Genomic DNA, 144,179 nt, shown 5'->3' on the forward strand with positions numbered 1-144,179 from the left:
ATATTATAAGTTCAAGTTGCTGAGAAATATGTTATGAATTTACTCAGGTGGGATATATATTAACATTGTACTCAATATTTTTGGTATGTATGACTTGGAATGCACATTCTCACTTGTTGGCTAAAACAGTATCAGAAAATAATTTTATGATAATCTGCTCACCTGTGTGTGATTTTGGCTTATCCACCTGTGCATTTCAAAACTGCAGTAATAAGATTCCATTACAAACCAATATAGACGGTACAATCAATATAGGTAATTAACTTTTGCCTTAAAAAATACATTCATTTAATTCATAATTCAAAGTCAAACAAACATATCTGGATAGTCAAGCACACACTCGCACCCAAACACACACACACACTTTTGCATTTAACGTGTTAGCCTTTCACCTACTTTATTTCATATGATTCACTTGTGTAGTCATGCAGCAAGAATGTGGGCTTAAACAAACTACTCAGCCAGTTTAAATAAGCAAGGTGCGCTTTCATCTGACAATTATCTCATTTCAAAGCTCTTCTGACAACTAGATCTATTGCTGTAAGTCAAAACCTGAAAACGCCAGGGAGCAACTGAGATGATGCCAAAATATTGTTGCTGGAGGTATTCACATATTTACGCATGATTCAATTAAAAGAAATTCAATTTCATTCCTCCCCATAGAAAACGCGCTCCTGTTCCCTCGCTGGCAGTGGCCTCATTTGACATAAACGGTGGGGTTTGGGAGACAGCAGGCATGCAATTAGCCTCAATAATATGCAGGTGGAGACACTGCCCCCATGAGGATTAAGTGGGTAATTTCTTGTACTGTCTGCTGAAATTCTGCAGAGTGTGTCTGACTGGATGACAACAATCTTAACGCGTGAATTTGGAGAGGATTTTAGAGAGAGCGGAGGTGAAATTTCGACACCTTGTTTAGTAGAATCGCACAGATGTCCTCGGTGCATGCAAAAGCAGGCAGAACACCCGCCTGTCACAACATTACTCAATTGTCACAACCCTGACTCTGTTCCTAGCTTCCGTTCTTTCTTTACATCTGTGTTTGTGAGAGTACTTATTACTTCTTCACCAACTGCAAGCATTCTATATTCCTGATCCTAACTTATTTAAAGCCCTAACTACTCTTTATCTCAACTCCCTTACTCTCCTAACTACTCCATATCCCTTAACTCCCATAATCCATTAATAACTCCATATCCCTCAACTTGATTAAAACCCTAACTACTCCATATCCCTTAACTGCTATAATCCACTAACTACTCTATATGCACTAACTCACCCCTTAAGGGCTTTAGAGTAGTCAGGGTTTTACAATAGTTGTAGGATTTAGAGTAGGTAGAGGTTTAAGGGGGTTCAGGGATGAAGTGCTAGAGGGATTTAATTGAGTTAAGGGATGTAGAGTAGTTAGAGGGTTAAGTCAGTTTTGGGATTACAGAATAGGTAGGCATTTGATGGAGTTAATTTCTTTGAACCCTTAACTACTCTATATCCTTTAATGTGAAAGAGAACCCTCACCTTTCCCCCAAAACTGTTTGGTCAATTGTCACTTGAATTGTTGAATTGTTGTCTCTCCATTTCCAACCTTGTAAATAACTGATCTCATTGATCAATTCCATTCCATACAGGTAAATTGTTTCATTGCCAAGTGATAATTGTCTATGTGCACCAGCCACATTGGTTAATGAGCCACACCTGCCTTAAGACCTATTAAATACAGGTGTGTCATCTTGCATTTTAATGTTTAATTTGAAGTATCAACAGCAGAGATAACCACTGCTGTCATCTGCCACTGATTTAAGAATTAAATTAAGAATTAATCTTTTAAGAATACAGACTTAAAATGCACGCAGCAGAATTTTATTATGAATGTTTCCTTTTTCTGCAGCAGTTTCCATGGCACTGGGTCACTGTTAAATGGAACACCCATGGAAACCAAAGGTGTCGTGGAGCTTAAAATGCCTGATAGAGCACACATCTACTTTATGAAGGAGGTCTGAGTGAGAAACAAATACAGAGAAGAAAAATACCAAGGGCACCTTTTACTGACTTCCGACAAACTCTAAAACCTAAAACCATTAAAATATCAACCCGCTCTATGTTGATGACTCGGATATGAGCAATCGGCTGTAAAGTGCCCTTTGACCTCTTGCTTCAGTGATGTTGCCGCTGTCTCTGCACAGACTCTGCATTAGATGGAATCCACAGGCGAACGTGGAGATAGTATTACTCCCGGAGAGACACCCCGCCCCCGCCGCACACCCGCGAAAGGACAGAGCACGTGCAGGGTTCACGTCAAACTCTATTTAAGTGTCCCCAATGAGTGAAGGAGTCCCACAGCAGGGCCAGACACACAACCCGGTGCTTCCTGTGATTCACTCTACAAAAGCAGCCACTCACCTGACAAACATCTGGGGGCACTTCTGCTGCAACCATACCCCCTTATTAAAACCTTTATCCCACTGTGAGTGATCGCCTGTTTCAGCACGTTATATTTTCAGGGTCTGAATTCAGTGAAGCATCTTGGACCAAAATCTGAATAAACTGAGGTGCTTTTTTTCAATGTAATTCAGTTCTTTGTGTTTTAAACTCACTTGACTTTGGGATGTTTAACCCTCTTACCTCATTTTTTTTTGTACAAAGTCTGCTTTTTGAAATGATTGCTTTTACAGGTACGGTTCTTTGATCTGGAATTACAGAGCAAACACTTTGATCAACCCAAACATGAAACACGCATCTGCAGTCTTCCGGAATCACAGTCCGCGTCGCACTTCTGGAAAGTCATTTAGTATATTTACCAGTTAGCTTTGCTTTAGGTTTTTAAAAAGAGACTTTATTTCCCTTCAGGGTTCTTATATAAGGAGGCTCAGATTCATTTCAGACACAATGACAGCTCATTTGAGGCATTTGTCTGGGTACTTCAGATAACTCCTAGTGTCTGTGGTCCCCAGGAGAAAATACATCCCTACTGAAGTCACACACTGACGCTCAGGCTCACGCTCACGCTCACACACACACACAGGAAATATCAATCAGTATCAATGAATATCAATAAAATCCTGCCGTTGTGGGACAATTTAAAAACCTTAAAACACCCAAGTGCTGTAGTAAGAGCAGACAGCAACCAACCAAGGTGTGCATTGGTCACCACACATCAGGTGCGATGAACATAAAAATTCCATTTGGTAACTTAAGGGAGGCCAAGTTTCCACAATGGGAGACCAGAATGGGAAGCTGTGGAGGAGTTCGGGGCATACCGCAACTCTTTGCGCAAAAAGCCCCACATGATTTTAAATCACCACGTGGAATAACTGCGTCACAGTAACTCACATCCCCCAAATAACTGATTTGTCTTCACAACAACATACCACCTCCAAACCATACGGAACCTAACTTAACGCAGGTCATCATTTTGTGTAGACCAAACAGTGTTGTTCCCTCATGACTTCCATTTGGAGTTTTAGATTTCTGTTTACGCACAGGCTGGTGCGTTGAAACATCCTTTTACAAACTCAAAACCTTAACGAATGACATTAAAATAAATACGCATAAATGAACACATGGTTAAAGTTAAAACACACGCAACCAGCCAGGCAGTGTCTGAAATCAAACAGCACTAGATGTGTGTTATGTTTGTGATGCATCGAACCGGATGCGAATTTGCTACATCCACGCGGTTCTTAACTCTACCGACACTTCCTCTGGGGCATCTGTTACATTAAAGTGGTGTTCGGTTTAGTCACTCAGTCAACAGACTTCCTTGAGCCCCGGGACGTGACCGCAGCGGGGATGATTAATGCTGCGTGACTCACGGACGCAAATGTATTTATAAACAGTATATATAGAGGGAGAGACAGTCTGAGGCGCACGGCGAAGGAAGACTACCGCAGTTCACCAACCCCTGCGCAGACTGCGACAGAAATTCTGTCAAAGGGAAAATTATACATCAGCTGTGATGCTTGTTTTTTGGATGGGAAGGAGAGGAGGTGTGAGACGGGAAAATGTTTAATTATTATTCTTGGGGATCTCTTCCCATCGCCTGCGATTGCGCATCGCCCCCTGTTGATTACACGGTTCAAAACAGCGGTTATATTTTACCAACATCCTCACAGCGCAAACGAGTTGCGAAAACAGGAAGATGTAAAAAGTCAAAATTAAATTCAGGTTAGTTACAGACCGAACGGCGAGCTTAATCCTACCGGCATATATCGAGTATTGCAGGATGCCAACAATCCTGTTAAACCCAAACGGATATAAAGCGTGATTCGCCATTCCACCAGTCGTTACTCGCTGGGTCACGGTCACTTACTGAACTCGTTCCTTCTTTCTTTCAACCAAATTTTTATTTTTTATTTTTATTTTTACTTATTTATTTTTGATAGGAAGTAGAAATGAGTCATGGAATACAAACGGGAAAAATAAATACTAAGAGAACACTGGCAAAAAAAGAAACAGTGTCGAGGGCGAGCTGAATCACATGTATGACTAAAAGTACAGGACGAAATCTTGGACGTGCCGAGGTTTAAAGAGTGCGTTGAACCAGTTGTTCTTAGGCCTGCCCCGGTGACGTCATGCGTCAAAACAGGCAGGCTGCTCGCTAAGACCGCCGAGTTGAGAACCACTGGGGCGTAATATGTCTGTTTGATAAATGGCGACCCCTGCTGGCTACTTCTGGCGCCACACCATGTTAAAAAGAAAAACATTTGTGCGACTTTGACATTTAGGAGTGTGAGGTACTTCTTTGTGGTTTTCGCAGCAGTGAGAAATCAACAGAAGATCTTGTTAGATCAACATGTTTGTGTCACAAGAGCCAACAGAGGCTGTATTAGTAACGCACAGGAACAGCTGCATTATGGGAGGAAGCACATTTTACAGCAAACCCAAGAAAAGTGATCTTACTAATATTCACCATAATTCAACCGATGGACATTGCATTGGTATTACTCTCTTGTTTCTCATATTGTATATTTGCATATTCATCCATATTCTCATATTTGTTCAAATCACATATTTTTTTGGGAGGCTGCAGAGCACCTTAGACTCATTTCCAGATGACAACCACCAGGTTCTGAGCAGTTTGCACACATCCGCACAGTCAACACCCTATAACCTGCAACAGTTCCAGAAAACTGTGAGCTGTACGTGTTAAAGATTGCATCTGAGCGTGTGCTTCTCTCTTGCTCCCTGTGGCTCAGTGCAAAACAGTGACCTCTGGGGTCCCTCCTTCCCCCTCAGAACAGCCAAACAGGCGTTCCTGGCTCACAGCACCACAGCCCGCGAACGCCATCTTAAAACGTACCCATGGAGAGCACAGAGAGCAGAAGGATCTCCAAACACACCTCCTCAACCTCTCGTGCTTCCTTCCTGCCCAAAGCCACCAGTTCCCCCCTCCCTAGCACCCTCACCAACATCACCTATAAATAGGAGTGAGGCCGGGATTTCCCACCTTTGTGGAAACTGCTATCTGCTGTGGGTCAGGGGGGTGGAGCAGGCATGGGTGGGGGTGAGGAGGGGGGGGGGGGTGCACATCTGTTGGGGTGAGGAAGCGTCTCCCTGGCAACGAGGTTATCTGCATCCTCCATGCGTTTCCTTGTGGCGGGGCGCGGGGCGAGAGGCGTCGCGGCACAACGCCGCGTGAACACAGCGTTCTGAGCTCGGAGCTGCGCGGTGCGTGTTTACGTGTGTGCGCGGTGCAGCTTCTCTTTCTCAGCACTTGTCATGCCGCCGGGACGTCCCGGGGAGAGGGCGCCGGGGTCCCGGGGGTCGCCGGCCGGGTCCTGGGTGCTGTGGTGGGCGTTAGCGGCAGCTGCGGCGGGGTCGCCCCCTTTCCCCCCGCAACCGACGCGCAAAGCCTACAGCTTCGGGAGAAGCTTCCTGGGTTTGGACAAATGCAACGCCTGTGTGGGGACCTCAATCTGCAAGAAGTTCTTCAAGGAGGAGATCAGGTACGTCAGGCACTCTGCCAAGCCATGGGACAAACACCACAGCTGTGCAGAATAGCACAACGTCAGACCTATCCTCAGTACTCAGTTCTTGAGTTGCATTATGCATCATGAATTCTGCATATTGCCTATTCAGAGGTAAAGTTCAACGACCATTGCCTGTTTGACTTACTTATATAATGCAAATTATGATGTCCCTTTACACTAACCAGCATTATGCTCCATTATCCGACTAATACAGCAGTCATGTGGTACGAATAATTCTCTGTACGTCCAGTTAAATGATTTCACCTTTCTTATCAATCCGAGGTGAGTTTTGCTGTAAAGATTTGATCCTATGCAACACAAGAGCAACAAGAGCTTAGCTGTTTTTTTGTGAAAGATCAATTCTGTAACATTTGAAATGCCACCATGCTTTTTTGGAAACAAAAGAATTCTTCACCGAAAACAAATCATTTCGCTGTACCAGAGAACGCCGAACGGAAACCCCTCCCATCTGGGCAGAGTCAGATGAGCAGAGCTAGGAGTGCTTATGACTCACTGAGAATAGACGTGCTTTCAGAGGTCGCTGGAGTGCACTGTGCTGGAACTCCATTTGAGGTCACCGCATGGCAGACTACACACTACATGGCAAGTTTCTGCAGGACTGGAACTGACTCTTTGGGTCGCCCCTCATTCTCTCAGGAGAGCCTCTCGCTTCAAACAGCATGGCGTGGGATCGTTAGTAATCAGTCTGCTCTGAGCCCCATCCCATCGCCCACTGAAACCGTGACAACATTGACCGTTTTCTTGGAGAATGGCGAATTTAAATACCAGCTGCATCATTTGACTAGAGTTGTGATAGAGGTAGTAGCGCATTAATAACAACTCCTTTGCCATGCTGGGACATAGCTTCATTGATCACAGTGTGCTGGAGGCTGACAACATTGCTGATGGCAATTGATAATGATGATGAGAAGTTGTGATGAATTAAAAGAGTAAAAACACAACCCTGTGTGTGTGGACACCGTGTGTGTCTGTTTGTATGTGTATGTGTGTGTACATTTGTGCACATTTGTATATTTTTGTATATCTGAATTTATGTGCGCATGCATGTGTGTATGTTTACATGTTTATGTATATATGTGTATGTCTGTGCATGTTTGTTTGCATGTATATGTGTGTTTATGTCTGTATATGCACGTGTTTATATGTGTCTGTGCTTGTTTAGATGTGTGTATGTCTGTGTGCGTGTTTGGGTGTCTGTGTGTGTATATGAATATCTGTGTGGGCGTTTCTGAGTGTGCGTGTCGTCCCCGTCCCCAGGTTTGAGAGATGGCTGTCCTCCCAGCTCATGCTGCCTCCTGCACATAAGAGCTGGTACCTGGCCAACTACACGGACGACTCGGAGACCTGGCGGCCCGTGGTCCTGTCTCGGCTCGCCTCCCAGGCGCTGCACACGCTGTCCGACCGCTCCATCTGCAGCTCGGCGGGCCGCCCCCGCTCCTGCAGCATCGAGGCCGTGCTGAGGGCCACGCCCCGCTTCCAGGACTGGGCCCGCTCCCACCTGCTGCTGCCCCGCATGGTCCAGGTCACTACCTGCGCCGAGTCCACCCTGGCACACCTGGCAGCGCCGCTACCGAACGCCCGCAGCTGAACGCGATGGCGTCATCTTACTGACCTGCCCAGTGTCGCCGCGTGAAACTCAAAGTGCGGGCAGCGTTCAAAAAGAGGTGCAGCTAGCGGTTCCGTTATTGACATAGTTTGCTCATCACGTATTAGCAGCTGATTTCCCGATTTAAGCTGCGCATGGTTTGTGACTCACTGTTGGCTGGGAAGCTGATATAGTCTAGCTGTGTATGGAGTTCCCATCAGAGGCACTGTATTCCGCTTCTGAGAGCAGATGTGGAAAAACAGACAGACAATGTGCAGTGGAAACAGTAATTCACCTCTCACTCAGACAGCATACCCTTCTTAAATAAAACTCCCCAAGAACAGTCAGGCAGCACATTAGCGGTTAGCGTAACGGAAACACAGCTGATCTGTACATACTGGCCACCTGAAAAGGGCTCCCCGGGTGAGCGGTGCCGGGGTAACCCACCTGCCGTGTGTCCGCCTGCAGGGCCTGGCCGCGCCCATGGTGCGCTGCCCCTCGCAGAGGCTGCTGGACCGCCTGGTGCGGCGCTACGCCGAGGTGACGGACGCCGGCAGCGTTCAGATGAAGCACTTCGCTGAGCGCGACAAGCTGCGGCTGCTCTACACCCTGTCGGTCAACCAGCACCCCCTTCTGCTGCAGGTAGGACAGATCGAGGGGTGCCCCTTTCTGCTGCAGGTAGGACAGATCGAGGGGTGCCCCTTTCTGCTACAGGCAAGATAGATTGAGGGGTGTCCCTTTCTGCTACAGGTAGGACAGAGGTTCCTCCCGCTGCTGCAGGTGGGACGGGGATTGCTCCCTCTCCTTCACGTGGGACAGAGTGAGGGGCTCCTCCCCCTGCTTCAGGGGGGACAGAAAGAGGGGGTCCAGATGGGAGGTGGAAGGGAGATGGAAACACTCAACCTGGAGGCCTTCAGGAATCAATAATTAATAATCACAGAGAATGTGTCTTACAATGACATAAATCATAATGTTTTGGACTAAGCAACTCCCAGAGGGCACTGCAGCATTTCATCAGTAGAGCTTGTCATTGCTTGAGATAGATGTGTGCCCATCTGTTATGACTTTGGACAAACAATTACACGAGACAGTTATACCACTGATACTCAATAATTTCACCTCTGTGTGCTTCACATTGGAAGCTCTCTATCCCATCGTAGAAACTATAGGTTCCCGGATTTGCTGGCTTCTTATGAAGATTCTTGAAGCAGTATGGACTACAACATCATCTATATAAACTACAGCAACACTAACAGCACTAGACTCTCCCATTTCTGCCCAGAACCTCCTAGATAAGTAGAGAAGTACAGAAGGCATAAGGAACACAGGAGCTAAATATCTAGTCATGATGTAGAAGATCTATGATTGTCCTGATCCCTGCTTTCCCTTTCCCGCTCTCTGCCCTCTGACCTTTGAATCCAGATGTTTCCCGGGACGGAGGGCTGGCCCTTCCCCAGGTACTACGGCTCATGCGGCAGGGTGATGGTGTGGGCGAGCACCAGGCCAATCAGAAGCCTGTACGGGTCGCCGCTAGAGACACGCGCCGACCTGGCCTACCAGCTGCTGCACGTCACCCAGGGCCTGGGCTCCAACAGCCTGCGTTTCCGCCTCTACTACACGCGCGTCACCGAAGACATGTTCGCCACCTTCGAGGACGGCAAGCTCTTCATCGTGGACGCCAGCACCATCGGCATCATCGACCAGCTGGAAGGCAAGTGTCTCTTCTCCACCTCGGTGAAAGACATCGCATACAAGTACACTTAAAATAAAATGTGGGTGAGGGCGAAGTGTGTCGACAGGCCTCCCGTAATATTAAATCTCTCATTAACATTTAAACTCTTATTCATAGCATGGCTCTCTATTGACCCCATTTAAATAAAACCAAGTGGAAATGTCTGGCTGGCTGTGCCAAGCATTTATAGATGAGTCTTTGAAAGGCCATTGATGGCATATTCTTGGTACATGTGATTCAACCTTCCCGGATTTTCATTTTTTTTTTATGTTTCATTGACTTTTTTAAATCAGGTTGTAATAAATTCCATCCCCCAATCACAGATAAACATTGAATGATAGCTCAGATAAAAGACTCAACGCACAGTCATCTTTTTGAAAGATGGGTTATCATGCCCTGTGTGAATGCTGTATGTGAACACTGACGGTGCTCAGTGATGGCGAGTGTGAACCGTCACAGTGCTCAGCAGTGCTGTGTCTGAATGCTGACAGTGCTCAGTGATGGCGAGTGTGAACCGTCACAGTGCTCACTGGTGCTTTGTCTAAATGCTGACAGTGCTCAGTGATGCTGAGTGTGAACCGTCACAGTGCTCAGCGGTGCTGTGTCTGAATGCTGACCGTGCTCAGTGATGCTGAGTGTGAACCGTCACAGTGCTCAGCGGTGCTGTGTCTGAATGCTGACAGTGCTCAGTGATGGCGAGTGTGAACCGTCACAGTGCTCAGCAGCGCTGTGTCTGAATGCTGACCGTGCTCAGTGATGATGAGTGTGAACCGTCACAGTGCTCAGCGGCGCTGTGTCTGAATGCTGACAGTGCTCAGTGATTCTGTATACGAATGCTGTGCTCAGTGTTGCTGTATGAGACCGCTGGCAGTGGTGGGCGACGTTGTGTGTGAACTCGGACAGGGCCCGACACATATCGCTGTTCCCGCCTTCCTCTCTCATCTGTTCCAGCTCTCACTTTCTCAGCGGAAAAATCCCACTCTATTCATTCTGCTTTCCCACACTCTTTATCTTGTGAATTCAGGGACCAATCACAAACCACAAGCGTTTCTTACAACACCGCTCTCCTAATTTCACCATCAGGGGAGAGGCAGACAGCAGAGCTCATGTTCCTCATTTGAAGGGCTTTAAACCAGAAAACAACAGGATGATGCAGCTGATGAAGCAAACAAGCAGTTAAGAGCGTAATGAAAGAGAGCAGAGGTTTTTCTTTTTTTATCAAGACGAGTCTTCACCATTCCCCCAGCCCAGCAACAGGCATGACATTCAATCCCTGTGAACTCAATCTCCACTACAGCTCTGCTACACAACCCAGCTAAAACAAAAGGACACAAGTGACTTACATTCAGACTACAATCATTTATGGAGTTCAAAGTAGCTCTCGTTCCCTAATTGTGATCAAGTTGATAGATTGCAGTGACTGTCACATGATGGTAAAATTCTAAGAGTACAGTTGCTAATCGGATAAAACAGGAAATGGCTGAAAAGTTTGTATTTTAATGTACCGTTCAATAGATATGTAGGGCTCAAATACAATGAAACTTTGAGGCATCCATGGTTTTGCAGCAAGTGAAAAATTCCCTACATGGGCTGTTAGACGGCACTGACAAGGCTGCTTTTGAACAGAACAGTGTCAGAAACGAGATCAAAATATGTTTGTCTTGCAGCTGCTGGAACTGGAAGTAGATTTATTAGTGTGAGAAAATAAAAAATTGTTCTCCATTTTGATCCTCATAACTCAATTTTTTCCTCACAGTTTGATTTTGTTGGCTGTGTGGAAGCAATATTTGGTGGCTTGCTATAATGAGAAAAAAATACTGCCTTTGCATGGAAATTATTTAAATAAACACTCTAACAGTAGTGGAACAAATTGACTTCATTCGGCCAGTGAGGGGTGGGTAGGTCGGCCAGGGTTCCCTTGTCTTACTGCTCTCAGCACCCTACCAAATGCTGGGCTGCGTGTATGTTACTCAGATGATGCCAGAGAGATGGGTCTATACTCCAATTGGTGTTTGCTTCCTGGTGCACTGTGGGACTTGTAGTGTGAAAAGTAGTTGCAGTTGGCATTCATCTGTGTCGGAAGATTGTATTCACCATGCCCTGAGCTCCCATATGAGTGCAGAGGTCGTCGTGGTGAGACAAGCCTGATGCGTAATTGCCAATTACAAAAAAGGCTGGGTTTAGAGGGGAAAATTTGGAAAAATGAAAACGTAAAAAAATAAGTATATAAGCAAAAAATCCAGACGGTGTTTCAATGAAAACAAGGTTATTTGGCCCTTCTGTCTGTATCATCGCAGTGAATCAAGTTTGTGGTGACATCTACATCCTGACCATGTTTCTGCCATTAAAAAATAAATTGCCAGCAATTTATCTCAGACTGAAGGGATTAAGTTCAGCTAGAGTATGATTGCTGAACAGTGCAGATGCCTTTGGTGTGCAGACCTATAGGAAAGGCTTGGACACCCCGTGATCTATAGACCAATCAGAGACAAGTGCAAAGAATAAACACTCCAGCTTGTTTAAAAATCAATCACACAAGATTTCCCATTTTAAAAATTAATTGAATGCATGATTTGTTTTTAAGACAAAAACTGGCTGCAGAAATGGGAGAGAGCTGTGGTTTTAAGTGCATGGGAGCATCAAAGTCTCGTCTTAATATACTTGAACGTTTGAGTGGAGTGTCAGAATCTCCATCATCAGCATTTTTGGATTTTTTTTTTTTCCCTTCACAGTCCTTTTAAGTAAAGCCCTTTAACCTGATGCCCTGCCTCCCGCTCATGCTAATGCATAGAAGCGTGACCCCCCCCAGTGATGGACTTGGAACCTGGAACGCGTACGTGCTGTTGAAATATGCATGAGGCTTAACATGCCTCGTGTGCTGGGTCATTACAGAAATAGGGCACTTGAAGATGAGAAAAGTCAGCCAAGGCAAAGTCTCATGAATAAGCAGCAGTTTGCATCAATACTAAAATCATTCATCACTACTTTATTATTTCTTTTTGGTTTATTTCATAAAATTAATATTAAAAAACACCAGTTTTTAATTTTGTCTGATGATGCATAATCAAGTTAAACTAATACCAGAACACTAATTACAGCAACTATGCACCTAGCACTACATTGCTTACACTAAGCACTTACGATTGCATATAATCTAGATTCCTTTTTTATTGGTAACACCTAAAAAAACACTTCACACTTAATATTTTAAATCTGAAGGCTCTTAAATCTTAAGGCTTTTAAGTCTGAAAGCACACATACGTAATCAGGATGTAGCCTTATTTGATAGTTACTAGTTGTCCCTTCAGCACTGGAAGTAGCTTTGTATCAGCTATGTATCAGAAATCATTACCAATTTACAAAGCCAATAACAAGAAACCCGTATCAAAAGCCAAACCTGAGGGCAGAGCTGAGAGGGTGTGTCTTCATGTCGTCCGCAGGGTTTAAGCCCGAGAGAGGGCAGGAGCAGAGCCGGAAAGACATCTTCTCCTGCCTGAGCGGGTCCTGTGATGCGCCCCCGCCCTGCGGCTCGGTGCGGCCCTCCCAGAGCTTCGCCCTGCTGTGCCGGGACCTCCTCCCGAAGCTGCTAACGGCGCGGGACGCGCGGGTCAGCCGGCTGCCCCGGGACGTCGCGCGGCTGCTGGGCGTCTGCGCAGACGGCGCGCAGACGGACGGGAGCGTCCTGGGAGCGGCCCGCGCGCTGATGGAGCTGCTGAGGCCGCTGCGGCCCTGCAGCGCGCACCTCGCCTACCGCTACCCCGAGTGCAGGTACAGCCAGGAGTTCTGAGAACGGCCACGTCTTATCAACGAGCTGCTCTTTATCTTCTGGATCGGACCGTCCTCGCTTCTTGTGCCAAAAAAAAAAAAAGTCTACGCAGAAATGGATTGATACGATCATGCAATGGAAGCAGTTGCAGCACCAGAGAAAGAACGTTCCAGGTTGCACAAGAGGGAGAGATGGGAGGGCTCTGGGGCTGAAAAGGCATTAGAAGCACAGCCACCATCATGCAGTCTCTGACTCCTAACACCGCCTCGCTTGTGATGCCTTTCTGTTAAGGGGCCTGGGAGTTAAAAGCCTCCTACATCCCGCGTTTGCAGCATGCCTGCAGTGTGGTAAGTGCTTGATAGCTGGGCACTGCGGAGAGCAGCAGGGCCCTCATCTGCAGCGCTCCTGCCCAGCTGTAACTGGCCCTGATCCGTACAGAGAATGGCCTTCGACCACTGAAAGCGTACAGGTCAAGCCCCACCGAAAATAAGCGCATCGGGAGTGCAGCCGCGCTCTGCAGGAGATGGTGGATCACCTGTTCTAACATTACAGTCTTTCGTATGTGAACTTTTTTTTGTCGTAAACGAGTGCCACAATCCAATCTGCAGCCTGGAAATTAATGTCCAGGATGGTGGTTAAAAACCTAGGGCAATTGAAAGGAGAGGTGCTCACTTTCCAAACTCCAGATGGTATGCCCCCCCATGCAAGAGTCACCAAATCTCCTTGCAGGCATATGAAACGCCACGAAATGAAACCTGGGGTCTTTAAGAGGTCTGTCTGCTCAGCTGTCTGAGGGGAAACAAAATACAGGTAGCAACAGGGAACATATTAGAAAGGGGAAATTAACAGGTCGACTTTAATTTCAAAAACAAGGATTACTTGATAAACCAAATAGCCTGTTGCGGGTTGGTTATTTCACCGCACCAAATTCAAAAAATAAATCAAAGGTCGCACCCCCCAAAGCACACACGGATAGACGTGACATGCCACTCATGCCATTAACAGAAGGAAGGAGGACCGCCCCGGGGAGGAATACTGTCCCCACAGGAGCACAGAGCAGAAGTGATCCACCTTCGGGCGCTTTCACAGCGCTATTCCTGAAGATCGTTAGCGAGCGGTGCGAGAGCTCACCTGACACGGCGCATGAGGGGGCTCCTGCAGAGCAGCAGTGATGGTTCTATTCCTGCTCGCAGCGCTGTCCCTGAGCACCATCAGTGAGCAGGCACAGTACGAGCGACGTAGCGCCGAAACGGGGCAAGCTTACATGACTACATGCAAAATGTACATGTAATGAACTGCCAGTCAAGCTCTGCCATTCAATTAAGCTCTGCCAAACTGCTGAATTTTTGCTGGCCTCGTGTGCAGGGCTCTGTATAGCATATAGCGTATCATTAGTGAGTGTCCAGCAGGTTAAACTGATACACAGTATGAGAAAGCTAGCGAGCTAGAAACTGGGCATGCCAGAGCCGACACAGCATGCGGATTTCAAAACTGGGCCACCACCTCAGGCAACGGTCCAGCTGTGCGCCTGTCACTCTAAGGCCAGCCAGTGTGGCAGCTTGCATGACATTTATTGTGCTTTATCGACTGCTGCTGACGCAGCGGCACTGTCCGCTGTGCCACCTGTCTATGGTATTTGTGTATGACCTGCGTATTTGCTCACTAGTATGTCAAGGACCAAGGAAACCCTGGTTCTAAAGCCGCTGACATTCCCGTTATCGAGAGGGCAGTGCGACCAAGGCATATCTGATGCCAAAGCGTTGGCCTGAACAAAAGTACAAGGTGGAAGCGGGTGAGTTCATTTGTTTCCTTAAAGCAGGCCTTCTACAGCACACTGTGGGGGAGACAAGCGATATGAGCATGTGGCTTTGTAGGGGTGGCTGTCTGCTGAATGGACAGACACTCAGACACGGCTTTACCAAATCAGTAGAAATACACCCAAAGTAATCAGTGGAATAATATGATAACAATTTTGGTTTAATAACTCATAAAACATTCTTCAAACAATAAAACAATTTTAATGTATCTGTACAATGCTTACTAAGCAGTTTTATTTATATATAGAAAATGTAATAGGAGTAGTGTTTAAAATTACAACTCCTAAAAATTTAATGGCAGGTACTCTGGAAAAAATAACAGCATTCCATCCACAAATATTTTCAAGCAATAAATATGTATTTATAAATAGTGTAAATTTACATCGAGATTAGAAACAAAAACAAAAACAAAAAAATCACAAATTAAATTTTACTGTCTATGTGCAACCCATTTTTCTTTGAGACTTGGCTGTTATTTTTTCATATTTTTCTCCTCTTTTAAACTAACAAAAAACATCAAAATAAGACATAAAACATAAAAGCCGTAAAAAAATTATATCACCTAAGTTTTCACATTTTTTTGGATTTTGTTGCCAAAAGAGACTTCCAATGTCTATCTACGATACAAAAGACCAGCTAAGCTAGTACTCATTTTTGGGGAGGGAAATTTTTTGAAGAGGGGGGGAAGAAAAAAAAAAAAAAGGTTTATCAGCCCATAAACAGAATACGAACAGAGAAAGTTGTCAGTAGTCTTTGTGTGATGTTGCCAGTTGACATTATATATACAAAACATTTTCCATATTTTTTCCATTTTTCCAATATAAGCAGAGCTGAACCAGCTTTTAAACAGTCCCAGAGGAGGGGCAGTACCTACTCCAGTCCAATAGGGTTGACCACTCCACACTTGGCAGGTTGCATAGACACACAGCTTGTAGCCAGCAGCCTTGTGGGATAGCTACAGAAACCAGCACGGCACAACTGGGTTACTTCCTGAATATCAGAAATGGTTCATTTAGTCCGTGTGCACTGTGTATGCTGTCCACAGAACACATGCAAACGTCAAGATGAGGATGAGGGCAAAGGAGGAGCCTGCAAAGAGAGAGAGAGAAGGAGGAAAACTGAGTATACTTTGTCATCTTCAGAATTCTTACGCTTGTTGATGTAAAATTTATAAATACGATTTACTCTTTATACTGACTTCGGCGGAGGTCCAGCTGAACTGGCAAGACTACTGGCAAATTACTACTAAATATCACAATGATAATTATAACATTCTACAAAATGGCGGAACAATAAAGATCATATTACATGAATGAACTGTGCAGCAATCTGCTACTAATAAAGACTACCAAACACCCACTTTACCAACATGTCAAATTGCTGGTGTTGTACCGCTCATGTTTTACTTGGCTAAGCCACCTTTGATGAGAGCTCTCCTACAAAAAGGTACTTCCTGTATGTACAATGCCATGGGGCGGAACAAAATGGAAGGAATAACATGACCCTGCCGAGTGAAAATAACACTGAATCTTTGCAGCATCATTCTGATGCAAAATGTAGCAAAATCCACTCAACGCCTGTAACCCAGACTGCAGCCAACACAAATCAACTTACTAATGTGAACTGGTCATAGACGTGCATCAAGTCCTCCATTTTGTACTGCTCCAGCACCACAAAGTTCTCCAGGTTGGCACTGGCCTTGCGAGCGCAGTCCTGGCAGTGCACCACGTACGTCTTCCGGGAGTTGCTCTCGCTCGTTACGAAGAGCAGGTTGAAGACCTCCACCTGGGGAATGAGGGTGAGGTTAGGAACGCATGGTTGCCCCGGCCGAGGAATCGGCAGTGCCGACCGCAGTCCTGCTCCTCAGCGCCCCCCCTGCGGGACTCACCTCGCAGACGCTGCAGTAGTGGGCGGGCTCGTCCTTCGACCTCCCGTGCCAGATCACCTCCTTTCCCACGGTCTTCAGAGCCTCCTTCAGCATCTGACACTGCTTCAGCGTTCTCAGCAAGCAGTACCTGCAGCCACACACACACACACACACACACACACATACACACAGACTCATTACTCACAGCTGAAAAGGGCTTGGCTCAACAGCCACATCAAGCATTCAAAGCACAGACTGAGTGAGGACAAAGTACATGCTAGGAGAAGGCACTATGTATTAATATTGTATTATAATTAGTAGTGCATATTAATTAAATTAAAATATTAATGTTAATATTATAAGTTGCATGGCTGTTCCCTTCTGTACAATTTACTAACATAAAAGTAAATTATTTCTGCGAATGAATTAACACAACATCCTGAATTCTAAAACAGTAGCTGACCATTGCATCTCTGGTAAATATTGCTGCCTCTACATACAAACAGCCACCTCATCCAGATTAAGGAAAGGACTGTTCAGAGATGAACAGCGTCACATTTTTATATTCACTGAGAGTAAGTAAAACTCACTTGATCATCTCAAAGAGCCTGTGGTCGGAGACCTTGATGTTCCTGGCCATGTTCCAGGAGAGGTGAATCATGGGAACGATGGACTTGACACTCTGGAGTTTGTTCCACTCGTAGCGCTCCACTGCGAGTTTGTACTGGTACGCTGACAGTGCGAGAACAACACAGCTCACACCTAGGCTCCACTTACAGCCCAGACCGAGAAAAGCGCGCTGTAATGGCAAACCAGTCTAACACATTAGACTGAACGCTAACGGGTCCTCAGAAGACCCCAGCACGCAGATTACATCCGCATTCAGTCACCTGGCAGACACTTCTACCCAGAGCGGTCTACAAACCAAAGCTACAGCACACACAACACACATCAGACCATTTGGGAGCAAGTCAATCCGTCACAAGAACGTGAGAGAATGCCTGGTACCACTGAATACAGAATAAGTGCTACATCAATTTAAACAGGTGCAAACAATTGCGAAAATACCCTTTGGTAAAACAGAAACAGGCAAGATTTAAAGAGTTATAACTGGGTAGAGGAACTGCCTCAGTAAATATCAAGCTGTATAAATGGATAAAACTGTAACCCATTCAAGACACTCTGGGTAAGAGCAACTGCTAAAATTACAATAATGTAACATAAGATACAGTAGAAAGAGGTGGAGAGGCAGACACCACACTGGGGCCTGAACAGACGGAGGGTGTGATGGGGGACGTGTGACCCCCCCTCAGGAGTGGCTCTGCAGTAAAAGCTTGGGGAGGTGTGCCCGTGCTGCGCTCACCTGTTAGCGGCCCGACGTTCCAGGCGATGTTATTGCACCAGCCTATGGCCTGAACCCAGTGCACCGTGCCAGCGTTGGTCCACACCAGGTCCCCCGGCCGCTGGATGAACCGGTACACAGGGACATTGGCCTCATACAGGTCCTCCAGGTTCGGCCACCACGAGCCCATCAGGAAGTTTATGTTGTTCCTGTAGAAACACACACACACACACACACACGCACTCACTGTTATTGCTAACACACATTCAGTGTCACACACTGCCCAGCATGACAGAAATAATTTAAAACAGCATAAAAGTATAATACATACAAAACAAGGCAATGTGAAGACTTGATATCAACATGTTGCTAGAAAAAACATGACATGCAGTGGTATTTCAAACATTTAAGGCAATTACTATCCTGGCTATTAACTAAGTTAGGTTATGTTGTTCTCATACTTTTCACAGAAATCGTTCATGACTCCCCAGTAGGGCTCCGGTACAGCAAACCACTCGCAGTCCCCTGGTCCGATGTTGATATTCACAGAACAGAAGTCGTTGTTTTCTTGGTGACCTAAAAAGAAAAAAAAAAAACAGCCTTTAAAACGGCATCAGAGACAGGACAAATGGGTAGAAGCCTTGTAAGGGACAGATAAAGGCTTTCAGTTCCTTAAAAATTAGTCTCATTTTCGTAGATTATCACTTGCTCTCCATACATACACACAGATATAAACACTCATGCTACCAAAGAGTGTGAGTGTGAGTGTGAGTGTGAGTGTGAGTGTGAGTGTGAGTGTGAGTGTGAGTGTGTGAGTGTGTGAGTGTGTGAGTGTGAGTGTGTGAGTGTGAGTGTGAGTGTGAGTGTGAGTGTGAGTGTGTGAGGGAGAGGTGTAAAACAAATGTAGGTGTTGGAAGTGTGCGCGTAATGTATCTAAGTGTATATCGTCATGCATGTGTTTACAGACCTGCTGATGAGCTGTGTGTGTGTGTGTGTGTGTGTGTGTGTGTGTGTGTGTGTGTGTGTGTGTGTGTGTGTGTGTGTGTGTGAGTGAGAGAGAGAGAGAGAGAGAGAGAGAGAGAGAGAGAGAGAGAGAGACAGAGAGAGAGAGAGAGAGAGAGAGAGAGAGAGAGAGAGAGAGAGAGAGACAGAGAGAGAGAGAGAGAGGGAGAGGGGGAGAGGGGGAGAGAGAGAGAGAGAGAGAGGGAGAGGGGGAGAGAGAGAGAGAGAGAGAGAGAGAGAGAGGGAGAGGGGGAGAGAGAGAGAGAGAGAGAGAGAGAGAGCGAGAGAGAGAGAGAGAGACAGAGAGAGAGAGAGAGAGAGAGAGACAGAGAGAGAGACAGAGAGAGAGAGAGAGAGAGAGAGAGAGAGACAGAGAGAGTGAGAGAGAGAGAGACAGAGAGACAGAGAGAGAGAGAGAGAGAGAGAGAGAGCATACAGACCTGGCGTGCGGCTGCCAGGAACCTTCATGTAGAGCTGGACGGTGTTCATCCCCAGGATGGAGTGGCCCATGTGACTGAGCAGATTCCCTGCGGACACGACGCGTGCAAACGCTGGGAGCTTACTCAACTCTTGCAGCTGCAGCTTCCACCTGCAATCCACCAACCACAGCAAGAGCACGGTCAGCACAGGCTGAGCGCAGCCAATCGCGTCCCTTCCTCACACATCCCCCTTCAGCATGGACTTTAACTAAAAACACACTAATTCCATCCAACAAGGCGCTTCTATCAAACTAGACACAGTGACATTGGGAAAACTGATCAATGCAAGACCAGCGGAAACGTCCGTCAGCAGCCGCTGAGGAACACGACCTGCCGGCAGACAGACGGCACTTACTTCCTCTCGTCTGACAGGTCTACGTTTGTCCCAAACTTGACGTGTTTGAAGGGACCCTTTCTTCGTTGGCCCGCACTGTGGAGAAAGAGGGAAATTGCGGTCAGTTGCACGACGAGGTCAGCCGAGTGTTCGCTGATTTCATTCCCTGTCTGACAGGCAGGATCTTACTTCTCTGAGGACGGCGACTCTGTGTCCGAGAGCTCCTTCTGTCCCTTCTTCTCGTTCTCCTCCTTAAATTAAAGGAATAAAATGGCGATGAACTAAAACAGAGCTACACAGTTTCCCTTTTATAACTGCCCAACAAAGTACAACAGCTCATTCCTGAGAATCCATTAAAATAACTTTTACTGTGCCAACAGGGCACAATATTTTGAAGACAGGCAGAGGCGAGTTAGGACAGTAGGATTCTAAGCTGCACTAAATATGGTCACTTCAGGATCTTCAGACACTGTGCAAATGCTCTAAAAACATCCCAATGCAGTAGTTTTTGTTAGCAAATAGCTGTGAAACCCCACACACACACACACACACACACACACACACACACACACACACACACACACACACACACACACACACACACACACACACACACACACACACACACAGTTAAACACTATGAATATTTATAGCGGAGGGGAGGCAGATTTTCACACTTCTGAGGGTGCAGCTCATCAGGCAAAGGCCATTCAGCAGCTCTGACAGAAAACTGCCCAACTCCACAAATGAGGGAAGGGTTCTTTACCTGCGGCATTCACTCCAGCACCCCCAGAACTGTCAGGTCTGTGCTGCCGCAAAGTGCCAGCACAACTCAGTCACCGTCTGACCAGGTTCCGAGACGATAATCTCAACTAGACTCTTTAACAAACCATCTATAACGTCTGCAATCTTTCCGCCAATTCAAAATTCACCTCATTTTACAGCAACATCCACGCTGAAGGATTTACAAATCTCTGGGTTCAGATCTGAGATCCTTTTGACAGCGCAAGTGACACATGACCTGAGCCATCTGGCCACCGACACTCCCCCCCCATACATATTGCATTATATTCATCAAACCCTTGCCACCAACCACTGGCAGCTCAGGGAGCATAATTATGCGGAAGGGCCAGCAAATGGGTTCAGATTCTTTCCAGCAGACGCGGAAGGGACTCTGAGGCAGAGAGCAGGCGGTGCAGAGCATTGTGGGAGACTGACCCGCAGCGACTCCTGGAATGACGAGGCCTGGTACTGGGCGTACTTGGCGATGGTGGTGTGGGACCGGCTGCTCTCGCAGCGCCACATCTTCCGGCTCCCCGTCAGGTCCCAGTTCTCGTCGGTGGGCTGGAACAGCTGGGTGCGCACCTCCACCAGGTGGTCGGGGTTGGCCTCCACCAGCGTCTTAGTGGAGAACAGCCCCAGGTCTGAAGCGGGGGAGGAGGAGCACACATTTACAGAAATTAGCATATCCTTAACACAAGTGACAGGAACACAACAGCCTAGATAAGCCTATAAAACAAAAATACTTTCTCATGATATGACCATTTACACGTGTGTACACACACAGTGCCTTCCGAAAGTACTGAGACCCTTGACCAATTCTCACATTTTACTGAATTAGAAATGATACACTGAAATTTCGTTCTGTGTGAAGTTTTATTTAAAGACAATGAAAGTCAAAATTAACTGTTTTGAGGTGATAACATGTTCTCAAATGTTAAGAAAAAAAAACGCTCTTTGCATAAATATTCAACCCCCCTCCAGCCCCTTTTTGCTGAAATAGCTTTAATTCTTTTGGGATAAGTATCTACGAGCGTTGCATAATACTGGGAGGGATGATCACCCATTCTTGGCAGATTTGCTGCACGTTTTTCAGGTTGGTAGGCATTTGTGGATTGTAATTTTCAAACAATGCCACGGATTCTCAATGGGACTGAGGTTAGGACTGGGCCACTGTAGGACATTCACCTTTTTGCTCTAGAGCCACTCCAATGTTGCTTTGGCCTTGTGCTTGGCACCACTGTCCTGCTGAGAGGTGAACTTTCTTCCAAGCTCCAGCAAACCAAAGCAGGTTCTCTTGCAGTATTTCCCTGTATTTTGCCATTTCATTGTTCCTTCAGTTTTAACAAGATGCCTAGTTTCTGCTGAGGAAAAGCATCCCCACAGCATGATGCTGCCACCACCACACTTAACTATATAGATGGTGTTTCTTCACACAGCGCTTTGAAATTGGGCCAAAAAGCTCTGTCTTGGTCTCATCTGAACACAAAACATTTTCACAGCCTGACCGATGATTCTTAAACAGAGTTGGTGTTTTTACTGCGACAGTAACATTTACTTTATTGGTTCAGTTAGACCAATTGTATGGCAACTGTGTCCTTGTTGGGACAATTTGGTGACCTTAAAATAATTACATTTTGAGTTTCAGCGTTTCTAAATAAAACATCAGGCAGAACAAAATTTCAATGTACCGTTTATAACTCAGTAAAATGTGGGAATCGGTCAAAGGTCTGAATGCTTTTGCAAGGCACTGTATATGTAGATGTGTGTGCGCTTATTAGAGCAAACTCCCTCATTTTAATTGTGCTGAAGATGTTCTCTGGCAGTACGCTGCAGTAAATGAGCTGGGCACAGCGCAGAGCTGCACAGGCGAGCGTCTTCGAAGCAGCTCTGCGCAGCACTGCACTGCATTGCTGGAGACTCCAGGATGTTACATGCAGTGACTCTGTCAGCCTGCAGGTGGTGCTGTTGCCATGTATGCGAACCGCATCCGCGCAGACGCGCGCAACGAGCCGGACTCTCACACGGAGCCTCTGGCGTGCGGCTTTTCCACTGGATTTGACACAAATGCACCAGAATCTGGCTTTATCGTGGTAGAAACACGCCTCCCACATGAGCCCGCGTAGACTGTAACCTGTCCCGAGAGCGTGTGCTCAAGGTCTGTCGCTGCTTACCCAGCTTGAGAGCCCCCGCCAGGCCCCGGATCACCGTGACGGGGTTCGCCGGGTTTGTGCAGAACTGATGCAGCGGGGGGAAGAAGGCGTCCCTCTTGTTCTCCAGCTGTGGAGGAGCAGAGGAGGACAGAACATGAATACAGAGGAGCCCGGAATAAGCGACATCACTTCGACAGGACTTTTCTTCTGCCAGCAAGTAAACGCCGTCTTGATTACCTTGTTCGACAGAGTGATTATTAAATCAATTTTACTTCATAACAGCTTCTTTATTCTCTAGTTTTTTTTTTTTTTTTTTACCATGGCAACAGAACAATAAAGGAGAAATCTCCAAGACCACTTTTCATCAATGTGTTCATCAATACACAGCACATCTGCATGTGGAAAGGAGCAGCATGGCCACCTCCACACCAGCCAGCTGCCAGTATTGTGCAATACTTACATATAGACACTGTGGGGTACAGTAGTATACTCACATGCACACTGGGGGTAAGGTGGTAACCTCACACAGATACTGGGGGTAAGGTGGTATACTCACACAGTTACTAAGGGTAAGGTGGTATACTCACACAGATACTGGGGGTAAGGTGGTATACTCACACAGTTACTAAGGGTAAGGTGGTATAATCACAGATGCTAGGGGTAAGGTGGTATACTCACACAGATACTGGGGGTAAGGTGGTATACTCACAGATGCTAGGGGGAAGGTGGTATACTCACACAGATACTGGGGGTAAGGTGGTATACTCACATAGATACTGGGGGTTGGTGGGTTCAGTTTGTCCTTTGGCAGCGGGGGAAAGGGTGGAGGAGGCATTCGTGGAGGCGGACACTTGTCCAACAAGATGCTGCTGTTTGACAAACCATTCTTGCCCAGGTTTCTACAATGACAAAAAGGCAATTCAGAAATGCATAAATAAATCAATCGATATTTAAATTAATTCAGAACTGCATTCCTATCCTTGTGCCATAAAAGTAGAACACAATGGAAGGTGTAATTTTGATACCACAATTTGTGACATCCGCATGATACTTAGTTAATTAATGCTGTACTGGGAGCAAGCGATGAGATCCAGTCAGCCTGACAGAGGTCACTGCACTGCAACCTCTCCATCTAAGAAAGCAGCACCAGGCCTGTGTCTCAGTGTCTCAGGAGGTCAGCACAATGGTACCCTGCAGCCAACAGGGGGCAGTGTAGCAGCATCCACATCTGTGCTCTCCCTGTGTGAAATCCCTCTTCTACATTTCACACATGCTTTTAATTACTTTAATTGCTATGGATTCTTGCTTGGCATGTGAAGATTTTAATGTACAAATATGAAGAAAACATCCTCCAAACAACGGCGCTAACAAATATTAGCACATTTTAGTTTACTGCGTCCTCACGCGGCAAACCTGTTCACAGCAAACTCAGGTCTGAAGTGCTGTAAAAATCCATTCACAGAGTCTTGCTAAGACCAGGAAATCTGTCACATCTACAGATAAAGGAACTCTGCAGTCTTCAGTCTGCTCAGGGGGCTCCGTTTAGACTCATATGGTTCATTTCAAGTAACATCAGCCGCTGACATGGCACTCACTTTAAGGTCGGTACATACATGGATCCTGCGGAGATGAGCACTGCAAAATGTCTGATTTGTACGATTATTCGACCTAATCGATCTAATTTTGGACAGCACAGATTCAATATTAATCTAATATTAATCACTGGTCCCGAAAACTTGTTCTGAAATTTAAATCGACCACAACAATTGAGTGCTCCTGTGCTTTGCACAAAGGGGGGGGGCGGTGACTTGTCATAATTATGTCAGTGCAGTTTGGAATGTGTCATTTGGATCTGTCTGGCTAAACTGTTGTGAATGCCAAAATCAACGCAGGATGCAGGTCATCGCAGTGCACCTACAGCAAAATGGTAAAACAAAGCTGGTGCTAGACAAACACTGTGTTCAAATGCTACTTAATTCTACTAGGAAGCATTTAGTAATTAACTGGTAAGTAAACATGGCATAACCAATTAGTGCAATTCATGCATGACCGCTCATTTAACAGCAGCGTTTCCATGTGTTTGGGAGCATTTCCTACGCAGGGAAAATATGGAGGCCTCCAGTATGTTAAATTTGGGTGCATTTGTGTAAACCTGTTCTGTCTGCCTACCTGGGGAGGACCATGTAAATAAGTCTTGGGACTTCATTGTGTTACCCTCAGTTTCTTTTTAGACAAGTGTGTCTGCATTGTGGTAATGCCGTGTTTTTAACTTTATCAAATAAATTCAAATCAATCTGCTGGGAATCGGTGGTGCTGTAGATTTTATGCAAGTGTCGTGGACTGTCTGTCAAGCAACAAGGGTCACGCTAGTTAAATTAGCAAAAGTCTGCAGTAAGTTCCTCACACGCCACCCATCTGCTGGCTGAGGAGTGATCAGATGGGAGACCAGAAGGAGCAGATATCTCACTCCGCAGACCGGCGTTTATTTTAGGGATGAGTGACAGAATGCCTTTCAATGTCAAAACAAAAAGAGGAGGAAAAAAAAAAAAAAAATCACACTCATGAGTTACCAGCACAAACCAAATGCATCTATCTGTTCAAAAACAGTTACACAAACCCAGCAACAAATTAACTTCTGGAAGTGTCTTAGCATCACGGTGTACAAGGGACCAGGGTATGGGCTTGCAAGCACTAGCACTGGTAATGATCCATGGATAAACCCCAGGTTATAGGAAGGAACAGAGAAAATAATCTTTGCAATCTAAATGAAGATAACAAATCAGTTGAACGATTAGATCTCTGCTGGAAACTGAGTGAATGAATTAACATTAGGAACAGGGTTTCTCTCAACATCAAAGTCAAATCACAACTAAGATCTGAGGGTGATCACCAAATTAGCCCAAGGAGACCAATCTAATTTAGTTTGTTTTAACTGCTGTTCTTAAATCTCCCTAGAAGAAACTCTCAGATTAAAACCATCTGATATTTAACAACCCCCACGGCAAGACGTATGCCAACATGGATGCTTAAGTGATAAACAACCAAGAAAACATCAATATACTTGAATCCACACAAGAATGTGGAAAAATAGTTATTTTTCAACATTTCATCAAAAAAAGCAATCTGAAGATATTTATTCCAACAGCTACAGTGACTACCCAGGTCTGAAACAGAAAACTGAGTTCTTGATAGAAGAGAACTACAATACCCAGGTAGCACATCAGTCCTGTCTTCAGAGAGGTTAATGATGCAATGAGAGTAGTATTCCTTATGCCTTCCCCATGAAACCTATGCACCTTTGGCACCACCAACTCCCTTCTACACCTGTCAAAACTGTACACACACATTAACACATTAAGGGGGAAAAATACCCTTTCCCAGACTGTCCAAGACAGTTCCATAACATTCAGCCTTTTGTGTGGTTGAGACCATTGCCATGTCTCGAATGATAATCTAAAACATAACCTGCACCATATTTTAATCTAAAATATAACCAGCATCACTGTTTGCCTTCATTACATTCAGAGTGGTTACAACACCTGTGGTTACAACCACCTCTGCAGTATGGCCACACAGTTTCTGCATAGGCTGTGCAATGTGGCATTGTTGGGCCAATACTGTGAATGGCCTCCAACCAAGATTAAGAGGAAATGAAAGAACTAATGACACAAATATAAATTCATTTTTGCTGCCTGTGATCATCCGCTGTCTTTGTTCACCTCACGGTTCATGATGCAGAGTGCATTTTTGGTTCAGATGACACTGAAAGATGAATAATATAAAAATATATAATACAAATATTACAGATTTTCCACTTTTGTCAGTGTTCAATCAACTTGCCATTATTGCCATTATGTAACTGGCTAAGCCAGTGACAGGTATGATGGGAAAACACCTTTTGTACTATTTTGAGAGGGCTACTTCACTTACTATCAAAAGCACTACTTACAGCAGCCCACAACATACTATGACATCACAAAGCACTGCTTACAGCAGCCCACAACATACTATGACATCACAAAGCACTGCTTACAGCAGCCCGCAACATACTATGACATCACAAAGCACTGCTTACAGCAGCCCACAGTGTACTATGACGTCACAAAAGCAGGGCTTATAACAGCCCACAACTTACTATGACATCACAAAGCACTGCTTACTGCTGCTCATAACATACTGTGACAAAACAGAGCACTGATTTACAGCAGGCTATGACATCACACAAAGATATGACAGCATCATAAAGCATTCTGTGCTACACAAGTCCAGTGACTTATAACCTTTCATATGATTATCTTACACTTACACTCTTACACACTTGTGTTTCTGAATGCGCTTGGACAGCTGTGTCATTCAGAATTCATGCTTAAAACAGTGAGATCTCACATTCATCATCAGTATTTTTCAGTGAACAGCAGCAAAATTAAAAGAGCAATGAACCATGGCATTCCTTAGAACAGTGAGCCAAAAAACACAACTGGACTGCAATTAAAATCAGCCTTTGGGCAGTTAGAGGAAACCAGGATTAACTTTTGGCAATTCTAGAACTCAATAAAATAAAAGAGAACATGTTAGCTAAGCCCCATTGGCACTGACCACAATGATGGGAGTTGTCACATGGAAACAGCATGTCTTCGTTACCAGCCTTACTAATCAATCCCTGAGAAAAGATGATCTGATCTCACTCGGTGCGCTACAGGCTCCTCCACTGGTTTATCAGCCACCGCTCCCCTGCACTTACAGGTGATGCAAGCGCTACGCTATATCACACGGTATCTGAGGCACCAGAAGGAGGGGTTATGAGCAATGCACTGAACCGTGTTACAGTGCACAGAGCAATACGCAGCACTTCAGTCTTGCTTTTGTGCTCTACAGGGATTATTACTGCAGACTTACACCCTGAAACTAGCTGCTCTTGATGTTTTGGTTGTTATATCAAATGTATTGACATACTGACTCTTTTTTTTTTTTGCATCTACTGTTTTTAATATGGTTTTATTTGCACTTAGAATATGCCCTTGCTTTGTAAGTCACACTGGATAAGAGCACCTGCCAAATGAATAAAGTAAATACATAACAGTGTGCTTCCACACGAAGACAGAATGACTCATTCGATTATTTCCTGGTTTGTGCCCTGATCTCTGACCTTTGACCCATATTAAGACACTGAAGTCTGCTCAGCACACACTCCACATTCTCTCCACGTTCCTCCATACGAAGCAGAAGATTACTGCATGTGGTGGCAGGACGAGGAAGCCTGAATAGCCACTTTTAGAGAAAGATACTCCAGACTAACTGCAGACTCACCAAGGCGTGGCATGGGCATGCCCCTACAGCATAATCATTACATCCAACATCCTCTTTATCAACCAGAAATGGATCTCTAGTCTATGCCAACGGTCATGCTCTTGCCTTGAAAACAGGACACAAACCCCAGTAACACAAAGCCAAGAACCCTGCGCAAAGGTTTCTCCTCTCGGGGGGGGGGGGCTTACCTGCAGGCTTTGAGCACGTCGGCAGAGCTGGGGTAGATGGAGACGGAGGACCAGGGGGCGAGGGGGAGGGCGGCTTTGTGGCTGATTGCAGGGGGGTCCACTTTCATGGGGCTCTGAGAGTCCTCCAGGCCTTTGCCATTCAGCGTAGGCCCAGACCCAGTGCAGGGGCTGTTAAGGCTGTTGACGCTGTTGGTGGTGGCCTGCTCCAGGGACCTGGGCGACGGGGTGGCTGTGGACATGACTGACGAGGGGGAGGACGCCACCGAGTTCGCCTGGGTCCGGGAGCCCTGAACGGCCGGGTGAACGTTGTTGACCTTCTCGCAGGCCCCGGGAGCCCCGTCGCTATTGGCTTTTCCGATCAACAAGGCAGAGAGCTGAGGATTGTCTGAACTAAGTACACCTGGTGACCTGGAGTCCGCATGGCTAGGCCTCAGAACAGCATCTGCCATCACCTGATGGACATGATTAGGGAGTCCCTCTACAGTGGCAGTGCTGTCGGGCGCCCCTCCGGAATGCCTGCAGCTGTCAGGCCCTGACGACGCGCTGTTTCCTGAAGGCTTGCTCTCTTTGGTTAAGGTAATGCCTTGTTGTCCACCTGAGGTAGCAGTGTGAGGAGGAGAGGGCAGGTGATTGGGGGCGGCCCCCTGCAGTAACGAATTGCTAGGCATGGTGGAATGTCCGACCTGATTCTGAACACCAGTTCCAGCTGCCTGGAAAGGCTGGGAAGCCCCAGTGGAAGAGAAAGGTGGTTCACCATTGGGACCTGCCAAATGCGAACCTGGACCTTTTTGAAGCCCCTGGAACAAAACAGAAAACGCAGAATATTTGCCGGTGCCTCACAAAGCACGCATCTCTAGCATAAAACTCCACAGGTCTGGCGATGTTATGAACGAAGCAGTCCTGCCTCACAGCAGTGGTCCTCTCTCTGCGAGAGCCAAAAATGCCACCTAACCAACAGGTTTTTTTGTGACGGAGTAATCCAAGAAGCCCGTTTTCTGCATGTATTAAATACAGGGAATAACCTCATTTAAAACACACATGGAGCAGGTGGCAGAATACAAAAGACAAAGCAGAGACTGACGCTTTCACTCTTAAGCTTAGCAACAACGATCAAGCTCATTCAACGGAAGCCAGTAAGTGAGTACAATCTGTGCTTTACTACTACAACACCATACAGTCTGTCCACATTTTCATACCAATCTGCATATCCTCTACGATGCATTTCAATTAGCACATATATGCTTTTGTTATGCCACCCTTTTCTGCTCTCACTTACCACATTTTTACCTTTATATCATAGGCAGGAGTGTCTGTAGTTACAGGAATATCTAACGTGTTTAAAAGTGAGCACACAGACACGCACACATACACAGCCGGTGAGTACAGCCGACGGTGCGTACCTGAGTGGAGGTAATGTGTTGGGTTTTGCGCGGCTCCTCTGTGCTGCTGCTGCTGCTGGTTGGGGTTGTGCAGTTGTGAGGTAGTGCGTTTTGCTGCAGGTAAGGCACGTTTCCGTTGCTTCCCATTCCTGTCGTGTGATTATTGCCTACAGAAATAGTGTCTGTGGTACCCAGCATTCCAGCTGTGCTGCAGGGGGCGGAGCTGCCTGGGAAAGGTCCGTTGGCTATTGGCTGACCGGTGCAGGGGGACTGGGTCGGGGGCTGGGGGGCAGAGGGCGTCCGGGACAGAGCGACGTGGGGGTGCTGAGCGGAGTTCGTAGGCAGTGTAGAGTCGGCCGAGGGCCCGTTGGGAGCGCTGGGGCGCATCTGTCCAGCTGCGTTTTGTCTCATCTGCTGAGCCAAGAAACGGGAAACGGAGTGTTTTCTCAAGAGGCTTTTGCTCTCTTCAGCATTTAATGAGGGTGACCAGATTTACATACTGCACCGCCCACAACATATTCTCACCACAGACTGACAGACACTTAGCATAACCACATTAAGCATAACGAGCAGGGACAGGCCAGTTACTCCGCATCCACAGGGGCCCCGCAGGGCTCCCCGGCCGCTCACCTGCTGCTGGTGCTGCTGCATGAGAGTGAACTGGCCTTCCAGCTGCTCCAGCATCTGCAGCTGCAGCGGCTTCAGGTTTGCCCTGCTCGCCCGCAGCTGGTCCAGGAGCTGCAGAGAGGACACAGAGGAGGGGGTGAAGACCTCACACTCACCTTTACCTGTCCGTCTAAAGCATTCAGAGCAGTTTATTGACAGAACCCCTCCCCCCTACAAACACATCTAAGTACCTGCAGCTTTTGTGGCGTTAAGTACCAGTGAGGGACTTGCTGTGGTGTGGAACTGTTAGCCCAGGAATCCGCAGAGTTCTGTTTGTATTGGATGATAAAAAGGACACGCATGAAGACAGCTCAGCTTCTACAGGGCAACATCTTTGGATTGAGGGATCCAGTTATATTACAATCACAAATAAAGATGTTTTTAGCATGGAAAAACAACTAAGTTGTTTACTTGTACAACTAGGTCTAACGCTGACATCGCCAACAAAATCGCCTCCAGTGTACAAACCTGCCATGCTACTCACAGGTGCAAATGATTTATTCACCATATGTCAATACATACTGTACACACATGAAAAGAAATGCAACTCTGAACTGATATCTGACACTGTCAATTAATAACTAAGAAATGTACCTACAGCACCTCTCACGCCATTCTAAACGAATGGTGTCCAATGTTTACTTTTTCCCAAGTAACTTGGCCCTATCATTTATCACTTTAGCATCTGAACACAATTTGCTTTTCCCACTGTTCTGTTTGCTAAACAGCTATTATAACTACTTTATCATTCTCCTCTCAGGAGTACACCAATTGACCTCTTGTCCTTTTCCCTGGTCTATAATCTCCTGCTTCGATATTGCAGTCTTTTCACCATGACATCGACACTGTGAAACCCGAGCATCTAAACCCAGCGGACAGCCTAAACCCGGCCGAGGTACCTTAGCTGGGCTCGACGTTCTCTTCCTCTTGGCAGGACTCGATTGGTCGTCGCCCTGGCCTGAAGGCCCCATATGCAGAGCCAGTGACTGCGGGGGTATGTGCGGGTGGCCCAGGCCTCCTTCCTGACTCTGATGAGGTTTGCAGGCCTGGCACGGGGAGAGAGAGAGAGCACAGAGAGGGCGCTGTGTGACGCTTCCCTTCCCGCAGGCTGAGCTGAGCGCGCTCGCGTCACGGCAGGACGCTCTGCTGCAACGCACAGCAAACCTTCATTCCCACACAGTGCCCAGGCTGAACTGCAGCCGCAGGACACCAATCTCTGGTTAATGTCTGAGTGAGAAGTATTAGTACAGAAAGATAATGAATCAGTCTTAACAAGCTAGTTTTAAAACAATCCTGCGTAAAATCTAAATAATTACATATCAGAGCTCAAAGAAATACATGACTGTTCACAGCTTAGACAATTTAAAGCAAGGGTGTAATACTTCTATCTATACTTTCTATCCATCATTTAAAGTTCCTTAAAGTGCAGGCTACAGCTACATGCAACCTGCCATATTTTTAGCACCGCCTTTCCTCTTTTCCAAGAGGCACGGGGCTAATATTCTATCACTTTTATGCAGTGTTCATCTATACCATTCTGGCAACTAATCACACAGTGTTGCACAGCTGAGCCCGCGTCACAGAGAACATGAGAAAGACGAAGCACACCCAGAGTTAGAGGTGCAGACGAGTGGATTACAGGTCATGTGACAAGGTCCCCTTCACTTCACTTCTGTGCTTTTTAACTGTGGGACCCACACTGACACTGGGGCATGAAGACATGAACTACGTTCCCATTAATGCACAGCATGCGAATTGTGCCCAGTGTGGCACCTTCTCTTCCCTTTGGGAAAAATAAAATGATAATAATAATAACGGCCAAAAAATTAAAAACTAAATTTCGCCATTAACCATTTCTCCTGAGGAGGCTTGAATGTTGAATATAGCTGGCAAGCCATAGGTATCTACAAGAATTTTGTTTTTGTTTTTTGTGGACCTGCCATTGAGGTCAGTTTCATAACTCTCAGTTACTGGGAATAATAAAGAGTGAGAGATAAAATATAAAATTTATAACAGAATATATAAAATATATTACATCGCACAAATCATATTTACATACTAAATAAAACACAAATGTGCTTGTATAACAGTCCACATATAAACATACATCGTTCACACAGTTCAAATCAGTCACAGTCTACATTCAGTCACCCATGGTATTTGGATAGCAATTACCTGCATGTTAAGACAGTGGATGAGTGAGAGCTGTAGTTTTTGGATAACTGATGGGTGCTAAAGTCACATGTACAAAGGAACAAAATCTATCGTGAATGATGCAGCAGTACCAATGCTGACTATGGCATCGTACTGTGCATTAAATGAATACAGATACACAAACTAACTCTGAATCTCTTTACCTTGCACTCAGCCTATTAGAAAAAGAGGAGGTACTGCAACACACAGGCACTAAATACTGGTTACACTGACCAGGGAAACAAAGAATCTTAACAGTTTATATCTAGGAAACCACACAAAGACAAAAACTAAACAAAACGCTACTGAAACAAACACAAACACACACATCATACTACGAGTCAGTGTTGCTTATACTTTACATTTTTTTAAGGACAGCTACGGCAATTCTGTGTGCAGACTGATATTCCTTAATCAAACCGGTTGTTAATATGATCGAAAAGAGTTAAAAAAAAAAAAAAAAAGTAACAGAAACAGGCCACATTCACTAACCATTACCTTCAGTGAGCATTCATTCAATTTCACACTATATATTCTTCATCTTTTTTTTTCTCCAATTGTAAAAGGAGAAACAAAAAAATGTGAACATTACGCATCGGCTTCATTGTGGAGAACCACACGATGGAAGTGCACGGGCTGCCTGTGGAACAGGAAGCCCTTTTATATTGCTCTCTTTTTTTTGAAAGTTCCAAAATCAGAATACGAACACTTTTTTTTGTTTTTCCCCTTGCGAGAGGAGGGTATGAAGAAGGCGTCACTGGCGGGAGTGTTTAGTGAGGTGGGCCGCAGCTGCGACTCTACAGGATAGGCTCTCTCTTCTCACCTGCTGGGCTGTGTTCAGGGCGCCCTGCCTGGAGGTAAGCTCTGCTGGGATTGGTAAGCTCCACGCATCCTCAATACTAGGAAGCATTCTACTTTTACTCGGTAGACTACTTTGCTGTAGGTTACAGAACTGAGCCTAGGAGAAATTGCGTAAAAACAGATTTAATACTGATCTACTGGAATATGAAATGTGGTGTTCTGCTACATCTGCCACTGTTAAATATGATATACTTCATTCTAAGCAAAGAAAAGGTAAGAAGGTTTATAGCAATACATTTTAAATATGATATGATCAAGTTTAACAGAAAAATAAATCAGTGGGAAAAAAACTGGGCTCAATGCTATGGAATTATGTTTACGTTACAGGTGAAAATGTTCAACTCATTCATTCATACATATTAACACTCATACATATTAAAACTGTCAATATGCAAATTAAAATGCAAGGAAAAATACAGAAAACATAAACGTACAGAAATGTGTGTTAAGCTTTCTCACTGGCTTAACGCACAGTGCAACACTGATCGTAGCCCTTAGGCGTACTTGTTGCCCTTTAGTTATCATACACAGAATATGTGCACTATACAAATAACAAAACACGAAGACAACAACCAAAGTGGCTGAAGTAATCTTACTGCAGAAAGAGTCACTGCAGAAAAACCGCCCTCACTCCAAGCGGCGTGAGAGACTGAGGGGTTTCTACCTGTAGGCATTTGATCCGGGCCATGAGCGCGGCGGCGTTGCTGCACGACTTGCTCCGGGTGGCGTTGATGTAGCATTTGATGGCGTCCTGCGGCTGGTTGCAGGACTCGTAGAGCGTGCCCAGGTCCATCCAGGCCGCCGCGTGACCGTGGTCCAGCTGCACGGCGCAGATGTAGGCCTGCAGGGCGTCCATGGGCTGGTTCTGCTGCTGGTACAGCACTCTGAGGGGTGGGAGGCAACAGGGGGCTTTAATCTTTCAAACATTCGAGTCTCAGAGACAAGAGCGCCCCCAACACATGGCAAGCCCCAGAATGGTAATGGGTCTTGTCCGGGATGGGTGGATTGGCAGTCTGATTAAGTGGAGGACATGGTTAAAAACAGGCAGGTTAAATCAACCCGGAGACCGTGCCCACTGTAAAGCATCCTTTCCCTCTCTCACAATAATCTATTAAAAAAATACTTATTTATATGCATGAAAAGCTTGGAACTCCATATTCTTCTCCCTGATAGCTGGATTTCATGTGTGTTACTGATTCCAGACCTGATTATATTTCTTGCAGTATAATTTATGTATGTCACATACTTCACAATATTTTTAGTGGTTGTTCTGGATTACACTGATTTATGAGGACAAATCACAATTTATAATGGTTGTTTCGAGTTTGCTTGTCAGATTCCTGCCGAAATGATCCGTGCATAGAAACAGCACATCAGCCCAACAGTTTATATCGTCGTTGTCATGTGCTTACGAGTGATGGTAATTGCTCTTGCAAGCACAAGTCAATTTGTAGCACGTCAGACATTTTCGCCTGAATCACCTTCACTGTCAATTTCCCAGAAACGAAGCTGACCAAAAATGACTGCCGACATTAATAAAAAAATTACTGTGAGGCAACTCGAAAAAATAGCCAAAGCACGGTGACACACCATACCAAAAATCAGACACGAGACAGAAGATGTGAAACGTATTGAGCTGCGCACAGATCCATCGGCAGAAACCTTCCTACCATGGCAAACTACGCAAGCAGAATGCGCAGAGAGCCGCAACTGAGCATCTGGGCTAATGCAGAAACAATAGCTAGCTGATTTCACACATCAACGCTGTGCAATACAGTTTGTTAAACTCTTGTAGTACAAGAGAAAAACTGAAAAGCAATCGTGAAATGTAAAATTCAGGTTTTAAAACGCGCAGTTTCTGGAGCTGATGAAACCAATAATGTAGCTTGTGCAAGAGAAAGCGAGAACCTGCAACAATAACTCAAAGCGGGGGAGACAATGCTGCTGAAAGCATTTTGGCCGCGTAACAAGAATCCCTAACAAGGGCTCCCATGAACCACTTGCATGTCTGCTTGCCAGGATTCCAGGTGCCAGGAAAAACATGGAAATACTGCCATCCTATTCACAACCCCTACTACACAACTCTTTCTGGATCTGACTCTTGTTATTAAAGGCCTTACTTGGGCCCTGCAATTATGGCCTTTTCGGGTCATTATTTTCAGCATCCTTACTGGGCCCTAAAACAATGACCTGATAAAGGTGATGATGACATCTGCAGACCCTTTGTGATTCTAAATGGATCCAACGGTCAGTGGTTGCCTGTTACTCTGAAGCGAGGCGCATTCATAAGGCAGGATGGCGCTGGCTTACAGGCGGGTAAGTCAGCAGTGTTAGCAGGGTATCTGCAGCGCCTGTGAGCACAGGCAGCTCCAGCGGCCATACCCATATCTTGGGGCCCAGCAATGCCAGGGACCAAGGCAGCCCCCATGCCTAATAATATCAGTGCAGCCAATGTTGACAGGCCAATCCCTTTTCACTCCCACACTGAAAAGTTATCCTCAGATCATTTCATTTCACTTTTATGAATTGAAATGGAGCTGCTAACTGATAGTTATACTAATGTTAAATTGTTATTACTATGGGATTTTCGCTCATTGTTTGTTGTATCCTTTTATTTTCAAATGCTTTAATTGTCTGACGAGCAGTGAAGCACTTTGGGTCACAGTTTCATCGCATGAAAGGCGCTGTAAAAATATGCCAGCTCCTTACCCTATTGAACACCATGTGTCCGCACTGGCTTCCGACTTATCAATGGACTGCCTATAGGAAATGAAGGCATCCTGGACCTTTCCAATGCTTGAGTAGCACCTGGGGGAACACAGAGGAAAAAAGTATCAGCTCAGCACATCTTCATTCAAGTACATCTTAAATTAGATCTTCACTAAAGTGGTGTCAACACAGAATGCTGATATAATAAAATATAAATCAATGCAGCGAGGCCGGCGCAAACAGAACCTGTTTTAACACCTCATAATCTCACCTCAAATATCTGTGTACTAGAAAGTACTTTGAAGAAAGAAATGGTGACAAAATCCTGCAAACAGCAATTACAGCAGATTCCCTGTGCAAACCTGCACTGTGTCATTTGTGCAGGGGTCATTCTCAAACTCTTTGCATGTTAAAGGAAGCTGCTGCCCAGTGCTCTGGCAGCGGCAGACCTAAGACAGAGCTAGCAATCCACCCAGGGCAGGCGTTCTCCAGACCTGACACAGTACCAGGATAAAGCCTCTGGGGCTGCAGTGAGGCTGGCGGCCTCTGGAGAAAGCCGTTTTTAAAGGGAGCTCAAGCTGTCCTTGCATGACCTGAGCACATTGCATACACACAGGGGAAACTCGGGGGAAGAATAACAGACTCAACACTGCTTTCATGAAGATTCACCGTGAACAAAAGACTCAAAACTGCACGCTCGATTTCAGCCAGAAACAAAGCCACCATTTTAACTTATGTTTAGCTTTTGTACCTTACAGTCTTATCAACTCCACGTATGATCTCTTTGCTTACACACAAGCACATTACCAACCAATACTGATTCTAAGGCAGCAGCTCTGAAAGCAGCTTCCCTTCAAAGCTGAAACGCTCAACACATCAAGGAAAGTCAGACACTTCATTGCAAAGTGTTTTCGTGAACAAATCTGAATATGCTTTGAAGGAGCTGAAGCAAATGTTTACAGCATTCAGTGCATTTCTGATAGAGCCAACACAAATAGGAAATTCAAGACTTTCCCAAAATTCAATTATATTTCACACACCACCCACCCGCCTACCATCACCCACAACAATAAAAATGCAACACTTTGTTTACCTGCCAAGGAAGTACCAGGACTGTCCAGAGTTGGGGTCTGCTTCTAGTGATTTCTGCAGACACTGAATAGCATAGCTGTCCTTATTGGCTTTATCTCCCAGCTGATCCACTGTGTGATGCATCCAGCCTTGGGGGAGAAGTGTCACGCAGCAGGGAAGGAGACAGAGGGGAGAAAAAATAACAGTACAGATAATTGTAGCAGATTTACTCCTCCTGATAAATCTGACCAATCAGTGCACTCGCTGTGATATTCCAAAAGTTCAAAGGACTGGAAGTGCAATGTTAGAGGTGAGTGCCTGTAGTCAGATAGCACAGAGCAGAGCCAGCAGCAGTCAGCGAGGGGAAAGCAGGCCCCCATAAACAGCGAACGGTGCATTAGCTGCACCCGTTCAGAGATGGGGAGACAGGAGATGGGGGCAGGGCTCTTCCACCCTCTTCAAAGGTCCCGTCTGAGCCAGCTATGTCCCAAGGACTCGGTCTTCCCTGGCTGAGGCGACGACGCCTCTTTAACAAGCCTTCCACACCGACAGGCCACGCCTCAGGGCTCAAACGGAACGGAGAAACACGATCACATCCCGTTAGAGTGGATGTCTTGCACTCCTGTTCCGCTGGCGGCGTGCAGCTCTTCCCTCCTTCTGTGTGAGAGCAGATTTCGGTGCAACTCCTGTCCTTCGGCGTGGAGCGTTCAGCCTTGTCACGGGTGCTGGCCCGGAACGGCGTGAAGTCGTGCAGTTTGAGAGGTGTGCTGGGAAACGGAGGTGGTTTCCAGGCTCCGAGTGCTCCCTCCACGCGGCCCGAGCTGCTCTGCTGCCACACGCACACACTTCCCGCTCACCCTCGCGACACCTGCGGAGTGCCGCTCAGGGAAAGATCGCCATGGCGACGGAGGTAGCGCTGGCAGTTCCGCACAGAATGGGATGGGCTTCTGACGCAGCCGCATCGTAATTACAGGCGCTGAATGGATGGGTGTTAAAGCAGGGAGTCGAGTGCCATGTTGGCCGCATGCATGTGTGTAAGGGAGCGGGGCAGGCTGTGTGCATGTGTGTAAATACTCAAGGCGTGTGTTTGCGCGTGTGTGTGTGTGTGTGTGTGTGTGTGTGTGTGTGTGTGTGTGTGTGTGTGTGTGTGTGTGTGTGTGTGTGTGAGACAGAGGGTGGGGTGGGGTTTTTGCCACAGCTGACATCATGAGGAGCAGCTGCACCATGCTAAGCTATGGAAGCCCAGAGGAGCCAGAGCTGCTTAGGAAAACAGGACAGCTGAAGAGGAAATGGTAATGTGGCAGGAGCTTCCACAGCACTGTGATTGGTCAAACACTCTGTGTGTGTTCTGTAGCATCTATATATGAAATGTGGTTCCACATAAACCCCAAATATGATTAAATCAGACAGTCAATGGATCTATCCCAATTTTCTGTCCCCCTACGATCTCACATGTTGTCTCTGGCCTCGAAATCCTGGATTACTTGCCGTTCCAAATACTCACCAGATGGCAACTGATCTTTCAGTTATTGGGTCCATATATCTGGAACTCTCCCAAGGTCGATCAGACACAGACACGATCTATGACTTTAAAGCCAAGCTCCATGCCAAGCTCCATCCAACCCTCAAGGGGTCGGCCATTGATGATAACCAGTGTCAATTTGTAAAGAGCCCTGAGATCCTCCCTGGAGTAAAAGTTGCTACTGATCTGTCATGAATGCAACTTTATCAGCCTATGATCCATTAGCAACAGCAACACTGGAGTTCAACTGATTTCCTTTTAAACAGAGTTGCCATTGTCATTTTTAAAAACCTGAGCAAAATACAAACCAATAAGCTCTGTATCTGTCTTCTCTGCTGGAATTTTCACAACATTGTATATTGAATTCTGTGTGACAATTTGGGAGGAGATTCTGCTTACCTAACTGCTGCAGAGTGGTTGCCTTCACCTGTGCAGGAAGATTTTCTGTCTGTAAAAGTGTTTCATAGGCTTCTTTTGCAGTGCGGTATTTCTTCTGCGGAGGGAGAGGGGAGAGGCTGTCAGACAGAGGAGACACTAGAAGGACAAAGGTGCCCGATAACTCCTGAGGTGTTCGACAACGCGAGCCTTTCAGACCGGTCACAGGGAGGAAATGACAACACGTAAGAGCATGGCTGTCGAAAACCCACCAGACGAACAGACACCGGGGGGAGGGAGCAGGGGGAGACAGGGGTCAGACTCAATGAGATGACCGACCCGACCACCAGTCATGTATCAGAGAAACATGAGAACTCCTATCATCACTGTTCGCATTTCTCGGTGACCTGGGGGCTTGCTGTTTTTCTGTAGCAGGTGCAGAGTTGAACATGCCACGGTCCCCCGCAGAATTGCATCTCACCAGCAACACGCCTCCGTAGCTTAAAGAGCACATGGAATAAAAGCCCAGCTCATGAGCAACACGCCTCCATGGCCCTTAAGAGCACACGGAATAAAATCAACCTCCAGAGACCTTCATCTGACCTTACTGTGCAAGCGACTGTAAACACCTTTCTGGGAAAACAAGGCTTGAAATGAGCCAAACACACAGATCATGTTATATACCTGGAATTAGGGAAATTAGGCAAAGAGCCACAGAATGATTCAAGATGAGAGGGTGGATGGGAGCCCCTCAGTAAGGTGACTCTGTATAGCGGTTCCACATATGCTTAACTCTCCGCAAATCGTTTTATTGCCAGTAAAAATGCAGAAGTCGTTGCAAGACACTGCCGTGCCATAAACTGCTGCACTGCAATCCCACTGTGACCATACACGCACCAGCCCAAAAGCTCTGACAGTACGCTGTGTACCCTAGGCAAACCCACAGAATGGTTTGACTCATTAAACCAGGGAGGGAAACTCAGGCTCACTGGTTTCGCTTTCTCAGACAGGTCAGCTGAGGACTCCTGCACTGACAACAAAGGGTTTATAAAACCAATCAAGTTTAGGAAACAATTCAATGACTACAGAAGGAGGGACCACCAAATTTATCAGGACAATGGCGTTAATTCCATTTACCCTATTCAAAAATGTTGCTTAGAAGCAAAAAGGATAGTTGATTTGATGTCATTTTTACATTCAAACCTAAAAACAATGACCTAGTGGGATTCAGAGTGGAAACTGCATTGTGGAAATATTCAGATCAATATACTCAGTGGATGAGAGCAAGAGTGATCAAACTCCCAACAAGAAGAGCAACAACTGCTGGTTTATTATGATATGATTATGTTAAAATAATGAAGATTTCAACAGCACAGCACACCTAAGCTCTGTCTGCCAAAACAAATTAGTATGCCTAAAGTCCCAGGCGGTCTGTAAATTGACTGCAGAACATCTGCTAACTAGCTGGTGAGGAAGCTGCATGTCTCTCACCCTCAGTGATCGCAGGGTATGGAAGATGAGCCACAGGGGTTTTTTTTGGGTCTGTACATGCACTCGTAGGAGGGGCGTGCCCATTCTCCATTTATCTCAAACCAGTACCTTTGCACTGACTACGCAGTCCAATTACTGCTACAGTTCCACATCTGGCCGCTTTTGATGTTAATTTTACATAAATTACATTGTAAGGTTTAGTACATAAATCATGCAGTAAAAGATTCAGTTCTGCCGATCTCTTTGCAACTGAAAAGTGACCCACAGAATACAAAAACTGTACAACAGGGAACAGACAGGCTTACCTGAATTTCATACAAATGAGCGATGTGAAATTGAACTGTGAATGGGAAAAGAAGCAAAGGATTAGAGACGGTCAAAGAGAACGAGTTCGTGCCCAAGTACCTTTGACTGAAATACAGTAAATATTTGTTGTTTGCAATACTATAATGAGTGCTGAAGTTGTGTATGGATGCAGATGGGATAGAGAAGGTTAGGCTGCTCTTAGTATCCCACGGATAGCTGCTGTCTGGTGTAGAGGTCTGCAGACAAAGCACACTGCTGGATCCCATGTCTGCGTTTCCTAGGCAACCACAATCTCAGGCACACGTAAAACGGCAGCACAAGAAATATGAAATAATAATACTGGGAAATAAATAAATAAATACTGGCGGACGCATTCTGCCTTTCCTGTCATTACAAAGACATGTCAGGCCATTTATGTGGGAATGCCAGACAGAATGCTGGTGCTCATCTTTCTCTGCTGCTAGTTTATATTCAGGAAGCAGCACTGTGCGTTTGAAAGGAAACCTGCAGTGCAGAAACGGGTGGCATTTGAGGCACTTACTTTCAGCTTTGGACAAAGTGCAGGGGGTCGAGTCAATCAAAGCCAGCTGAAAATGCTGTTACGGGGGAAAGAGAAAATGTCACCGTTAGTTTCTCGGTCACAACACAGGTCATAACAAACATAATTATATAATTTCAATGCATAGTAATATCTAATATTTCTTGTCTGTGTCTCTAGATTATAGAGAGAAGTTCACAATGAACTCAAAACCAAGAAAATCTGAATGGTGTTCTGCACAAGCATCTTTGATGCTAGGTGTTTATGTGGGTGACCTATTCTATCGACACTAAATTAAGCAAGGACCACTGCGAACCACAAGAAGTCAAACAGCTAAAATTCCTCAACCTGCAAAAACAGGCAGCAGCGCATAATGGCACTTTCCATCTTTAAACTGCAAACAGCCGTTGCAATCCCCCGAACGAGTCATGCAACCACCTTCTAACTCCAAACAACTGGAAAGAACATGGGCCTACTGGCAGTGGGCAATTCAGGTCAGCCGCTGAACAAAGCTGCAACAACATGAGAAATCTGACAGCAGGCCAGTCATGGCTGTGTTTTGAAACAGCATTTTTGAACTCACAGTGATGTATGAGACACTACTCTTTGTGTATGTAGCCTAAGGTGCTGCTGCTGAAAAGAATGCCTATGAATCACACCTGCCTAAGCATGCACTGCCGTGAAAGAACTGTGAACAGTTTTTGCACTCATTGAGGTGGATACAATGTTTCTGTGACGCCTTCTTTCATGGACATTACCGAGTACACTGCAGCCATCTAAGCAATAATTCAGGACAGCTACTGCTGAACACAGCAGCCAAAGACTGCAACAATACGAGAGAGAAGACAAAGGCAGCAGCCAGGATGAAAGCATGCTGGGAAAATCTGAGCATTCAAGACTGCTTCATTAATGAGCTGTCATACAACACAGGAAAGCCAATGCTGACTGGCTAGGTCACCAGAAATTGTCTTAAAATCAGCTGTTCTCCCCTGCAATGGCTCACGACCAGGAGAGCTGTTGGACTTACACTCATCAATGCGACCAGCCACCGCCAAAGCAAACCGGCTCTAAAGTTATCAACATTCCTGTAATATCAGTGTGTGTATTATACTGTATGAATATTGTATAAAATATAGGTACGGTAATTCCAGTTACAATGACTCATGCGGACCACGGTCACATACACCTGGCTAACTTGTCCTGCAAACTCAAAAGGTGATCAAAGTAAAAAAAGTGTTGCACTGCAGTCAGCTTAGGATGCTTCCGACTGTAATGAAAGGTATTCCTCAACTGCAACACATAACTGTGCAGAGTGCTCAGTTCAGCCACTACAGTTTTTAATCAGCCACAGGAAAATACTTTAGCATGTGCATATCCCCTATATATATGCTACAGGGATGGAAACAATTTTTGGACTGCAAATAACTCAAGGGAAATGTGTGGAAATATTCTGAATTCAATAAAATCTGTTTGAATATTACTTGGTCAGTGACACCAATGCGGTTCCATAGAAATTCCATGACCTGAATCACCATCAGTCATACTGATCACAAATGACAGGAAAATAACTACAAAGTATAATTTTGGAAAACGGGCAACTTTCCCTCTTTTATATTTGCTATTTTAGTAAAGGATCCAAATGTAAATTATAATATTAATAATTATTCTACTTTCCTTCTTTCACATTTGTTACTTGAGCAATGGACCCAGGGGTTTATGTGAAACCTCAGGGAACTGGAGGCATTTGAATTCTAGCCCTGTCTCATGAAGGTGACCTACTGATTCTACTGTCATATGCACTCTGAACAGGAAGCCCTGCAGTCCACACTCTCATGGTAAGTAGCATTATGTTTGAGACCCAACACTGGGGGGGGGGGGGGGTTCCCTCTTGGTGATGTGGTTCTCTTAAAATATGAATTTAGCACCAGAAAAAGTAGGATATTATACAGTTACACTGCAACTGATAAGTAGATTCACTTCATAAAGTCCAGCATTTTGTGCATTTTCTTTCTAGGTTAAAAACTGTCACACTAATTGTAATTTGCAAGTGAAGTTTTAATCTGTGTTTGTTTTACTGTCATAGTAAAAAAAGATGTACATCTTTACTGTTACAGTAAAGATGTACAGAGACTTAGTGATAGCTACTGTTACAGTGAGGGTGGAAAGACCGATTTATACCCATATTTTAAGTCTCTCTCCTAGGCTGCCCATCTCATGTAAATGTGCATGGTTAATCATACATTAATGCTATGTATTACACTAGTTAACATAGGTCACTTATGCCTACTAAAAAGTAAACCATTTTTAAGCCATCTTTTAAAACCTGTCCTTTTAAACCACCTTAAAAATCCTGTCTTTTTTTCTCCCACAGAAGAAAGTTTCCTTTCCTCAACAGTCCTGCGTGGTGATATAAAATCACTGAGGGTTCAGTAGCCATGAAAGTGGCTCTTGATAAAGTGGCCTTCCATGCCATTATCTATGAATGCATGCATGCATGCATCTGATAGCATTAACTATGTGACACACACACACACGCACGCACACATGCACGCACACACGCACGCAGACGCGCGCTGCCTGCCTGAGTACAACGTGTTCTCAGTAACCTTGCTCACAGCATGTCATCTGAATCAGCGAACAGGCGGCTCTGCAGAAACGGCTCTCCTCCTCCTCAGGTTCCTCTGCCTGGCGACTGAGGGGAACCTGCCCTTCACAAGCAGCCGTCACAGTAACCACCCGCGGCCAAGTCGAGCAGCTGAAAGCGTCCACTAACCCCCCCCCCCCCCCCCCCCCCAAACAAATCACAAGGCAAATTAGCTTTCAAATACACCAGATCACCTGGTGACAGTCAAACGCCAGTCGCCTGCCCAGAGACCTGAACCCTGAGTGAGCCCCACACCATGACTGAAGAGAAGAATAATGACAAAAACGAAAACATGCATAATCAAACAGACAGCTCTTACTGTGACAAAAACTGAAGATTGTACACAAAAGTATTGAGGGCATGTCTACACAGAGCACAACACATTCAGCCGGTTTACATCACACCTCCCTCACGCTGCTCTCCAATATGACAACCCAGATATTAAACCTCATAAAAAAGAAAGAAACTGACAATATCTGACATGAAAGCCAACAGTGCATATAAAATAAAGGACATGACATCTTCGGCTGAACAAATTCATACCCACGTCCTCAAAACCACAAGCTGAAGTCAACCAAATCAACCCGGATAAGGAGCACTGCTCTTCCACGGGGCACCGTTCAGAGCAGAACCGGACCATCTCGGGCACATGCTTCACGCCCCGGGCACCTGAAATAATCACCAAACGGACCTGCTGGGATACATTACCGGACACAGGCAGCCTCGGTGAGGAAGAGGTTACCCCCCTGAACACAACGGCATCCTTCAGCAGCCATGTTAGCGCTCAGCCGCCAGTCTGGTGTTGCAGCAGGAATGCCGGCTTCTCCCTCCCTCCCTGATTACTATTCAGGAGAGCGCCGCAGTCGAGAGATGACACACAATACCTCCGGGCAGACTGTCTTTTCAACACTGACTCCATTCCACCGGCCGCGGCCAGAACTGCCAGCGCGGGCACAGGCGGTGAGGAAAAGCTCCACCGGTCTCCTAATTTCACACCCCCCCCTCCCCTCCCTCTACCCCCCAAAAATAAATTAGCATGATAAAGCGGCACGATCACGCTACAGGACCGCTCCTCTGCGCGAGCGTGTGTGGGAGCGTGCTCTCCGGGGCCGTTCTGCACACACTGCAGCAGCATCATCCTCTGAATTTAATATGCGGCGCTCTCCGCGCTGAAACGCACAGAACAGGGCCACGCTGGAGGGCCGGCGGGGGGGGGGGGGGGCGGGGTTGTGGGAGTAATGGAGAGGAGATGCACAGAGAGACCTGATTATTTATTGATGGATAAAACAGTGCCCACGTCAGCTGCGCTGCCTCTCACCCTGGATCTCAACCTGAGCGGAACTCTCATTTTGAGCTCTCTTTATACTGTGTCACTGCCAGTCACAGCCCTCATCACACACTCAAGAAGAAAAAGGAGAAGAGCCTGACTCTGTACTGGGACAACAGAAAAGGAGGTACGTTTCTGTTTAAAGGAGGAGGGTTTCAGAGATCGTAGCCTTGATGCTGTGACCTGCACCCCTCCCTCTGAAAGTAGGACGCACGGAATGGGGCGTAATCACGGCTCTGGCAGGCTGCCAGTGCTGAGCCTGTTACACACGTGCAGCTGCACCCTCTTATTAATGTGCTCTCCAGGGTCCGCAGCATCAAGCGGAACCTCACAGCTACTGCCGAGCACCACACACTCACACACTCTCCCACTCACACACTCTCCCACTCTCCCACTCTCCCACTCTCCCACTCTCCCACTCTCCCACTCTCCCACTCACACACACTCCCACTCACACACACTCCCACTCACACACACTCACACACCACTTTCACTGAGGTGTGAGAGACGACAGGCAACTGCATCCTTTGATAACACGGTCTGCTTAAATCCTACAGAAATCAATCACCTTTTGCAATTAGGGCAGAATCTGCTCCAATTGCAACTGAAGTAACAAATAAAACTATGCTAAGAGTCACGGCTGTCTAACTGCCTTTCAGTGTCAAGAAAGCCGTCAGTGGTACTCGTTCTACCCATCACTCACACGTCCTGAAATCTTCAAAGACCACATCCCCTTCGATTACTGCCCCTGTGATCCTAAGGGAAACGGGGGGTTGTCTGCCGATAGGCTGAATCGAATATCAAACCCCTTTTGCACGGCGGCTCCACTCTCCGCTGCCTTGCTTGGCAGCTCGGCCCAGATGGCTGCTCTGCATGCCCGCTACCCTACTGTGAATGACACAAATATACAAAGGCTGCTCCGAGCCCCGCCAGGAGCGTGACACGCTAACCACTCTGCCACGCCCCTGCTGCCACGCCCGTTCTCTGAGCCCGTCCACAACCGTGCCACAAGGAGACGACACGAAAAAAAAACATTCCCTGGCCTATGTGATGCACGCTTCAGCTGAGACGGTACTGTAAAGGCGAAACACGAAAGTGGGGCGGGATTAGGCGGTGTGTGTGAAACCGTGGCCGCAGGGGCTGTCTGCTCAGATTCATTTCACCATACGACACTTTGCAGGATAATGCACCTATTCACAGGTAACCACTACAATGGAAGCACGGCTATCCAGGTAGACAAAAAAGGATTAGGTATCCAAGTCTGTTGCGACAAAGCTGGTGACAAAACCATACTGCAACAAGCCTATTCTATGCATTTACAGCAGGCTGAAAGCAATGCCTCTTTCTTGAGTGTGACCCCATTGTCTTACGGTAGACGCTGACCCCGCAGTTACCTGGCGCTTGCAGCGGGGCTGTGCTGCAGACCTACCTTTAGGCTTGACTCGTAGTCTGTGTTCACTTTAAACATGAGCCCAAGTCGCAGGTGGATTTCCTTGGCGCGAGAAAAGCTGGGATCGATGTAAAGCACCTCCTGAAATGCTTTTATCGCCCTGGGAGACAGAGAAGGAGGACAATATTACTGCTGCATCACCATGGGAGACCGAGAGAGGGAGATGCTGCTGATCCCAGTATCTGCTGAAACAAATGAATAACCATCAGGAGAACTTCAGAATGAAAGGCCACTGACAGCAGCTTCATCAGGGGGCTCTCATGTACAGCAAAAAGCAGAAGCATCCCAGAGAATCTCTCAACACCTTTGGATGCTTATGTAAACAGGATGGGCACAGACCCAGTGGTGTGGATGCAACAAACATGACTGAATGTTCCACAGCAGATGAACAGATATTCATACGGGGGCTGTTAATTCATTTGTGCCGCATGGTGTTCACTAGCTCAGGACCTGATGCTCTGGAACAGGTCCGATAACCAAGCGGATCCGACACCAATATTCACAGCCAATCCACGCCGTGCTCTGGAGAACAAGCCCCTCCAGCACTACCCCCCCCCCCCCCCCCTCTCCCGGCTCAGGCCATCAGGTCAGGTCCTTCACGTTAGCGGAGATTGAATGTGACAGTGAACACAAGGCAGAGACCGTGGAGCATGAGGAAATGTCCTGGGGACAGCAGCTATTCCTATCAGCGGGAGATTAGCAGCGCAGTAGCATTTTAACCCAAGTTCTCTGAGTGTCCTAACAAAGTATGCATAAACCAAAGGGTTTTTTTTTAAAGAGTCAAAGCTCTCAAAGGTGTATTGATCAATTAAATTTGTATAATATAGTCTTAACTGGTTGGTTGGAGGGACAGGGGGATTAACAAATGTGCAAAAGACACGAGCACCCCACAGACAGGGTGTACCCAAGACGTTCATCTCAAATCCACTGATGGGGAAATAAAAGATCATATTACATAGGAAAATGAGCGCTACATGTTACAATACTGGATTCTGTACATCACAACACCTGTCTCAAAACCCAGGAGACACAAGCTCCTTCCACAATTATTAATTTGCCTCCTGCTGGTTAATTCTTCATACACAAAAAATTTGTATCGTAATGTTTTTGCTCAGATGAATGATGATCTACTTTCATGCGAAAGCATTTGCCATTCTCGCTGTGGTTTTAAATGAACAATTTAACAGCAAGACTCAAGTATGCTTGTTTACTACATGCATTCTAGGTACCTACAATTGAGTAAACCATGTAAGGAAAGAAATTCTGGTGTTCAGTGTCTGATTACACCAGAGCTGGCGGCCCCCTCATGTCTTTCATATGCAAACAGTGTTTACGGCTTTCGTTTGCTCATCCACATCAGAAGAAACACTGGATGGTGTGTGAGGTGCAGTGGTCTTCACGCGGCCTTCTTTGGTGCCTGAATGTCTGAGCAAATATCAAACAATGGCCATTGGTATCAGCCCAGAAAATCTATCTATATATATACTTGACTTTGCTTTGACACACAAGAAAGGAGAAGCTCTTCAAAGTAGACATTATGTACTTTAAATGTACATCTGTTTGTCTTCTCTACTTCTCTTATTTACTACAGGGGGTGGTTGCTGTAAGCTTTGGTTTTTAAAGACCTAAAGACCTAAATTTTGACACTATGTGGTTTTCATACTAAATAATACACACAAAAACTGTCAATTAGTTGCCTGCTTCTAAATGAAAATTTTGCAAAGGATGGGAATTTGTGCTGGATGTTGCTCTGGATGAGCGCGTCTGGGTAAAAGAATGTGATGTAATATCATGTAAATATGTATCATTCGGGGTAAAAGATCAGCAGGGATCGGGTGTTTGCAGCACTGTCGGGAATGCACGGCAGCAGCATTCCGGAACGGAGGAGATGTAGTAACCGAGTAAGCGCATTCCGAAGTCAGACTCGTCACCTCTGCCTTGGAAATCCTCACTGCTGTCACGCTGCCAAGTTTACACAGCGGGGGCTGACCGGGGGTGGGAAGTTCCTGCTGACGGGCAGAGCCGCGAACCAGGTCATCCGGGTTTCCCTGCGCATATGCAGCTGCCTCGAGGCCGTGCGGATACTATACGCTGTGTCATCTTGCTTATTCCATATGTCGTTCATGAGGACAAACGGTTGGAATTAACACACACGCGTACAGCAGCAAATACCAGGACACATCGGGGTCTTCTTTCCACTTTACATTATTTAAGACAAAGCTATTTATATTAATACCGCAAAATCTAAGTACGACGATATACGTCTACAAGTAGAGGAAAAAAGTCTTTCGTTATACGCTTCTCACAGGACTTTGAAGAGACACCCACCTACTTTTCACTCAGTCTCATCAAGTCAACAAGTCGACATCAGGCCCTTTTGTGCTTTTTAAAGGGCCACGCCCCTCACATTGAGAATATGGAGAAATGCACAGGCCTGCATGTTGGCGTACTCACACTGTGCTTTACTAGGGATTTGGAACTTACACCCATCAATGCACTCTAGTCTTAAAAAAGAATTACTGACTTACATACTTATGTGGCAAAGGACGGGCAGGCAAAGCAAACGTAAAAAATGCCTCTTATTTAGCAAACACTTTTTTAAAGAAAAACAAAAAGCATTACAAATTGCAAGCTTAAAATCAACTACTGGCTAGCTGCAAAAAATAAAAATCTACAGCTTTCTCGAGAAAATCATTGCATGACAGTATGTTTACTGAAACATATTTGCCTAGCTACGCATACTATGTGTACCAGATAGGTTTTCATTTCCAGCAACTCATCAGTAACTTGGTTTTACCCTTCACATAGTCCAGCTAATTTGCAAAGAAAGTCAAACTCATTCTCTGTTAACCCTACTGGAAGGATTTCCAGCTCTCTCCCCCACTGCTCACACAACCTTCAGACACTGATGGTGCTGTCTGCAGCCTGTTTGCCTCCTATTATAAGAAAACGTGGCAAAGACAATAACCCTGGGAGTGAACTGGAAGAGGCATTTTCCAGTCGCTAGTTACTAAAGAAACAAATCCCCCACGTCCTAACAAACTGAACGAAAAGAACAGAATTATGTGTTCTGTGTTTCATGGCACAGGCTACATTCTAATGAAATGCATCGTCAGATCACCGAATTTGTCCCAGCCCAATACATTGCGACGGGATGAAGCTAACCTGCCAAAACAGTTTACAGCAATCCCACCCAGACACGGCTGCATAAAACCACCACACGCAGGATTCAGGGTTTCCGTTTTAACGCCGTGGTATGGAGTACAGTGCCATGGAAGTGGGGATCACCCATAGTTCACAGGCTTGATTTCTTTGCACATTCAGTCTTCATTATAATACAATATAATGTCATAATGTCAATACTCATTCCTATATGCACCATCTGCTTCTTTTGATCACTATTCTCCAGTGAAAATTTTTTAGCCTAGACTGAAGTCTACCTATCTAGACTATTGATCCCTTGACCGTCTCAATTACGACTTCCCGTTCAGTGAACCGACAAGCTGGAGAAGAAAGGCGGCCTCTTAGCATGGAACTAACCACACACTTCCCACAGCAAATTTCCAGCAGGGGCTGTCATGCATGCTGCCATTCATCTCAATTGACTTCATGCAAATTCAAGGCAAGATGTCAGATTCTGATAGCAGTCTGACAATGTGTGTTTACAAATTGATGTGCCAGCTTCTGACCAGCATTAACTAAATGAAATAGGAAATATCTTAAATAAACTGGCATAGCTAAACGGGTGGCACACTGCCACATCTATTGAGGATGCAAAGTTAGACTCTTTTTGGGTTCACCAACAGAGTTAACCACATGTAAATGAGTCAAACCACCTGCAACAATGTACCATCTGACCTTACTCAGACACAGCTTCCTAGTTCCCCTCATTAAACACCTTAAATGGTCAAGCTCAATTCACTGGCACTTTTGTCTGCTGCTGTGGTTTCTCCTGCTTCTTCTTCTTAAATGTCCCCACTCCTTAAATCGGTATAAATCATCCAGTACACCTAGCAATATTCTCACCATTAGACTGTCCTTTCACAGCAAGCCAGATTTCATGATTCAGCCTACAGCATAATCTGTTTATTGCAGCCAACTTCAAATTACCTGCCACATTCTACAAGTAAAACATTATGGGCAATACCAGAAGCACAGACACCAGCTGATGTGTTAGGCCACAACATGCCTTGGTTTTGCAGATATAACGGCCACTAAAGTCCTTCTGAATCACTGCATTCTATGTTGGATAACGGTTTGTGTACTTGGCAAAAAAACAGCATTTCCAACAAATGCTACCCATCCTTCCCTCGTTTCTTAACTGTAACTTGGCACTGTGGTGTGATTTTATCATGATCCCCATAAGATGGTTAAATACACTGTTAAGCACTACCTCTGTGTCTGTCTGTAAGCGACAGTGCTACTTTGTCATTGTCTTCCGTCTCCTTGTATGCGTGTCTGCTCTTCAGCCTTTTGTATGTTCTCACGTACCTGTGTGTATATTAACCCAGACTTCACACACACCTGGCCTAGAGGGTAAGGGCTGGGAGGTCAATACTGAGGGCACTGGGACAGGAGGTTGGGGGGGGGGGGGGGGGGGGGTAGAGTTAGGGGGTTGATAATAAAGGAGGAGGGAAGGCACACTGGGAGACAGAACACGTCGATAACACGACGAGCTGTAGACGATAACAATGTCCTGGGTGGTGGTGGGGAAAGTAAATGAATACATTTTGCTCATTTCTAAATTCACTTATTTCTTAGTCAGCACAGTGTTAATGCATTCAGCTATTCTCTCAGTGTGACAATGTGAGAAACACAGTTTAACCCAGGCTGAGATGCTGGCCACAACTGGCAAAACACAACTCTACTTGGACACCAGCCAAACGTTCTTTGTCAGACCAACATAACAGTTTCTTAACACCTAATCACACCCCTGTTCAACTACCAGATTCCATCACTGCATCACAACGAAAACTGCTACGTTTGCTTTCCCATGAATTCCAATGAGACAGTTACAGTAGGCCATTGTACTGCACCGGCACTTTAAAATATACACAGTATAAAAAGCATTACTGACACAAACAATAGTGAAAATCACCCGTTATCTGATGGGACTAGGTTATTCAAGCTTTCGAAATGATTTGGTTTTGCAACCGCTAACAGGTAAAGATGGGGTTTCATTTCATCTCGAGATATTTTATTCAATTCAGTGTGAGATAAAAAGGCGTATATGTGTCCATCCCTGTGAAGCACAGAAAATCTGAATAAGCTTTTTTTTTTTTTTGCACAGGGCCAAATGAAATCTGTCATCATTTTCAATTTTCAATATTCAATATTCAATTTTCTTGATTACCATTTCAGCTTTAAAACTCATCAAGAATTTCATCTTCACCTGATAATGGAGCACATGACATTTTCACTTTGCCTTTTAGTGCTTAAATTCAGAAAAGAATAAATCATATTAACAGTGGGATATTATTATAATAAAAAATATTATTCTGTGTTGTAATGCATTGTCCTTCAATCCTGCAGTCTATTTTACATGTTCACATGCGATATTTGCAGAACAGCAAACCTGCAATTCATAAAATAATTGGAATACTCATCTGCCCTGAACTCTGCCAACAGGGATGCATTTCTGAGTTTCTTTACCGTTTTGGGGTTTGAGAGGAGTCCTTTGGAGTCCAGATTTTTGACGTTACTAGCCATCTTGCTACATACTGGCTGCGCACATCAAGCCAACGCTTGTGCATCATGCAACGGTTGCTGAGCTACTGAGGGCTTGATGAAGGGCCTCATTTCACTTCCCTAATCAAGGGCATTTGGGATTTACATCTGCGGAATTTCCCAGGGGAAATTTTGTTGCGACTCCTTGATTCTCCAAATTTCGCAACAAACTCCAAATTCCAACAAATCCCCTGTTTTCTCCGCATTGCGGAATTCATTTGTGCCCATTTTAAAGTGATGAGTCTATACAGTAACCACATTATACAAAGAATATACAGGGATATAGGGGATGGTTTAGCACTACATAGTCTACAGAGATTAAATGCAATGCAGGGAAAATAGTCACACAATATCCATCAACCCCAGTCATATTTCACAAGCTGTCCACCTGTGGTTTGCAAAGGAAGGTCCATATTTACAAGCATATGTGTCGATAAAAAAAAGATTAACTTACAGTTCACTTACCATTGAAATGCATTGTAATGGAAGTAAACCATACCAAGACCATATAAAAAGGCAGCATTCTAAAAGAAAGAGAAAAAGAACACATTAGTCACACATACACACACAAAAAGGCAACACACTGTCTTTCTAATAATTCATAAGGTGATGCCATGGTTGCACTGTAAAGGTGTACTGATTGTGATCTGCTTAAAATCAGCCTCAGTCTATCCATGCAAGTGAAGATATGTTTGGGCCTGATAAGAGCACATGGCAAAATACCTCATAAAAAAAAAAAAAAAAAAAAAACCTGACGGGCAAAGCACACTGATCGAGCACACTCCCAAATTAAAGACATTCTGGTTCCAAAATGGTAGCAAAAAACTGCAAGCTGAAGACACAGTCATGGATGTTTCACCAAACAAGGGTGACACTTCATATACATACTTTGCCTATGAAGGATGTTGAGGAGTTGTTAATTAATGCAACCATACAAACTACAAGGGGACACTACATTTCAGCTGTTTCTTGGCTATTAGCTTGCATGAGTGGGGAAAAAGTAATGTGTGTAGTGCTTTCACTGAGACTTCACTTTGGCTATATATAACAACCACATCAATGTGCGCACATTTCACTTAAATCAACGACTGAATCAAGCTGAATATATGGTAACTAGCTAGCCAGTCAGCAGGAAATAAAACTAAGTTAACAAGGTAAATAACATAAGTTCATCTTAATGCACACCAGTACAATGAAATAATTCCCCACCATCTCTCTTGGCGGAGGCATCAAACTGTAGGTACCCTTGCTAGCTAGCTTTTCTCCTGATCCTGCTAGCAGCTTAGCTGAGTTGAGGACACTGCAATTGCACCATAAAGCCACCAGCACAAAGTAGCTGACACAGTACTCTTCTACTAGTTAAACAGATCCAGTAGGCTACAGTAAGAGCTACAGGAAAAGAAAACTTTCTTGCAATGATGTTTTGTTTGTTTTGCTGGTCAGCAGAGCGGTGATACACAGCACAGATGTGGACGGATCAAAGATATGTTAACTACAACCATGCATTGATTGGCAGCAGTGCTATCAATTACAAACTTGGCAGATTAAGCAGTTACAATAAAAACTTTGCTAATGCCGTTCACAAGGTCTAATGAATGCCAGTTTTTTTTATTGAAAATACATATTGTCAGGTTTTTTGGTTTTGGTCATATTTTTTGGTTGCCAAGACTGGCCACCAGGAAACGGTATATGCATGCCTCACTGACATCTTGGGCTGGATGAACAAGCAACAGCTCAAACTGAACATTGACAAGACTGAGATAGACTATGTCCCAGCATACATGTCTCCTGTGAGGAACCTCTCAATTTACGTTAATGCAAAGGTCGTGGCAACCAAAGCAGCCAAAAACCTGATCAAAAACATGATCAAGGCCTATAAGTCTGCAAGAGTGCTGTGCTCTGCTACCTCGGGTCGCCTCTGTGTCCCGAAATACAAGGGCAGCATCTCTCGAACCCGCCTCTTTTCAGTACTGGCTCCACACTGGTGGAATGAGCTTCCTGCCAAGATTCGTACAACAGACACCCTGGGCGCCTTCAAGAGAAAGCTGAAAACTCATCTTTTCAAGCTGTATCTCTAGTCTACCTTCCTCTCCAACTATTGCCATTTATCCCATCTATCCCTATTTTCTATAAAAAGCACTCTACACTAGTTTAGCACTTAACTCCGTATCTTACTGACCTCTTCTAGTACTTCTCGATAATTACTCTTAGCATAGTGATGCACTTATTTGGAAGTCTATCTGGGTAAGAGCGTCTGGTAAATTATGTAATGTACTGTATACCGTGACCAAAACCTCTTCATTGGCAAAATTTTGTTGCCTAAGGCAACCGAGCAACCATTATTGTCAAGCCCTGTTTTTATATCTGTTTACCGATAAGAAAGCAATAATCAAAAAGCAAGATGTAAATTGACCCTCGAAACTCACCACTGATTCTCACTATCAGTCTTAGAGGAAGCCTATGACTCACAACTGAAATCCGGTGATGCGTTTCTCCACCACATCAGAGGCTGAGATCTTCACCCTACATGTCAGCTTCCTGTGTCTTATCTTTCTTCAATGGGTTCGCGTGAGTGGATTTTAATATGCTGTAGTACTGGTTGATACTTGCCACATTTCCCCTTTAATTTCCTTGGCTGCCTCTGATAGCCTTGTCATGGTTTGCATTTAATGAACACCTTATGATCCCCAATTCACCACTGACATTTTTTTAATTAGCCAGTATACTTATTCACCACTGATATTCTTCATTCAGCACAAAAAAAAAAATCTCCAAACATGACATGTTCCCCCAGTTATACTGAGGACAGAAGAGTAGTATATTCTCTATCCAAAGCAGTCAACATTTTATATTTTATTAGGGATAAACAGTAAATATTAGCTATGGGTTACCATGGATGTCAATTAAAACATATCATTTGGATCTGTTAGATGCGAGAAAACTAATAAAGAAACTCTCCTCAGTATGACCAACATCTGTTGCCACAGTCACGAGCCGCAGCGCAGGGGAGATATTTTCTTATCTTGCTGTGTCAGATGACAGCGGTGCGTTCAGATTACTCAACATCATCTTTTTTCTCCAATATTTCAACAATTTAACCAGCTCTCATTATAGAGGCTGTGCGACCAAAGCGGAGGAGAGAGGTCGAAGAGACCATGACTAAAACAATTCGGGCCTTCACCCAGCATCTAATGTACTTTTCTCTTTTTCGAAGTGCAAAGCCACATCAGTCCAGACAGAGAGCGATCTCTATCTGTGACCAAAGTGGTATGAGAATAAACAGGGAAAAGTAACTTTGTTTAATTGCAGCTTTAAAGTCACTCATTTCTATTTCTTTATTTCCTTATAATCTAAACAGCATTTTTTTTGGTTTTGTTTTACATTTGACAGAGACAGGCCATGTAGGGCTTCGACAGCTGGCCTCTTGTCTCACTTGAGATTTATTTCCATACAAACAACTGCATACAAATCAAATACTGAGTGCCATTTCATGCAGAGCACCTACAGGACCACACAAAAAGGGATGCCACAAAAATTTCTATCACCTTTTGGACATGAGTTCATACACCCTCTCCCATCTGTGGCAAATTGTGTGTGTGTGTGTTCCATTTCTACTGTAGCTACCTGGTGAAATCACCAATGAAAACACAGGAAACCAAGACCACAGGTGTCTTAATCTTATCTGTAGCATCTGCACATAACTTTGGCTGTAGGTAAACAGCAAGAAAGCAGAGCTCAACTTAAGATGTTTGAAAAATTGTTTGCATTTTGCTGGTCTGAAATGAAGTGAACCTATACTTAAAAATACAGCGTCTGAAAGTGCACCAGGTGTGAATCACTTGTAAGTGAACTTGAACATTACTTTGCATACACTAAACCTGAAAAGTAAACCTGTTTTCTTGGTAACTGAATAGAAATTCAGTTTTTCTATCTGTATAATTGGGTTATTGGGCTTATGAGATTTCTGACTTTAACAGTAGTATCTGGTAATATAGAAAACTAAATTAAAAACTTTTCAAAAACAAAACGAATCAAATTATGAGAGGCATAATACAGCTCATACTTTTCAGGAGTATGCAAGTCTAGTGAAGAATGACATGAAGTTAATTTATACTGTACAGTGACTACATCATTTCTACCATTTGAACCACCTAAAAATATTACAAAATAATGCCATGTGTACTAATGCATATTCATATTATGATAACTTATGAAAAAAAATGCACAGGGCAATATTGTGTATGAGTTATTCAGGTGAATTTTAGTGTTACAGTGCAGCCACAATGTGACTAATAGCATGTGCCATGACTGAAAACCTGAAAACCCGAACATTTTTTCAGAGCAAGAATTCCTATGAAAATAAAAATAACACAGGTCATTTAAGTATGAATTATCCTCAACTGCACTGCCCACATTTAGTGTCTCTGTTCTTCCATTTTGTCTTTCAAAGTAGCCAGTAGAAGCGCAAGGCCTGACACCAATACGGCCATCAATAACCTGAACTGGAAAAGTGATTTTTCAACAACAGCAAATGCTTCTTTGTGGATAGATGTGTCACTATGTTTATTAGGTCAGTGGGACCAACAGGTACGCTTACCATATTTGCACAAATGTTTCCGTATCATTAAACTGCTATACTTTCAGCAAAAGTACACAGCTCGTTTCAATATTAGCTTTTAAAGCTCAATTGAGGCTATTCTCCTATGAGAGGAGAACATGTGCGCTCGCTGAGTGAGAGAGCACACTCACAGCCAAGCCGGTGTAATTCCTATTACTACGCTTTACACACAGCCTTGCCGTACACAGAGGGAGGGGGACTCTGCTCTCGGAAATTAGCATAAATAAAAGCTAAAACATGGTTTGAGGTGGCGCCGCTGCGATTGGCACTGCCAACACTAATAAGCTTAACACCTGGAAAGAGTTTAAAATAGCCTACCAGACAGGTCACATAAGTGAACACTGACATGCAGACAGCGGCGAAGCCCCTCCCTGTTTGGAGCCGAGTGGGCAGGAGCGTGACGCGTCCCCCCCCCCCCCCCCCCACAGCGGGCACACACACACACACGGGCTGACAGCAGGGAGCCGAGAGCAGAGCGCACGCCCGCACATCGATCGCGCAGGCCAGAGTAATCGATCACCGCGCATCAGTCCCCACAGCCATGCACATTTAACTCCTTCAGCTCTGAAAGAGCACGGTCACTGCAAGTGCAAATTCCCGCCGAACACCAAAGCAAACACATGGCTGTTAACAGTGGCAGAAGTTGCGTTATTACTGCAAGATTCTTTTCAAGCAGACTGCATGTAAACTAATGCATAGTCCTTCTTTATTCTTCATCTGTGCTATTCTCAGCCACCCTGGACATACATGGTTGGGTGATACCTCTGCTTATTATGAAATATCAACAAAAATTCTTCACAAAAGAAACATGTGCGTGGGACTGTTTTAACTGCATTGCTTTTTCCTGTAAGTATTCATTCGGTAAAATAATCCATCCCCACCCCACTATCCTGACATGCCTGCATTCTGATGGTAATTCCTGAAGTCAGGAACTCCATCTCAGGAGCATTTCCATGGCAACAGCAGCGGGTCAGAGGAGTTCACAGACTGGGGCGTGGCCCCTCCCCTGCTGCACACTGCAGAGAGCCCAGAGCTGTCGGGTCCTGTCACCGTCTCTCCTTAGCCTGCCTGCATTACCGAGCGCTGGGGGCCGAGGGCCGCACCACTCTCTCCCAGAAACCCAACAACAAACCACAACCCCCCCCCCATTCTGGCACAGGAGAAAATCCTCAGATTGATACTCACCTTCCAGTAGTCAGACTGTAAACTGTAGTACCTCTGGTATGCAGATAATGCTGTAAGAGAAACACAGACAGGTGAGTATGAGAAACAAGTGCGTCTCAGTCCAATTAACATGTAGAGGCTGCTCTTCTGCAATTTTCAATGGAAAAGACTGATTCCTTCCAATTTTCTCAAAACAAAATGCCTTCATTTGTGACAACACGCTTTCCTCGGCTTGAATACTGATGTGACTGACAATAAGAAAGGAAAGCAGAGAGACACACTAACACAGATTTCTACTAGCCCCAAGCACAATTTCCTTTTTTATCAGAGATTTTATGTTGGCACACAAACCAACACACACTAATTAAAAGGATCCTTCAAGAAACATAAACCATCCCTGGCTACTGCTCATCAAACCAGCTTGATAAATATTAGCACCACCATTCTCCTGTTAATGCAGAGTTCTTGTTCAGGTAGGCGTGGCTGTTACACAAGGATTTTACAAACTATCCTGATGAAAAGGAGATTATTGAAAGGCTCCTTTTTTTAGGGACATTTACAACTCCGCCCTATGTCATGGCCTTGCTTGGTGTTATGGGCTCTGTCTGACTCTGGCAAAATGGTGGTGGTGCTGTTCTTCCATCATCTACCTAACACTTGCTCATAATGGGCAGTACTGTAGCATAGTGGTAAGGAGCTGGGCATGTAACAACTCCCCACTGAGGCACTGCTGTTTGGGCAATGTATTTAACCCCAAATTGCTTCATTAAACATCCAGCTGTATAAATGGGTAACTTTAAACAAAAAAAAATTATGACCTATGCAAGTCCCTCTGGATAAGACCATCTATATGTAATGCAAGTGTCCAATAATGTAATGTAATGTAATGTAATGTACTGGGAGTAAGTGCAAGGAAACAGCAGTGAACAGGATCAACTCCTCTACAGTAAAAAGGGAACTCTTGATAAAGTCAGTCTCGGATGTTTCCAATTATGTACCATCATCCTGCCGTGTTCTGTACAGAGTGTATATGTTATATTCTATATACTAGCTTGGCAACAGCAAAATGCAACAGCAACAGATTCAAATTCGAATTTGCAGACATCGAAAAAGGCAGTTAAAATAACTCACTGGGTGGGGGTGTTTACAGAAAGCAAACATTCACCTAGCTAGCTGGAAACACTGCAATGAATTAAAATTCATGAAATACTGCACTCTTAACTATGGGTGGCCACAGGTACCAGAGCTCTTGCAAGAGAACAAGTGCCTGACTGAAAAAAACACTGTTCAACATACACTGTTCAAAATTAATAGAAGGTTTACAAACACACTGCTTAGACTACCCCTTCCCATAAGTACTCACTTTTACTACCTTGTGTGTTAGGGACAGACACTACGACATTTTAAAAATGAAGTGCTACTGCAAGCATTGCTCATTGTACATTGCCTAGATAATTAAAAACTAAAAACTAAGCATCATGTACTTTCATGGCATCAGTAAGCAATGCTATGCTATGCTAACCATCAAGTAAACCATCAGAACCAGCATCAAACAGAGGAAAACTAATGTCTACCACTGAATATTTTAACCTTATAGCATATACAAGATGATAAAGAAAATGGTGACAGTTTCACTAAGGGGAATCCAGCATCCAGTTTCTTTCTATGGAATGGCTATTTTTCCATCCTTGCAAACTGCAATATTTTAGCCGGGATACATCGGGACAAATCGAACATAACTCAACGCCATGCCTCAAGAAACCCAGACTGCCATTTTGGGATTTACTCAATTTATTTCTAAACTAAGCACAGCAGGATTGCTGGTTGGAGATCACAGCTGTATTTAAGGAATCTGTGCTGCCATTTAATAATAATAGTAGTGAAGTTCATTTATTGTAGCTTGGATTACATCAGATGAAACTGAGGAATTTAGACTGTTCTAGTTTACGTACAGAATGATGTTGTCAAAATCAAAATGGCTAACATTAGCAATCTGTTTTTTCTATGAATCTATTCTGTTGACTTGCTTTGTTTACAGTTCAGAATACTTGTATTTCTCTGTAACAGCAGCTAAAAGCTAGCAACCATTAAAAAAGACTTGCTTGCAGGGTAGCTTTTCACCTTGGTAAGATACAACTAAATGTAGAATAGCTAACAATGTAATTATCATTAACTCACTGACATGCAGATCCAAAGGCTGACAGGCATGATGGTCCTGATGTTCAAGAGTGATTATGACTACTTGAAACACCACCTGAAAATCTTAATGGCAGATAAATGCCAATATAGCATGAATTCCTACCACACCTACTGAACATACAGGCGTGTCCATATGTCCATATCATATATACAGTATATGTACGTACACACACACACGTTATCATATGCAGAAAGTTGATCTTGGCAGACCAAAAAAGGGACCCATGGCAAATCACCTTCAAACAATTTCAAACCATTGGATTTTACCGCAAAACCTTGAAATATACCAGCCCCACAAGAACAGTTATGACTCCAAGAATCTCAACATTTCTGCTTCTTGTGTCAGTGGATTACATGCAATGCCGCTGAAAAGAATCTGATACCTCACACGCTCCCCTGATTGGCTAGTCCTGGCAATGGTTGCACACAGTGCTGTAATGGTTGAAATATGCTGCTCTGGGGCTTTGGTGAAGTCATGTCATTTGCCCTCGTTCAGTTTAAGTGGGGCTATTGTTCGTAGGGTAAGGCATCAGGTATGAAGGGAAAAAATACGGGAAGAAACCTAACGCCACACACCAGGGATAGCTGTTATTAGGGCTGCGCGATATGACGATATATATCGTGTGACGACAGAAAAACGCCTGTCGTTTCATATTATGCTCTATTTTTTATTTCGTTGTGTCGCAAATGACACACTTTACGGCAATATTTTTCATCATTTGGATGATGCTTTGCGTTCTTCCACACTGCACGGATGCAGGCAGGAAAGTGAACGTGACACAGAACTATAGTTGAAAAGTGTTTTCTATTTACCTTTTTATATTTTTATATTTTATACATTAATATTTTATATTTTGTTACATGCTTGATACAACCCTTTCACACGTAACTTATTTTTATGCTATGTTATCTTACATCATGTTATCTGGTTTGTTATGTTTTCAGTAGCGTTATTAAGCTTCTCATAGTTTTCAGTTAGCATTCACTATATTTAACATTAAATCGTTGTTTTTTTTTTTTGGTCATATCGCACAGCCCTAGCTGTTATTGCACTAAAAATAGCTATTCGCTATATCGCGACGGCTATATCACCCAGCCCTAAAACTAGAAACAATAGTGTAGCAGTTTTTTTTTTCTATTTTTCTTTTTTCTATTCTATTTTTAAAGTTGCAACTAGCTCTGACATACATTTACGCTGCAATTTCACAGAAGTAGACACCGGCAGCCAAGGCAAAGTCGAAAGCTCCTTTGAGCAGCTAGCGATTCTCATCAACCTTGTAACTTTGCCCTTTTGGAAGCAGCTTCTCATTGCCGTATTTAATCTATTCTGAAGACAGAACGCCTTTCAGCTGGCACGTTTGAAAGGAGGATGGTGTGGGCAATCTTTGCTCCATGCTGCCCCCAAGACCCTGATCAGGGAATTCGGCCAGATTGACCCTGGGCAAAAATTGCAATCTCCCGTACCCTCTGAGTGTTGTCAAAAAGGGTTTGGAAGATATTTACTGACACGTGTCTGTTTTGACATTTTGACAGACCACTGCACAATGATTTTGCTAGCAAAGTAGCTGCCACAAAAAATATCTAAAAGGCTGTGGTTGCAAGCGAGCAAGGGGCAATAGCAAGCCATAACCCATGCAACAGACATGGACGAGACCAAAGCCTTTAATTCACTGTGTCAGTCTATGATTTTAAAAAACAACCAGCGTTTACATAGCATCCATGCACTTTCAATAGGACTATTAGAATAGTTCTTTGTTACATTGTATTTGTTCCACTGGCCAGTTAAGATTTTCCTTTGTTGGACAATTAATTAGAATTTTTACTGGCCAAAAGCAGGTTTGTACCAGCTAGCTAAAACTGTGGTAAGAGTACAAAGCACATCTACACAAATGACATTAACCTTTGGAATTTAAAATATCTCAGGCTACCTGTGTTATTTCACTGTCTTTTCATTCAGTAGAAATACGTTTTACTATCTGAGCTCAAACTGGGAGCCTGGCTAAAAATGTATCACTGGACAGCAAAGAGGGTATTTTTTCCAGCTTGTTTGTATTCTTTCAGAATATTTAATTTGACAGTTGAAAAAAAAATTGTTTATAAGCATCACTACAGAATTTAGCAGCGTGCTGATCTGACAAAACCCTGTCAACCGACAGTGTGAAAGAACACAATTTCGACAGACTTGATAAAAGCTTTTTTTAAGAACTGGTTTATTGAGTGACAACAGTGTAGCAGTGGTTATTCACAAATAGTTCTGGAATCTGCTCCCTTTATTTTCCTTGAGTTGATGTTCCGTCATGTCCTCACCGAAAATTCTGTTCAAACTGAAAATGAAAGAGTTAAACTCACCTTTTGGGTAGTCCTCCAGTAGGAGGTTGAAGTGACCTAGCTGGCAAAACAACTCTGCCTCAACTTTTCCTTCAGCTTTCAAGATTAGAGAGTCGTAGCAGCGCACAGCCTGAAGGAGAAACAGGGAGAGGAGAGAAACGGAAATAAGACATTACTTTCCAGGCAACTGTCTGCAAGAGATACCTCATTACATGGTAGATCATGAAGTTAGACAGCTCGAGATTAGTGCAGGAATTTGTAGTCACGTTCTGCAAAGGAGTTTGCCTTCAGGAACACAGCAAATGTAATAATAATAATTTCATAAAACTGCAGGCAAGGATACGTCAAGTAAACAAGGCACACCGTAAGTTTCCTGCTAGAAATAACTGGTGCAGGTCAACAGGACAATCACATTTACTGGCCTAATGAAAAATGAAACGGTCATAAACCATGACCCAGACAGACTGGTGGCCATGCTGCACCATGGCTGGTCTCCACAATTCTGCCCGGAGGCAACTGCTCTACTTTTCCACTGTGATGTCACAGGGAGCACATCAGAGCAAGAAGGTCTTTCTTTTTTCATACAGAAGTGCCAACAGCACTCAACGCACGCTGCATGGGTTTTGCTTTGAAGCAGAAAGCGCACATCTGCAGATTACAACATACTGGCAAATATGAATTTTGCTGCTGGTCAACCTAACCGGTTGGGTTCTTCCCAGTGGGTCAAATACAGTTTGAACAGTTTGAATGCTAGACTGGCATTCATAAGAAACTGCACACTATACAACAGACCACCTACTGCTGAATCAGTGGAGTAGAAGCCACAATGCCACACCTTCTGATATTAGGGAACGTGGCACCTAAGTACTTGGTAAGGAGCCATCAGTGATGGTGCCCAATGAGGTAATAAATCACGAAGCCTAACTCCAACACCTTCTATGAAGCAGCGCAACTGCACTATAAGGTAAAACAACAACAATCTAACTGCAACAATTTCCATCTACCTGCCTTTGGCACAGCTCAGTACGTTCCTCATCCTGCACTTCTGTCCAGCATTTATTTTCAGGGTACTCAAGCCTTCTGCACTCTGTCTGCCAATCCCATGGCTCTCTTGTCAGTGCCTTAACGCTACAGGAAGCAGCTCACAGACAGCCACTTCTTGCTGGCTCGTTATGCTATCAATTGGCTCTCTCATCGGCTGCTGGCTCTCCTTTGTTTCACATGAAACCCAACACTGAAGGGGAATCGACCAAAAGTTCAAGCCTGTTGGAAATCCACTCGCAGCTTGAAAAATGCTTGCAAAACCAATCTTGCATCTTGCTCCTGACCACACAACACACACACTACACAATTTAAGGTGTTAAGCCAAGGTGCGATTTCAGCATGTGAGCACTAAATTTATGAGTCATAGCAAACTCATTACTGCATAATTTAAAGCGGCTCATCGCAGCTAAAACGGTAATGTGTGTGCTAAACTTGAGTGCAACACTTCCGCTGTATTCAGGCACCTGGTAACATTTAGCTGATACATTTGTTTGATCAGCAACACAATGTTCATGTGAACAAAGACAATGACATTTTAAGTGTCTTGCTTCTGTACGTTTCAGAGCACTCAGGGTATTACTGGTGGAAGAAGTATAAGCTTCAATAAAATAAAAAAAGGGAGGATAAGTAAAATGTTCTGGATTCTGTAAACTCAAACATTAATATGGTACTCAACACATTGAATTTATACACAATATCACCACCAGACTGCAATGTACAAAAATATCTAAATTAAACTGACAAAACACAAATAACATACAACACAGACTGATGATCATAAGCTTGAAGTGAAAACCACTCAAAAACTGCTGTGAAAGAAATATATTTAACCTGCCATAGCAAGTAAAGATGAACTGAAAGCCTTGTGTACTCTCCTCACAAGTCAGTGTGCAAATACTTCCATCATTACATTTCATGGTCATGTTTATTAACCAAAAAACCTACAGTGTACGGGAATCATTATCTCCTTCATTAATCAAGTTGACTAACAACCAGGTACACCAACTAACAGATTGATAACTGAATGCACACGCAACACTAATTTTCTTCAGAATAAAATTCCACCTTTAATTAGAACAACCACAATTTCCATGTCACAGCGTGCCCTGTATAGCAATGAGAAGTAAGTCTATAAACACACACACACACACACACACACACACACACACACACACACACACACACACACCTGAGATGTAGGTCCTTAAAACACACATGCATTTCAATGAGAGGAAGGCCACATTTTGGATGACACCCATGTACAAGGCAAGCTCAATATTCAATAGCAATGGCTCAGCATAGGGCTATGCGATATGACCAAAATCTAGGTCATTTCATATCCCGATAATCGTTTTGGTAGCACTAGTAGCAGAAGAACACAGGAGATGCACTGCACTGTGTGGCCTTTAAGGTCTTTACACATACGGCACGTTTTGCCGTTACGATTTTTCGCGCGACAATATTTTTTTTTCGAACGTCTATCCTGTGAATGAACACTTTCACATCAAAGACAAATGTTCACGTGCGAAAAAGCGGCGTTTAGTTTTTTCGCAACAGGCTCGATTTTCTAACATTTCGTCAGCGACAGGAATGCATTCAACCAATCAGGGAGTAGTCTGTGGAAACGTCACACTGCTACAGGCGTGGCGGAGTCGCTTATTCATTGTGCGTCTCAAAACGCAGCGCCGCAGGGCAACAAAAATTATAAAGATAATGGGTTTAAAGACAATGTCTGGAAAAAAATAGGAGGAGATCGGCAATGAAAACGGTGGTTGTACAGTCTATGGTCCCTAGCCTAGGTTGTGATGTGGCGAAGCTTGATAGCCAGTCTCAGCAAGCTAGCTACGTTGTTCGTTCAGTCCTGCTGACTTCTCCATTGTGGGGGGGTGGTGTACAGAGCACTAAAGTGATTGTCCTTGAAAATCCTTGAAAATGCTTCAATTTTAGAAAGGCAAACGAGTGGCAACCCTGTGTGTCTGCTGTAGTTGAGGAGCTCAAAAAACTGTCTCCAACAACTCCTCAAATTGTCCCACGGACATCCTGAAGCAGGTCCGAAAGCGGCCGTGATAGTTTCAACTCCTGAACAGAGCAGTGAAACTCCCCACATTCTCGCCTCCTTCTCAGGATAGGATGTACCCAAAATTTTCTTTTTTCCCCTTTTATTTTGTTAAATAATAAGCACCAGCTCATCATCACTTGAGGACTCCGTTACGCGGTTATTTTTGCGGAATGCTCGCATAATCGCTTTTAATGTGAATATTAATGTTGAGTTAAATTCGTGAACGATTTTTTCGCACTTTTGCATCGTTTTTTCACGTCACCCTGTGTGTGTAAAGGCCTTTAGTCAAACACCGTCACAACAACCAGGAGATTCCGCCAGCGCAGGGGGGCTCAGGGGGAAATGAAGGGAAACGGCCACAAGTGTTTTAACATTCAAATTACAGCCATTAACACACCAACTTCTTTACAAGCTGCGAGTCCATCAGTGCAGCCATAAAGGAAATTCACAGCTGCGTCTGGAAGGCCTCCAGTGCTCCCAGTGACGGCAGACTAGGTGGCATTTTGAGAAGACAAGCCGGCATCATTCTATCTTTCAGGTGTACTGCTACAGTCCTTAATAGCGAGCTGCTCCACAGGCAAAGCAGAACACAGTTCGACAATACAGGATGTTAGAAAGCAGGGTCTCACAAATCTTACAGACCCACCTACTGAATGGGTCAGTCCATTTCTCTGACCGCACCTAACATTTCTTTGGTATCCATATGTTATGTCATTAAATTTAAATGATCCCTTAAACAGTGAGGCCAGTGCAGAGAAAAGGAAGCAGCAGTTTGCGCCTCTTCTCTTGGTGTGCCTGGGAGCAGCACCTTGCAGTCTCTCCCACGGTACCTTGCCTTCAACACACACAGGTTTGGCATGTGACAAAACCTCCAGTCGTTATTTTCTGTGGTACTGCGACTCCCTTGCCAGGGCCAAGCAGGCCTACACAAAGTGAAGATTTCATTTTTTTTTTAACCCCCCATTCTTACCTCAAGGTAGAAGTGATGTCGTTATCCCGAGACCAACAAGACAAGGTGGGGAGGTTTCAATGCCCTGATGAAGTGCACGTTTAAATTAAAAACAAATGATTTTTTCAGAGGCAAGACCCAAATGGAACTGTCACAGCTTATACAGGAAATGCCAGTTTTTTCAGCAAGAACCAGAGCTGAGATTTAAGACGCTAATGTTAAAATGGGTTGGCTATGTACTTTTACTGATAATGCAGGACTATAATGATAGGTATCTGTGCAATTAGGATAAGTGTAGCTACAACGCCCACTGACCCATTAAAGGCCTAGTGACACTTAACCACTGAAAACACACACTTCCTGTTAATAATTATCATAGCATATATGTTATCTTCTTCGAAAAATGTCACTTTTCATTTAAAGATGAAATATTTTCTTAAGCTACTGATGACATGTTAGCACATCCCGATGGCTACTCTGAAAGGCAGGCAAAAAATGTATTGCCTGTTTTGCAAGGCAATAAAAAGTAGAAAACAAATAGGTTTGTGTGGTACAGAATGTACCCAAACCTTCTATTGATGATCATCTTTAACAGGTAAATGTTGTTCAAATAAATTATAATATTTAGATTAACAGTTATTTTCATCTATAAAGTTTACATACAAATACTGGTGGTCTTAGTGGTCTTAATAGGTATGATTACCCAGCACTGTATCGGATCATAATCTTAGTACCATGATACTCATTCTATTATGAGGAAAATGGCAATATGACGCCCTATCAAAAATTAAATGAAGTAAGCTCAATTTTATCTCAACCACATAACACGGGTAATTACATTAGTCACTATTAGCCCTGCTTTTTTTATTGATTGGGCTGCTACTAAAGCAGACCTGACCTACTTTAACCCACTTCCCTCTGGTCAAGATTACCTCCGTTCTGTTTGAAGAGTGAAACCTGACACCATTCTACTTTCTCCTCGCTGGAGAGAGTGGAACCAGGCCCACTCGCTTAGTTCAAGCTCAGGCTCTTATTCGTCATGCTGACCTGTTACCTCATCCCTCTAATCTTACTGGTGCTCACCACCTTACAGGTAAGCTGTGCGTGGAGTCAGGAGGCTGTACACTGACAGTCAGCCTGGGGATAGAGCGATGGGATAAAAGACCTGCTCCTTAACTAGGGCCAAACGAAATCCTATTCATCGTTTTCCATTCTTCATTTTATATTTTCTCGATTTCCTTTTTCTCGGGTTTAAAATCACATTTGCCACTTTCCATTGTGAAAACGTCCATCATTCATTAATTAGTTATTCCGTTAGTATAATAATGTGTTTTCAGCTCATTTTGCATGACAGTTCCACGAATAGAGCCTTGCTTCAGAAAAGATTAATTACCGTCAGTAAATCCAAGGTGTAACTTCATCGAAGGCACAATACTAAGCTTTAACTACATACACAAATCTTTGCTGACCTGACAGTGATTAATCACAAACTTTGACTTTGATTGCAATCTTGATTAACTTTATTCATATTTGAACCATTTCTATTGCTTGCTGGACATTAAGACTCTCAGAATTTGGGGGTATTTTGTCACGTTTATAAATGTATATTTTGGTGTTAATCTAACGTCGTGTTGTGGGTAGACTTAAGTTGAATGTGCACACGTCCACCGAGACGTGATTAATTGATTAGCCTACTTCAATACACCGTCGTAGTGACAGAGAACTTTAATCTCTGTGAGTAGGCGGTCCTTCAATGCAGCCCAGGATAGATTCAACATTTGCAGCATTTCACATATAGAAATATAAGTGATTCTTTGATCTACCAAATTCTATGGCCATTTTCTCTGCATCATGTTATTAAGCTGGCCTACTTATCACTCCGCTATTCTACTGCCCTGTTCATTACTGTTACCCCAGTGCTGCCCTGTTCCTTAACACACTGCTGCACAAAAATGCCTAAACTCTCATTTCATCCCTGCATTTCACAATAAAATTAAAAGCCAACACAACGTGACCCTCCTCCCTACACAGCTGATGCGAAAATACTTACACATATTCAGCTGCACTGTCTGTAAAACAATTAAGCAATTACAAGCTAATTAACAATTCAGCTACTGGTAATTCAGAGCCAAGGGAGAGAACAAGCTGGCAAACATCACTAATTTTATTCAAGAATACGGTACATAAGAGATCCCTATCCTATCCTATCCACACAACAACCTGTCAGAAGATTACTGTGCCTACTGCAATTCATCCTAAAAGAGCACATCTGACAAAGATATAATACGTCTTCATTAATCAGCTATTGATGATGCACCTATAGCTATAAGCTATAAGCTAAAACACAGCCAATCACCTCTGACAACTGTCTTGAGGGCAATTCTGAAGCCCACTTAAAATTTACCCTACGCATAATGGGCAATGTCAGGTTTGGCATGTCCCGTCTATGCATCTGTCAAACAGTACATCTGTCAAAGACACAGAAGGCTCAAGTTTCATGCATGCTCTGCTACTTAATTAGAGGCACAAGAAATCTGTCATAATATCTTGATACAAGGAATCCATATTTGATTTTTTAATCCACTGAGACATTCCGCATGTGTGATGCCAAATTCTGCCTTACTGCTACCACTAACAGAGACATATGCCACTCGAGAGAAGACTATCACCTCCACTGAAAAACATTTCCAATCATCAACACAAATAACACAACCTGAGGTGTCAACGCTTGCGGTTAAAAGTCACATACAGGTAAACAGGAGCAGTGAGACAGAGTGGCCGGGAGAGGGGATCGGGGTAGCAGGGAAGTGAAACGCGGGGGGTGGCCACAGCTTCAGAGAGCGGGCTGAGACTGAGAGTGGCAGATGGGGGAACAGCACTCTGCATGGTGAGAGATGCTGAGGCCCAAATGCCACTTCTTTCATCCAAGTAGCGGGTCACCACAGAGCAGGGTGCAGCAAAGACGCCAGGTTACACACGCATGCAGGAGGACTGCAACCGAGAATAATGCCGCCATTCATATATCATAAATGTGAGTGCATATGCAGATTTTACACACATATATGCAAATTTTATACATAAATGCGTAAAATATTAAATGTGTGTACATGTATGCAATATATACCAGCTGGGTATGGCTTTCATAAATGTAGTCATCAAAATTCTGATTTGCACACCTCTCTTATTAACCTACAGGGTGCAAGAAAAGTGCAATCTACCACTAAAAGGGTGGAAATGTAGAGGCAACATTATAGCGTAGCTCTGTCTCAGGCTGGAAAGGGTCTTTCCATTTCAGTTCTGCCAACTGCCTCATACGCACACACTCATGGTTCAGCTTCAGGGTCTTACTCATACATGGACCACAGTCCAATCACAATGAAGCAAACACTTTCAGCTTTGGTTATCTGTACGTTCTCCCTTTCTTGCTTTGTTTTAATAAGTCTGTGAAAAGGCTATAGCTGTTCTTCAGCTACACATTTATTTGTGTAATTCTGTGTATGCATGTTCTGTGTATGTAAAGCTCCTAGTCCACTGCCAGTGTTGTTTCGATAACATCTCAAACAGAGCTGTGCGTGACAAAAGGCGTGTGGTTCTGCATGATTAAAACACGCGTATCTATCCTCCCTCTGACACATCAAATGCGTGCGTGTGAGCAAAATCAACAGTACACAGCGCCGTCTGTTACCACTGATGTGAGGGCAAAGAAGGTGCACGCAAACCAACACAGGCATGGAGAGGAGATGCTAGTGCAAGCTAACCAGAGCATTCCGGCTTGGTCAGATGACTGAATGTCAAACAGGGGACAACCCAAAAAAGCAAGAAATGCCCGGCTGCGCTCCTCTCTCGGTACGGAAATGTTTTGTTTACAGTCTCCGAACTGCTCTCAACCTCTCGCTAGCTCCGCATCACCACCCATTCAGCCCGAGAGCGCTGCGGTTGCCTCAAACCGCTGGTTTCACCTTAGAATGTTTCTTTTTTTTTTTTTTTTGATGTGCATTACACACACCACTGCATAGCGCTCCACGCAGAGACACGATCACCTCATCGGTGGAGTTCAGTGGCCCAGATCTGTCTGACAGGCAGTCACCCTCGTTACCAGGAGGATGATGGTGCCGTCTCCCTGACCAGGCTGCCACTGCCATTAAAGCGGTGAGAGGGATTCTCACAGTGCTGAATTTGGGTTTGAAACCTTTTATTTTCTTTGTTTAATGGTAAAATTCAGACCTGTCCAGGGCTCTTTTAGTCACATATAGCACATTGATGTCACCAGCCCACCTCAGATTTTACCAAAATATTTACCTGTGGTGTTGGACATGCAGAGTTCGGAAATCAGCCATTTTTTTTTTATCAAATCAAATAAAGATCAGTACTTAGGTAGAAAAAACTACAGAAAGGGATTCTGAGGGACAAGGTTTGAGAGATGCCATCAGAGAAATCGCAACAGCAAGGTGCGTAAATACTTGAACCTACACACCTCCAAAACCCATGACAGGGTCATATATATCACTAGACACAGGACACACCAAGCTCACAATGCCCAGGGGAGAAGCCATGCCCCCCCCCCCCCCCCCCCTCAGGGGAGTGAAAAGCAGCGACACCTCCACGCGAGTGCTGTTAACACGCAGCGTTAAGTGATGCCAAGTCTATTTTAACACATTTAAGCACCTGAATGAAGTGCGTCATGTCCTACTGCGCTGTGTCAATGAGGTGCAGCTGACGGCATCCTGGACAGGAGCAGACAAACCCTCAGACCTCCGGGTCAGAGCAGCGAGAGCTTATTTTGACCTGAGGTATCTCAATGTTTAAATTCTTCTTTAGGAGACCACACTTTAATAAGCAGCAGCACCATTTCAAACAACTTATTCAGACCAGTAGAAAAAAAAAGTACATGTTGTGAAGAAAAAAAAATCAACTGGAGCACTGATTAAATGGATACAGAATTGCAAGGTTAGACTTGCTTTCAGCAGCAGGCCTGTTCTAAAATACTGTGCCCATGTTTGGAGTTTGGTTTCATTTGGCTCAGTGCATTTTAAAGTGGTTCTGAGCTAAGCATAACCTGATGTCACACTGCGCTAGACAGCAATAAATCAAACGCCGAATAGTAAAGAGTGAACTTAAGTCTGAGGACGTACAATACAAAGACCTCTGTGGCGTGCGTAGAAGGACAACATACCGTGCAGATCACGAGACGCATTACTGACTGCTCCTTTCTGTGTCGTTTAGGGACACTACTGTTATATCCCCAATATCCCAATCTCCTCCTCATTTCAGACAAGGTCTACATCCACAACCATGGTGTGAATAAAACCTACATATCACAGTAAGCAAGAAAGAGAGCCAGAGCGAGTATTAAACAGAAAAAATGCACATCTGTATAAAGTAAGCAGTAACAAGCAAATTTAACAAGAACTGAGGCACTTTTTAAAAACTAAGAAATTTAAGCATCTGTGCATTTCAAATGGGTGGATATGGGCCACTTTCAGAAGAAGAAAAAATGAAGAGGCCTGAAATTCTGTTGCTGTAATTGTATATGGTTATCCAAAAAGAAAGAGCAAAATATGGTAATTTGTCAACGTGTGTTATCTTTTTTGTAGCAGCTGCGCAAACTGTGAAAATGGTTCCAAAAATAACATGATTTGATTGAACACCTTCGATTCAAGTGTCAGTTGCGTAAAAATTCCCTCAGATGCCATAACACAGACACACAGGCAGACAGGCAGACAGGCAGACAGGCAGACAGGCAGACAGGCAGACAGGCAGACAGGCAGACAGGCAGACACACACGTGTTTCTTCTAGGATTTTTTTCAACAGGGGGAAAGGGTTTTGTTGTACCTGGGTGGTGCGCGCGCGTAGTAGGCCGGCAGTCAGAGTAAATATCAATAGGTAATTAAAGCATCTGAAATAAAGTGACACTTGAGTGCAAAACATTTAGAACATTTATTGACATCTATTTATTCATACATTTGACCCACTACTTACAGAATACACTATATATTAGCCTCAGTGGCAAAGTTTGCAGCCTGGCTGAGAGCACTTAATTTTTCTTGGGTTTTTAAAGAAGAGCTCTAAGCCTAGTTAAATCTACCTTTCTCTCTCCTCTTTCTTTTTCCCCTTCTTTCTCTCTCCCTCTCACCTCGGCCGGGTGTCGCCACATGCCTCCACTTCCTGTATGCTGTTATACTGTAATATCAGCACGACTGTGATTAGGTCGCAGCCGAGTGCCAAAGATAATCACAGCCGTGCTGATATACAGCATAACAGCACGAGCTCGAGTGTGATATTGCTTTTATAGAACAGTTCTACAACCAAGGCTGTTTATCAAGTAACAATAATGACAACAAATTCTGTTTTTTTGTTGTTTATTCGGCTCCGCTGACAAAAACAGTTCCTTCAGGATTACATTTACACATGTTGTCAAGCAACACATAAAGAGTTTCTTGACTGCAGGTTAGTTAGCTAGCTAGCTAGCTAGCTACCTGCTTTTCATATCATACATGAAAAGGCTAGCTAAAAGGTAGGCAAGCAAGCCACTTTTAATCATAGCCCAATACAGGCTAGCGAGCTACTTTTTAGCATACATGGATGGGCTAGATATAAGGTAGGCTTGCTAGCTAGCTATTGTTTATCATACCCAACTGCAGGCTAGCTAGGGTCTTTTTTATCATACACGGAAACGTATCCACATCTGCGCTGCAACTCTGCATGGGCAACGATTTCATCGAAAACATCTGTAAAGCGAAGTGATACATAATAGTAAAATGTCCCAGTGCTGTAATACTCTATTATCAGCACTCTTTGGAATGCTCTTATGCAGTCAAATTACTCGACCAGAACGAGCTGTTGTATAATTCAAATTAAAAGCCCCCTGCAAAGTCGTGTAATTGTGACTTCATGACATTTCATAAAACCAGCAGGGCTGCCACTGCAAAATGTATATATCAGAAACACAGCACATACACAGAGGCAGACACACACACACACATTTCTGACAGGGTAAAAGAATAAAATGGAGACAGAGAAAGCAACAATGAGAAAATCAAATGCTCAATCATCTGCTGTTTTGTAACTTGGAATGCTAATTGGTAAAATGTACTGTTTCGCTTAACAGTGTTACGACCCCGTCTAGGGTGGGGTGAACATAAACTCGGGGAGCAAGAGGAGGAGAGAGAGAGACACACGCACACGAATACGACCTAGGACGTAACAACAGGCAGTAGGTTTCTGAGCAATTTTCTTCACCTTCAATCGTTCTTTGCATGGTCATATGAGCAGCACTGATGGACAGTTTCTCCACACAGACTGGTTTCATGTGCTACATAAGTCAGCCATCCTCCACTTCATGATTTATTTTGATCAGCTTATCATTTGTACTGTATTGCTTATGGTTACTGGGAGTCACCGCAGGGCCCTTTGTTCCTTCTGGAAATTGGGAGTGTTAATAGGGTGTGTTGTTTCCAGTCCCCACTGGGAGCAGACTGCTCCGTTCCTGCTGGCCATTGGGAGTGCTAATAGTGTGGTTCCTATTGGTTGCTGGGAAGGCTGGTAGGGTGAGAGCCTCACAGCATGTCTTTCTCCATTATGTAGCAAAAGTGACCCACAAATTTGAAATGTTAAAACATGTTAAAACTCAGCGTACCCCAGATTGGTACAGTAATGCAGGGAATTACTGGGACATCCTCACACTGACCAACTCAACATGGCCATGTCCTGAGCTGCGATATCCAGATTTAATCCAGACCTGAAGAGTGATCAGAGGCTGGCTGCATGAAGCATGAAGACACCTTCACAGTGACTGGGAGGTCAGTGGTGAAATCATGCAGGCCATTACTGCTCATTATTGTGAAGAATGTTTTCAAAAAGTGCTAGGTTAAATCCACCAACATCACTAACTCTGTGATAAGGGTTGCTGGGGGACTGGGGGAATATGCAAAATGTGAAGTTTTGCATGGTAATTAATACAGTTTACGCACACTAATAGCTTTTTCCTCTGTCCATTTTATTCCCGTCGCCATCAACTGAAACAGTATATACTAAATTTGTCTTCAGGACAAATAATAAAAAAAAACCTTTCCATAAACATTGTGAAATGCAAAGTTACAGGTCACTACGGACCATCTACGTTAATGAAAATGGAAAGAAAAAATGTCCTTAAAATGAACACTGCAAACTTTTGCTGCAGCAAAATTTGTGCTAAAGCAAATAAACCAAATTAAGCTCCATTTTACAATCCCAACAAGCTGGCAACAGAAATCTAGCGGGTGAATTAATTGGGAAAACAGTAACACCCAGTTTTGTGCTTTGACCCCAAGGATTAACTTAACAGATACAGAAACATATTTACTCACAGACTGAGTGGAAAACACACTGCAAATAAACACATGCAAACACTTGACTTTTATCCATGATAGTATGACTCCCAATGACCATAAAGGATCAGACTGGATTCTCTAAGAGAGATATACACATTGCACAAGCTGCACTCCGTCTCTTTCTACTGAAATCTTGCTGGAGTCCAGAAAGCAAATGACATGCAATTTACCATTCTCAACTGTACCAGGCTGTCAAGGGGCACTTCCCCTGCAACTACAAATGGCTATTGGGATGACAAGGACAGGGTTTTACTTTCAAAATGCTAACAAAAGGCAACAAGTAGAGAGGACACCTCGGTTGTCTGTATTTCAGAAGTAGTTACAGCAGCTCTTTCCCTTTGCTTATGCAGTGATAAAACATAACGCCTAACTTGGACATTATCACAAGTCTTAGGGCTCTGACAAGAGTCGACCAGCTGCCCTCAAAATTAAAATATTAGCATGTCACCCATCATTAGACAATTTAATCTTTCACCATTAGCTTAACTTAAATGGTTGTGATGACATTCTAAATTCCATCAAAAAAAGCAGGGGTGGTCTACTTGGAGGCCTTCAGAGCTTCATTAGAGGTCCCTGGTGTGGGTGTGAAGTGAGAAACCTTCCTTTACAAAATGGATTAATGTGCTAATTAATGTTGTTGGATCCTGTGAAATATGTAAAATGCTATGACAGCAAATACTTATGAGAGACTGGAGGAAGGAGTGTTCAGGTTTCCCCAGTCATTTCACCAGAGGCATGACAATAGCAGAACTGGAGTGCATGTGTGACACAATAACCTTTCCATCACCCCCCCCCCCCCCCCCCACGTCAAGCGTAAAATAAAGCTGATTGCACATACATGAACGCACGGGTGGATAACTAACAACAACTGACAGTTATCAGTATAAAAAAATGAATCGTACTGAAGCCCTAAGAACATTCTCACTGTGGCCCTGTGACACTGGTTAAGGTCTGACTCCTCCTCTGGGTCAGGGTAGCCACACTGTCTGTGGGGGGGTCACAGCAAGCCAAGCCCAGCAAACAAGTGCCACTGAGCAGAGGAGGAGCAGAAGACCAGAGGAGAGAGAAGCAGCGAGTTCATACTGACTGCTAGGACTTAACGTGAGCATAACTGAGCTTCGGGTATCTAAATTTAAAAATGATTTGTTTTCACTCAACCACATCTCACGCACGCGCATGCATGCACACACACACACACACACACACACACACACACACACACACACACACACACACACACACACACACACACACACACACACACAACATTCTCTAGCGCTGAGAGTAATCCGAAAGGCTCAAGCATGCCAACATACATATTCCTCTGCCAACCAAGTGCACACACTGCACAAAGGCTCACAGGCACACGCACATGTGCGTGCAAATTCGAGCCACCAAAAAAACCTCAGCAGTGTGCCTTTGGACTGTGGGTAGAAACTAGAGCACTAGAACGGGGAGAGATGCAGACTGAACTCTACAGAGGTGGCAGAATGTTTCTGTTATACAAGATACCTAAATAAGGTACCCTAAATCCATGAGTATATTATAGAAATACTTTCTAAAGTTTTTTCAAATGCAACACTCAACTACTTGTGCACATTTTGCTCATGCTTGACACAGCTGTCATTATAATATACTTAGACTTCAGTCCTCCTTTGGGGAAATAAACAGCTAAATTTATTGCCAAGATGAAACTGGTTGCTCAGTGCGAGCCTAAAACTTGTAACATCTGAGTCTTAATATTTATGCTTAGTATTTACATAAGTTGCTTTATTGCATAGGAAGATACAGCCAATTACTTGCAATAAACAGAGGTCATACTCAAATACTTGACAGACAGTCATGTGCTAGTACCACGCGCAATTGCAGTGCAAAGAACAGTACTAAGGGGCGGGGCTAAGGCAGCTTTCAAATAAGCAACTTCTCCCACCGTTAAAACTAAAACCTGAAACTAAAATCCGAGTTCTGCTTCTGCCTGCTTTGCCTTGTCTTTTCCCTCAGGTGGTACCAGCATCATTCCAAGGTTTTTTTTAATACTTCAGTACTGTCAGTGGTGCCTCGTTCTCCATTGACAGTTACTGTTGACTGACATGGAATACCATGCATGCAAAGACACATTTAGCTGCTCTATCTTGCTTTGGACGTCTCATTTTTTTAATATGTCAAGTTTCTCTCAGTCATTCAGCGCGCTTCATCAATTTGTGGCAAAGCCACGGGTCACACGACAAAAGGAGAGGCAAAATAATTTATTGTGATAATTAAATGGGCGGTTCAGTCTCCCTGGCCCTGACTGGCATGAGAGCCTTTTGGGACATCTTAAGAAGTTTGAGACTTTCACCATGCACAACTCCACATCACTGATTCCAACCCCACAAAGCTGGAGCTAGCCAGGAAACATGGGCAAAGACATCCTGCCCAACCACTTGGTAAAACCAATCAGGCGCAGGAATTTACGAAAGCTAAAACAGCGGCACACCACAATTTTATTTTGTCCATGTTTTCCAAAAGAGACTTTTCTGTGTAAGGCAATATCTAAAACAGCAGACAGCTATATGATGGAGAAACATCAGCAAAGAAATGGACATTACAAACACCCATAAAATGGGATCTTTTTTTAACATTTAAAGCTAAAATATCTGTCATGTAAACCTAAAACCTGTACTGGTAAACATTCTGCATTTTTTGGCAAAGTGTTTTGGCAAAACAGCATAAAAAGCCAGGAGAAACAACCTTGTGCACTTTGTTTATGAGGTGCTGATAGCTGAAATGAAATCAAATCAATCTAATCAATTCACAATTAAAAGAGTCAACTGAATTGAGGGCTGACTATCACACACTCTCTGGACAGAAAAGAGGACAGACCTTTTTAGGCCAGTTAAAAAGAGACTAAGAACTGTGAACTACACGTTTGCCTTGTTCCTTGTCAGTTTCGCTTTGCAATAGTAACCATCGAGTTTGAATATGTGCAGGTCAGGTGTTAATCATTTTCAGTTCAGCCATTACAACAAAACTCAACATCTCCACAAATCACCAATGTTCAGTCTCAAATCCAGTTTCAGACAAATAACTGCACTGATATGTCATAGGGTGAAATATGTCAAATCAGTACATTACAATCAAATAAGCATTCAGTGAGTAGAAAGACAGAGCTCATACATGAAGACCAAAAAGCAAGTATCCTCAGTCAATATATCTGCCCTAAACAAGTCCACTGTGACTCTACAGTTACCAATTCCATTTTCATTGTTGTAAACTTCCCTTTTGACACAAGAGGAATCCTAACACATCAAGCAATACATGTTAGGCCAAAGTTCCCCCGGCAAGCAGCTAGCTAACTATAGATGTACGTATTACAGCTAGCTACTTGCATCACCAGCATTTAAAGAGAACTGTAGAAACAAAGCATAAATGCTATCCTGAACCTCCTACAAATGGGGGGGGGGGGGGGGGGGGGGTCAGTTCAAATGCCAATATCAAAACAGAGGACCTACAAGTAGATTTAACTTCTCAAATTTCCACACGTTGATTTAGAGTGCTTATTTTAGACATGTGCAACATCAGATAAACTCCTGCTTGCCATTTAAACCTATCAGAACAACCCTATGCAGTGCAGTTCAGTGTAGAGCCCTGCTATTCAGGCATATTATCTCAAACTGGTAATCAGATCTCATTTTTTAAATGTAGGTGTTACACATCAGTCAAATTGACAGGAAGCATATAGCTATATAGTCTGGGAGCACTAGCAGCAAAAAAGTGGACAGTTGTCCCACAGGTAATGAAACATTGCAGGCTGGTAGTTCAGACTAGGTTTTGGAATTGCCAAGGGTCAGGACTACTGGCTTATCCACCCCTAAGGTAAGAGACATTCATTTATTTAGAGAGACATCTAACACTCAAACACTAAAACTCAGAATGGCAAATGGAAATTTTCTAATATCTATCCATTCCTCAGTTTATTCACGTATTAATTTTGTCTGATTTATCATCAGTTTAGGCAGTATAAATATGTGCTTTTTAAAGAAATGGCTCTTTGGAGATTCTAGCAGGCTAAAATCTCAAAATATCAATTCCTTCAAATGATTACAACTGCTTGCTAGACACTTCGCAGATGTTGAGTTTAGCCTGAACAGCAAAACCTCTCATCTCACCAGTGAGTCACCACTGGCATAAGCGCAGAGTGGCATGAACTTTCAAGTCAACAGCTATCTTACTATTCTAAAAACTATGGACGGATATGTGAGCTGGCTAACCTCAGGAAATAAAGAAAAATGCTTCATACTGTGTGAAACCTAAGAGTAGGTATTAGTCCAAGAATAGCAGTTTACTTTCTGTTTTAATGTATCAGTACATTGTTGTGCTAATTTGTTGAAGAATTTGTTATAGCTCTCGGTCTCACCCAAATTGGCCGCGTCTGCTGGTAGGTGGGATTAGCCCACGATATGATGGAATCAATCAACGGAATACTGGCAGCTTTTTGTTCTGCATTTGATATATACTCCGGGTTCTCCGTTTTGGTTTCTGAGAGATGAACAGTGCTCACTGACAAGCTTCCAACCTGAACTGAGCTAATTCTGAATCCTAATTAAGACCATTGGTTGTAAACAAGTACATGTGTGGCAGAAAGATGCATTTGTAAAACCACTGTTATTATGACCCAGTACAAGTACGCATGGGAAAATATTTCACCAAATAAATCTTGAAATGGTTCAGTTCAGTCTTCTGGAAAACAAACTGCATACATTTACACATCCAAACAGTTACTTATTTGCTATTAAAAAAACACGTGTATGGCTGAGGTGGCCACTTGCTTTGGCATATTTCCCAGTACAAAAGCTGAAGGGTCACCGTGGCAAGTTGAAAATCAAAGGCAAAAAATAGTTTCTCGGTTTGCATTTTGGCACCAGGAATAAATACACAGCCATTCCGATGTGAACAACTTGAGCTACGTGAGCATTGCAATCAGCGGCGTGTTTCTCTGGACAGGCACATGGTAGCTGTTCACCGCTTGCTATCCTGACTGCATTTCCTGTCGTTGTCTTTGCCGTGCTACATAATGGTGACATCACCAGGTCCACGCAAAATGAAGGATTTCAGAACTAGAGCACACTCATGGGCATGCAAGGAAAGGTGCTATGCCATCATCCAAAGCAGATTGGATGTGTGGACTAATACCAATGGAGAAGAGCGAGTAAATCATTCTACACAATGAGGAGTACACGACGCCGAGCTTTCGATACACAGCACGAAGACGTACGCTTCAATCTTAAAGTTATACGACTTATTATTATAAGTGGACGTGTTGACAGCGGTGATTTATTTGGCAGACCCTCAAAATGAATGAAGCTCTCGGCTGCTTTTTTCCCACGCTTACCCAATCCCTTTGTTTGTGAATACCCCCCTCCCCCAAAAACTTCAGATCAATAATCGCCGATCAAATGGAAGCCCCCACGTTACACCGCGACCTCGGAACAGAAGGAATACGAGTTAAATTAGCTACACGGGGTTTACACGGCACGTTTTGCCACATACACACATGTAAACAATGGTGTTAGCTAGTTAGACGGCTCTTAGATGTGGGGAAGTTGGCAAAAGGTAACTAGCCAACGGGACAGTCATTTTTCATCCGCGGAACAGACCGCGTTTAAGCCGCCTGCTTTGCGACAGTCACCTGTATCTACCTAGCACAAATTCTAGTAACTGAAGCTCCAGTGTCCTGCGAAACGTCTTGTGTAATCCCCACAAATCTAACTAACTAAATCTCCTCAAAGACAGCCAGCTAGCTACAGGCAACATAGCTCCGGGCCCATGTTCTTGGGACTCCTACGAACAAGAAAGAGGGAGATTCGATTTCAAAACGACTGGCTAGCTAATTAGCTAAACTACAAACAGTAAATATGCAGCCAGCTAGTTAACCGCGGTTTTAAAGTGGCCTTTGTTTGGTGCCTAATGCTACAGGTTGGTCGTGATGAGATGCGCCAACACTGGGTGCTACGCCTAACCCAACAAAACAAACAAACGGTGCGTGTTGTTGAAATCCCACGCCGGCGACACAAAAGCGAGTGAAGCTACCGTTTGAGTAAAGTGCTGCATCAAATATTAGTGGCTAATGAGCTGGCTAACGAACTACATAACGTTAGCTCACCCCCTACTAGGGCTTTCTCACTAACCTCAGCTAACTGTATTTCTCTCCTCCCTATCCCGCCATCTTGGGCCGATATGAGCAGCCATTACTTAGCTACGGTAGCTAACAAGTCAGTTAGCTAACTAATGCACGGACTGCCTAGCTAGCTACGTTTTAACAACTCCACACCAGTCGTTCCCAAAAACTGCGTATCACTGGCACTGCAAAAGCCGAAATGCAAACTAATGACAGCCAACACACTGCGGTAACGAACACTGCAACTGAGCTAGCTTTCTAGTCAGCTCGGTTGGTTACAAATGTCGATCGCAGATTGGTCCATACACCAGAAATGTGAGCGTTAACTTGAAAGTGACTACTGGTTATGTAGCTAGCATGCTTATTGCTTACAACTCGCGACAAACATTAATTAGGACGTAAACACTACGACTGAAAATGGTAAACATGGCCTCCATCCAACTCTTTTCTCCAAATAAAACTTCCACCGTATTATACCTAGGTAGCTGGCTGGGCTAATGCTATACCAGCAAGCAACCTAGCCATGATCACTGTTCAATCCAGTGTCAATTTAAGTACTTTGCTACATAGCAATTGTTTAAATAATGGTAAACAATAAACAACGGTAACATATGAGATACGCACGCTCACTACTCAGCCAACTACGACCGCAACTGCCTACAACTCATTTACTGGGTATCTCAAGCTAACTAGCTGGCTAACTGTCAAACCAGAGGCGGCTAACGCTAGAAACGATACCTAGGCAACATGCCACTGTAGCTAACGTTAGCCACTGCTGCCAGTGTTCAAACTGACTGCAATATCTGTCACAGCAAGTAGCCATCTAACATTACCAAACGTTATCTAACTATGCAGTAATACCCAACTAGTTGCCTGGCAAGATATCAGCGACATCTGTTTATTGAGAGGCATGTCACCGTTTCAAAAAGAGCTAGCTGGCTAACTTACTTGACTAAATCACTAATGAATTAGCTCGTTCAATGTCCACGCAGCTATAATCATGCACCTAACGCTGTGTACTCCGTTTAGTTATAGCTAGCAGAAACATTTGCTGCACAGCAAATACATTATGAAAACACTGGGGCGCTAAGGGCACAAGAAGCGACCAGGTTTCGCTAACGTGACATGGTTCCGTTGAAGCAGCAAGGTGTTACACAGCTAACTTGCTCGCCAGCTAATGTGATCCAGGAACGGGATACAGCGAGCCGGAGCGTTTTGTCCAGGAGCCGGCACTGGCCCTCTTCTTGACGTACCTTTAACAGCAAGGCCTTCGTTCTGGCGCCATCTTCATGAAGCCTCTGAAATCCAAACAGTCGGCTGCAAGCAGAGAAGACAACACAGGCGGCTCCGTTACTTGAGCTGTTTTTGCAATAGATTTTTACACAGTTAAATTCAGCGACTCGTGTACCGGGCGTTAAGAAAACCCTGCAAGTTTGCGCAAGGCTGCGTTTCTAACCTGTCTATTTCGGCCAAGCTGTCCCTCTCCTGTGCTGTCAGCCTCGGAAAGTCCTCTTCGGTTTCACTCGCTTTTCCCGCCGCCATTTTCTTTTCCTCATCACCAGCAGCGCCGAGACTTCGAGCAGCGGCGCAGGCGGCAGCGGCGAGCGACACTCCGCACGATTTCATGGAAACGCAGTGGAGGAGCAAACGAGGAACTCCACCGAAATTAAAAAAGCAAACGAAAAATAGATCCAGGAAAAGCAACTTTTTCCCAGGATTAAAAATGAGAACGAATTGTTGCCAAATCCTTAAGGAAAACAAATCCTCTGGATGGTCTTTTACATTGTTTTATGCTGCATAGTTAATGCAGCCAATACCGTGTGTTGCATGCAGTGCTGTTGAAGCAGGGCTTTAAACTGGGTGTTATTTGGTAATATCACAAACTTCCCCCAACCACCAGCTCAAAGTTGTTGTAATTGTGTCATCCAGGCAAACCCACGCCGCCGTCGTCGGAACGCCCTCTGCTTATTCTGCAACCAATGGTTTCTGTTGCACCTCACCATGTGACCAGCCTTGTCTCGGGGTTCCTTTCTCCAGAGCTTCGTTTCTCATATAAACTTTTAAAGGGAGGTTAAAAAACACACACTCAACTTTACGCATCCCTTCTGCTCGATCCGATTGGCTTTACTTGTTGTATTGCGGTGACGCAAATCCACTTTAAAATAGTTTGTTGGCTGTAGTCCCTGTCGTATAAGCCATATCAAGGTAGGCGGGGTTTTATTAGCAGCACGGTAGGTTGCAGTACGTATGCAGAAGCGATTGCAATGTCTGCGTCCGTTTTTAAGTTAGGGGGTGAGCCGTGGGAAATCGCATTTCATTTTGGTGGTGGTGAGAGATGCAACGCAGTGATTCCAGCTTGCTATCCGTATGTCCTCGCATTTTCCGGCAAAGAAAGTTGGCTAAGCCAAGAAGTTCACCTCATCTTTATTTACGTTCATTCTTGGCAGTGGGCAGTGCCCAGCTATCCAGTGGATAGGCTGAGAATGTTACCTCATTTAATAGCCATCAACCAGCATTATTCCCAGGGGATTTTCGTCTTGTAGTAGTTGCCAATGAGAAAACAGATATCCAAATGACAAAAATACCGAACATTCGCAGTAGAAAGTAGGCCTTTGTGTTGGGAACAGGAAATAACTGCTGCGATGCGCATTGCTTTAGTGACCTTTAATTCCCTTAATAAACTGTTATTTTGATTTAAAGCATGTATAAAGTTAGTGCTATTTTAAACGCTTACCATTTATTTATGTTGTTACCATCTATTTCATATTATACAGTTGCAAGATTTAAGATGGTAGATAGGCTAAATATGTGTACGGTAAGATATTAGCAGACACCCTTGAACGGGGTAGTTCCTTAAAATGACAAAATACACATCATGCTTTGGGTTGCGCCATTGTTTTGTATACACACACACACACGCACACACACACACACACACACAGGGGTAGAGAAAATAATGGAGACTGCAAACAATACATGAATATTTATTAGTAAATATGGCCAGCCATTTCCTTCACAACAGCTTAATTCCTTCTTGCAATGCTGTTATACAAGTTTTGAACTGTTTCTAGTGGAATACTGTACAATTTTTCAAGAAAGAAAGCCTCTGGTGCTTTAAGAGATGATGAAGGTGGAAACCTACTCTGCACTCTGTTTTCCAGAATTTACCAAAAAGGTTAAATAATGGTTACATCTGGCGAGTGAGGAGGCCATGGAAGGTGTTTGACATCATCCTGGTGTTCATGAAGCCACCCTTGAATCCATTTAACAGTGTCTATGGTAGCATGATCATCTTGGAATATGGGGACATCTTGAGGAAACAGTGTTAGCACTGTAGGATACACCTGGTCACCTGAAATGGCTTCATATACCTTGGCAATACCACGCAGAGTAACAATCAGACCCAATGACTCTCACAAGATGGCTGCCCATACCATATCAGTTCCAGCATCATGTTTACCAGGTGGTTTACCCAGGCAGTATGGGTTGAAGGCTTCCTTAGGCTTTCTCCAAACAGGAACCTGTCCAGATGTATGAAAAAATAAAAAAGTGACTTCCCCAACCATATTACTGTCTTTCACTGCTCAGAAGTCCAGGTTTTGTGCTCATTACACCAGGTTATGCATCATTGCACATTGGCCTGTGTTAGAAACTTTCTAAAATGGCAACCCTACCATTAATATCAGCTTTGTGAAGCTCAAGATGTACAGTTTTTGTTGAGACTGAGTCACAGACTTGTAGAATCAGTTCTGTGGTTGTTGCTTTACGGTTTTTTAGTGCCTATCCTGTTAAGTGTCTGTCCCTGTCGTTGAGCTTTGACTTGCAGCCACCATTCCTCTTTCCTGATGCAATTTCTCCTTTTTTGGCACATGCTGTCTTGGTGTTCAGCACTGTTCCCTTTGAGACATTAAATCATTTCGCCATTTCCATGACTGACACATCTGCAGTTTAGGCACAGACTTTTCAACCACTTCAAACTCTATTGAACCTCTCTTGTTGTTAATTTAAAAAAAAAAAAACATATATTAGTGTTGACTTTTTATAGCAGAGGCATATTTGTAATTAGTATGTGCATTAATATGAAATGTATAGGGTCCTTTTTCATTTGGTGTTTCCATTATGTTGTCTACCCTGTGTCTGTACACACACACACAAAAATATTGCTTATTTTTCAGGGCATCTACATATACATATGACAGGGTCACATTTAACATACAGTAGCACATACCAGGGAAAAAGAAAGAATTGACAAAATGCAATATCACAGACTCTGGCTCAGAGAAGCATTGGCAAACATGGTAGATGTCGTCACTTGGTCTTTTGGTGTTTGTGAGGAAGTTGCGTGTTGCTGTGTGGCTATAGTCGCTTACCTCTGGTGAGCACGCACCGCCACCTGACACGAGCGTCGTGACACGTCCTGTCGTGCAGTTTAACGCTCCTGCGCGTCACCTTGGGGATGTTTTGACTCTTCTTGTTGTAATCACTCAGGACCAGTCACTCTCTTGTTGGATAAGGGCTCCACTTTCTATATTGATAGACTTGCCAAACTGTAAATCTGTCATTGGTGTCACTGAGGGAGAGACGAGTGGCTTTCTGTCGCGACCCCTTGGGAGGATGCCATGCAATGTGTGAGATGCAGAATGACAGGTTGTACAGCGTGCAGCCATCTCTTCCACTTGCAGCCTCGGATGGGAGGTAGCTGAGGCTGTAAAGCTGATGTCCAGAAGCCATGCAGAATGATGACCATTGTTTATCAGGGGAGTGGTGCCTGTTAGAACAATTGGATGTGATTCTCAGACATCACGAACTGCTTTATTCTTCGCAATGTTTTATTTTCCAGAGAAGAACTGGAGGTTTGGTCTCCATGTGTCCAGACACATTATATCAGGGAAAGACAAACAAATAAACAGAAGAGAGAGAGCCTGCACATTATGCTCCTGCTGTCCAAAAGTTACATTTATTAGCATAACTATTGCATATGTCATTTGCACAATACTAGCCTTGAGGAAGATCCATCAGGATCAAAACATCACCCCATGCTAGAATAAATCTAACAGTTTTGGGAATATAACTAGAGCGTATGGCAATGTTTTAGGCCATTAAACTAAAATATTATATTTCTATGTGAATCTAAAGCACCACAACCTATCACAAAGGTTATGTCTCATTTAAATTGCTAGCTGGCATTTAATGAGCTGTCTGTCTGAATGAATGGTGTAATATGTGTTCATACCTACATAATCTGTACATAATTTATAGTTTTGAGATATAAGAGTCAGGGAATTGACGGAAACCCTTCATGTCATTAAGTGGCTGTAAAGTTATAAGGACAGTCAGTAACCATGAAATTTAACTACATCTATGCAATTGAGCTGGCGGAAATATGCCATATATTGCTAAATGGTTTGTACTTTTTATATTCTAACAGGATGTTCTCTCACAGAGATAGCAGATGTCACTTTGATTCTGATTACAGGAAGGCCTACCTGTTCTGATTAGAGACAAGGCTTTACTGAGCAGCACAGCTTTTGAGGTTTCATGTTCCATGTGGGCTCACATATATTTTTTTGTGTGCTACATTTTTCATTAATGTGAGGGTTTCAAACTGGTGACCCAGAATGCCCTTGTGCTGCCTCCAAATCAGTATGAAGTAGTAGGTGTGGCATTGTGCTAGGCCTCACCAGTGGTAAAGTAATGTTTTTTAGGAACAATTCAGACCCAGCTGCAGAGAAATATTCCATTACCAAACAACTTGTGATGGATGAACCAACAGGCTGATTTGTGTTCCTGTACCTCTGAGTCACAGCATCAACAGAGAGCAGGACAGCAACAGTCTGAATGAAGACTTCTGGAATTATAATATTACCCAGATGCTACCCAGCACTATGAATATCATAAGGCAGTCTGGGTTCTTATTCAGCACTTATAACTTACACAGTTTGAAAGCAATTAGTGAGTTTACCATTACCAAGGTACATTCCATTCTTTTAAATGCATGAATATTGTTTCCAGACAAGTATCCATTTATAGACTGTTGCCGTAGTCCTCTTTCTATGTAGAGAGGTCTTTAGCTTCTTGTAGGTTCTGATGAGACAGGCACCTGCCAGTGGTCACTTAGTCAAGTGGAGAAAACCAGGAAGATGCAGAAACCAAGTCTAGTGATTTTTGATACACGAGAAGGTCCTATTGATGAAAGGGGCCAATGGGCAATGAGTGCACAAGTGTGTGCATGTGTGTGTGTGCATACATGTATGCCTGCATGTCTGCATGTGTGTGTGTGTGTGTGGGGGGGGGGGGGGGTCAGACACATATACATGTACATGTGCATGTACATGTATATGTGTCTGAGGGCAGATGACCAGGCCACAGAGAGAATTATGCTCAGACTGGTTTAACATTATTGGCCTGTGTTTTTTCTTTTTTTTTTTTTTTTTTTTAGCTCTGTTGGCCTGTTTTATTCCCTGCTTTAGCTCTGTTTTGTATGTGGTGTATGTTTAGTAGTCCATTTTTTCATTTTTCTTCTTGCAGTACCACAGTATTGCATTGGCTATGGTCAAGAATGATAAGACATTGTTTTTCATTTATTTATTTTTTGTTTTTGAAATTGTTTTCCTAAAACACATGAAGTGAAATATACATGATGTTCACCATGGTGGCCAGTGAATCTCACACACTGCATCTGGCATTTCCCAGTTGTTTTCCGCTGAAACAGCAGGGTGTTCAATAATGACACAGTCCCCACTCTGCTGGGCTTTCGAGCTGCCACTGAAGCATGCTGGGAAAATGTGCCAACTATCCTCAGGAAGTGTGAGGCATTGGTAATTAAGTGGTGCTAACACACAGGGTTGTCACCCAGTTTTTTTCTTTTCTTTTTTTGCTGACTTTTTGTAATTAGCAGTTATTATAATTACAAGCGCTGTCATTGATTTTTACCCTGATGCAGCTATGTCGATAGGGAGGAACTATTATTTTCACATTGTTTTTAGGAAAATATGATATTGTTATTTGAAAAATGTGCATTGTATGCCAATTACCTGGTTCTGAAAATGATCAGTATGTATTGTATTCATTAATGTAATGTTTCCTTCTCTTCTATCTCATTAACTATGAGCAACAGTGCCCTCTATGGATATTTTTAAAAAAGGCATTTACAAGAGGTATATGCGGTGACAACCTGGAATGAGAACATTCTAAGGACGCTCTTGTTAGACACAAGATTAGAATAGCTGCCTCTGCAACATGCTGGGAATTTTGTTTTCATCCAAATGTAGAATATTAAGTTAGTGAATTTTTTGTAGTGACTGTTTTTACTGCATACACCGTAAGAGAATCGAAATACTTCTTCACTCTGTAGGATGAACCCCCTTTTGCCTGTCTTTCACAGTGTGTTTGCTTTATTTATTTATTTTCCAGGCCTGATGCGGTAGAAACAGGGAAGTGGGAAGTGTGTATACTGTATTGCAGAAGGTCCACCACTGCAGCTGGGTAGCATGCTGGAACTGTGCTCTCTGCATGCTGTGCCTCCACAGCCAACTCTCCCTGCGTGTCCTCCAGGCACAAAAAACACAACTGATGCTTACCAATTTGCTTGCTTATGTCGAAAACACTGTGCTGGATGATGGTTTCCTGGCACGGTGCACCAGCACAGACAGTTTCTTGTCTCTCGTGACAATGGAGAGCTCTGCCACATTGATGCACTGTACCAAAGACGGGTGGGGGGAACGTAGCATGAAATCTGAGCTTTGAGAATTCAGATCCCAGATGGGGCAATCCAGCTGTTTTGTCAGGCTTGGTGCTGAAACTGCCTTATCTTAGGTAAGTATCCTACTGTACAAATGGGTGTTATATGTCATTTGAGCTGGTTAAGGATGCTTGCTCTGCAAATGAATACTTTATAATAAAAATGGACTTTTCTCATACCAGCACATTCTGATCTATTTGTATGCATTTCAGATTGTCATTATCAAAATACATGTGTCAATAGGATATCTATGCTGTCCTGAGTCAATCAGTGATATTATTTACAGTAGTTGTTTGATATGATGCAAAGGAAAAATATGATTTTGCAATGTTGAATATTATCTCATGCAAGTGGCTGTGTATAATATGAATATGTTCAGTAATGAGTCATTTTAAGCTTCTTATGATTCACTCTTCCCTTTTTAGCAGACCAATACTTCTTTGACTGTAAAGTGTGCCAACACAAACAGTATACCAAATTTGTTAATTTTTCAGTGATTACTTTCATATCTAGTTTTTTAGCAAACTAATTTAGCAAAACAGTAACATTGTGTTCATTATTTTAATTTTGTACTTGACAGAATGCATGCTTTCTAAACATTTTGAGCAGGGAATAAATAGAAAGTTGTGTGTAGCCATTGTGGTGGAGTTGTGGCACGACATCAACTCTGCCTGAAGTGGTCTGGCCAGAAAGGCAAACGAGAGTGTTGTGATTTTGTGAGCGGCATCTCCGGTGAAGCATAAAATGGGACTGTTGCTGACCCATAAGAAACACAGCTTACTGACTTCTTGTCATGACTTATAAACATCTTATAAGTGGTTTTCAAACTGATGACACCTTTAAGATTGAGCAGGCCATCTACCCTGGTTCGGGCAAGGACGCCTCTCCAGACCTCACACAGCAGAGCGCCAAGGTGCTGGTCATTCAGCCAGGAAGCATACTCAGAATACTGTAATTGCAAAGCTCTGCCTTGATGTCAGTTGATATCACTCATAAGCATTAGAATAGAGCTAGTCCATCCATTAATTCATTGCCATGCCTCAAGTACTGTATCTCTCATCTCTAGGTCTGGACACAAACTCCAGTTCCACCACAGGTCTTAGGCTGTGCAGCCTGTTTAACCTCATTAAGAGAAGCTGGTTATAGACAGCAGACTGGTGTAGCCACCTTCCCACTCTGCCCTCCAGGACTGTCATCAGGGGATGGTTAGTGCTGCTTTACCCTCTCTCTCTCCCATTTTGCATTTCTTATGAGTGGAGAAGGATTTCAAAATACTTCAGATGTAAGTTTTATTCATGCCTCTCTCTCTCTCTCTCTCTCTCTCTCTTTCTTTCTCTCTCTCTCTCTCTCTCTCTCTCTCTCTCTCTCACCCTCTATAAGTCTCTCTGAAATTCACATTTCCTTCATTGGCATGTAATGGGAGAAATGCATTGTGTGATGTGTGATTATTGCCAAAGCATGTTAAATAATACATAATACAGGAACGACTATAAATCCACACCAATTTATTTATTTAATGATTAAACACTTCAGTTATAAATTGATTAACAGTTGAACACTTATCAGTTCTGTAATTATATAATTAGTTATTGGTTATTGCTCACTGTCCTTCAGGCTACAGCAGGCAGAAATGTACTGTGTTTCTAGTGGGGCTGTGAGTCCATCAATTCGGAGGATTTGCAGTTTTTCATTTTTTGGCATAAAATGAAAATGATTGAAAATTTGTGAATTTTTGTGTAGGTGTGTATGGGCATGGCAGTGTAGCTTAGTGGTTAAGGAGCTGGACTCATAACTGGAAGATTGCTGGTTTGATTCTAAGCTGGGGTACTGCTGCTGTACCCTTGGGCAAGGTACTTAACCCACAATTACCTCAGTAAGTATCCAGCTATATAAATGGATAACACTGTAATGGATGTAAGTTGCTCTGAATAAGAGCATCTGCTAAATGGAATAATGTAATATGTATGTATAAATAAGTTTATTTCCATTTATGAAATTCCATTTCCACTTATCTCCAATATTTCAAAATAGATTTATTTTTTTAGTTAGTGGGCAGCTCAAAATCCTTACTGACCAGAAGATGGCTTATGTTAGTGAAGGTTAGTGCAATGAGGTTCAGGACCAGCTGACTGAGGGGGCACTTCTCTGGGCTGAGCTCTTGGGTTTGAAGAGCCTTGTATTGCAATGGGTTTGTTGGACTTATGTTTGGATGCTCTGTAAAACCGAGTTCCCTTTCATGGATTTGAATAGGGATATTTACCTGATTCAACCCTGCATGTATTATTATTGTTTCCATGTACCTGATAGCAGAATTCTGTCCAATACAGCATAATTGGCAGTCAGTATCTGCTTTCCTGAAGAGTGGGCTTTTTTTTGGAAGATCTTAATCTTTGTCGTTTTTTTGAATTTACTGCCAGAGCCTAGTTCTGGCGGTATTGGTCCACGTTCTGTTGTAAGCCCTGTTCAAATGGTGACCGCAAGACCAGGTCAACAGATGTATAGATGCCTGTGTTGTTTAGAGTTAGGCCAAGAGCTGAAGGTTGCTTCAGTAACACTGGTAACTCATTGCTGTACATACTGGAATGTATATAAATAAATATATGCTGGACCCAAGCTATATCCTTGTCTCACTCCATGCACTTGTGTGAAAAATTCTGTTTTTCTTTGCCAAGTTTCATTCCACACTTGTTTTGCACATATATTGTTTTAATTATTTCATAAACTTTAACCCCTACACCTCTTTGCAATTATTTATAGCCCAAGCTTTCGTGCCAGGTGGAATAAAATGCTTTCTTGAAGTCAATAAAGCATGCAAAAACCTTTCCTGTATTTTTGGTGCACTTGTTTATTAATGGCAGAATGTAGGGTGTAAATATAGTCAGCGTTGTGGTGTTTTGGAAGAAAGCCAACGTGGCTTGTTCAAGATGTTGTGTTCTGAAAGGAAAGCTGGCATTCAAGCTTTCAGAATAATGCAGAAAACCTTCTCCACACTACTCCTCACATAGATGCCTCAGAAGTTTTTAGGGTCAAATTTGTCCCTGCTTTTGTAAATCGGGGCTAGAGGTCCTTGGTACCAGATGTCAGGGAAGCAGCCTCCTCCTAAAACTAGGTTGAATAATTTAAGAAAGGCCTTCTGCAGTTCAGAGTTACTGTGTTTAAGCATTTCTGGTCTGATGCTGTCAAGCCTCTCTCTCTCTCTCTCTCCCTCTCTCTCTCTCTCTCTGCCTGGGTGAGCATTTCTGTCCCCTGCGCGTAGCTCTTATCTGGCCTGACAGGACCGCAGTCAGTTTGGGCTCCCCTGAAGTAGTTCTGCCCTCCTCCGCGGTCGCTGTGGAGACCCGATTCATTATGAACAATGTTTGCAATTCATGTAGCTTATTTTGTTTTATTTCCAGTTTGTTATTCTGTTTGCACGTTTCACACAACATCAGGTGACAGATCGGTGCGGGAGTCCCTCCCTCCCTGTCCTTTCGCTGGGGAATAAACACAATCCAGACAGCCACAACGCGAATCCTCTGAGTCCTACTGCTGCAGCGCCGCTCCGCTGTTCCCACACATCATCCTGGGGAAACCGCTGGCTGCACGGGTGACCGCAGTGCGTTCGGGTCAAACAGGCAGACATGACAGCGTGCAAATAGATCAAATTTGGGTGAAACTACCAGAAATGTTATACTCCTCATAAGTTTTGTTAAGTCTCTGGAGCACACGTGGCCTTCTAGATTTACCTCTTGTAAATAAAAGAAATGGTTTCTGTGAGCACCCCGCTATGTCCCTGTCTTCAGCTCCATATGCTTACTGCTGTAGTAATTATTCATTATGTCAGCTTTGAATTTCTGTGTGTGTGAATTTAGGGTAATTGTGTTTATTGTAGATTATAGGATTTATTATATAACTGTTGTTAGCAAAGACTGCCTATCTCTGTTGTTCTGAAAAGACCAACTCCCAGCTTTTTGCAGTACATTACATTATTGTCATTTAGTAGATGCTCTTATCCAGAGCAACTTACACAGGTTACAGTTTTTACATGTCATCTATTTGTACAGCTGGATATTTACAGAGGCATTTCTGGGATAAGTACCTTTCTCATGGGTACAGCAGCAGTTCCCCAGTGGGGAATTGAACCAGCTACCTTTCGATTGTGAGCCCTGCTCCTTACCACTATGCTACACTGCTGCAGTGTAATTCCACATGGGCTGTCATTCTGCTGTTATGCTGCTGAGTGGCCTGGAGAGTGTTAATTAGCCCAGTGATTTTTTTTTTATTTAATACATCTTAAAAATGAATTTGGCAACTGTTGCAGAACAGAGCTGAAGTAAAAAATTGATATAATTTTTCATCATGAATATGAATAAAACACATTTAAAAAAGAAAAATCACACAATGGATTTATGGAGTAAACATAACAAAAGTGAACTTGCCGGGATGTGGAAAGGTTAAGAACACATCTGTGTTCCTAAATCTGCACTGCATTTTCTGGCCGTTCCCCACTCCCAGCTGTTTTCTTTTTAACAGCTGACACATCCGAGACACTTCCTGAAACATCTCCTACCCTTGACCACTAGGTGTCAGTGAGGTCTGAACTCTGTTACTTCTTCTTTTCAACTAAAAGTTAAATCAAAGCGAAATCGGGCTTGTTGACCTATATTTTCCTTTGGATTGTTTGCATAACATATTAATGTCAGTTGCTTCATTAGCAGAAACAGGCTTTTAATGTCAGCTGTAATCATGCAATATAAACACAAAAAAACATCTGGCCTGTTAATAGAGGTGATTGGATATTGAAATACACAAGCAATTATTTTTTACTGTCGACCTCAATGTGTGTCAGCTTTAAGTGCATCATGATGACTCATTTCAATGAAAATATTCTCAAGCTTTGAGTCACGCTTATAGGAAATACAGAGTGCTCTAGAATTGTGCTTTTCAAAGTTGCACCCACATATCAAAGCATTGAGTTCTCCTTAACACAAAACACACAGTGAGCCCTGTGCTTCCCCATCACAGGGCGGACAGCAGATACCCGAGGACCGTGTCTGAGTAACAGCTTTGGCCCATCACTCTCAGCGCGGCGTATGACTGATTGTCCCCCAGCCTCCTCATCTTCAAACACTGAACCCTAATGGCCTCCGAGTTCCGTTCCGACAGTAATACAACACTGGTGCGTGCGCTCCCCCCCTTCCTGCGTGCCACGGTGAGCCGCCTGCATTCGTTACAGATGTCCTGGGAGGAGCCGCGGTGACACGCAGGGCTGATGGAAGGCCCGCCGGATTCTCCAGGGTGAGGAGGGTTACGGTGTGCAGTTACACGGGCCATCTTCGTGTCTCTATGGGTGGCCTCGCCAAAGACCCTTTCCTGGTGCGGAAAACTGTCAAGCCCCCCTCGGACTGAGGTTGAGGGCGCCGTCTTGCAATGACATTGGCTCCCAGCATGGGGTCGCTATGCTACTTCCAGGGGTTGCTGTCCCGGCCCGCAGACAGGTGTGAAATGTCAGCTGGGACAGAGACAGGCCTCTGAGCTGGGACTGCGCTGAGGGGTTGGCATCAGTTCTCCTGCGGTAATGCCAAAGTCAGCCTCTCTGATATGAGGTAAACAGCTTTATAGTGTTTGGATAATACCAAGCAACTGCTCATGCATTTCACAACAGATGCCTTTTATTTTTTGGATGCGTGGAGGTGGTTTTCTTTCTTCTGACGCTATCCAATTTGTTCTCTGTGTCAATCAAGTGTAAATATTGCTGTTCCTTGTCTACCAAGAAAGAAACTGACATTTAAGCTTGTTTTCCTCTGCCATGATTGGACAGGTGTCTTTGTGTTGAACATTCTGCTTTGTAATGCAAAACTGTGAGGCAAACTGATTGGGCCTGATAGGGTTTAATCTGCAAAATAATCATCTGACTTGGTTACGTGGTTATTTTGATTCTTTGTCAATGAAAGTGTTATTTTATTTACATTAATGCATATTAATCAAGCCTAAACAAATCAGCAGTAACTTTTTTATTCATAATGACCAAAAACTGTATTAAAAATTATGTTATAAATGTTTAGTTCTGTTAGTTATATGCAGTAAGTGACTTTATATCTCTAATGCCAATGGGAAAAACTGTACTGAGCATGCTCACATCCATCAGCGGGGACAAGTGTAATGAAGTCAGTAGGTCTTGGCGATGAACAACCGGGGATCACCTCAGGCATTTGGGATGAACATTTCACCTGGTGCTCATTAATCTACAATATAGCCCATATACTGTATGCCTTAATTTACAAGGTCTAAAACAGGAAGGACCCCATACCTCACTCAACCATTCAACCCCTGCATGCAGTGTGTTTCTGCATGCAGAGAACTATCAGCACAGACAGAGAGGCTGTGCTTAGTACTGCCAGCACTGACAGGGAACCTGTGCTCAGTTCTGTCATCCCAGAGAGAAAAGCTTTGTTTTGTTCGGGGGATTTAAGCATAGCATCTGAAACGTATAGGCACTTTGGAAATGGTCGCAGGTTACAGGCCCAGGAAATAAATGGCTCAGGACACTAAAAGGTTAATTGGCATGTCCGGATTACATGGCCACACATGAACACGTCTGTTAGTTTCACATTTTTCTAAGCGGTATCGCAGTAATGAAGTCGGAATATGAGTCTGATTCCAGATAACTGAAAACTGGAAAAAACAGACAGTCTCCCACACAGTGTAAGTATAATATGATGTTCACAGGAGAGTTGTTGAAGATTAGATTCAAACAATGGACACCATACTGATAGAATTGTGGGTATTGCTCACATTCTGGCTTTATACATTTTTACCTACAGTTAGGTCCAATAATGTTGGTCTCTCTGTCTCTAATATCTTCTCTCTGTTGCTCCTACAAGCCTGGTACCATGTCCACCAACATGTAACCCAATTGTCCTTTTATGAAACTAAAGGCAATCATTAAATCTAAAATAGTGTGCTGTTATGTGGGTGCATACATTCATACAACTTGTAGTTGAATGAGACAGAGGGAAACACTGGGCCAACACATCCTCTTAAAAGGGCTCCCTGGGAGAGAGACCCCTGTATTTCCAGAGTCCCCTCAGGATGTAATGAGGATAAGAGATAGCTGTCCATCTGCACTGGCTAAGTGTCATCAGATCTTGAGCCTTTCCTTCTTGAAAAAGCCACTTCAAATGGGGTTAGATTCATTGCTTCACAGAAGCTGACAAATCTGGAAAGAGCTTTTGAAGTGTATTCACTTTATCACGAAGAATTTATTCAGCATGCAGTGATACGTGACACTCGGTTGCATGCTGTGGAGGGTGTGCAGATAATGTCAGGATGCAGTTCCAGGTATATCCAGCAGATGGTGCTCTATTTGTTTGGCTGTTGTTCAAAGGTAAACAAAGTTTGGGCTGATGCATTTACTCAGAGGAGTTTCGGGTAGATTTATGAATGACTGAAGCATTGTAAAATCTTGGTCATACTGCTGTCATCTGTATTTTACTATATTTTTCTGAGTGTTAAAGTGTAATCTGTCCCTTGTTTTAGGTCCTCCTCTGCAAGACAGGGTCAGTCTGCCCTTGTCAAGTTAATGGCAGGGGGAGTCTCTCCATTCTGAATGTCCTGAAAAGGACTGTACTGCTTTGTTCTGTCTGAGTGTCACATCCCGCACTAGCTTTGTGTCACACTGTGAGGTCAGAGAAGTCACTTGACATTGGCCATGGAGCTGTCCTGTCCTATTTGGGAAGCGGTTCTCTGTGCACCAGCTGGGCTCTGTTTTGAACTGCTGCACTTCTTTCTCTGTCCACATAAAACAATATGCAATTTTTACGTAAATACTGTAAAGACAATTTGCCACCTGCCTGTTACATGAAAAGGCTGTCATGGTGCGCCCTGGCAATAAACTCCATTACTCCACTCCACTCCAATATCTCCACCTTAGCGGAAGATGCCTTTGGCAAGGAGCTGCTGCACCTGTGCTCATGGGGATATCTCAAAAAGACTCCACGCTCATCAAGGTCCAATCCACTAATATTGGTGCTGATCCAAACACCCTCATTCACAGCAATGCAAACTGTACATCCACATGCAGAACCTCCAGAAACACAGGAACACATACACTGGCCGGCAGAGCCTTGGCTCCAGATGTACATTTCCTCTTTAGTTTTTGCAGTGAATGGGAGATATTTCACACACGATATTACCACAATGCCATCAGCCTGCGTCATACACAAAAAGCAGCCCACAGCATGTGGGCTGAGAGTGCTGCAGTCACATCCTGCCGCAATCAAGGTCCAATCCCTCACCTAGACAGAGAGAGTGAATTACATCACATTCTGATTTATACCATCAAGGTCTCAGGAGCCAGACACGTATGTGGCCCACTGTGCCTTCCAGAAGATGGTGGGAAAACTCAGTGGTCCTGGTGCTGCTGCCGGTGTGCATGGCAGAACCCAGGCTTTGGAGGAAGGCCTAATTTCTCAGGCACCAGACTACTGTAGTTCAGTATCTACATGTCAAACACAAACAGGTTGTGAGAGGTTTTTATCCAAGCGTCCTCGTGATATACTGAAATCATATTCCACACGCCCCTCATTTTCTAGCGCTGTGGCCGTGCCTCGCTCTTGAAAAGGTTTTTTTGACGTTTCCTGGCTCCCGTTCGATTGTTATTCAGCTGGGTTCCGTGACTCAATAAAAGCTCCTGCCCAGGAAAACGACGGTAAACGTCAGGGCAGCTGAAAGATGTCCCGTGAAATGAGCCCCGGCTCTGGCGTGCGACGGGGCAGCCTCACGCGCCTCCAGGGGAAGCCGCACTCGGTGCTGCCATGATCAACAGCAAGGGGGCGGGCGGCCACAAAAGCACACGCTAAATAGACGTTTGTCTTTTTCAGGAGGCATGCACCCCACTGGAGGTTTGTGCATTGGCGACATTCATTGCTAACAGATCTCTAACAGACCTGGAATTGTTCAAGGCGGGCGCGGTTTTTCTTTTAGCGGGCTGCAAGGGGAGGGCTGAGCCAAGGGTGGCAGGGCATTGGCCGCCCTGCGAAAGGTACCTGAATGTTTAGAACAGGGGGAGAAAAGGAGGGCCACAGACATCCCTCCACACACGGAAAACAGGTTAGCAGGTAAGCGGTTCTGTTTCATCTTTGTGTTGATTGGTTGTCCACGAGAGGGGGTGTGGTGCGTGTGTGCTTTCCCCACACAAAGTCCACCAAACAGCCTTTTACTGAATGCATAATTACGGTGAAACAACAGAGTGCAGGATTTCTGTTAGCATAACATATCATTTAAAATATTAGCATTTAAAACATTTACCTCCAGGACCCCCAGCTACAGGCAATGGTCCAAACAGGTTGAACACTGTTTTCATGTGGAACAATGAAATGAACAATCAGGGATGTTTTCATTGGACACCAGGAGATTTTAGAGCAAAAAGACCATGGCATCTGGCATGTTTCTTGCCGAGAGAGAAACATGAGCATTTGATAAACAGATGGTTAAAGTTGAAATAACTTTTTTTTCTTTTTGGACGGCTGCAGTGGTGTGTTTGTCCAGCACTGTAATCAGGAATGCGTAAACATTGGCTTGATACTAAACATGTATTTTTAGTGCATGATGATAATATGCAGAAAAGCACAGTGCATGTGTGGACAACGGAGCTGAAATTTAGCAAGGACAAAACCTGAGAAAAGAACAAACTAAAAAAAAAAAATTAAAAAATTGCAGCATTTGTTGCAGATGTGTCCATTGGGTGTGTCCATCCAGGCAGCTGAAATCACCATTTGCAATTACTGAATGGAAGTGTAGCACAATTCAGTTAGTCAGTCAGCAAAGTGCACAAATGCTCCTATGTCTCTGATTCTTTCTGTGCATGTGTGGTGCTGGAGGAACATGAGCTTTTGGATCGAGAGCTTCAGCACTCCACTTTACTGTGTCGGCCACGGGTCCAGACAGCAGTTACTCTCTGCGGAGTTAGCCCCTGTCACAGCTGCCAAAGCCAGAGGCCTCTTTACTGTGCACACAATTGTCTCCTCGTTCTCCTCGAATTTGCAGGGATTTCAATAAGTCCTGAAATTACACCAGTATCTGAATATGATACATGTTTTTTTTTCCCGCTTTTCTGAAATAATCAGAACTCTTGTTCCTAAAACTGCTCTGCTTCCTGAACCCAGGCAGCCAGAACCAGGCAGTGCAATCAATGTCCCGTTGTCTTTGGCAGGTTGCAGGCAGAACATTATTTTAGATGGTGAAATGAAGCAAAGTTATTCTATAGCAGTAGTAAATTAGGAGTGAGGGACTATTTCCATGCAGGTTTCGGCTCCCAGAGGAGGTCATTCTGGAACGTGGCAGGCCTGTTTTTTTCTGCTGGACATAAATCTGCCAAAATCATGAGCTCTTTCCTTTTTTCCATGTACCTGAAATCTGTCTCCTGCATGAGTTCTGAATGTGTTTCTAATCTACCAGTTGCAATATACCAGCGCTGTTCCTCACCTGTATGGCAGGGGCCAGGTTTATTGCTGCTGTTGTAGGTTTATTAGAGACAGGGCAGAAATGACTGACACAGCCACAGGACACAGGAAAGACAATAATGAATGTTGTGATAAACAGCAAAGGGGAGCATGTATGTGAATGCAAGCTTTCTAAAGCCTTGGTACGGTGGCCCGGCAGGCTCATATCACTGTGCTGCCATGTCTGTGAGGAGAGAGCCAGCTGTCCCCCTCACCTGTCTCCCGCCCGGCACTCTCAGCATGGGACATCCTCATGACTCCAGGAAACCCCCTTGCCTTCCCCCAGCGCCTGCTCCTCCTAAATATCCACCTCAACACAAATGGCAGTAAGTGTTTCCTAATGGGCTCATTACCTCCACAGGGGAGCAGTTTCACTGGGCACAAAGACAGCCTAGGGCTGGCCCTATCGCTGCAAGGTGGGGTGCCAGCATTCACTCTCATTTCAGTCTCCACGCGTGTGTCCATAAGTACTGCTGTGTTGCTACCCAAGTATCAACAAGGGAATCGACAGGTGACAAATCAATCTGAGCTGGTCGATCATGCAGTACGATGGCTCGGTGGGTGTGGACACCTCCATCAATTGTAATTTTTCAAGCCCAGTGAAAATTGCCCCTCAGTGTGAACATTATCTTACAGAAGAGGTCTGTTCAGAAAATCTGTTCTGTGAATCATGTATGGTTCAGATTGACTCAGAGACCAGTGTCCCGCTCACCACCTCTCCCATCCCATGTGTAGCATTATACAATACGATGAGAGTAAAACGTGAATAATAGTTCTACTGTAGGGATCTGAGATATAAATACAGCTTTAAACTTTCAGGTGACATTACAGGACAACTTAATGAAACGTGGATAAAATGAAATGGTAAGCTTCCAAATATAATGATTTGCTTTTCTTTTTGCAGTATTTCTTTGAAAATTATAATGGACATGAGCAGCCACACTGATGTCTTGGAATATATACAGTTTTCCTGTTCCTCTGCTGTGTGCTGTAAATCTCCCTGTCTGAAGACTGACAAATGGGGGGTGAACACTCTTTAGGGTCAGGCAGGGCTTTTCTGGTAATTGCATTAAGTAAACTTTTGACCCTCCGAGGTCCAGCTCATCCTTCAATTCCCAGGAGATTGGAAACTTTACACACACCGGTGTTTCCGCGCGAAAACTAAGGCTTGCATTTTCCTTATATTTTAATCATCACTAACACTTGTCATTAACATGTGATGGCTTTCAAATTGTGATGATGCTGTTCAGTTCCATTGACACAGGTGCACATGCCTGGGACACTGAAGCTAAATTCTGAGGTGCTGCATCTTGTAGATCCTTATAATTTGTCTCAGATGGGACAGCTTAGGCATGAGCGTTAGTGGAACACTGCTTTAGATCAGTGTTTCCCAAACCTCTCCTGGAGGACCCCTTGTCCTGCATGTTTTAGATCTCTCCCTGCTCCAACACAGCTGATTTAAATGATCAGTTTGTTATTAAGCGGCTTCAGGAGTTCATAACAAGTTGATCATTTGAATCAGCTGTGTCGGAGCAGGGAGAGATCTGAAACATGCAGGACAAGGGGTCCTCCAGGAGGGGTTTGGGAAACGCTGCTTTAGATGATCCTCAGCTCACAGGGGGAAATCAGGTGCTGTCAAAGCTTTCTACATGTGAGTATAATAGCAACCTCAACATCAAATGTGATATATGAGATATCTGAGCAACATTCAAAATTCCAATGAATGCAGGCAGGTCACAACACACTGCAGTAGGTGGAGTGCTGACTTGAAATCCCTTTTCAGCTGCAGAGTCTGTTGCATTAATAACTGACTGAATGAATGATTATTTTAAATTAAAAAGATTTGACTCACCTTGCTAGTGAAAGAACAGCACCAGATCGAGCATCAATGCAAAATAATCTGAGTAAAAATAATTACATGATCATGAATAATATGTAATGTGCTTATTCAAAACAACATGTTTACAGAATTTATTTCTCCATGGGAAGTCCTGGTCAGGTTAGAAGGGCCAGGCTTGTAAAGGCCTAGGAATCTGTTGATCAGATACCTTTTCCCTCTCATACTTTCTGTTCTCTGTTGGATGATAGCCACGCTTCTATTAAAAGATTTATCCCTTGTATGTGATGCCAGTATGTCAAGCCTTTCAAAATAGATTTTCCCCCTAAATTGTTTTAAAGTTACAGGAGTGGTTTGGTTCCTGGCTCTGATGTCCAAAAAAGGCAAAATGGAATTGTGGTAATCATAGTAAAATGCCTGTGGCAACAGCTCATGTATTCTGGGGGTATACTGTCATCAGGATGCATGACCTCACCTTCGACTTCATATGAAGTGCCATCTGGGAATCTCTCTGTGATTGCTGTTTTGTGAAGACTACTGGACCATATAAATTTTGATTGATGGTTTGAGTATGAAAACTAAAGGTGATATTCACCTTGATTTTCTGTGACAATACTGTGAGGCATGGCTGAGCTTTGGGTAGTGTCTGAGGTGGAATACCTGAACAGACTGTTGAAGGAAAGGTCTGTGAAATACAAAGGGAAACTCAGTAATAACACAGACTGATTTCTTTGTCACGATTAGAAAATGCATTCTTTTAGCAATGTGAGGGGTATGTTAGCATGGCTGTTGAGCAGCCCCCCCCGCCCCGCCCCCCGAAGGTGTCCCAATGTAGGAGCGACCTACAACAGGAAGGTCAGCTGGCCAGTTGTTCTTAAATAAACTAATTCCACTAACAGTTTTATAACCCTGGCCTCATAAAAGACGGCTCAGCTTTTGGTCAGATAGAGCAACCGTTCTATGGCTGGAATCCCCATTTGCTTCGGCAGGGCCTTGTCAGCGTGTTGTACGGGATCGGCCGGTGTGAGCGTGTGTGTGTGTGTGTATGTGTGTGTGTGTGTGTGTGATATACGACTGCTGACGTTCCACATCTGACACCGATCCTCGGACGCGCTCTGATCCTCATCCTTGCGTTCCTCTTTTTGCCCGAGATTCCTCCATAAAAGAGGAGAGAGTGTGAGGTGTGAGAAGGGAGGGAGGGAGGGAGGGAGGGAGGGAGGACGAACAGAGGGAAAGAGAGGGAGAGAGGGAGGGAACAAGAGCTCACACTTCACCACTGTGTGTGTGTCTCATGTGCGAGAGAGAGAGAGAGAGAGAGAGAGAAGGCAGAGAGGGGGGACACAAAGACAATTGTTGTTGGGAAAACTGTACCTCCATGTTATTGTAGCAGCTGCTGTAGCTGGATTACCTGAATTCTACAGCCCGGTCCAAGGTAAGAGCCGATCTAAAGGTGACCCAGGTGCTCTGTTACTAATCTTTCAGCAGGATCACCGCTGGCGTGTCAGGTTAAATGCTGGAAGCTAATGCAAACGTTCTATGAACGCTCTGCAAACACTCTGCATGGCTTGTGACGTATGTGATTTGTCATCATTCACTTATTTCAGGTATTTTTGGCATCACCCGCGGACAAAGCATGATGAGATCCACATTATTTTAAGTATTAAATTGGATCGTGTTTTCCTCAACTGTTTTGGTGGTTATATGTGTTTCAAACACTTTTCAGCATGTGAATATTTAAATGCACTCAGTTTAAATGCACTCAGTGTACACGCAGTGCAGGTTTTGTGGCTAAAGTAAACCTAGTGACATTTTGTCCAGCACAGATGTTTATTAATGCTGCTGTGATATTAAAAATCACAATGAAAGTTTTTAGTTAGCGTTGAGGAACGAGCATTCGACCCGTGCAGACTGTAATTTGGGGTGGGAAGCAGCTCTGAGTAGAATGGCACGTACAGATGAGGGTGAGGGAGAAACGTATTCTGTGGAAGGCACAGCTGTTGGACGGGCATTAGCTCAGTCAGACTCTCCTCTGACATCAAAAGAACAGTACACGGAAAGCACTCGGAGAGGAGGTGGAGGAAGAGGTGCGGTCCCATGAGCAGGAATGCGGGATCAGACTGCGTAGACAGTCAGGGTCTGTGTTCCTCTCAGGGTCTGTGTTCATCTCACATCATTCATCGTACCTGTGAGGTGGCGAGACTCAGGTTGTGTGGCTGCGATTCGCTGGGGGTGAGGGAATGTCAAAGTGAAAATGTCGTTGGCGAAAACGTCCTTGCTGTCGGCTCCGGTAGCTGTGTCTTTTTCTGGACAAGGCTTCAGCAATGATGTTAGCCATGAAACGAGCTTAGCGATGGAAGTAATGAAGGTATTAAACAGAAGGAATGTCATCATTAGGAAGAGAAAAGAAGGTCGTTTTTGAATGATTTGGTCCCGGATTTGGAACAACGAATTGCTGGCTACCTCAGAGGAGGCAGAGCTGAAACAAGTGAAAGAGGTGGAACGGAACAGAAAGACAAATGTGTAATCGCGAAGGTCCCAGGGCTGGTGACCCGGGGCCTCCAGGAGATTTTGAGATAGAGCACTTTAAGCCCAGCAGCAGGGACTGAATGCCCTCTATTCTGCCGAGGCCCAAATTGCAAAGCTAACATTAGCTTAGCCCTGGGTTTGGGGTGGCCAGCTGCCACAGCCAGCAGCCTGCCCTCAAATCCAACATGTTAGACTCAGCTTCACTGCGGGGGGTGGGGGCTTGGGGGGGGGGGATATATTTAGTGGCAGGCTTAGCGCTGCCACGGGTGGGGAGGGGGGCAGGGTGGGTGGTGTCAGCAAAGGGGTGGCAGTGCCCTGTTGAGGGCTGGCATGCCTTTCGGAAGTCTGGGAGGGGAGCGCGTGGCCCCACATTGGAATCTGCCCTTTGGGCTATTTAAAGCCGGTGAAACAATGGGGAAGCGAAGCGAAACAATGACATAACCCCCCTCGCCCTGCCACTCGCCGTGACGTTACGCCGCTAAGCGCCCCCCAAAAAGCCCCCCAGCGCCAGGGGACGATACCGCACGCGGCAACTGTCGGGCCCCCACCCTCCGGGCGGGACAAGGGACGCCTTTCAAAGGGTCCGACACGCCCCGCCACAGACCTCAAACAATTCATTGACACACACGCGCGCGCCGGCCGCACATTCCATGTCAGAGTTTACATGCCAGTTAATGCTGTGATCTCCCAGATGGCTCCCCTGTGTGTCCAAAGCCACGCGGCTATAGGGAGAGCTGTGAGAGATCCCTGGAGATGGAGATGCTTTGTTTCCGACAGCGATGTAACCGTGGGAAAACACTCCTTTCATGTATTAGCATGCCACCAGCCTTCCGACCCAAAATGCCTGTTTCCTGTAAGATAGTTACGCCTAACTATAATTTCAGTGCTACTTTGCCACAAACAGGGGTTTAATAAGTTGGGTTTTTTGCTGGCAGCAGAGGGAGAGTGCTCTTGGGGGCAGAGTATGTTATCAGTACTTGTTAATGTCATGCTTTGAAATACCGTTCAGCTGTAGTAGTTACCCAAGCCACACCGCATGGGAAATTGGACTGGGAGTACCAGTTGGGACTCTCAGGGGAATGGCACCATCATTGTCAGCTTTACAAAAGCTCACCCCCCCACCTTCAACCTGAATAGGTTCTAGTGAACTATGATCTGGTGAATTAGTGATCATAGTGAATTGATTTGCATTTCAGCTAGTGTATTCTCAACATGGAGAAACCCCCTTTATGCTATAAATGACTCCCAATTACAAGAAAGATACAAGGATTCCCCCACGGTTTCAGATGCCTTCAGCCTTGGTGGTCACTGACGCTGGAGGCAACTGACAGTCTAGTGGCCACGCGCCAGATGGTGGTGGTTGGGGGGGCCGGGGGGGGTTGGGGGGGCGGAGGGCGGCACCGCACGCGTATCAAAGCTGTGCCGTCAGCTCACTGCTCCAACCTCTGGCTGCTCTTGAATTTCAGGAATGTCACAATGCAAATGGTGCACACATTGAGGCCCCTCCCCAGGTCTCCGCTAGTCTGAGAGGATCAGCCTTGATCAAAATGCCGCAACCCCCCCCACTCTCAGGGGATCGCTTGTACCGGGGGGTCCCGACAGGCTGCTCGACTTAGGGGAGACCGTGGGCCAGGACGCCAGGCTCTCCCGAAGGGCTCCGGGACATCCAATACAAATATTGTCACGTCTCATTGGTCGATTGTTTCTCAAAGCTTCTAAGCTGTTAAGACGAGTGAAATTGCCCTCACATTGATCCTCAATCAAAGATCAGGCGACCTTGGATTTGGCGTTCAGACGCTGACTCTACCAAGTCTCGTGTTAATGATCAGAGCACAACTGATCAAACAAGATAGCGATACTAAACCTTCATTTGTTCATTCATTCAATGTGAAAAAACCCCTCTGTGTAGCACAAAATACTAAATACATTCCTGCATTCCAGACAGGAGTCATTATTGTTTTGCTTGGTGCCAAAGCGAGAATTTGGTTACTGCTGTTAGGTCATTCTCTGATTGATGACATTTCTGCATATTGAGTCATGTTCCAGTACCACCCGTCTGCAGTGCGTCTCTGGTGTTCGGCTTCAGCCATTTCACCCCCCCCCCCGAGTTTTTTGGCTCCAGCTGTAATTATAACCTTGCTAGAGAAGATTAATTAAGGGAAGCTGGAGTGCTCAACTCCACTTAGCTTGGGTTACACGCGCATTCCGCGTAGGTGAGTGGTACCATTCTAAAAGTTTAACAAACAAACCTTTGATTGTTTGCCGAGGGTAAAACGGCAAGCACGGCGGGAAAAGATTCCAGGGTGCAGAAAAAAAGAATGCGAGAATGCAAGTTGTTGTCTCAGATGTAGCGGTGCTTATGATCCAGCTGTCCTGTGGACGGTGAGGACTTTATGAATTTGCACAGTGACATGGGGGTGGGCCAGAGCCCCCTCCAGCCCCACACAGAGTTCGGGAGACCCCCATCTCCTGGCCCCAGCAGGAGACAGTGTGATCCCCTTTGGCTCAGAAGTCCCAGCCCCCACATGTGTGCTGTGCTGTCATCCGCTCTGCTAGTGCGTGTTCTTGTGCTTTGCATGGGTACTCGTTAGTTGTTCCTTACAGGAACTACCATAGGACCTATCAAGCTTCTATGCAGAGCAGAAATGGACCTCTAAGATGTAAGTTTATGAAAGGCACCAATTTTCAGACTGGTCTCCCTGGTAAAGGTTGCAGCATCATTGCACCTATTATTGTCATCTCTCCCCAGCTGTGGCCAACAGTGCATGAGCGTTTGTATTTAGCATCACGGGTGAGTCCCCCGCGTCTGTGAGCGATGCTAACCGAAATCAGGAAGTGAGCCGTGCTCCACCTGTCGCCGTCACAAAGGAAAACCTCACGAAAACGCGAAACGTCAGACGTCCCCCTCGGCAAACGGACCACAAGGGCTCCTCTTACAAACCCCGTTACACATGTGCGCTTACCTGGTGAAACACTTCGGGGAATATTTATTTTAACAAGTAAAGTGATACTTACATTTCCAGCATGAGGGATGTTAAAGTTAACTGGTTGCCTTTCCTAAGAAAAAAATGAGAGGAAAGCCTCCATTTAACCCTGGGTATTTGCCTTTCAGTGTACATTGGGGAAATTCATACAGATTTTTAGAAAAGGGAACGTTTTACATGTATGTGTGTATACATTTCAGTAAATGATTGTCTCCCCTGATTGATTCAGGCTGCTCCCAGCTCAGGGGTCTTGTTGCACTCATAGGCTCTGCGCTGCTCTCCCCTGGTCTTCCTCCCCAGTGCTGTAGAAAGCTTATTAGCAACTACACCTCACTGACTTTTACTGCCGTGCAAAATATTTTTCTTAACGCGGATACCATTGTCAAGAGGAAAATAAAACAGAATATCTTGAGAAAAAAATATGGTTATATAAATAAATATATGCTCCACCTGGCAGTTGATTTCGCTGTCATGAGTGAACTTGCTCAGAGACCTATTTTCTTCTAATGAAAAATTCATTCCTGGGGAAATGATTCGCTCCAGGCTGTTTATTAATGTATTGGGTTTCTCCGCCGTGTAATAAAAAGCGTAGCGTTTTTGCTCTGGGATTGTTAGAATAACAGCGGTGGCCGCTGCCAGCACGCCTAATACATCATCGCCCACTTGGTCCTGATTAGAGACATGGGAGCCGTCTGCGCGTCGGACTGGCAGCCGCGTAGACGACCGTCTCGGGTCCTGTGCTGCCAATGTGTCCTCGCTCACATTCCTCCCCTTAAAGCTCTCAGCTTTCACCTTACTCCACCTGCCCCGCACTCCTAATAACTTCACCAGCTCTGATTATGAGCTGCTAACTAGGGCTAATAGGCAATATATTATTTGATATTGTAATCTCAGCTGTGCCTCTTCTTTGGCGGAACAGTGGGAAGATTTCTCTTTGTTTTCCTCCCTGGTCAAGCTGACCTCTCTCCTCCCACTGCAGAGCCAGACGGGAGGGATGGAGAGGCATGCCGAGGGGGCCCCTACCGCCTCCCGGTCTAACTGCACCACCTGCGGACCTGAGAGGAGAGTTCTGACCCCTGTTTTGTGAAGTGGGCACTTGTCTCAACGTGGTGTGGAACGTTGGGTTGCCATCGGCACCCTCCTTTCCCAGAACTGAAAATGAGGAACTCGGGCCACCTGGGCAGACCCGGAATCATGCTCTTATTGGTCACCTGCCCCCTGCTGGCCGTGCTGCAGGGTGCAACCAGCAAAGCCGAAAGCGGCCACCTGGGGGACTCCTCCCCCGACAGATGCATGAGGCACCACTTTGTGGAGACGATCACCCACCCCATCTACAAGTGCAACTCCAAGGTACCATAAGACTCTGATGATTATATATATATATATATAGGCCTATATATAAATACAAAAATAAAATATATTGTAATATATTGAAGTATATCATAAATTTTTTGTATATTGTAATTAATATATAGAGAAATATGTTGTTCAGCCCAGGAATACATTGCAGATAATATATTGCATATTTTCAATATGTTGATTGAATACTCAGTATATTATTTTTTCATATGGGCATCTCCATTGGAGACTGTTTCCCTGGATACTTTGCTTGCACAGTGTCGATAACATGGCTTTACAGAATTACTAGAGTTTTTCCCAGCATTGGAAATATTCCATCCTCTGTCCTCTTAGAACGTCAAGGGAATTACGGATGACATACTCTGTCTGTGTTGTGCTATTTAAAATGAAGATGTAGTCTGAGAATTGTGTGTGCCTGTATGATTTAACATCTACATTTCCTTACTTGTGGTGCAGAAGCCAGTGTATGAATATGCCAGTGCAGCATACTCGTTAAATGAGAAAAAGAGATGTTTAAAACTCAGCATCTTACTGTAAACAGGTTAAAAACCTTGACAGACTGTTCTGTCTGCTTTTGCTCTGTTGTTTTGTGGGTTGTGCTAATCTTGAGGAAATGCAGCCCTTTTATCTGTAGTCCTGATAAGTTCCTGAAGTTCCCACTGCACACAGCTGACCTTCAGCTCCCACATCCCCACCCCCCGAGTCGCACTAATGGAGCAGCATTCCTGCTGTGAGGGAACATAGTCTCTATTCCCTCAACCTGCTTCCTAACAAGCTGCTTGAAACAACAAGCTAATCCTCCGGGCCAGCGCTCGCATACCTGTAAAAAAGAAACCCTCTTGTTTCATTTATTTACTTTTTCAAGTGGTTCTAATGACCTTTCCCTCCGCTTCCAGCAACAATTTGGCAGATCCTGCCGTGCGAACCCCTCTGACTAAATGGCACAAGGCCCCAGCCCAAAATAAGGCCCTTTTGAAGGCAGAAATAACCGCATGGTGGCCCAAGCCTCACACCTCATCGTGAGGGGCAGCTAATTCATCTCGTCTGTCATCGAAATAATACCAATGCGTCAGACCGGCTCACAGAGAATCCCCGAGAGTGATCCCTCTTTAAAAGGGGGATAATCGTGCCGGTGCCGCGCTTGGCCCCAGTTCACCTGAGGCCCACAGCGAAAGCCCAAGAGTGGGTGTGTGTTTTGGCTCTGACCTCCGTTTCCCAGACCCCACGCTCTCCCTCGAGGGGTGGGGTGTGGGAGGGACGTCAGCGGATAGCAGGGATACGCTGCACTGTGTCTTCCCTCACCCTGTCAGCCCGAGAGGAGCTGGCAGCGGCCAACGCCGCCCTCTCTCAACCCCATTCCACAGCCGTTACATGAGCCGCTATCCGGCGTCCGCTTCAATTACAAGGCAAACGGCAACCAAGATATCGACAGGAGGCCAGCGGAGAGCAGGCCTGCGCTAATTCAATTACCGTGGCTTCCCTGTGCACTCAGGCAGCGGCTACACCCGCGCGCCACCACTGGCCTGCTGTCAGCTCCGCCTCACAGCGTCCACAGCAGATCCTGCATTAAATCACTTTTACTCACCAGACATTTGGCTTTGAGGCTTTTGCTCAAAGGGAGTGAGACTCTGAGTCAGGTTCGGGCCCGTTTGTACCAAAGCGGCTCTGTTGCTGGAGCAGTCCGCATGAGGCAGAGCACACAGCAGTCTGCACGAGGGGGACCTGGAGCACGGAGCCATGCTTTTCCATCCAGGGTCCGGCCCCTGCGGGGCTACCGCGGTCCCAATTGCATAGCCCGACATCGTGCTCCAGGGCTCGCCGCCCAGCTATGCGGAAAGGTTCCGTGCTGAGGGGGTCTATTACATGGAACATTGGCGTTCTGTGGGAACCGCCGAGGCTTCCACGCGCGGTTTCCAAACGCCGGCCTCGCGACGCGGCCCACCTGCACCTGGACTGCATCCTATAAATAGAGGCCCCCTCAGCTACATCTGCCGCCCAGCTGTTGTCCCCCCCTGCCGTGTTTTCCTGGCTCTCTGTCTCTCCTCCCCAACTCGTGCCCCTCCCCCCGCCCCTAGTCCCCCCACTGCACTGACAGAGAGCCCCGAGCCCCTCTCCAAACCTTGGCCTGCGCACCGTCACAGGATGTAGTGGATGTCACTTTCAACCTGCCTTGCGGGTGCTGGCTCTTGTAGCACACGCTACCAATCTCCTTCGCAAATGTCTCAAACGCTCAAACGAGGGTTTAGATGTGACCTGTCAGGGCAGCTGGCGGATTGACATTACATTACATTACATTCATTTAGCAGACACTGTTATCCAAAGCAACTTCCAGCACAGTGACACAGGGCTCCTTGTAACACAGGCCAACAGGAATGTGACAGGTGCAGCCTCGCCCGTCAAAACACCTCGATCAGCGTCAGTCCATAAAAACAAAAAATTTATTTGTCTGTCAGCATGTGGTGAATCACACACCATGAAAAAAGGCTGCACTTTTTTTTGATGCTTGGAGACCCAACACCTCATACTATATTTGCCCATTTTATATTCTGGAATTTATATCTGATTTTAATATACCCACAGCTTACAGTTGTCTGTGTTGGACTTTGTGCTGAAAGTGTTGTTTAGTGGTAATTAGTCGGCTGTTTAGTCAATGATGCTGATGTACTGTTGATCCAAGGAAGCTGAATTTATTATTATTACAACTGTCATTCTGAAATTCACATGCAGAGGAGCTTATATTTACAATAGTGACTGTCTGTTAGATTGGTGGTGCTCTGCTCGGTCAGTGGCCTTGGGATGCCACCATGACAGCCACACCGCATATCAGTGTTTCTAAAAACAAAAGGCAGTGTAAGAGCCCAGGAGATGCAGCCACCCTGTAAGCGGCATGCACTCGAACCCTGACTCCCCATCACAGATAAGGCGTGTGCGGGAAGTGGGGGTGTGGGGGGGGTTGGGGAGGGTGATCTGGGTTAGCTATCTGAAACTCCCACTCAGGGACCCTGAAGGCAAGCTCCGGCAAAACAGGCCGTCTGGAGCTCCGCCACGGTCCTGTATCAGCACAGGTGCAAGGTCAGGGTGTGGATACAGAGCCGTGCTTTGTAAACGGCCGTCGGCTTCTCCGGCTGCTGCTCTGAGATCAGGTTCACGGCAGGGACACAAGAAGAGATCTTCGCCCCTGTCTCTGTGGGAACACAGTGTGTCTGCCATGTATGCGTCCCGCAAACACATCAAGCATGATCTGGATTTCCTGAAAATGAAATGTGTGGGCTTTCTGCTAAACATTAAATATATTTTCAAAGAACAAAATATGCAAAATACGGTTCTGAAAGTGTTTTGTTTGGAATCGTACCATGCTATTAATAGTAGTTACATTTAAAGTGTAATTGAAAGAATATGGGGAATGAGAAGTCAAATAGGTTCCAGTAAGACACAGTCGTACAGGAACAAAGCCGTGAATTCATGGCAGTCAGTTTCAATACAGAGAACCCATTTATTTTTCCAGTTTACTGTGGCAGGGACCAGTGATAGCTTTAGGGTGTGTAACGCTGAATGCTGTGACAGGAAGCTGGGTTACAGACCACAGTGCTCACTGTCCCCATGTCCCTCCTGTCCCCAGATGGTCCTGCTGGCACGCTGTGAGGGTCACTGCAGCCACACCTCTCGCTCCGACCCCCTCATCTCATTCAGCTCCGTCCTGAAGCAGCCCTTCAAGAGCACCTGCGTCTGCTGCCGGCCGCACACCTCCAAGCTGAAGGCCGTGCGGCTGCGCTGCTCCGGCGGGACCCGCATCACTGCCACCTACCGCTACATCCTGGCCTGCAGCTGCGAGGACTGCAGCTGAGCCCGGGGGGCGGGACTTCCTGTCCTAACAGGAAGTGGCAGAAAAACAAACCCTGACCAGGAAGCTGGCAGATTGTTGCTCAGATTCTCATATCTCGTGAAAGGCACGGGTAACAGGACGCTGCCAAATCTCATAAAAAGAAACCCGTTAAGAGGCTCTGCCAAAGGCATTTAAACACAAGTCTTCAAAACCTGTGTCAATAACACCCCCTTTGCCTATAAGAAAACATGCTCCAGAATGTGCTGAAAGGTATGGAATACCCTGCTGCGCCTGCAATCTGTCTTTCCACCAGTTCATTAATTTTAACTGCGTTCCATTGCTTTGATCTGTGTGAGAAAACGATTATGAATGTTGGCCACAGTGCTGAACACCATTCAGGAGTGCCACACCTGAGTACCTTTGCACTGAATCTCTGCAGTCTGTACTGTGCCCAAAGCATGTGACTGATAGTGTCCCCCAGTAACGGTGCTGTGGGACAGCATTGGCATGGTGAGGACAAGTGCATTATGGGTAACGGGGGCCTGAGGATTTGTGGCCATCCAGAGAGCTGACAAAGGAGATGTGACAGTGCTCTGCTATCTCCAGATGGAACGTGTGAGTGGCGAAATGCCTAGAATGTGTATTTCATTATAACTATTATCACCATTGTTATTGTTTTAATTATTGATAATATTATTTTTGTTTATGCTGTTATTCATGAAATTATCATTAGTTTACCAAAAGGAATAATTCCAGAATGGAGTTGTTGGGAAATGAATAAGAGAATCATGCCAGGTAAGAGACACCTTGATGAGTGCAGAACCGAGGAGGACAAACCTGGAGCATGACAGCTGCCTCAGGCCTGTCATATCAAGATGTAGTGCAGTACCAGGTCCTGAAGCTGTCGGGAGAGTTACATTCAACATGGCGACCAGTGCTGGCAGCGACTGGAAGGAAGGACACCAGTTCAAAACGAGGTTTCATTTCTGCAACAAATACAAACTGAGGGTGGATGGCGACCAACCGGGATTCACTTCGGTAGAGATGCATGAACTCTGAGGAAACACAGCTTTGGAGTTGTCATGCAGAGTCTGATCGGTGAAGATGCTGAACACATGGCCATTGATGAGCGTTGAAATCCCAGCACAGGTTTGCAGTTGTTTGTAAAAAGTATTTTATTGTAAAGACAAAGATGCTTCATTTTTGACAGAAATACAACCCTAATAAACATGGTCCTTTTGTTTCTAAAGCCTGAGTACATTGTGTTGGCAGTCTCTCTACACTCTCTATTCTCTCTCTCTATCTCACTCTCTCTATTCTTTAAAGTAGCGTGGATATGAAGTGGTGTGTGATTTAGTCATCAGCTAATACGAAAGTAGCACAGAGAATTTGTATGCTGATGATGGACTGTTTGTATCTATTCCCAGTTGTTGCTCCACTGTAGTTCATCTGTTAATTCTTCAGTCAAAGGTTTCTATGATCCAGGTACATGTGGTCCTCAGATAACACCAAATATATTCAATATGATAAATGCAAGTTTTTTGCACTACGCAAGTTATAATTATTACCATTCCACGTACAATTAAGATAAAGAGAAAAATGTATTGTCACTTGCCACTGTATGAGAATTCGGATAAATATTTTAGAATTCCTCCACAAAGTCTACTCTTTCCATGGTCAGACCCAGAGGCTTCAGTTCTAAGGAGATCCAGCATGTAGCATTTTCATAAGTATTCAGGAGAAGAATACACTATATATACAACCAGACATTCTTGATGATACATTAGAATACTGTCTGCTTAGTAAAGCATTAATATCTGTCATATTACTCATTAACAAACACAGTGTTTGGTTGGTTTAGACTAGGTTTAATGAATATTAGTGAATAAGTTTTTTTAAGCTGGAGGTTGGCTGCCAGACTGGAAAAAAAATTCAACACAAAGTTGCAGTATGTGCTATTGCAATGCACTGTTGTAATTTTGTTTGGACTTGTTTGAACTTTTCTCAAGCTGGCAACCCAGGTCTCATCCTTAATAACATACATCAATATTGGACATCCATAAATATCCATAATGTTTTTGTTAATTGATTCAAATGTGGTTATTGATGCTTTATTATGCATCTATTATTATGCATCAGGTTGCATTCTAAAGTGTTACTTACTTCTTAGTTTTACGCATGAAAGATGTGTTTGTGTATCTTTAATAATTTCTGCTCATACTTACATCTCTTAAAGGAGCTATAAGCTTTCATGTCATTCACACTTGTGTTTCCTTGGTGTTCCTTGGTGCTGTTTCCATCATTCTTGATCATTTTTTATGATGCATCACCAAAAACAGTAAATGTCATACAATTCATGGTTATTGAGACATGATTTAGCCAATACAGTCTAAATTTGGAACAATAGCTCCTTCTATTGGTTAAAGTAGCTCACAACAGCCTTTATTATACCTTTTTATCATAACGTCTTAGCTCTATGCTCCTGTAAATTTTCACATTTACACATTTCTGTTGCTCAACAATGTGCTTGGGAGTGCAAGAAATTCCAACTTAAGAACAATATCTTTTTGATAGTTCATAAATCCTTAAAATCCTTATATCCACAAACAACAGCCATTATCGGTCAACTATTTCTTGAATATCCCCCACATGCAAAGGCAATACAGAAACTGCACTATATGCAGTTATAAACAATGCACTATAAACAATTCAGATTCCGATTCCACAAAAGACAAAGAACGCTGGGGGGGGGGTTGTTTGGTCTGCTACCAGACAGGGTCTTAGTTACAGGTTTGTGAGACATAACCTGTATATATATAACACTGAGAGCTGAGTTGTCAGGGCTCCCGCCCCCTAGCTGTTGTGTTTTTGTTTATTTTCCCTGTCCATGTGCTTTTGTTTTCCTTGTGTTCTAGCCCTGCCCCGCTCTCCGCCTTGTCTCCGCCCACCTGATTGTCTCCACCTGCCTGCCTGCACACCTGCATCCCATCACCTAATCAGCCCAGCCCTATATCTACCCTGCTTGTCTCTGTGTTGTTTGCCAGATCGTTTCAGTCTGTCTCGGTTCCTGCCTGTTTTTCGCCTGTTTGGATTTTTGCTGGTTTTTGCCTCGCCTGTTCCTCGACATCGTTTTTTTTGCCTGCCCTTCTGTCCTGATTGCCTGATCTGCCTGCCTTCAAGGTTTGACCCTGCCTGTTTCTGTTTTTGATCCTTGTTTTCCCCTTGGACTGCCTACCTGGTATTTTGACCCTGCCTGTTTTTGGACTGCCTGCTTGTTTGACGATTCTGCTAATAAACGCCTGTAATTGGAGCACTCATGGTCCGTGTCTGAGTCCGTGCCTGAGTCCTGACATGAGTGCTTTTTGGCATTTCCTGCTGAAACAACCAAACCTCAAACATATTTCCTTCATCCCCATCTAACTTTATTCAGACATGATTTCATATGAGCACACAATCAATAATATACAATAGACAGACACAGCTGGGTTGGACAGTAAGCAGCAACAGTCAGTTGCTTTACCTTTGTTTTATCCTGTTTGCATAGTCTACATTCAGGTGTACTTTGTCTATGGCCACATCTGCTCACTGCACCTAAACATAAGTTTCTACTACTTCCAACTGAAAAATGTTAATAAAGCCACGACAAATGTTATAGTAAGGTCAGAATATCCACATGGAGGGTTTTGCATTTAACCAAGTCAGCATAACCAGTGTAATTTCCCCAAACATTGAAAAGGCTACTTCTTTCCAATAAAGAAGCCATCAAGGAATGCATGCACAATTAACTACTTTTGTAATGCAGTTTTGGGCCAATGACTCCTGCAAGAGAAATAAAAGGGTATTTTTCTACTACATAATTGCATCACTACTCTATGCTCTATGCTAAGGGTTAATCCACTGGGCAAAAGATGAGGTGCATCATTTCATTTATCATTGTACATTGTTCAGTGGAGTCAGATTTTAGTGCAGTCCATCAACCCCTGGTACTTTTAGCTATGTGGGTTGATGGGGAGCAGGGATATATTTGGGGTATTCTGGAAAAGCTCATTTTCAGATTAAGAAAGATAGTAAGATTTCTGGTTTCAGGTAATAGTCCAGCTCAGATAAAAATCCATTACAGTTAAATATTCTCTAAATGTTAATTTTGATAGTTTTATACCACAGTCTTAATAGTTGTGATATTTTCAGAATACAAAACTGTATATTCAGACTATACGTCTCTGAGCGTGTTTGTAACATAGGCAATGCTATAATGCAGGACATATCTGGGCTGTAATGCAGAAAATAGGTGGGTTGTCCACCAATAACAAGTTTAAAGTATTACATCCTGATACTGTTTATCCTCTGTAATATCAGTCATCTATGTATTGGTGCCAGTACAAGAAACCTTTTTGAACATGTTTTAACATGATGTCACAGAACATCATGTGGCTGTCAGTTTTACATAGATCAACATAATGGATAAATTCAGGTGCTGTAACTGACTGCCAAAACTAAAGTTCATGATTACAGACACATTTATTAAAGTCATTAAAGCACCCCAGAGTTTCTGATAAGCTGAAGCATATCTTAGCTGCAGCTTGAGAATCTACAGCCAACTAAAACACACTGCAGCAGAGAGCGTAGGTAGTGGAAACAGGATCTAAGTCCGGTTTACCGTGTTTAAAGGAAACTCCAATGTGACCTGTTGTCAGCAGAAAACCAGTAATACAGACCAACAGTACATTCACTTCCCCACTGCAGTGGCTTCTCCCTGTCTCCAGTATTCAAACTAAACTCATTTAAAATGACTGTCCACATGTCTTCAATAGCTGCATGCATTACAGATGGAAAAAGAACAAAGTTATAAAATAAACTGAACCAAAGTGTGGATTGAATGCCAGAGATAAGAAAAACCCACTATGTCTGGAGGTCTGAATCCCCTCTTGGTTTGATACTGTGTGGGAAACAGAGCTGGATTTGTGCTAATACCTGTGGAAAGTAACAATCAGTCACATAGTTTAAATGACATTCTAATTTTCACTAAAATCAATAAAACCTCTTACAATTTGTTGGGAATAGACATTCATTTCTAGAGTTTCTGTAGAGTGAAATATTATTTCTGTGTGCACAAATAGAATGCTAGGCCTCAGGATTGTGATAAGGTGCTTGGACAAGGATGGGGAAATTACTGCATGTACCTTCTGGAAAGAAAAATGTCTTCAGTATGTGTATGTCCAATTAACTTTCGCCGAGTGCCATTACAGAAATACCTATTCCAGAATTATTATCGAAATGCTTTATGTTATTCCCATTTCTGTTGTTATAATGGCATATGGAAAACCATTTAATATAAAATGATTTTATTTTTTCTGTATTTGGAATTTAAAAATATACAGTATATATAAACAATACTATACTTCTACTATAGTCATTAAAAAGACATCCTTTGATTAGTTCAATGATGGGAAGAGCACTTTAATGATGGAAAATTTAAATGGGCAGACAGCAGGATTTGTAGTGACATGCCATTCCGCCAAGCCATTGTACTTTTATTTCTAACTGTGATACATACATGACAGACACTCCTCCTATTCCTGGTAAGAGTAGGAGGAACGTGAATGAAAAGAACAGGAAGTCCCAGCCATTACCACCGTCTCACTCTCTGCCTCGTGTCTCTTCCAGCTTGGTTTTAATCTGTGGGCATTTGAAGATCATGGCATCATCAACAACAGGTAACGTGCTGCACCTGAAGTTATTAGACATCTCACTGTTTCCACTGAAAGAACATGTAAAGCTCAAGGTTTGCATACTATTTTGCTTTTTAAATGTTCTAATGAAAGTTTTAATGATCCTTCATTTTAAATCTAGATCATTTTTAGTCCATAGTATGTGCACCTGGGACTGATTACAAGTCCAAATTGTACTATTGTGTTACAATGTATTGTGAATGTAGAGTGTGCAACAGCTGCAATAGGACGAATAAGTCTTAAAACAGATCTCTGCAGCCATGGGGAGTATATTTTTATTTTAAAAATTGTGTAATATATTGGACATGATGCAGAACTTCTCAATGTATGGTGTCTCATACTCACAACCACACGAATAACTTCTTTGAGACACGTGTGTAATCTTACATGCGTCTGTCGTTAAGCATGCCGTAATGTACAACAGCCTGTTCTAACAAAGTCCCCTCAATCTGTGAGTCCTGCCTGAGCTACCAGGGGGCGTGATGTTGAAAAATTGGACAAGATATATATGTATATATATATATACAGTCATGCCCTAGATGTGTATTTAATATATATGTTTTTCTTTTGTTGTTTGTTTGTTTTTGTCTGGTTTGGTGTTAATTGCATTTGTTCGAAAAAGCCAAAACTCAATGTCTATCACAAAAAATGTATGTTTATAAGAATGTTAAAAATTTTGATAAAAGAAAATAGTTTTGATCTAAATCTTCTTGAGGACTGTGCATGTGATTGTTTTCACCCTGCCTTACTCACACAGCACTGTCATGTTGTTGCAGAACATAGAAACGTCAGACACTGCAACAGCTACGGCAGCTTTGGAAGGAAAGGGAAAAAAGAAGAAATTCCACGAGCTGCTAAGTCACAATCCCTAATCAGACCTAAACTGAGCTTAAATCAGGTAAAAAGCTTGATGTGACGGGAGCAGGAAAGTGTCCTTTTGTGCTGCAGTCATTATAGTCATATATATATATAGTCATTATAGATATTATTAGTTATGCAGTCTGTTTGCATGAGAATGCCAACCCAAGCAAATTGAAACTTTCCTATGTACCTGCATATTCTTACACTTGGCCAAATTTTAAAGGAACAGAAAGTAACTGTTCCGCCCCCTTAGCTGTGGTGCTTTTGTTTTCCTTGTGTTATAGCCCTGCCCGCTCCTGGATTGTTCCCTGCTTGTTTTTCGTTCTACGATCCTGCCTGTGTTCAATAAACCGCTCGGAATTCGACGCTCCTGTGGTCTGCGACTGAGTCCTTGCCTAGATCATGACAATAACCGCAATATGTTGTCAAACCAGTTATGGGTGTGGGGCAATGTTTCTGCTTTGAAAGAAATAAATAGTGAAATCTGATGTCTGATTGGTTGAAAAGGAGGTTTTTCTGGTATGCTCCTCCTCTTCTGCTTTGTAAAGTTAAACTTCAATAGTAAACAATGCTGAAGACTCATTATTGTCAATGTTCTTGTACCGCACAACAAGTTTTCAATGTCATGAACCTGACCTGAACATGAACAGGGTAGCAGGTTGGATCCAACTGCAGAGACACACAGTAACTTAGATGGATGATAGAGAAACAAAGTAATTTTACTTGAGACTCAAAAACACCAAGCTTTGTGCACAGGAACATACACGAGGCAGGGAAGCTCAAGACTGAGCAGGGAAGCAAGGAGCACACAGGGCACTTAAACAGGGCACTAAACACATGATGCAGTCTCAGATGCAGTCTCTGAACCTCTGACACTGACAATACACATTAAACATTTAAATGAGATCTTAATATTAAAAAAAAATCTTAATTAAAAAAAAATGAATTACTGAGTGAGAGTAATCACACATTTTTCCCTGCAGATTAAACATTTCGCTAAGACGACGATGAAGAAGATATTACCACAGGTAATGCATCTTAACACAGATACTAGTACTAGTTCACAGATACTACAGACTAGTTTGCATGCATTGTGTCTAGAAGCTGAAATAACATTCAGTTTGACATCTTCATTGGTGGACGCTGATATCTGTAGATTGCACATTAGTCTCTGTTGTGGTGAACGACTATCAGAACCAGCATGAAATAGCAACTTTGGAGAAGATCACAAACTTACGCAATGCGTCAGTAACAATACAGTCTGTAACGTTTCTACCTACAGATTATCTACACACTGTCTGAAGTGGCATGAAATAGCACATTCTCCCAATTTGAAGAACTTCATGAACCTTTACATTACTTTCATTTTTCAGACTCGCTTATACAGAGCGACTTATAAAAGCAACTTCCAAAAAGTAAATACCATTAATTTCATCAATTTGCATTTTTTAGTGATCCTCACAAATTTTCATATCAGAATGCAAAGGAGTGTCTTTGTAATGTAATGATGGCCCTCTCTGTGAGGAGTAAATAAACATAAAATAAAAATAAAGGTTGTCTGTATCTTGACTGTTTCTCCACAGAAACTCCAGTCAGCCTCCAGGTGTTCTGTGGAAGAACCTCAGTCTCTGGATGAGTCCAAACGCATCATCAGAGACCTGGTCCTCCAACTGGACCGAGTCTCTCAGGTAGGAGAAAAAGCTTCTTTATCACAATTGTAATGAGGGAAAACATCAGTCTGGGACATGGGCCAAAGTGAGAAAAGGAAAAACTGTAGAGAAAAACTGAGAACTGGACAAAGGAGTGTAAATACAGAATGTTGGCCAAATAGCAAGAGACAGTCATATTTTTATGCATATCCATATATTTACTTACGAAATTCAGGTTAATGTTAATTCTGCTCATAATTCAGAAGACTTCTTCCCTGGAAATCAACCCTGTGACCATCTAGCTACAAGTCCTCCTCCTTTTTACCACTGCAAAACACTGCTTCTCCTTGACACTACACCTCATTGCTGTCCTTCCACCTCATATGTGTGTTTATTTATATAACACTGGACTCCAAAAGTCTTTCTGTTCCAAACCTCACAGCACAAGAGCCATGCGGTTCTGTTAAGTGTGACTGAAGACGGCTGCAGCCTGCAAGAATGTCAACATTTCATACTGCAGTGGGCTGAGGAACTGAGGAACCTGCTACAGAGACAGCAAGTAGATACAGCACAGGTACACTCAACACTGATGCAAACATAGCAGGTACATATAGCAATGGTATATCTGTCAGGGCTCAGGCAGGGACTCAAGCGCAGACAGCGGAATGGGGTGCACAACGCGATGTTTAATAAAGCCAAGACGGGGAATCCAGAAGACGTAGTCAAAACAGGCGAAGTCAGATAACCAGAAAAACACGGCAACAATACCAAAAGTCGGATCCAAAAATCGTAGTCAAGAAAACGGGCAAGGGTTCAGAAAAACAGCAAGCAGGCAGGCAGGCAGAACAGGAACAAACGGCTTGTAGCGACACAGACGAACTGAGACGAACTCGCGATGAGACAGAAACAAACGAGGAATATATAGGGCAAGGCAGATAACAAGATGGGGTTCAGGTGTGCAGGTAGGCGGGTGGAGCCAGTCAGATGACCAGGTGGGCGGAGACAGGGCGGAGAGCAGGGCAGGGCTGGAACACAGGGAAAAACAAAAGCACATGGACAGGGAAAACAACAAAAACCAAAACAAACCCGGCTAGGGAGCCGCAGTCCTGACAGTACCCCCCCCCCCTACGGACGCCACCAGGCGTCCCAGCAGGCAGTCCAGGATGACGCCGACGGAAGTCCGCGATGAGGGAAGGGTCGAGGATGTCACGGGCCGGGACCCAGCACCGTTCCTCTGGGCCGTAACCCTCCCAGTCCACCAGGTATTGCAGTCCGCGACCCCGACGCCGAACTCCCAGCAGGCGACGTACCGTGTACGCCTCGGATCCATCGATCAGGCGGGGAGGCGGAGGAGCCCGCGGAGCCGGGCAAAGAGGGCTGCGGACGACAGGCTTGACCCTGGAGACGTGGAAGGTTGGGTGGATGCGGCGGAGGGAGAGCGGCAGTTTGAGCCGGACCGCGGCGGGGCTGATGATCTTGGCGATGGGGAAGGGACCGATAAAACGCGGAGCCAGCTTGCGAGACTCCACTCGGAGAGGAAGGTCTCGTGTGGAAAGCCACACCCGCTGCCCCTGGACGTAGCGGGGAGCCTTGGACCGATGCCGATCAGCTGCCCGCTTGATTCGGGCAGTGGCACGCAGAAGCGCGGTCCGGGCGCGCTTCCAGGTCCGCCGACATCGGCTAACGAATGCCTCCGCTGAAGGCACGCCAACCTCTTCCTCCTGAGCCGGGAACAGGGGGGGCTGATAGCCAAGGCAGCACTGGAAAGGGGACATGCCGGTGGAAGAAGACGGCAGGGAGTTGATGGAGTATTCCACCCAGGACAGCAGCCGACTCCAGGAGCTGGGGTCGTGCGAGGCCAGGCAACGCAACACCGTCTCCAATTGCTGGTTAGCCCGCTCGGTCTGGCCGTTGGTCTGTGGGTGGAAGCCTGAGGACAGACTCACAGATGCCCCTAACAGTTTACAGAATGCCCTCCAAAAGTGCGAAGTGAACTGGGACCCCCGGTCTGACACCACATCACTTGGCAGCCCGTGTAGCCTGAACACATGGGTGATCATGAGCTCGGCAGTCTCTTTGGCTGTGGGCAGCTTCGGCAATGCTACGAAGTGCACGGACTTAGAGAATCGATCAACCACCGTGAGTATGACGGTGTTACCGTCTGATGGGGGCAGACCAGTGACGAAGTCCAAGGCGATGTGGGACCAGGGTCTCTTGGGCACCGGCAGCGGACGCAGCAATCCTGCAGGAGGGCGATTGGAGGGCTTGTTCTGGGCACAGACCGAGCAGGCGGAGACAAAGCTGCGTACATCCTCCTCCATAGTCGGCCACCAGAAGCGTTGCTCGATAAGGGCAGCGGTGCGTCTGACCCCTGGGTGACAGGCCAGCCTGGAGGAGTGTCCCCACTGCAGAACCTGCGAACGAACAGACTCGGGAACAAACAGGCGGTTATCAGGACATGCACTGGGACCGGCCTCACCCCGCTGGGCTGAGCGCACCAGGGACTCGATTTCCCATGTTGCCGCGGCTAGCAAGCAACGAGCAGGCAATATGGTGCTGGGTTCAGGTGGCTCCTCAGGTGAAGAGGACTGGCGAGAGAGAGCATCAGGCTTGCCATTCTTAGAACCTGGGCGGTAGGAAAGGACGAAGTCAAACCTGGCGAAGAACAGAGACCAGCGAGCCTGACGGGGGTTAAGACACTTGGCAGTACGGAGATACTCCAGGTTCTTATGATCCGTCCACACCAGAAACGGGGTACTAGCGCCCTCCAGCCAGTGCCTCCACTCCTCCAACGCCAGCTTGACCGCCAGCAGCTCTCGATCGCCGATGTCATAATTGCGCTCGGACGCGGAGAGCCGACGGGAAAAGAAGGCGCAGGGATGAAGCTTGTTATCCTGCGCCGACACCTGAGAGAGTACAGCCCCCACTCCCAACTCAGAGGCGTCCACCTCCACCACGAATTGTCGGGCAGGATCAGGCTGGATGAGCACAGGTGCAGTGGTGAAACGCTTCTTGAGCTCCTGGAATGCTTCAGCAACATCCGGAGTCCAGGAGAAGCGTCTGGCGGGTGAAGTCAGGGAGGTGAGAGGAGCGGCGACGGAGCTGTAATTGCGAATGAACCGCCGATAAAAATTTGCAAACCCCAGGAACTTCTGGAGCTCACGACGGGAGGTCGGCGGTGGCCACTCCTCAACTGCCTGAACCTTGCGACGGTCCATCAGGACCCCTTCCTCAGAGACGACACACCCCAAGAAAGAAACGGAGTTCCGGTGAAACTCACACTTCTCGGCCTTAACGAACAGGTGGTTCTCCAATAGTCTCTGCAGGACTTGGCGGACATGGCGTGAGTGTTCGGCAGGCGACCGGGAGAAGATTAGAATGTCGTCCAAGTAGACAAACACGAACCGCCCAAGCATGTCCCGAAGAACATCGTTAACCAGGGTCTGAAAGACAGATGGGGCATTAGTTAGACCGAAGGGCATGACCAGATATTCGTAGTGCCCCGTCGGAGTGTTGAATGCGGTCTTCCATTCATCCCCCTCTCTGATGCGGACCAGGTGGTAGGCGTTGCGGAGGTCGAGCTTTGTGAAAATCCTCGCTCCCTGCAGGGAATCGAATGCAACGGACATCAGAGGAAGGGGGTAACGGTTCTTCACCGTGATGCTGTTTAGCCCTCGGTAGTCAATGCAGGGGCGGAGCGAGCCGTCCTTCTTTCCCACGAAGAAGAAACCCGCTCCCGCTGGAGAGGACGAAGGGCGAATAATGCCGGCAGCCAGGGACTCCCGGATATACTTATTCATGGCCTCCGTCTCCGGTGGCGACAGGGAATACAGACGGCCCCGGGGTGGAGTGGTGCTGGGCAAGAGATCGATGGTGCAGTCATAGGGTCTGTGAGGAGGCAAGGAGGTGGCGCGGGATTTGCTAAACACCCCCTTCATATCCAGGTACTCGGGGGGCACCCCAGACAGGTCGGGGAACTCCTCTGCAGTGAAGGGAACAGAAGAAACAGGAACCGGGGCATCTTTGAGGCAGTGAGATGCGCAGAAGGAGCTCCACTCCAGCACCTTATTCTCAACCCAGTTTATCCAGGGGTTGTGCTTGCAGAGCCAGGGGTGTCCCAGTACCAGCGGTGCTTGCGGCGTATCAATGATATGAAGTACGATGTCCTCACGGTGGTTGCCGGACAGCAGTAGACTCAGCGGGGAAGTGATGTGGGTGATCCTGCCAAGGGGCCTCCCGGTGATGGCAACGGCTTCAAGGGGAGTCTGGAGCGGGACCTGAGGCAACCCGAGCTGCTGCACAAGGTCAGCATCAATGAAGTTGCCGTCTGCTCCGGAGTCGATAAGAACTGCTACCACCTGAGGTTGACCGTTCACAAGGAGAGAAGCAGACAACAGTGGGCGAGTAACCGGGGAGTCAGACAGAGGGGTTACGCTCACCTGTATCTCCCCGACTGCGGGTGAGCGCTGGCTCTTAATCAGGCAGTTGGCGACGAAGTGCCCGGGGTTGCCACAGTACAGGCAGGATCGGGTCCGGATCCGTCTCTGGCGCTCAGCTGGAGACAGGTGTGTGCGGTCGATCGAAATCGGTTCTGTTGACAGACCTTGGGCAGCAGGGACTGAGGGTGTTGCTGCTGAGGGCGCAGGGGTTCTCCGGAACTCCTCCGCTGATCTCCGGGACTCTGCTCGCTCCCTTCGACGTGCGGACAGGCGGTGGTCTACACGGATGGCGAGGTCAACTAAGGCATCGAAATCAGCAGGCAGCTCCCGGGTGACCAGCTCGTCTTTGATCTCCTCAGACAATCCATGGAGGAACGTGTCGTACAGAGCTTCCTGATTCCAGCTACAGGTCGCAGCGAGGGTCCGAAAGTCTATGGCGTAATCGGAGACCGAGTCCCCTCTCTGACGGCTCTGTAACATCTCCCGAGCAGCCTCACGACCGTGTTTGGAACGGTCGAACACGCGCCTCATCTCCTCACAGAAGGTGGAGTAGGAGGAACACACAGGTGAGCGGGCATCCCAAATTGCCGTTCCCCACTCCCTGGCACGTCCGGTCAACAGGGTGATAATGTAAGCGATCCTTGCCCGATCAGTGGGGAAGGTCGACGGCTGGAGCTCGAACACCAACGAACACTGGGACAAAAAGGAGCGGCAGGTTCCAGGCTCACCGGCATACGGCTCAGGAGGCGGCAGACGGGGCTCCCGTTCAGGCAGGAGGGCAAGAGGCTGTGGAGGAGGTGCAGGGGAATCTGCTGGGGCGTCTTGTGCGAGCTGGAGCTGCTGCAGTTGAGCGGAGAGGTTGTGCAGGCTAACCGCAAAGCTCTCCAGGGTTTTGCCAACCGACTCGAGCTGGTTCTGATGTCGGCCGAGGAGAGCTCCCTGTCGTTCCAGCACCGATCGCAGCTGGTCACTGTCCGCTGAGTCCATACTGGCGAGTTCGTACTGTCAGGGCTCAGGCAGGGACTCAAGCGCAGACAGCGGAATGGGGTGCACAACGCGATGTTTAATAAAGCCAAGACGGGGAATCCAGAAGACGTAGTCAAAACAGGCGAAGTCAGAAAACCAGAAAAACACGGCAACAATACCAAAAGTCGGATCCAAAAATCGTAGTCAAGAAAACGGGCAAGGGTTCAGAAAAACAGCAAGCAGGCAGGCAGGCAGAACAGGAACAAACGGCTTGTAGCGACACAGACGAACTGAGACGAACTCGCGATGAGACAGAAACAAACGAGGAATATATAGGGCAAGGCAGATAACAAGATGGGGTTCAGGTGTGCAGGTAGGCGGGTGGAGCCAGTTAGATGACCAGGTGGGCGGAGACAGGGCGGAGAGCAGGGCAGGGCTGGAACACAGGGAAAAACAAAAGCACATGGACAGGGAAAACAACAAAAACCAAAACAAACCCGGCTAGGGAGCCGCAGTCCTGACAATATCTTATACAGGTATACTCAACACTGTTATGAACAGAGCAGGGACGTACGTTACAGGTAGACCTTATACAGGTTGTAATGGGACCTACAGAATGGTGGTGGAAGGGCACTATGTGCTTATTTGTGGCTCCCCTCAAATAATGGGGGTGAAGTACCATTGACGGAAAAGTGTGGAGGGAATGAGTAGCGTTTGGACTGATTGTAGATATGAGGGGGCTGTCCCCCTCTTACCTACAGTGTGCCAATACGATGTTGCAGTAAAAGAGTAGCTTGAGATGATTTAGATCAGCGTTTCCCAAACCTCTCCTGGAGGACCCCTTTTCCTGCGTGTTTTAGATCTCTCCCTGCTCCAACACAGCTAATTTAAATGATCAGTTTGTTATTAAGCAGCTTCAGGAGTTCATAATGAGTTGATCATTTGGATCAGCTGTGTTGGAGCAGGGAGATCTAAAACATGCAGGACAAGGGGTCCTCCGGGAGAGGTTTGGGAAACGCTGATTTAAATTATTAAAATGCAGGTACAAAAAGAACAGACATTTTCCAGGTCTGTGCTGTAACAGATGCCTGAGAGGGAACACTCCAGCCAAAGCTCATTAGATTACAGGAAGCCAAGTCTTCAGCAGCAAGCCCCAGACCACTGCAGTCCAGCCCAGGAGCAGAAGCTGAAGGAAGCCCAGCTGATCCTGGATCAGTGGGCCTGGAGTCTCCAGTCATTGCCAAAGATCAGAGGAAGGCAAACAGCACTGAAATAAAACACTCACGATGCACTTGAAACTGTGCATAATCCCCATCTCACTGTTATCACTACATCTGTCCCTCCCCCACAGAGCTCTGTGTGTCCAGGAGAGGAACTGAGGAACCTCCCACAGAAACAGCAGGTGCATACAGCACAGCTATTCTTTATACAGGTTCACTCAACACTGATGCAAACAGAGCAGGTACATTTAGCACAGCTATACCTCATACAGGTATGTTCAGAACTGATACAAAGACCAGGTATGTCCAGTGCATATATATCTAGTGCAAAGGTACACTTCACCCTGACACACATAGTGATGCCAGCAGTGTACACAGTACTAAATGTGTGTGTGTGTGTGTGTGTGTGGCGTGGCGGGGGGGGGGGGTTCCTTTGGGACATACTGTACCAATGCAAATGCTTTGACAAATGAAATACAGGTAGAAACAAAATGTGAGTTTTCTAGTGCCTGACAGGTTTGTGCTATAACAGATGTCTGAGGGGGAATGCTCCAGCCAAACCTCATTAGATTACAGGAGGCCAGATCTTCAGCATCAGGCCCCAGACAGCTGCAGTCCAACCCAGGAGCAGAAGCTGAAGGAAGCCCAGCTGATCCTGGATCAGTGGGCCTGGAGTCTCCAGTCACTGCCAAAGGTCAGAGGAAGGCAAACAGCACTGAAATAAAACACTCATTAAGCACTTGAACCTGTGCATAATCGGGCTGATCCCCCATCTCACTGTTATCACTATATCTGTCCCTTCCCCACAGGGCTCTGTGTGTCCAGAGGAGGATGTGAGTGCAGTTCTGCAGGAGCTAGAGAAACAGTGGAAGAAAGGCCGGCTGCCCAACATGCTCCCAGTCCTGGAGTTCATCATGTGGAGCCTGATCCAGGATCAGTCCCAGCAGGTCAGGCCTTACTGCACTATCTGCATTCTGAGCTAGACTGCATTTTACTGAAGATTACTGCAAAACCACTTCATCTTTTCCTGTCTTGTAATGGTCCAGCTGGCACAAACTTGTAACATACATGTCCTTACTTTACATTAAAGTAGCTACAGAAGTGAGTCCTGTATATCTCCACCAAATACTTTGTTACAATTTAAGTACCATCCTAATTAATTGCTAGAGGAGTTAGGCTTACTGTTGGCACAAGAATTGAGATATACTGTAGGATGAAGTGAAGGTTAGGATCAACCAGATGATAAGTTCAAACTGTCTTCATAAACTTACTGTGTATTACATACATGTTACATGGTATTCATGCAGATTAATTATGAGGGTGTGTTTCCCACATTATGAATAGGACCATGTTGCTGAGGTCAATGTGTGGTGTGGGTGAGTGAATGAGCTTTCTGTTTTACAGGGATATGTACCTCAGCTCTGGCTCAGAAGTAAACAGAAGTTTGAGAATGGAGGTGAGTCTTTGGCCTATGTTCTATCCACTAAAATGAAATTCAGCTGTTTTTTTGATATTTACTATATACAATTTATCAAACAGATGTCCTTATCCAGTGTGGTTCCTCTGGAAGCACCCATAGATGAATATGTTAAAAGGCTTTACTGAAGTCACCTCCTTTGTTTTACTCTACAGCTGCTTTCCAGCACATCCCCAGATCAGGTCTGTCAGACTCTCCTTGTTACATTAGTATACTGCGTGTTCAAGTGCTTCTGTTTCATAAACATTTATAGGTTATATTCTGTTACTGTGGAGTTACTGTTCTGGAGTAAACTCTTCCCTAAAATAACAGCCATGTATGTTTCCTATATTCTACACTGCTTACCATGGGCATAAATTACAGGGGGAAAAGGGGGGACTGTAACCCCCCCAATAATTAAAACTGGCCAATACAGCCCCCCCAAGTAATCATATTCATGGAGACCTCAACCCCCCCAATGTTCAACCCAAAGTTACACCCTTGCTGCTTACTATTTCAGTTCTGCACAGTAATTATAATGTTAAACTAAAACAAGGTCTTTTTTGTTACAGTGTTTGACTGGATTCAGAAAGCAGCAAGTAAGTAGCCATTTATCAATGAGATAAATTGTATCACTTATCATATTAACATCAAAAGTTTGAGGGCAAAATATCTCATTCTCTCAGGACAAAGGTTTTTCTTTGATTGAGATTTTTTAGGTAGACCTACAGATCAGTTTTTGGCCCTGTTCACACCTGGCATTAACATGCGTCGCTGGTGATCCGATCACTAGTGGACAGCGCTAAGTACAGGTGTGAACATGTAGCAGAGCTGAAGTGATTAGCTCGTGTGAGTCCTGAGCCTTAGGTAGTGGGTAGCAGGTAGCCGAGCGGTTTCAGCAGCTACGACACTCCCCGAGACCTGGTTAAGTAGTGTTGTTGCTGACAGGCTAATGGCAATTTGCCATTAGCTCAACTGGCAACAACGCTGGCTGTAAGGGGTTGGCAGCAAGCAGTGAGAACCTTGGTTCTCAACTGATGTCCTCTGCGTAAAGTGAGGGTGACCATACGTCCTCTTTTTCCCGGACATGTCCTCGTTTAGAGACGCAAGTTTTACGTCTCAAACGAGGACATGTCTGGGAAAAGGAGAACGTATGGTCACCCTTGCGTAAACGGAAGTACATTCGCGTGCCAACGGGTGTGATTAGCTGTTTAGCGTGTATGCGAAAAGCGGTGCGATTAGAACACAAGATTGGAAAAATTCTAGCTAATTTTAGCTTTGAGGAAACAACGATTTAACGTTAAAAAATTTAGCAAATGCTAATTGAAAACTATGAGAAGCTTAAAAATGCTAATGAAAACATAACGAACCATGTAACGTAGCCTAACATGCACGCTCCATAGCATGAAAAATAAATTACGTGCGAAAGGGTTTTAAAGTGTGACAACAGGCAACAACAACAGCTGGAGTTCGCAAGATACCCCAAATGCCTCCAAGCCCCAAAGGTGTAATGCAATATATTACATGGAAAATGTTATTATGAATAATTGTAGTTCTACAAATAAATGTTAGTGGAGTCAAGATTTACGATATCATGAATATCAAGGGGACATTCTAAAACACTTAACATGCTTAATTGTTCCAAAACTGTGATCAATGATCACCAAATTTCTCTCACACATCTCTTGTCATAAACACTTATCAGCATATCAGCAAAACAAAACCGAAGTCCAAGGAATATGGTCATTATCTTACGTTAAGCCTTTTCCTTATAATGGGCATCAATGGAAAATGCTTAAAGTAACATAAGGTCTATAGGCTACTCATAGGATTTTGCTTTTGATTTTTTTGACAGGTGGAAGTGTTTATGACAAGAGATGTCCAAGAGAAATTTGGTGATCATTGATCGCTGGAACATTAAGCCACGTTAAGCCTTTTCACATTAAGCGTTTTAGAATGTCCCTTCTTCCATAAGCACACTTCGGTTTTAGAAAAGTAATTCATATTCACAATAGGCTACTAGCAATCCAGCAAACACCCTTTGATATTAAACTACATTATGAAACATTTTCATTGCAGTGAATAACCTAAGAAACTTTGGAAACATAATATCTTGCTTAGCCTATTTAATTCAACCATATTGGCAAGGTGCCAGACAAATACGGTGAAGTTCAAAATGTTCTAATCTAGCATTTCTGCTTTTTCCAACGATAAACAAAATGTAACGAAAGATCAGCTGCAGCTGATTTAAGGGTATTTCATTTCAGTGATGAACGGAATCTAACTTGCTAGTCAACTAGGTTTACATATTTACAGATACAACAGCATTATTTCATAGTGACAGTCATAAGATTCGTTCAAACACACCTTTAAATGATGCGTAAACTTACATTTGCAAACATTGCATCATTTGGAAATGATGTACGTGTTTATTTACATATAGAGCGAATAAGTGAGATCCGATCACAAATGGTCACTCGAGACGCATGTGAAGATGCATTTTAATGCCAGGTGTGAACAGACGTGCTTAGAGCTGTTCACTTGTGATCGGATCACCCAAGACGCATGTTAATGTCAGGTGTGAACAGGGCCATTGACATTGATAGAGAGGCTTAGTCATTTGATTTTAATGACATGTAATTTCCCTCATTCTTGGAGAAAGCACAGTATTTTCAATTATGGCATTTTAATCACTCTCTTTACATTGTAACTTTTTTTTCCCTTACAGCTGATATTATTCTAGATCCAAAAACTGCTAATCCAGATCTGATACTGTCCTCAGACAGAAAAAGGGTGAAAATGAACACCATCATAGAGAGTGTACACAACCCCAGAGACAAATGCTGCAGGAAACCTCATAAGTATGATGGGTGGCAGTGTGTGCTGGGAACAGAGGGCTTCACCTCTGGGAGACATTACTGGGAGGTGGGGGTTAAAGGAAAGACAGAATGGAGGATTGGAGTGGTGAAGGAGTCTGCAGAGCATAGAGTCTCCATTGCACTAAACACACAGACAGGCTACTGGATATTACATCTGCAGCTTGGGGTGCTCATGGCTGTAACCACACCAGTCTGTAAACTCCCACAGTCAATTCCCTCCAGGGTGGGGGTGTACCTGGATATAGAGGAGGGGCAGCTCTCCTTCTATGATGTCAAGAGAAGGTGCCACATCTACACCTTCAATGACAGCTTCACTGAGAAAGTCTACCCACTGTTTGGAACAGTAGAAACGGACAGAGAGATTATTATCAAAGACTTCTAAAATGCTTGCCGTATCAGAATAAAATAGATTGATTCTGGGTAATGGCCTTGTGATAGACAAGATAGATGAGAGTGTAACTGCATATACAACGCTCAGATTTTTTCCTATCTCAGCTATCTTTCAAACCAAAGCCAGAAATATTTCAAATAAACATACTTACTCTGGTTGGTACTCAGCATGAAAAGAAATGGACTGTTGGTTACTGGCCCTCTAGAACACCGAGAGTGAACCCTTTCATATATGCTACAAAATTTGGATTAAGCTGCATCATGCTTGGGTAGGTCTTGCTATATAATATGTAGAGCTTGTTCCATACAGTGTCATTAATTCTCTGCACACGTAAATCACAAGATGTACCCAAGAAATGTTACATGCCTTGCACTATGCCTTGCACTTGCCTGCATTATGTTTTGGCTGCTGTTGGTCCTTTCTGCTGTGCCTTCCAGGCTGGGAGGATTCAGGACAGGAATGGCCTCACTGACAAAATCAGTACAGGTGTGGCTTGTTGCCTTTGTAAGGCCCAATATAAAAGTGCAGGGACAGATTCTTTGGATGCTAATTAACAGAAATATGCAGCTCCGTTACTGATGTTATATTGTCTTTGAAGGATTCAGCACTGTTCCCAGGTTCTTGGTGCTGACATAATTATGTTGTCTAGGGTCAAGGAAATTTTGCACAGTGGTGAGGACTTAGCTGGCCAGTAGAGCGGTTCAGGTTTAGAGACGTTGACGCTTGAAATGTTTCTTGATCATTAATTTGTATCTCTGCTGCAATGGAATGAGCAGAACATGTATATAGAGGACAGCAATTTTAAATCAGAGCTGTGAAGCTGTCAGGTAAATGTTGGAAAATACTGAGGATCTTTCTTAGTTTTTTTTTCATAGTTTTCTTTGAGTTTATACCAACCTGGCTGGGCATCTTCAGTCTCCACCCCTGCTTTATAGGTTCATGTGCCGTTCTTTTGCTCTGACTGCTGTTTAAAAGGTGAACATGTTTGGGGCTACCAGTCATGCATAGGAAACACTGGAATCTGGCAAGTTTTTAAAACCACAGATATAAAACTTTGTAAATGGTAAGAATGTTGGTATCTTAAGAATATAATAAAAGCCTGTAGTCAACGTCTCTGTGTTTGTCCAGAATGTTGTGTGTCCTTACCTTATAATACCCTGTACCTTGTATGGTGTATATTTATATAGAACTCTCAAACACCAGTTCAGTCACAGCCAAATTGCCGTGTGGAACAAATGTCACTCTCACACACCTGAACATAATAAGCCTCTAATGTCGCAGGCAGGGCTCGTTTACTAATGGCTAGTTAATTACAGTTACACAGACAATGACAATCGGAAGTAACCTGTTTTAAATGAGGTTGATGGGATTGGATCAGTTATAGCAAGAGTGAATTGTTGATTTAGCCAAGGATCATACATCTACACAACAGTAAATTATACAATTAAACACCATTTTCTCAGTTTTGGCAGGACAGGTGAAAGCTCTCCTTGATTCACCAAATCACACAGATGATTCAGCAGAGTTTGATAATACATATTGGGTTAGAGGTAAATTTGTCAGATAAGGATTGAAGTAGAAGTAATTCTTTGTAATAGTGTACATTTTAACAGTGTGCAGAATGTTTTCTGTCTGGAAACCCTACAGTTCTTCTTAACAAAGTATGTACAAACATATATTAATATTGGACTAAACACCCATTACTATGTGTTGTCTTAAAATATGGCTATTGGTGCTGTATTAAGCATGTATAAGGGTTAATTCACTGGGTGCAAAGGGAAGGGGCATAGTTTTTTACACTAATTACTGTACATATTTTAGTGGGATCATTTCAGGTGTGATTATTTTAATTAACCTACTTTAATTTGCCTTACCTTTGTACAAAAATTCAAAAACAGGTGGAACATTTACTGACACCAGAGCGCAATCTTTTGGCTCCAGGCCATACCTCCTATCGAAGCCCAGAAGCAGTGTGTAATCCAAATAATCTTTTGCAAGAATGTCATGTTGCAGTTCTTCATTATCACCACAAGGGGGGAATATTTCCCAGAATATTTTAATTTTCTCACTTCAAATTATTTTATATATTATTTCATAAATTGTTGCCAAAACATTGGTTCACCTTTCAGTCAACCTCATTCCCTGATATGTTTAGCTATGTGGGTTGATGGGGGACAGTTTCCTGTTTAGGGTAGGTTGGAAAGATTAATTGCCAGATTAAAGAACACTGTTAAGATCTCCAACAATAAATGGTAAAGATCACATTAAAAAAATTCTCATATTCTCTAAATGCTCTAAATTTGATAATCAATCTAAGAAAAGAACTCTTCAGGATAAGCTAAGCCATTTTTACACCACAGTCATTAATATCTGTGTTGTGACATTTTCTGAACATAATACCAACAATAACAGATGTAAACTAGTGCATCGTTAGAGCACATTTTATGCTTTGTAATATTTGTCCTCTGGATATTGGTACAGTATGAAAACCTACTAGAAGTTCCATTTAGGTATTCACCTTGTTGCCTGCAGATATTTTGTAAATAACATAATTTTGGTAGTTCTCATGGTGTTGGGACCTTAGATAGATAGATAGATAGATCTTAGATATCTAAAAAAATTGTAAATGGCTCATTAATCGTCCTATGGATTAGATGCATTTTATATAGTGCATGATGTGATTCTTTTAATCTGTTGTACCAAATTAAATGTTCAATGCTAGAGAAACTTGAGCTCAAAGTCTACCTTTTGTAACAGAATGTATTGCACACATTCTCAATCCAAAATCTTCCAGAGAATGGCAGCATTTCCCTGCCAATAAATTAACACTTCTAGTATTTGCTGGCATTATTTTCCCAGCAATTTTAGACCACTTGAGCCATTTAGAAGGCAGAAAAACATTGGTTTTCATTTTACATGAACAGAGTGACAAAAGTGACAAAACTTCCAGCTCACATTTATAATGTGGTGCACTAGTGTATGATGACTGTTCCATACCAGTGCATGATGTTTGATATTGATGCACAAGTCACATTGGATGTTGGTGTATTATTGTATTATCAGTATATCATTGATCAAGGATATTATTTCCAGAACACTGGAACCACATGCTGAAACCCACAAAATGTCCAACCTCAAAGTAAAACTGAAAGCAAGAGTATATTTTCATACTGTTATCACAAATGTGCTTATCAGGCATTCAGCACAGGAATGGACTGGAGAGCATGAATCACCTCTGTTCTGGCCTCCCTACATTGGCTGCCAGTATGTGTTCAGATGAGCACTGAGGTTCTTCGACTGGTTCTCAATGCACTCAGATGCTCTGTACCAGAACAGGTGACTCACATGTTCCATGTTTCTGAATTCCAGCCCAAAGCTCTATCAAACTGTTACAGCTGGCCTTTCTTGCTAGCAATCATGAGTGCCTTGTTAACTGAACCAATCGGAACTCTCTTTGGATCAACTTTTAGATAAATATATTGGATGATCTGGTATGATAACCTTATAAGGTTAAATTAGTTAAATTATAATTTAATTTAACTGAAAAGAATGATCTCCCAGTGCCTCTCCAGATTCCTTTATTCTCCTAAGACAAAGTTGGACATTGGCTTGATGGTAATCAAAGACAGCAACATAATAATGCTAACATCAAAGAAGGTTTGAAGACAGTTTATTTCCAAATCTTTTACTGTATATTCATTAAACACCAGTAGTAACTGCAATCAATCTGTAAAATATATACAGTGTGTACTGAAAAATATTGTTGATGACATGGAACTGAATGTTAAGCATTTCTGATGATAGCATTACATTTAAGGCCCCTAAGTTCCTAATTACAATTATACAACAATGTTGTCTACTTGCATTAGCTATATTGTAGCCTACATATTTAATGAACACTGTGCTATACAAGGGCACAGGATGAAGTGAAACATTTTCAATGTATTTGTACTAGTAAACACACAGTATGTTATGAAACAGAAAATCATACTGTAAGTTGATATTCTTTATAAATTCAAGATATTACAATAATACTTCAGCATAATTTCAGAGCCATTACAGTCTATATTGTCAAAATAACAGCAGTTGAGTGTTGCATTAGCTGTTTAGCAGATGTTGAATATATTTGCTCCACATCTTTTGAGAAAAGGATCACTGGCACTTGATTCTGAGTCCAGTCCACTCACAGCTGAACACACAGAGGGGTCTTGACCCCACCAACCTGCCTCTTCCCCATTAATCTCCCATGCCTGACATCTGGTCCTCGATCCCAGGTATCTGTTGCATCACCATACAACAAATCCTGTACATCCCACACCATTATCATCCAAGACACACAAATGATTTTTTTACCCCACCAACCTGCCTCATCTCCCATCAAAGGCATCTGGTCCTCCACCCTTGTCACATGGGCCCCCATCAAAGGCACCTGGTCCTCCGGACCTGATACCTGGTCCTTCAAGCCTGACACCTGGGCCCCCATCCCTGACATCTGGTTCTTTATCCCTGACACCTTGTTCCTCATCCACAGCAGCTTTTCCTGATCCATGGCACCAGATCCTCGATCCCAGGTTCCTGGTGCACCAGCATATGCCTCACAAACCTACAATGAGTCCTGCACATCCAACGTCATTATCATCCAAGACCATGTCTTCCCAGCAACCCCTTAATCTGTTTGAACATAACTCACTGGAAGTAGGTATATCCTATTTAGGTATATCCTATTGCTGTATCTTGCACCAGATCAGAGTTGATTGAATAACTGATTGATTGATTGAATGATAGATTTGACAGAATAAAGCTCTGCGCATTCTATATACAGGCACACTCCCAGTCCATCAAGAGGCCATTACCCACAATCCATCTGTTGAAATGGGGAGCCTCAAGCGTTTTTAAAGTCTTTGATGATAATCTCTTTGTCTGTTTCCACTGTTCCAAACAGTGGGTAGACTTTTTCAGTAAAGTTGTTATTGAAGGTGTAGATGTGGCACCTTCTCTCAACATCATAGAAGGAGAGCTGCCCCTCCTCTATATCCAGGTACACCCCCACCCTGGAGGGAATTGACTGTGAGAGTTTACAGACTGGTGTGGTTACGGCCATGAGCACCCCAAGCTGCAGACATAAAGTCCAGTAGCCTGTGTGTGTGTTCAGCTCCATGAAGCCCCTGCGTTCTGCAGACTCTTTCACCACTCCAATCCTCCATTCTGTCTTACCCTGAACCCCCACCTCCCAGTAATGTCTCCCAGAGGTGAAGCCCTCTGTGCCCTGCACACACCACCATCCATCATACTTATGAGGTGACCTGTGGTATCCTTCTCTGGGGTTGTGTACACTCTCTATGATGCTGTCCATTTTCACAGTTTTTCCATCTGCAGACACTTTAAGATCTGGATTTGCAGTGTTTGGATCCAGTCTGATGTCAGCTGCAAGAAAAACAGAATGTACAGTGAGGAATGACTATGTCATCATTGAACATGAAATGACATGAGTCATAGTGCATGGGTTCAGCTGATCGGTGGGGCATCTTTAAAAACAACCTCAATCATGGAAAACACCTTCCTCTGTTCCGAGACAGCAATATATCAAACCTACAAACTTTAAATGTTGATTTGATTACTGATACACTTTATTCATTGATAAATGACCACACACCTGCTGCTTTCTGAATCCAATTCCAGACTATAAGAAAAGAGAGAACTTATTTTAGTTGGAAGTCATGTTTACTGTGAAGAATTGTAATGGTAAGTAGAGTAGAATATAGGAATTATACATGGGTGTAACTTTAGGGAAGAGTTAACTTCATCAAGACACTAAATCCAAGGAAAGAGAGAATACAGCTTAAAATCAGGGCCTGTAGAACAGAAACACTGGAACACACAGCATGCTACTGGAGCAAAGAGAGTCTGACAGACCTGATCTGGGGATGTGCTGGAAAGCAGCTGTAGAGTAAAACAAAGGAGGTGAATTCAGTAAAACCTTTTGGGAAACACCTTTGAAATAGCTAAGGACTAGCTTTATAAATTAGTAACAAATATTCAATGAAGTTTTGTTGTATAGGACAGAACATAGGCCAGAAACTCACCTCCATTCTTAAACCTCTGTTTGCTCCTGAGCCAGAGCTGAGGTACAGAACCCTGTAAAACAGAAAGCTCATTCTCTCACCCACACATCACTCTGACCTCAGCTACATGATGCCATTCATAATGTAGGAAGCACACCGTCATAATTAAGTTGTATGAACACCATGTAACAAGTATGCAATGCACAGTAAGTTTGTGAAGACAGTCTGAGCTTTAAATAACAGCATACTATCTTGTTGATCCTAACCTGCACTCCATCCTACAGTATATCTCAATTCTTGTGCCAATCTCAACAATCTAGCAATTAATTAGGATGGTACTTAAAATGTAACAAAGTGTTTGGTGGAGATATACAGGACTCACTTCTGTAGCTACTTTAATGTAAAGTATGGACATGTATGTTAAAAGTTTTTGCCAGCTGGACCATTACAGGACAGGAAAAGATGAAGTGGTTTTGCAGTAATCTTCACTAAAATGCAGTCTAGCTCAGAATGCAGATAGTGCAGTTAAGTCTGACCTGCTGGGACTGATCCTGGATCAGGCTCCACATGATGAACTCCAGGACTGGGAGCATGTTGGACAGCCGGCCTTTCTTCCACTGTTTCTCTAGCTCCTGCAGAACTGCACTCACATCCTCTCCTGGACACACAGAGCCCTGTGGAGCAGAGACAGGTTTACTGATAACAGTGAGATGGGGATCAGCCTGATTATGCACAGGTTCAAGTGCTTAATGAGTGTTTTATTTCAGTGCTGCCTGCCTTCCTCTGACCTTTGGCAGTGACTGGAGACTCCAGGCCCACTGATCCAGGATCAGCTGGGCTTCCTTCAGCTTCTGCTCCTGGGCTGGACTGCAGTTGTCTGGGGCTTCATGCTGAAGATCTGGCCTCCTGTAATCTAATGAGGTTTGGCTGGAGCATTCCCCCTCAGATATCTGTTATAGCACAAGCCTGTCAGGCACTAGAAAACTCACACTCTACCTGTATTTCATTTGTCAAAATAATCTCATACCATTCTTCTAATGCAACATCCTTGGCACTATTTGCATTGGTACAGTATGTCCCAAAGGAACCCCCCCCCACCACACACACACACACACACACACACACACACACACATTTAGTATTGTGTACACTGCTGGCATCACTATGTGTGTCAGTGTGAAGTGTACCTGTGTACTGGATATACATGTGCTGGATATACATGTGTTGGACATACCTGGTCTGTTTGAGTGCCGAGCATACCTGTATGAGGAATACCTGTGCTATATGTACCTGCTCTGTTTGTATCAGTTTTAGTGTACCTATATATAGAATACCTGAACTGTATGTACCTGCTGCCTCTGTGGGAGGTTCCTCAGTTCCTCAGCCCACTGCAGTATGAAATGTTGACACTCCTGTAGACTGCAGCTGTCCTCAGTCACACTTAACAGAACTGCACGGCTCTTGTGCTGTGAGGTGTGGAACAGAAAGGCTATTAGCCTCTGTAGACCAGTGTTAAAATACAAATATATACACCATGTACAAGGAAAACATTAGTGGTAAGGAGGATTAGATAGATTAGTGGTAAGGAGCAGCAGTGTGGTGTGGTGGGAAGGAGCAGCAGTGTGATGTAGTGGTAAGAAGAAGCAGTGTTGTGCAGTGGTAAGGAGCAGGACTTGTAACTACATGGTTGCAGGATTGATTTCTCTTGATGTCTCTTGCTATTTGGCAAATATTCTGTATTTATTTTCCTTTGTCCAGTTCTCAGTTTTTCTCTACAGCTTTTCTTTCTCTCACTCTGGCCCATGTCCCAGACTGATGTTTTCTCTCATTACAGGTGGGATAAAGGTGCTTTTTCTCCTACCTGGGAGACTCGGTCCAGTTGGAGGGCCAGGTCTCTGATGATGCATTTGGACTCATCCAGAGACTGAGGTTCTTCCACAGCACTTCTGAAGGCTGACTGGAGTTTCTGTGGAGAAACAGCCAAGATACAGACAACCTTGTGTAACTGTTTATTTACTCCTCACAGAGAGGGCCAATGGGGATGTTTACATTTCACTGTGTTACAAAGACACTCCTTCGCATTTTGATATGACAATTTGTGAGGATCACTAAAAACTGAAAATTGTTGAAATTGATGCTGTTTACATTTTGGAAGTTGCTTTTATAAGTTGCTCTGGAAGCAAGTCTGAAAAATGAAGGAAATGTAAATGTTCCTGAACTTCCTCAAATTGGGAGAATGTGCTATTTCATGCACCTTCAGACAGTCTGTAGATAATCTGTAAGTAGAAACGTTACAGACTGTATTGTTATTGAAGTATTGTGTAAATTTGTGATCTTCTCATGCTGGTTCTGACAGTCTTTTACTATAACACAGACCAATGTGCAATCTACAGATATCAGCATCCACTGATAAAAAGATCAGACTGAATGTTAGTTCAACTTGAAGACACATTGCATGCAAACTAGTATTTATCTGTATTAATCTGTATTACCTGTGGTAATATCTTCATCACCGTCTTCTTAGCAAAATGTTTAATCTGCAAGGAGAAGTGTTTGATTACTTTCACTCAGTAATTCCTTTTTGAATTTATTCTCCATATTTTTCACACTCTATTATACTTTATTACACTCTACATAAATAATATAAAATAAAATAAGTAAATATTAAGATCTCATTAAAATGTTTAGCGTATATCGTCAGGGTTTCAGAGACTGCTTCCTGCAACAAGCAGCAGGCGTCCTTGTAACAGCCTGTCTGGTCCTGTTGATTGCTGCTTCCCCAAACTTCCACTAGAGGTCCTGTCTTCCTGTTTGTGCCTTGTCTAATAAAGTTAATCATGTTCACCTGTGTGTAGTTAGTCTCTTCATGTGTTTGGTGTCCTGTTTAAGTCCTGTGTGCTCCTTGCTTCCCTGCTCAGTCTTGAGCTTCCCTGCCTCATGTATGTTCCTGTACACAAAGCTTGGTGTTTTTTTGAGTCTCAAGTAAAATTACTTTGTTCCTCTATCATCCATCTATATGTTATTGTGTTGTCTCTATCCCACCTGTTACAGTCAGGTTCATGACATTGAAATCTTGTTGTGCAGTACAAGAACATTGACAACAATGAGACTTCCGTATTGTTTACCATTGAAGCTGAACTTCAAACAACACAACAGAAGAGGAGGAGCGTACCAGTAAAATCTCTTTTTCAACCAATCAGACATCAGATTTCACTGTTTATTTCTTTCAAGGCAGAAACATTGCCCCACACCCATAACTGGTTTGACAACATATTGCAGTTACTTTCTGTTCCTTTAAAACTTAGACAAGCATGATAATATGCAGGTACATAGGAAAGTTTCAATTTGCTTGGGTTGACATTCTCATGCAAACAGACTGCGTAACTAATAATATCTGACTATAATGACTGCAGCACAAAAGGACACTTTCTTGCTCCCGTCACATCAAGCTTTTTACCTGATTTAGGCTCAAGTTTGGTTTTATCAAGGGTTGTGAGCTAGCAGCTTGTGCACCTTTTTTCTGATAACTTCCAAAGCTGCCGCAGCTGTAACAATGTCCAGTGCTTCCATTTTCTGCAACAACATGAAAGCACTTTCAGACCCAGGCAGGGTAAAGCATTCAGATCTCTTTTACAATCCTCTGGAAAGCTTTTCTCTGAACATTTTATTCGTATCTATTTTCAAAGCATTAAAACTTTTAAGGTAAAAACACTTTGAAATCCTGGAACTTTGCATGTCTAATAACAGAAAACTTTGATGTGTTAAGTAATGGCCAGTGCAACAAATTACCTGCTGTTAATGTTGTCATGGTGTCCAAATATCCACAATTCAAAACAATCTTGAAAAACACACAAAAGACTCAGGGTGTACAGGTTGGCTGCCCAGTCCCACCAGAGAGCAGAGACTGAAAATGTGGTAACTGCCTGTACTTCCTGTTCTCTTCAGTCTAACGCAAACAACTCCTCCCACTTGACTTTTAGTCATGTTTTAATCATGGTTAAACATCTGATGTGATAAATGAAACTAACCATTTCAGTTTCCAAAAAAAAGATGCTTTAACAGCACTCACCATTACCGAACTGATTTAGGATACACCTGAAAACAGCTGAGGGCTAGCTTTATAAATTAGTCAATGAATGACAAACTGACTTTTGTTTCCGGGAACAGAACATAGGCCAAAGACTCACCTCCATTCTTAAACCTCTGTTTTCTTCTAAGCCAGAGCTTACGTACTGAACCCTGTAAAACAGAAAGCTTGTTCACTCACCCACACCACACTCTGACCTTAGCAACATGATCCTATTCATAATGTGGGAAACACACCCTCATAATTAAGCTGCAGGAACACCATGTAACAAGTATGCAATATACAACAAGTTTATGAAGACAGTTTGAGCTTTAAATAACAGCATGACATCTTGTCAATCCTAACATTCATTCAGTTCTACAGTATCTATCTCAATTATTGTGCCAATCTCAACAGTAAACCTCTAGCAATTAATTAGGATGGTACTTGTAATGTAACAAAGTATTTGGTGGAGATATACAGGACTCACCTCTGTAACTACTTTAATTTAAAGTATGGACATGTATGTCACAATTTTGTGCTAGCTGGACCATTACAGGACAGGAAAAGATGAAGTGGTTTTGCATTAATCTTCACTAAAATGCAGTCTAGCTCAGAATGCAGATAGTGCAGTTAGGTCTGACCTGCTGGGCCTGATCCTGGATCAGGCTCCACATGATGAACTCCAGGACTGGGAGCATGTTGGGCAGCTGGCGTTTCTTCCACTGTTTCTCTAGCTCCTGCAGAACTGCACTCACATCCTCTTCTGGACACACAGAGCCCTGTGGAGCAGAGACAGGTTTACTGATAACAGTGAGATGGGGGATCAGCCCGATTATGCACAGGTTCAAGTGCATCATGAGTGTTTTATTTCAGTGCTGTTTGCCTTCCTCTGACCTTTGGCAATGATGGGAGGCTCCAGGCCAACCGATCCAGGATCAGCTGGCCTTCCTGGGGCCTGGGGTCTGGGGCCTGCTGCTGAAGATCTGGCCTCCAGTAATCTAATGAGGTTTGGCTGGAGCATACCTCCTCAGGCATCTGTTACAGCATTGACATTGACAACAATGAGTCTTCAGTATTGTTAACCATTGAAGTTGAACTTTACAAAGCAGAGGAGGAGCGTACCAGAAAAACCTCTTTTTCAACCAATCAGACTTCAGGTTTCACTGTTTCTCTTTCAAAACAGGAACATTGCCCCACACCCAAAGCTGGTTTGACAACATATTGCAGTTACTTTCTGTTCCTTTAAAATCTGGCAAAGTGTAATAATATGCAGGTACATAGGAAAGTTTCAATCTGTCTGGGTTGGCTTTCTCATGCAAACTGCACAAAAGAACACTTTCCTGCTCCCCTCACATCAAGCTTTTTACCTGATTTAGGCTCAAGTTTGGTTTTATGAAGGGCTGTGAGCCAGCAGCTTGTGGAGTTTGTTTTTTCCAAGGACTTCCAAAACTGCTGTAGCTGTAGGAAAGTCCAGCATTTTCATTTTCTGCAACAGCATGAATGCACTTTCAGACCCAGGGAGGGTGAAACATTCAGATCTCTTCTACGATCCTCTGGAAAGCTTTTATCTGAACATTTTCCTCTTATCAACATTAGAAGCAAACTTTAAAACTTTTAAAACTTTTAAAATAAAAACACTTTGAAATAATGGAACTTTGCATGTATAAAAACAGAAAACATTGATATGTTACTTAGCGGCAGGTGCAGCAAATTACCTGCTGTTAATGTTGTCATGGTGTCCAAAGATCCACAAATCAAAACAAGCTTGAAAAACACACAAAAGACTCAGGGTGTACAGAGTGGCTGTGCATTCCCACCAGAGTGCTTCTCTTGCAGCAGAGTGAGTTTGTGGTATCAGCTGGTACATCCTGTTCTTTTCAGTCTAACAACTCCTCCCACTTGACAAATAGGCATGTTACAAATATGGTGCAGTAAATGAAACCAGTCATTTCAGTTTCCAAAAAAAATATGCTTTAAGAGCACTCACCTTCACTGAATTGATCAGAGAGTGTATTCTTAATGACTACAGTAGGGTAATTTAATTTAAAACCATGGGAATTTTAAGGAAATCCCTAGGGGGGTTGCCCTGGGGAGGGGATAGCAGGTTAAGTGTGGTGAAAAAACAGAAACCAAATTTTAATCATTGTTCAGCAGAGACAACACAATGTAAGTGCACAGTGAAAAAAAACAGTTACAGTGTCAGTCAGTGTAATCTGTCCCA

General features: G+C 44.2%; 5 protein-coding genes across 7 annotated transcripts; 3 read left to right on the top strand and 2 right to left on the bottom strand.

Annotated features, from left to right (window-relative positions):
• Nucleotides 1-5,715: 5,715 nt before the first annotated feature.
• dipk2b (divergent protein kinase domain 2B) lies at nucleotides 5,716-13,588 on the top strand. The gene is made up of 5 exons (XM_036545546.1): nucleotides 5,716-5,942; nucleotides 7,245-7,509; nucleotides 8,041-8,214; nucleotides 8,995-9,283; nucleotides 12,745-13,588. The coding sequence occupies exons 1-5, from the start codon at nucleotides 5,716-5,718 to the stop codon at nucleotides 13,089-13,091; spliced, it is 1,302 nt and encodes a 433-aa protein (XP_036401439.1). The 3' UTR covers nucleotides 13,092-13,588.
• A 1,833-nt stretch (nucleotides 13,589-15,421) lies between these two features.
• Nucleotides 15,422-83,402, bottom strand: LOC118788649 (lysine-specific demethylase 6A-like). Of its 3 annotated transcripts, XM_036544624.1 has the most exons (30): nucleotides 82,943-83,402; nucleotides 82,740-82,803; nucleotides 62,929-63,037; nucleotides 58,402-58,451; nucleotides 53,064-53,122; nucleotides 46,851-46,971; nucleotides 41,454-41,508; nucleotides 40,912-40,946; nucleotides 39,140-39,233; nucleotides 37,241-37,367; nucleotides 36,148-36,246; nucleotides 34,103-34,322; nucleotides 33,401-33,535; nucleotides 31,284-31,430; nucleotides 30,576-30,653; nucleotides 30,349-30,456; nucleotides 29,740-30,129; nucleotides 28,340-29,136; nucleotides 23,614-23,743; nucleotides 22,866-22,971; nucleotides 21,130-21,335; nucleotides 20,101-20,162; nucleotides 19,933-20,007; nucleotides 19,539-19,687; nucleotides 18,558-18,672; nucleotides 18,118-18,305; nucleotides 17,345-17,486; nucleotides 16,776-16,902; nucleotides 16,502-16,672; nucleotides 15,422-15,976 (listed from the first exon to the last, which is right to left on the bottom strand). In XM_036544624.1, the coding sequence occupies exons 1-30, from the start codon at nucleotides 83,110-83,112 to the stop codon at nucleotides 15,947-15,949; spliced, it is 4,359 nt and encodes a 1,452-aa protein (XP_036400517.1). In that variant the 5' UTR covers nucleotides 83,113-83,402; the 3' UTR covers nucleotides 15,422-15,946. The 3 variants fall into 3 exon arrangements, with proteins under 3 accessions (XP_036400517.1, XP_036400518.1, XP_036400519.1); XM_036544625.1 differs by lacking the exon at nucleotides 33,401-33,535; XM_036544626.1 differs by lacking the exons at nucleotides 46,851-46,971; nucleotides 53,064-53,122; nucleotides 58,402-58,451; ... (1 more) ...; nucleotides 82,740-82,803; nucleotides 82,943-83,402 and adding an exon at nucleotides 44,803-44,814.
• A 24,811-nt stretch (nucleotides 83,403-108,213) lies between these two features.
• On the top strand, nucleotides 108,214-112,258 carry LOC118788700 (norrin-like). Its single transcript, XM_036544719.1, has 2 exons — nucleotides 108,214-108,405; nucleotides 112,034-112,258. Exons 1-2 carry the CDS (start codon nucleotides 108,214-108,216, stop codon nucleotides 112,256-112,258), a joined length of 417 nt encoding a protein of 138 aa, XP_036400612.1.
• Nucleotides 112,259-127,633: 15,375 nt separating this feature from the next.
• LOC118789201 (E3 ubiquitin-protein ligase TRIM39-like) lies at nucleotides 127,634-131,818 on the top strand. Its single transcript, XM_036545547.1, has 4 exons — nucleotides 127,634-127,795; nucleotides 127,911-128,048; nucleotides 128,506-128,557; nucleotides 131,286-131,818. The coding sequence occupies exons 1-4, from the start codon at nucleotides 127,634-127,636 to the stop codon at nucleotides 131,816-131,818; spliced, it is 885 nt and encodes a 294-aa protein (XP_036401440.1).
• Nucleotides 131,819-136,700: 4,882 nt separating this feature from the next.
• LOC118789202 (E3 ubiquitin-protein ligase TRIM39-like) lies at nucleotides 136,701-142,993 on the bottom strand. Its single transcript, XM_036545548.1, has 10 exons — nucleotides 142,853-142,993; nucleotides 142,600-142,737; nucleotides 139,751-139,855; nucleotides 139,239-139,355; nucleotides 138,678-138,839; nucleotides 138,426-138,563; nucleotides 137,911-137,962; nucleotides 137,741-137,767; nucleotides 137,481-137,507; nucleotides 136,701-137,251 (listed from the first exon to the last, which is right to left on the bottom strand). Exons 1-10 carry the CDS (start codon nucleotides 142,991-142,993, stop codon nucleotides 136,710-136,712), a joined length of 1,449 nt encoding a protein of 482 aa, XP_036401441.1. The 3' UTR covers nucleotides 136,701-136,709.
• Between the last annotated feature and the right edge of the window lie 1,186 nt (nucleotides 142,994-144,179).

This window comes from Megalops cyprinoides, chromosome 14 (assembly GCF_013368585.1).
Source record: "Megalops cyprinoides isolate fMegCyp1 chromosome 14, fMegCyp1.pri, whole genome shotgun sequence".
Lineage (NCBI taxonomy): Eukaryota > Metazoa > Chordata > Actinopteri > Elopiformes > Megalopidae > Megalops > Megalops cyprinoides.

What these genes read in the sequence shown, in the direction of transcription:
- LOC118788649 (XM_036544624.1), bottom strand. Translation starts at nt 83,112, where the DNA reads ATGAAATCGTGCGGAGTGTCGCTCGCCGCTGCCGCCTGCGCCGCTGCT. An exon ending in CTCATTTGTATGAAATTCAG is followed by an intron (nt 39,234 to 40,911) that starts GTAAGCCTGTCT and finishes CTCCCTCCGCAG; the next exon opens with AAGAAATACCGCACTGCAAA. An exon ending in GAGTCGCCGTCCTCAGAGAA is followed by an intron (nt 20,008 to 20,100) that starts GTAAGATCCTGC and finishes CTTTCTCCACAG; the next exon opens with TGCGGGCCAACGAAGAAAGG.
- dipk2b (XM_036545546.1), top strand. Translation starts at nt 5,716, where the DNA reads ATGCCGCCGGGACGTCCCGGGGAGAGGGCGCCGGGGTCCCGGGGGTCG. An exon ending in TTCTTCAAGGAGGAGATCAG is followed by an intron (nt 5,943 to 7,244) that starts GTACGTCAGGCA and finishes CCCCGTCCCCAG; the next exon opens with GTTTGAGAGATGGCTGTCCT. An exon ending in TGCTGCCCCGCATGGTCCAG is followed by an intron (nt 7,510 to 8,040) that starts GTCACTACCTGC and finishes GTCCGCCTGCAG; the next exon opens with GGCCTGGCCGCGCCCATGGT.
- LOC118789202 (XM_036545548.1), bottom strand. Translation starts at nt 142,993, where the DNA reads ATGCCTGAGGAGGTATGCTCCAGCCAAACCTCATTAGATTACTGGAGG. An exon ending in TCCAGGATCAGGCCCAGCAG is followed by an intron (nt 139,856 to 142,599) that starts GTCAGACCTAAC and finishes GTTTCTCCACAG; the next exon opens with AAACTCCAGTCAGCCTTCAG. An exon ending in TCCAGGATCAGTCCCAGCAG is followed by an intron (nt 137,963 to 138,425) that starts GTCAGACTTAAC and finishes TCTGTTTTACAG; the next exon opens with GGTTCTGTACCTCAGCTCTG.
- LOC118789201 (XM_036545547.1), top strand. Translation starts at nt 127,634, where the DNA reads ATGTCTGAGGGGGAATGCTCCAGCCAAACCTCATTAGATTACAGGAGG. An exon ending in GTCTCCAGTCACTGCCAAAG is followed by an intron (nt 127,796 to 127,910) that starts GTCAGAGGAAGG and finishes CCTTCCCCACAG; the next exon opens with GGCTCTGTGTGTCCAGAGGA. An exon ending in ACAGAAGTTTGAGAATGGAG is followed by an intron (nt 128,558 to 131,285) that starts GTGAGTCTTTGG and finishes TTTCCCTTACAG; the next exon opens with CTGATATTATTCTAGATCCA.
- LOC118788700 (XM_036544719.1), top strand. Translation starts at nt 108,214, where the DNA reads ATGAGGAACTCGGGCCACCTGGGCAGACCCGGAATCATGCTCTTATTG. An exon ending in TCTACAAGTGCAACTCCAAG is followed by an intron (nt 108,406 to 112,033) that starts GTACCATAAGAC and finishes TCCTGTCCCCAG; the next exon opens with ATGGTCCTGCTGGCACGCTG.